The sequence below is a fragment of the Cinclus cinclus genome, chromosome 5 (genome assembly GCF_963662255.1).
Source record: "Cinclus cinclus chromosome 5, bCinCin1.1, whole genome shotgun sequence".
Taxonomy (NCBI): domain Eukaryota; kingdom Metazoa; phylum Chordata; class Aves; order Passeriformes; family Cinclidae; genus Cinclus; species Cinclus cinclus.
Genome location: NC_085050.1, coordinates 27,265,931 through 27,410,109, shown reverse-complemented (window position 1 = coordinate 27,410,109; position 144,179 = coordinate 27,265,931). Strand labels below are relative to the sequence as shown.

At 39.5% G+C, this 144,179-nt stretch overlaps 3 protein-coding genes across 10 annotated transcripts; 1 reads left to right on the top strand and 2 right to left on the bottom strand.

The window, feature by feature from the left end:
- The first annotated feature begins 29,002 nt into the window (after window positions 1-29,002).
- Window positions 29,003-90,559, top strand: CLOCK (clock circadian regulator). 7 transcript variants are annotated; one of them, XM_062492802.1, is made up of 24 exons: window positions 29,003-29,249; window positions 39,105-39,203; window positions 41,162-41,248; window positions 58,802-58,910; window positions 61,165-61,255; window positions 62,934-62,993; window positions 63,396-63,544; window positions 68,173-68,264; window positions 69,542-69,631; window positions 70,906-71,026; window positions 72,609-72,722; window positions 75,286-75,404; window positions 79,125-79,207; window positions 79,431-79,537; window positions 79,975-80,122; window positions 80,328-80,403; window positions 81,288-81,429; window positions 81,815-81,915; window positions 82,857-82,946; window positions 84,853-84,999; window positions 86,101-86,313; window positions 87,331-87,539; window positions 87,833-88,109; window positions 89,719-90,559. In XM_062492802.1, the coding sequence occupies exons 5-24, from the start codon at window positions 61,209-61,211 to the stop codon at window positions 89,893-89,895; spliced, it is 2,562 nt and encodes an 853-aa protein (XP_062348786.1). In that variant the 5' UTR covers window positions 29,003-29,249; window positions 39,105-39,203; window positions 41,162-41,248; window positions 58,802-58,910; window positions 61,165-61,208; the 3' UTR covers window positions 89,896-90,559. The 7 variants fall into 7 exon arrangements, with proteins under 7 accessions (XP_062348786.1, XP_062348785.1, XP_062348784.1 ...); XM_062492801.1 differs by having other exon boundaries at window positions 84,841-84,999; XM_062492800.1 differs by lacking the exons at window positions 58,802-58,910; window positions 61,165-61,255 and having other exon boundaries at window positions 39,108-39,207; window positions 84,841-84,999.
- Window positions 90,560-99,259: 8,700 nt separating this feature from the next.
- TMEM165 (transmembrane protein 165) lies at window positions 99,260-108,962 on the bottom strand. Of its 2 annotated transcripts, XM_062492795.1 has the most exons (6): window positions 108,763-108,962; window positions 106,953-107,178; window positions 104,449-104,624; window positions 103,653-103,835; window positions 101,439-101,544; window positions 99,260-100,156 (listed from the first exon to the last, which is right to left on the bottom strand). In XM_062492795.1, exons 1-6 carry the CDS (start codon window positions 108,934-108,936, stop codon window positions 100,080-100,082), a joined length of 942 nt encoding a protein of 313 aa, XP_062348779.1. In that variant the 5' UTR covers window positions 108,937-108,962; the 3' UTR covers window positions 99,260-100,079. The 2 variants fall into 2 exon arrangements, with proteins under 2 accessions (XP_062348779.1, XP_062348780.1); XM_062492796.1 differs by lacking the exons at window positions 99,260-100,156; window positions 101,439-101,544 and adding an exon at window positions 102,523-103,571.
- Window positions 108,963-111,325: 2,363 nt separating this feature from the next.
- On the bottom strand, window positions 111,326-117,750 carry SRD5A3 (steroid 5 alpha-reductase 3). The gene is made up of 5 exons (XM_062492794.1): window positions 117,133-117,750; window positions 114,115-114,266; window positions 113,568-113,762; window positions 112,369-112,491; window positions 111,326-111,948 (listed from the first exon to the last, which is right to left on the bottom strand). The coding sequence occupies exons 1-5, from the start codon at window positions 117,405-117,407 to the stop codon at window positions 111,689-111,691; spliced, it is 1,005 nt and encodes a 334-aa protein (XP_062348778.1). The 5' UTR covers window positions 117,408-117,750; the 3' UTR covers window positions 111,326-111,688.
- Window positions 117,751-144,179: the final 26,429 nt, after the last annotated feature.

The window sequence follows — 144,179 nt, the reverse complement described above, 5'->3', positions numbered from 1 at the left end:
CCTACTCACTCTGGGGCTGTCATTTGTGATAGAGAGTGCAAGAGTGGTGTAGACAGTTGGGTTTTATTTGCTGCTATGGAGAGAGCTGCCACTCGTAGCAGTAGTAATTATCTGTATTATTCAACATTTGCAAATATTTCTTCCTGCTAAATGGAATTTTTATAAGGAAAGTCACCTTCCATTCTTCCTGGAAGTAACTGCATGACCCATCATGTGCTATGAGCAGCCAGATTTACAGAGAGGGTTTTCAACAAAACCTGGAAGGAGTGGGCAAGGGTGCTAAACTGATCATCAGTGAAAGATTTGATCAATCTGCACAGAAAATTATTGAATTTTTAAGATAATAAAGAATGTAGTGTGTATAAAAGGTTTTAATAATTCCTGAGTTGCAGTTTATTATTGTAAAGCTAATGAAAAGTTCACGTCTGATCATGATTAGACAGGTAAGACACCTTACAAAACCCTCCTTATGAAAGACTCCAAAAAACCCAAAACTAAGAAAAGTGAAATTTCTTGAGTTTTGAGACTATACTGGTAGGTTTTGGGTTTCTTCTGTATTCAGTGGTTGGAAGAATTATAAAAAAAAAAAATGATTGCAGGTTCTGTACAGAAATAATTTCCTGCATGGTGAGGTGCCTTGCAGATTAACCCACAATAAGACCAATTTTGTGGTGCTGGGAAGAGAAGGAAGGGATTGATAGAATTCGGGTTTTTTGTTCATAATTATTTTGAAGTTACAAAAAACTATGAATTGTTCTTTAGTTTTCTGCTCTCTTAATAAATACAATTTATAAGTAAATATGACATGAGCCAAGTGCTCTGGTCTTAGGGAGACAGTGACCAGATGAACAGGACACACAAGATGCTGGGATCCCATTGCTTCACAGTTTAGGCAGAGAATCTCTGAACAATTCAAACTGGAAGACACTCAGAGGATTTTAGTCCGTTCTTCCCAATTGTTTCCTTATGGTCTTTTCCTTCAGACTTTCAAGCAAGTTCTTACATGTTACATCCATGCAAAGAAATCTCCTGCAGTTGCCTTTAGTTGTACCTCACTAAGAAGCTAGGAGGGAACTTTTGGTGAAATACTGGAGTTTACACAGTAGACCATATTTAGCCCTGGATTATGTTTTTTTTTTTTTTCTGAAGCCAATGACAATTCAAAACTTTTTTTAAGCCAATGACAATTCAAAAAAACAAATTTTCATGATTGCTTCCTTTCTGCTGGATTTATGTGCATATTGTAAAAAAAATTAAACACAACCATTGTGAAGTCATGACATGAGTTTGTCTCTCAGTATAAGAAAAATGATCCCATTGTAAAAACAACTCACCTCACAGGTGTGTAGAAAAGAAAATGACATTTTCTAAGTATCATTACTCATCTACCTTCACTCCTCTATTTTCTTGCTTAAGATCTTTTCAGTTAATAAAGCCTTTAGATTCTGAAAGCAATATTGAGGAGAAAAAAAGTGAGATGAGAGTATCTTGAAGACAAGCCTATTTCAGAAAAATGTATGCAGCCATACTTCTTACACAGTAGTTATAGTAGATAATCATAGTTTTCCTTTGAAAAAAAGTATATATTTTTTCACAGTCACCAGGACTTCATAAAACAATAATATCTTCTGTTTCCAGTCCCATATTTGTATCAAATAAATGGTGAATGATGGTAGAAAATGCAGAAAATTATCCATGTTGTGTGAGTTTGGTGGAGAAAGGTGTATCATCTGTGACCTGCTCTACTTCTAAAACAAACTCAAGACCTTAAAAATTCTGGGTATTCACAAGTAGCCACCATTTTGGAAGGATTATCATATTTTTCCTGAATTTAGTTACTATAATCAAATTTTCTTTAGTCATTAAAGGGTTCAGTCATCTCTCCTTTACACAAGGAATTTTTTATGCAAAACATTCTGTAACTTTCGAAGAGAGCCCTGTACAATTGCTGCAATCAGTCCCACTGCTGTTCCCTAGTGGAGTCTCTCTTAGCACAAGGGCTGGGTTTTCTGCCCTCATTTCCAGTAGTTCAGGCAAGATCTAATTCATTAGAGGATCATTTATGTTTTACTTATTCATAAAGGAAGAGCTGAGGCATCATCATAGATAAAACAAAAAATGAATTTTTTTTCTGTGAAAATACAGGGTCTCTGATGCCCAATATGACTTAGGTTTTGTTGTTTGCTTTCTATTTGTAGGGAGACATCCCTAAAGACTACTACTGAGCGATTACCTCTCTGTGTAAGGTCAACACTGTAATAAAAGCCCATTTAGAGATGCTTATTCTTGAATTGAGACTCCAGTGACTTTTCTTTATGGATCTTTTTTCTGTTCTGACGCAAACTTTCTATTCATTATTAGTAATGAAAGGAGAGAATACCTTGAAGAAAAACAGTCTGAGTAGCCATTAACTAATATTTGAGACTTGCTTACTCAAGATGTAACTCCCTAGAACATAAGCAAGTAGAACAAAATCCATGTACACAACTTGCCCATTGTACAGAAGCATTAACAAGTTATTAATGGGCCCATCAGAAGTTGTGAGAAACATCTGCATGCTTGTACGCAGTGAGCCACTTCAAGCACTCTCCAGTAAGTTTGGAATATATTGGTGGAGAAACTGCAGTATGGATAAAAGAACTAATAGTGCTTGGGTTCAGATGTAGGAGGAATGATTTCTCATAATTTTTATTAAATTAAACTCATATCAAAACCAGAATGCATTAACCTCTTCACAGGCTGCGTGCGCGTGTACGCAGCGAGTGGATTCAGTGACGTACCTCCTGACCCTGTCTGTGCAGAGACAGGGAAGATGATGTTTTCACATACTCAGCTCTTTGATTTCCTTTCCAATAGCCATAATTAACATTTATTCAAGCAACATTAGGAAGAACATAAATATTTCAAAGAAGCTAATTACAGCATCCAAAACATCCTCCAAGCTATTCGTTTAATGAGGATGTGTTTTGTTCCTGCAATAGTGTAACATTAATTTCATCAAGCAATTAAACAAAACAAAACCAGATACAATAAAGACATTTTTTCTCCTGTTTACAAGAATGCTTACTTGAATTTCAGTGAGTTCCTTGAATAAAGACAACTGTCATAAACCATACAAGCTTCCTAGAGCCTCAGATACAAGCTCGATGAATTTGCTCTATCAAAATTTGCACCAATTTCAATAGAAATACAATCTTGGTATAATATATAGTCTGAGCTTAATGCAAATGTACATTTTTGTTAGCAGTTATATTGTTTTTCCTAATATATTACAAGGAGGATAGTAACTATGCCCAAATCAGTTTCTCTTACCCATGCATCAGGAAGTGCAAAACTACACTGATGTTTCTAGTAAAGAGGCATGGTCTAAAAAGAAATGGAGTTCATAACTGGGTTGGAAGTACTGGGGGAGTGCAGCCTGTTAGGATTCAGACACTAACTCATGGCACAAATAGAACTGAATATGTAATGGCTGCTGCTTTTGCCCATTAGTAGGAATCCGCTGAAAGCAAAATTCACACTTCAGATGAAGGATTATCAAGCAATACAAATTCAAGCAAGAGAGAAACATTAGATTATTATTTTTTAATGGTAAATGGAAGACCATAAATGTTCTATCCGGAATTTTTTTCTCATCGTCTTCAAAATCTCCTGAGATGATTTTGTGCAATTGGGCCCAGCAAAATTTTTCAGTTTGCAATGCTAGAACACACTGTGCAAAAATGCAACATCTAGGCTACTTAGTACCCTTTCACCTGAAACTAAAGTTTAATTCAAGATGTATCTTTTCTTCAGTATTCTTAAAACACTCTGCACCATTCAACAGGTACAGAATATTTACAGGTATCCTGTGCTCAAATCATAATAGACTGTAATTTATTTTAGTTCACAATCTATTAAATATTTAACAAGACTGCAATAATTAAAATGCATAACAAATTAAATATTTCCTTAGGCTAAATCCTGGGACACTGATTCATTCATCTAGCTAAATCAAGATAGATTAGGGAGCTACCTTTCAGCACTGATGTCTTCCCATTTATGATAATTTCTTCAAATAAATTTGTTCTGCTTTTATTAATGAAAAACCGAAACTAAACACAATCCCTTGGTCAAGACTGTTTTTAAAATACTCTTTTAATTAGGTAGATATAAATGCAGTCATATGTACAAAATACAGGCTTCTTCAATTTATGTACTGCTCTGACAACTGGCTCTCCATTGACATGAGGATTTGCTCTGTCCCCAGACATATAAAGGAAAGCTTTGCTACTGAATCTGATAGAGATGATGCTTCTATTACTAAAATAATTTTATAGCATCTTAGGATGCTGCTTGGCAAAGCTTTTGCATTTTTGATGGCCTCTCAAAGTGTTCAGGGTGGCAGAGCCCACTTTGTTTCACATACAACTGATGAAGGTGAAGGCAAAGAGCAGACATCAACACTATGGCTATAAATCAAAATTTTGTTTTGTTTCACAGTAACAGCCACTGCTCTTGTCAGACAGACTTACTCCACCACATATTATTTAGTCCCCTGTCAAAATCCACTGAAATGGCAGAAAAGGACTGCAAGTAGTTTTGGAAAATGACAATCTCTACATTGTCTCATTGCTGGACTGTGATGTACTAATTTCCTTCGACAGAATAAAAAGCAACCAAGGGAAAAAATCTGAGTGAATGTAAAAAGAAGGGAAACCAGATCATAAAGATAGACTCTAAACTGGGATGTCCTGTCGTGAAACCATCTCTGTGGCACTGGAGCAGCACTGCAGGATCTTCCTGGAGCAAGTGGTGAGAAAGCAGAGACAGTCAGACATGCACCACGCTTCAAAGTCAAACCTTGCTGCTGGGCTCGGTGTGATGAACAGGACAGCACTAGCCTGAGCATCCTGCTCACCCTTGGCAGTGGCGATCATTATTTGTTGGACCTGACAGCAGGAGGAATGGCAGACTTGGGGAGCCACTCGGGTAAGGCACACCTTGCTGTGCGTCAGGGATGGATGGACTGAACTGCCCAGGTGCCTTAACAGATCTGCCGTCTGTACTTTTGGCTGTCATATAATGTAGTTGCTTTCATTATCTACAGGCATAAATAACAACTGGGACCAAGGTCTGCAGCTGTATTATAAGCAAAATACCTCGCTAAGCACAGTATTAGGATTTTAATCACTAAAAATTATCATATCGCCGAGCTCCGTTTTGTGGTGTGGCACTGTGCGTGTATTTAAGGCACAGGAAAAGTCAGGAGGCAGTCACACCCCTGCAGCCGGGGACTCTTCAGAAAATTCAGTGACCAGTCGCCGGGTGCCGAGGCAGAAGGATTCCCATCCCCAGAGCCCCGCATCCCCGGAGCCACCCACGGCTTCTCCCGCAAAAAGATTTACTCCCACGTTCAGCTAGCTGGGGGCAAATCAGCTCGTGGGTCCGATATACCCACTTTAAATCACTGCCCTTCTCCCCCGTACACTGGGCTGGACAGTGTCTGAACCACCCCCGTGCCTCGTCTCATCCCTCCGAACATCCACGGCAGCGAAGGAGCGCTCAGTGCCTTCCGCAGCAGCCACCGCGGCTCCTGCAGGGCTCCGGGGCATTGAAACATGGACTTTTGATTTTATTTCTTTTTATCTTCTAAAGGAGGGGGTTTAATAAAGGGCCTGGAGCCTGGCCAGCGGCTCGCCTCAGTGGCGAGCAGGGACACCCCCCGCCCCAGCCCGGGCTCGCTCGCCGGGGCGGAGCGGGCTGAGTCACCAGCCGGCCCCCGGGGCGAGCGGGGCAGCCCTCCCGAGCCGGGCTGGGGCTCGTCCACGTGTCGGGGGGATTTAAAAAGTTGGGGCAGGGAGCGAGGGCATGGCCAGAAGAGCGGCTGGCAGAGCGGCGCCGGGAGCTCCGCGGCCATGGGACGGCGGTGCCGGCAGCATTCCCCCGCGGCCAGCCCCGCGCTGCTCCTCCTCCTCCTCCTCCTCGGCCTCCTCGCTTCCTCCATGTCTGCTGGCACAGGTGAGCAGCATCCCGCCCGCAATCCCCTCCTGCTGTGCCCGCTGTCGGGGAGCAGGGTGCCCGCAGCCTGCCAGCCCTGCGGCGCGGCTGGAGCGGGGCAGGTGCCGGGCACGGCTTCGGGAAATGGCCTGGCGGGATTCTTGCCGGGTCCCCCTAGCATTGCTCTGTCCTGGAAAAAACACTCCAGCAACTTGGGGAATAGGCTTTTGTTAAAAGAGGTTTCAGTTTAAGTATCGTTTATTCTGATTTTAAAAAGGTAAGAAAAGACATGAAACAACATGCGTCACAAAATTGCAGGACAGATTAGGACTCTGGCCAATATTTATCAGGTGGAATCCTGAAAGATGCTATCTTTGTAGCACGCGGCTCTTGTGAAACATCTGGCGGGCTGTTTAACAAACCGTACTCTCTTTTCTTCTCTATTTTCCGACCTCAGATAGATTAGCTGCTTGCACCTTGTAAAGTAACGTTACAAAATGCTGTGCAAGGACTATTTCTATTTTGTTTGTATTATATTTGCGTGATTTGTTGTGAGTTTTTGTTCTTCTTTGTTTTGTTTTTTTTAAATATCAATAGCCAAAGAAATCTAATTGCAGCATACTTAATATTATGTTAAGAATAAGTTCTGAGGATGTGGAAGACGGGAGGGAAGGAAGAGGAGTGCAAGGGAGGGCAGTGGCACACGGTATTTCATCACCGTTCTTACACTAATTATTGCCAGGAGCTTGTTTAAGGGTGCAATAGAGGGAAGAGGAGATGCAAGAAGTGAGTCCCAGGCTGTGCATCTGGAATTCTACTGCCTTGAAAGAAGTTGAATTTCTGCAAGATGGCAGAATTGAAGGATAGGAGAGCAAATGTGGTGTTGACAATATTGATTTTGTAGAATAATTTCCTCCTCCATGTTCCCTTTAAATAGGACTCTTTTTTTCAACAGCACATGCTTCTTTCTTTCTCTCTTCTCCCTCATCTCCCTCCTCTCTCTCTCTCTTGTCTCTCTTGCCTTTTTTTTCTCCCCTTCCCCCTGTGGTCATTTTGTGTATATTACAAAAAACCTTAATGTTTCACTGTGTGTGCTGTTGTGTAAATGAATGAAGTCCTGTAGGTACTTCATCCCTGTTCTGGACAGGGTGATGGAGGAACACTGCTCAGTCTTTGGAGGAACACGGTCCTAGGTGCACAAAATAGATGGGATTGCACATGAAATAGAATTTTCTGAATATATGAAAGAAGAATAAAAGAAAGTGAGGAGTGGGTGAAATAATTTATCTTCTCTGTCCAGAAGTTCATGCTGCAGGAAAAAAAAAGGAGAAAATTATAATATTCAGGCTTTCCTGCTTATTGCCCTAAGGTTTACCAATTTATGCTAATGAATATCTTTAGCTCTTCCTGAAAAGCCTTGGGAACCAGTCAGTGGCAGAAGCAATGTTCAGAGATAGGCAGGCAATGCTTTGATGGGGAAGGTGTGCTAATTTGAAGTATTGCCCTGCTCCACTCTTTCAACTAGGATACTAGTCCCAGGTAGTAGTCCAGTTTAAATACATTAATTTAAGAGCAGAAGACAATGTAAGACAACTGTAACACCTTTAATTTATTTGGCATTTTCCTTTGAAATAAAGCAAATAATTGGAAATCAGTTTCCTTGTTATGTGAGCAACTCAGAGATTTAAAAAAATATTCCCACTTCTATATAGCGTGAAAATAAGATCCCCTCTAATTCTTTTTTGGGGCAAAGCAAGCATCCATAATAATTAGTGACTCTAAATCCATGCCAGTACAAAAATGTGGTTTTGAAATCCATCCCATTCCATTAATGCCTTGAACTAACTACTGTTGTGATTATTGTTATTAGGAGTAAATGTAAAACAAATAACATGATGGGAATTTATTCCCTGCTCACTGGACATTCTAGCTAGATGTAGAGGTCTAACACTAGTTTCCCTCCCATGAGAGTTACAGCACATCCCCTCACTGATACCATTGCGTGGTGTCTGACGTACTCACAATTCAGTGATGCTCATTTCTGTTATTTACAGAGGCTCTAAAAATACACTGCTATCAGAAATACACTGCCAGGTAAAAGAACAATGTGGTAAGAAGGATATTCTAGACACTGAGCTGTAATGGATCCTGGGACAGTGACTTCCATGGCTGCAGCCTGAGTGGATACAGATAGAGAAAGGAGCTGCCCCAAGTTAAACGCAGTTTCACTTCATCATTGTGCAATTAAGAACACATTTAATCTACTGAGGGACAAGCTTTTCCATATAACATATGCAAGACAGAGGAAACAAATCCAGTTACACGTGCACTGTCTATCAGCTTCTCAAAACAACATGTTCACATCATGGGCACTAATTATATGCAATCGTACCAATGTATGATTAGTAGTGCATGTTCATAGTGAACATGCACATAGTACATGTTCAATTCTGCAGCTGTAGCATACACGAAAGGAAGAATTAGAGTCCAAGTCCTCAACTCACAGTGCGTGCACTGGAGGTGAGCAGAGTTTTCAGAAAGCTCGAGGTGGTAGGAACTGAAGTGTGATTTTTCTGAGAAGGTCTCAGAGAGACCTAAGTAACTTCCACACTGGCTCAGACATGTGAGTGTCCATACCTGCTGTGAATTTGTGAAAAAGTGTCCTGCTGCGTTGCTGAAGTAGAGCAGGCAAAAGCTACCAGATGAATCACAGAGCATCCAGGGTCACAAACTTCCTTGGACCAAGCAGCCCTTGGACTTTCAGTTAATAGTTGTGCTGGGTATGTTTTGACGAGGGACACTTATACAAATGACCTCTGCTGTGCAGCATTGCTAAACACAGTTTGTGCTTCCAGGTGCACCAATGCCAGCCCAAGCACTTGTATCAGATGAGGATTTGCAGCTGTTGAAAGAGGTAAGCATCATCTGCCTTGTGGTACCCTCCCATTTCTTCTGTGCTCATCCTTGCTACAGTCCCACCCTACTATCCAGTATTTCTCTTGCACAGAGTTCAGCTGTGTTATCTTCTAGTATGACTTCCTGTATGTCTCCTATCCTGGCATCAGCAAAGAAGTGAAATATCTAATTTTCCAGATATTCTGAACAGTTGCTTCAGGAGGATGTTGGGACTAAATGTTAAGATGTCATTCTGAGAAGAGATTGTCTTGTCTCAGTGGAGAGCTAGGCTTAATAACTGGCAGACGTTTGATGACCAGGCAGACACAGTGTCCCTCCCATCTGGTAGTTTTATAGTCTGTACATGATACTCAGGAATTGTTTCAACTCATCCAGTCTCGCTTCTTGCATCCTCTGTTCTGCACACAAGGCTGGGACTGTTTAATCCTAACCTAGCCCCACGATTTACTAGGTAAAGGGCAATGTACTGTGTCAATTAGCCCCCGTAACATTTGGCTACTGATTGGTATCATAACTTCCACTCTCATCTCTGAAATGAACCTTTGTTTTGACTCTAGAGTGTGACGCATGTGTTAACACAGGCTCTTCCCTGCCCTTTTGGAACAGATGGAGTGGCAGGGTATAACATGTGGAGAGGGTTTGTCCTGCAACTTGCATGTCCTGGTGTTGCTGCAACTGTCAGCTATTGTGTTGACATTTAATTTAGCAGCTTTTGATAACATTGGAAAATAAGTGACTCATCAGGGGGACAGGTGTAGAGAAGTAAATTTCTTCTCATTGAGACTGTTACAGAAGACATCCCATTTACTGTCATCCCCCCACAGCTCATGTTGGACATAGTGACTCAAAACCTAACCTGTTCCAGACTGGCCCTTGAATGAGCCCTAGACATGTTTATCACCTGGGAAAAAATGGTCACTTGGAAAGTAAGATCCTGAAAACTATAAGGAGCTTTGAAAATTAGCTATTTACATTCTGGATTTTAAAATCTGTTTTATGCATTTCTGCATATCTTGATAAGGTTTTCTAGCTGTAAGATTTGTACCCTGTGGTGGCTGGAAACCAAGACAAAGGTCCTGTTGATTTCAATGAAGAAAACAGTATGCATAAGATACTAAATTTTGTAAAATTGTGTAATAGAAGCAATATAAAAGTTACCATTAGAACTAGAATTATGCTGGATTGGAAAGGGTCTAAAGAAAGAGAATTATATATACATAAACCCTAAATCAACCTAATTACTCATGGGGTTTCATTAAGTGCAAATAATATTTTTTCCATCTTTGCTACTTTATTAGTGGATCATTCAGGAGAACCCCTGTCTCTAAATAAACCTAGTGTGTTCCAGGAATGGCTCTGAGTTTATAAATTTAAAAGCTTTGTAACTAAGTATTTTGTTTCGTCCTTTGTCTCTAACTTTCTTTTGTTTCTTTATGTTATTTAACCAACCTCAAGCACCTTGCAGTCTTCTACCCCCAGGCCACATTTCCGAGACAGGAGAGAAAATTTTGGAGAAGGTGCATAACAGAAACTACCAATTTTTTTAAAAGGAATTAACAGAAATTGTGGGTTTTCCTCAGCCCTTTTTTGTCTGTGAAGTTTTTAGCTAAAAGATACCAGCAAAAGCAGTCTCTGTCTTGTTCTACTACTGAATTATGGTTGTTCTCTTCATCAAGTAAATAAAACAAATAAAACTCAAACACAAACAATCCCCAAGAGAAAACAGTCCCTTTTTAAACATAAGCTTCCAGAATTACTTTAGCTTGATTTTATCTCATTCATTGCTGACTTATTCCTCTATATTTTCTTACTCTGAAAGTACTGAAGCTGAACTAATACACTGAAACACATGCAAAATGAAGGAAAAAGAGAATGGAGAGGATGTGTTACCAACTATTTGAAAAGGGAATCCTGTGAGCTATTAGTTTTCCCGCTATGTCTGCTAATGCTTTCTCATAGATTGTCTCTGGAGAAATGAATCATCTCCTGTCCTGAAGTGCCCAGATAAACATTATTTTTTTAAATTTCTTTTTTTCCTTTAATGTTTTCATTGCTAATGCATGTAACTTAGAGCTTCTTATCTGTAAAAAAATTGTAAGAACAATTGCATTGCCTGCTCTATCAAAAAAAACCCACCCAAATCCACTATGTTTTTTATGCAGTCTGTGAACGTGAGTGGCAAACATCTGTTTTTTCATCTAACACTACTAAATATTGCATGGAAAAAAATAGCATATACTGATTGAGGTTACTATTGATACAATTTTGAAGTTTCTTTTTGCCATTGTTATTAAACTGTGCAACTTCAGTTGCAGTGCTGGAGACTTTTTGTTACAGACCACTCAGAGCTTTCAGTGTGGGTATTATTATTTCTCTGAACTCAAATACCTTTTATTCCATTTCTTATTCATTCTCTATTAATAGCTCCACTAAAAATTAGTCAGTATTACATTACTCTTTCATCTTGGAAAAGAGACAGAAGGAGGATGTAACTAATGCAAGGTTATGAACTGTAGGGAGAGAATGGCTAGGAGTCACTTGCTTGGTACTTCTTCTAAGACAAGATCATGACTTGATCTTGCACTAGATGAAGACAGCTTTGAAAGGACTGGTGAAGGCAAACAGAAGTGGTGTTTCACACAGTGTTTAGGAAACTTCTGGCACAAATCAACTGGTGTGCATAAGATGTGCCACCACATATCATAATCACTCAAGGGATACATGTGCCACACACCTGTAGGGATGCCACAATCCAGCTGAAAGAGTTGTGTTGAAGGATTGATCCTTGAGTCCCTTGCTTTAGTTTTGTCATTTTCTTCAGTTCTGTGTAATTCAAATATATTGCAGAACAGATTCAAGCTCATAGTTCATGCCCCAGTTGCTTGCAATCATAACTTAAAATATGACTTAGTCTTAAAAGTTTGCAGTTAAAAGGGGTATGTGGTGGGTAGGGAACAAAGATCACAGATATGTACGTTTGTTCAAGCAAGTATAAGGTTGTTGTTGTTTTTATGTGGTTAAGGCCCTTTCACCCTTTGAATGCAAAATATTTAATGAATGGACCTAAAAGGATGCCTTACAGTAGGCAAGCTTGCCCTGCCATTAGCTGCACTTACCTTTATCTGAAAATATGCATATTTCACTTGTTTTTATTACTCAACTTCCTAAAAAAACTGTGTGAACTCTTACAGATAGACGATGCATGTTCTGCTTACCTGTCCACAGATTCTCAACCTCAGGTGAGTCAGACAGAGGTAACTCTACTATTTTGATACTGTTTGTTATATGTAGTAGAATTGGAAATGTGATACCTGAGTTCCTGTTTCCTTTGCATTAGGTGTCCAGTACACTAGAAGAACTTTGTTTTTTGGTCATGGGATTTCTCCAGAAAGCACAGGTAACACACACAAAAGACTTCTTAGCATTTCTGAAGCCTGATCTCTCACTGTGCCAGACAGCAGTGATACATCAATACTTGGAAAATTATCTCCAGGTTGGGTACAAGGCGTTAGGTGTTTTTATTGCTCTAGATTAGAAAAGCTATGAATTCTCAACAGACAAAGAAATCGATTTAGGAGAGTCCGGGGATGAACGAGAGAACGTCTGCTAAACACATCTAAACTCTTCTAGGGCAGAGTAATCAACGCTCTCTACAGAGTCTGAAATGATTGGTTAGATTGATAAGCAAAGACATATAATACATCTGCCAAGGAAGAACGATATTTCAACCCAGTGCGGAAAAGATTATGTATTTAAACAAAATTATCCATTGCTCTTTTTATTTCAATGAATAAAAGCCTTTCTACCAACTGTTATTCCCACAGGGTTTAGATGAGAAAGACAACACCAAAAGGGTAAGATGTCTATATATGTCCTCCAATCACACTAAAAAAAGGCAAGAAAATAATAAAATTTTTGCCCTGTTTTGTAGTAATATCCACTTTTAATTTTTTTTAAACAGTTCTTGTTTCATTATTCTAAGACTCATGACTCGGGCAACTCAGACATCATGGTAAGTGGCATAGTGAGTGTACTCACTCCTTATGAGTGAGTACAGGAGTACTTACATCTAAAACCAAAGCAATATTCCTTTCTGCAGTAGTTTCTCCAAATGTATGGCAAGCTCAGGACTGAGAGTTGCATGTTAACAGTACAGAAGGTGTTCTAATAATATGGGAGAGATGATCCGTACTGTACAGGTGTGGAAAAAAAAATCTAACAAACTCAACCAAACATTCATGGAGTCCCAGCTGAATCTTAATCTTGCAGTTTCAAATTTTAAGAATGAGATAATATACTTTTTTCAGGTGTTTGAACATAGCATATACAGTGAAACAACATGGATATACAGGACCTGAGAACATGACCATACCTATTAGATAGTCTTGAAGGATTTTTATTAATTATTAATTAAACTGTATTAATTCATTTGCACCTGTCATAAATATGTAGCAGGCAAAATAGTATTTAAGTCTTACTTGGACTTTATTTTTCATTCAAAATATAACCCAAAGTTTAAACCATGGCCAAGAATTGTTGCTCTTAAAGTGTTCTCATAAACCAACAAGCCAAGTATGTGATCCATTCTTGCTTTTGAAGTGAAAACACTCTGTTATCTGTGTGCATTTATGCACCACAGGATTTTAAGAGTTAAACATATTCATATTTTCTTGTTTCTTGACAATCATTCTTACATGTCAATGTCTATTTTTGCCTTGTTCTGTACATTTCTCCAGAAATAAGTGATGTATTTCCTAGAAAGTGAAAATGCTCATATTGGTGTCAATGTTTTCATGCTACAGCTGCTTTGGAGGCTTTAATGGTAATTAAGGCACAGTGAAATGAACTATTTCTGCTGCTGCCCCTGCTTAAAAGGTTACTGCATCCCATTGCACCACCATCCTGAACACCTTTGCTGCTGCCCCCAGAGATTACTGCTTTCTCACTTCTGTTGGTTGAGCTGTTCAGATGATTATTTTCTAGCCAATCTCAGAGATACTAATTTAGGTGAGATCCATCACTCTCCACTGGCTGCAAGACAGAGCCCAAGTGGACAGCTGGGATGTTCATTAACTACTTCAATCACATCAGACTCGTACTTTTTTTTTTTTTTTTTTTTTTAGGTATTAATGATCCCATATCACCTACCTTAGGCAGATAGGACAAAATTTGCTACAAATAAGCAAGTTCTTTTTACCTGTTAAGTACAATAACACTTCAGTAACTCTGGTTACTCCATGTATTACAGTGGTCTTAATTGCATTACTTTTCTAAGAAGTATTGTAGCAAAAATGCATTGTTTTTAAAATTACATTTGTATGAGTTGAAGGTTTAAGTTGGTTATTGGAACACAGGGTTTTTATACTTTATTTCTTCCTGTAGACCTCTCTCCAAAATCCCACATAGTTGTGTTTTTGCAGGGTAAGCACTTAGTCTGCACACAATGCCACTGTGTATAGTTAGGCTGTCTGCAAGATTAAGGTCTTGTTGAGCACAAGAATTTTCATGATCAGAGCTTAGATGGAGGGACCACTGCCATGATTACAAATATTCCTTGGAAATGGATTTCTACGGTACACTGTTCTTTAGCAAAAAATCTAATTCTTTGTGTTGCCATTTATTTTGAAGTAAAATGAGCTTTTTGGTCTTTTTGGTATAGCAGAGGTTGAAGCTACTAACTTCTGTAGTAGAAAATTGTAGAAGTATTAGTAGGAAAACTGTGTGTTCTCAGTACCACTCATAGAGACAGATTGAATTTTGAATAATTCCAGGAGTCTGTAAGTAGTTCTGAACTTTCAGTTAGTAAAGGTGAGGATACATAGCTTTTCCTTCCATCACTCTGTGTAGTGTAAATAAAAATATTGATGCTTGTTTGTTGTCAAGTTAAAATGTTGAAAAAGGAATGTTTTCCAACTAATAAGTTTCTCAGTCTTCAGTCCTTTTTTGGTCCATGAGCCAATACTGCAGAAAGATACTTTTTTTTTGCATCATAAGGGCCAAATTTCTCTGTTGCTCATGTGTGTATTCGTGTCCTCTCAGTCGTCTGTCCTGCATCCTTTACTGCAACTCGTTCCTCAGCTTAATGAGAGAAGACTGAAGAGATACAAACTGGACGTACGTAACCTTAAACTCTGTATGCTTATGTTCTCACACTTTGTGATTCAGTAGCTTTTCTAAAAATGCCCTTGTAGACCTCTCTGCTTTTATATTTTGGTTGGTCTACCCAAATCTCAAAATAAACAGGATGTGCTTCAGGAAGGGTTATCTTGCTGCTGGTCTTTTTTCTTTCTCATAATTGGGAAGAAAAACAGAACTTGCTGTACATAAACATATACACCTCTCCCTGATTACATAAGGAATTGAAAAGGTGAATGGGTAAAGGAGGAAACATGCTCTATTAAATATTTTCTTTCTCCCCAGTTTGAAACAACATCAGATTTTTTCATGGTTTTGATTTCTCTTTGAGCTACAGCCTGTCTGATAGGATATATCTGAGAAAGAAGACTAAAGCATTTTCTTGGCCAGTTAATATAAGAGACTGAGACCGACCTTCTAGAGATCAGGCATTAAAATAAAACTCTAAGTAATCATACATCTTCATGAATATATATTTTTGTGAATAAACTTGCATATTTATTATAACAGGTATTGGGTTATTTTAACATCTCCAAGCCCTTAGAAGTTTAGAAAGCAAGTGTTACAAAAATGACAGATTCTTAGCTTCAGCTGTTTTCTAATACCAAACTTCTGACATGAACTCAAACAAGAACATGTAATCTTTAAGAAGTGTCTGGTTGTAAGAGGAAAATGACATAAATGACAATTTCTCACTAGTAATTGTACTTTTGATTCCTTTTCTGTTCTGGATGGTTTTCTTATTGCTGAAACAGCTGCCTATTTTGCTACTGTTTTCAGTTTTATTCACATGTTGATTAGAAAATACAGAAAAAAATGCGTATGAGTACCACAAGACTGAAATGGCAATGTACAGAAAAAATTTTGCACTTTTGAAATATAAAAAATCATAATAGTGATCATATTATAAATCCAAGATGGGTGTTTCAAACACAGATCATGCAGAATGAGAATAACAATAGAAATAAAAAATAATACAGATGTTTTACGTACAGCAAGAAACTGAATATAATGTTATATGTGATGAACTGATGTCAGAATTAAAATCAAGACTCAAAAATTATGTACAGTTTAAACTTTACTTCCTTTGAAAGCTTCCCTGGATTGAATCTACTTCTGTAGTTTAGAAACGATGGGAATCATCCTGTTTTACACAATTCTCACAGCATTAGAATAGAGTATGGTGTGATTCCTTTCTGTGACACTTCACCTTATGATATTTACCCAAAAGATCAAAAGATCACAGCATCGCAGTTTTTAATTGAGAAATACCCTCATTGCTAAACAAAACCCATCTTAATTTTATGTTCTGGTAAGCATAATGCTGAAACAATTTTGTTTCCAAAATTTACTGTCGCCCCACCTGCAGGACAGACACATCATTCCTATGTGATACCAACGGAAGCAAATGAAACACTGTGGTTAAGCTTATGTGTTCTCTCATAATGGTCTCATTAAAGCAACTGAATACTTCATGCTTTGTACTTGTTATATTTAAACAGAATTTCTATTTTCTTCATCATCTGTTACCCTCCTTGCTATATGAATCATTAGGCAGCTGTTTCACCCTGTGTGCAGCGTGGACAGGCTAGACCATCATAAGCACTGCTCTTTGGGAGTTGGTGTGAGAGGGCTGGTTATGGCACATCTTTGGGAACAGTCTGGGGTCTCATTCCTGGGAGCAGCCCAAGTATTTCTGATATTTAAACTTCGTATTTTTGTCCTCCTGCAAGATGCAAAATGCAGCTCTACTTTAACTGTAGAGACTCTGCTGTCATGAAGACATTCTTGATGTGCCTGGATAATGAACCCTGGAAAATCAGAGGCAAGGGCTGTTCATAAGGAACATTCAAAATCTATCCGAGCTGATCTAAAACTTCAGGTGGAATTGGGCTCCATTCTTATGTTCTCTGCTATTTCTGCATGACAACATAAATGTTGTGTTATTGACATGGAGAAATGCACATAAAGCATTTAAGGAGTAAGACTGTATGCAGTACTGAAGAAATATTTTTTATGTATACATAAACAACCTCTCTGTATGTATTAATTTACAGCTGTAAATATAATTTAAAATACTCTTTTTTTTTCTTCAGGAAGAACTTCAAGGACCTGGATTAATTCAAAGCAGAGGCTACTTCTTCTACAGGGTATATGGTTTATTTGATTTTTTTTTCTTTTTGTTTTGTGGTGAGCATTAGAAAAAAAAAGAGTAGAGATGTAGTTGAATTACAGAAAGAATTACTGTGATTGATACTTTTTTCAGTAAGAGCATTCCACCCCTACAGGCCACCTCCTGGTGTGTTCCTGATATTAAAATAAAGGCATTGTAAGAATTTTTAAAAGATCATATTCCTAGATTTGTGTATACATTATACCATTCTATGCCTTAAGAAGTCATTGGTTATTTCATATCTATTTGTCAGAGAAAGTTCTAGAAAATATGGCATCTTAGAAAAATCATCATAAAGCATTGTTCAACAGGATATCTTTGCACATATATGGCTAGGTCTGACCTTGCCATTTTCCTTCTGTTTTGACCAGTAAGGTAAGAAACTGGATAGAGAAATTCTCATGAGACTGAGTCTACTGTGTTCATCTTTTACAGCATAGAGCCTTTTTACTTCAGCAAAATTGAGGTAGCAAGTCAGATGTTTGAATAGGTCTCTTGAGTTTGGTTAGTATTTCTACTTAAATAAAAAAGTGGATAATGGCTTTAAAAAATGTGGCTAGGGTTGTGCACGATGATCTTAAATGTCTTTTTGCAACCTAAATTATTCTATAATTCTAATTAAAAGACCACAGATTTATATAGTTACATTTCTTATGTATCAGGCTTGGATCCTTAGAGTTGTTATGACAGGCCAAAGTTATGGGTAATATTAACATTGGTGCATTCATGCTTTCAGAGAAAAAGACAAATCCTTATTAAGCCTAGGAATAAATTTTTTTATCAGCTTTAGGAGAAGATGTATCAAGTCCTCCACTAGAGCAAAATATTTCTGAAAAACACCACAGTGAAAAGGAAGTCCTTGCCTATGTCAAAGAATACAGCCTAAAAAGAAAATAATTGAAAGTGACATGTATTTCTTTGTTGATATCAACACTTATAATCAATAGTAACAACAATCAGAAAGCACATTTTAAGAAAATGCAAAAAAATAAGGATTAATGATCTCTTCTTGTAGCTTTCTCCCCTTTATAAAATCATACAAGATAGACAATTCATTCTTCAATCAATATGCAGTAAATTTTAGTGTAGAATTCTCCTTCAGAGGTAAACATAGATTAAACAATAACTAATCTTAGGTCTATCTTTGATAATAATCACAATGACACTACTGAGAATTTCATCAATTTCTATAAACACCAAGTTGTTTGGGGCTTTGTTACTAAATTCTGTCAGTTTTATAGAATATGTAACTTACTGAGTATTTGTCTTTCAGCCACGTAATGGAAGGAGATCAGTGGATTTTCGCTAAGGAGGTACTTACTTAATTCTATTAGTTCATTTTTATCCAAATAGACCGTGATATTTTTGTTGAGAAGTTGTCCCAGAAGGCCTTTAACTTTGTAATTGGTTTAGATTTCCACCCACAAACTTTTCCCATATAGGTTAAACACACTTAGATGTGTTAAATAAACTTATCTTCAGATTAAATGAACAAAAGCTGTAGGTATTCACTTCCCACAACAGAAAGCACAGAGGTGTTTCAGGCAGCAAGAAATGGAAAATGTTCCACATTTGTAGACAATTTGGAAAGTACAGATAATGATAAGTAAATCTAAGGAATAACTGAGTCAACTGCCTGTCAAATGAATGCCAAGAAGTAAACTGACATCCTGAAGGTAATTCCCTAATTTTACGAAGATAAAACCTCCCACTGAAGCTGAGTTCAAACTTCAGGATTTAATTTCAGTGTCTGCAACTATTTAGAAAGATGTAAAAATGTAAAAATGTAGACCAACACTATAATGCTCTCTTTTCTAGTGTATTTTATACTGCCAAAGTTTTTAAATGTTATCTCCAACTTAGTGTTGTATCAACAGCTAATGCTCTGTCTTATTTTTCAGGATTATAGATTTCTGACTTAGAACTAAAACTGCAGGAATGCTGAGTAAATGGACATCCTGTTTTCCTTACAATAATTATTCATTATTAATGTACAATTAGAAACCACTTGAATGTAAATATTCTTAAACCAGATTCTGTTAAGAAGGTCTTTACTATCTTGATTATATTAAAAGCATATTAAAATTATTTGTTTCCTAGTGTTACAATGTTTACAACCACACATAATTCAACTGTAAAAGAGTCAGTGTTTGCATGCAACAGACATTGCCTCTAACAACCCTGTTAAGCAAATTTTCCCTTCTAAATAAAGGCCCTCAGCCAGACAGTTGTTTTAATGAGAATGTTTGCAATCAAGACTCCTGTGTTTTTTTCCAGGATATATTGTGATTTGTGTGTTTCACCATCTGAAAAAAAAAAAAGATGAGAATCTCTTTTCCCTTAATAAAAGGAATCTGAACAAATTGCATGTTTCGAAGAAATATCATTACTTTAATTCAACTAAAATATAATGGCACCCTTTTGTAGCCATTAAGAACACAAATGCACTATGGTTCTCATTTAGAAGACTCAATTGCAACTGGAATCACAATTCACTTGAAAATTCAAGTGCTTTTGATGGAGACTGAAAGAAGCTCTACTCAGAAACTCAGGTTAGCCTTACAATCTTCCCAGCTTCTCTCTACGAGTTTTTCACACCAAAATTGTATTAAATTATATTGTTGAGGTTGTGATTATATGGAAAGTAACTAATCATTCAGAACTAGATGATCTTAAAGTCCCTTCCCACCCAAACCATTCTGTGCTTCTATGATTCAGTGTAGAAGTGGGCTAAAGTTTTTAACATTGTATGGGCAGGTCATGGCTTGAATTGACCTCAGCATTACTGTTCTTGCTTCTGCACTTTTGGATGAGCAATGAAACTTCACAAGGTAGCTGAAAAAATTACAGCCTCAGAGGAAGCTGAGTTGAGAAGACCTTTTCCTCTTCTTGCCCACTTGTTTTTGTTCCGCATTTTAATAATTAACACTTCTTATAACAAAATTTGTTCAATATTTAATTTTAATGATTTCACTAGATTATTTTAAAAAGCATTCTAAATTAAACATACAGTGCAGATAGTGACAAGCAATATGACATCTAACATGTACAGATAACTAACATAATTTCATTAGGGAGCTGGTTAGTGTAAGGAAGATTACCATTCTGAATTTTTGGTAGCAATCCAATCCTGTGTTTCTGCATTTTCCTGTGTAGTTATAATGCAATAAAGTATTTTTTTTTTCTTTTTTCTCTCTCTCTTACCCAGAGTTATGGCAAAGTTAACTAATTTCTGAAACAAATACATATTTTTCTTTCATTAGTTCCACATCTGCTTATTACTTTTCATACATTTAAAATGTTTGGTGACTAGAGAACAAAAGGTGGACTTCTTTTGTTTGTTTATTTGCTTGTTTTGGTTTGGGTTTTTTGTGTTTATAGTGAAACCATATGGATGAATGAATCTTGAAGTAGTAAAGGAAGCTGAAGATGGCTTTGATGAGACTGATAGGAAAGGTATTGATATGTATAGCTGTAGTGAGAGATATCTACCCAGATTATCAGTGCACATGTCACTATTGTACATGTACATGCTCCTAAAAATAAACTCAGAATCTTTTGAATAGCAATGTCCACTGACTGACACAACTGCCTTTTTCTACTTTCTACTCTTTTGACTTCAGATAGCACCCACATTACTGCCCTACGTCTTCCTGATTGTCAATTTACAGTGAAACAGAGAAACAGCTTACACCATATTTTGCTTTGGTGTTCTGTTAGAACAAAATTATTTACTCTGAAAGCTGGATATTTAAAAGAAAGTGTTGAACAGGCTGCAGTGGAAAACATTGTTATGCATCCTCATTTGAGCTGAAGATACATTGAGTTTGGAGGTGTTCTGTGTACAAGGTGTTAGACAAATCTTGATAGTCTCAACATTTGTCCAAGTTACACAAGTAGGGCTCATTCTCTGTCTGCCTGATTAAAGGCTACCCCTCACTCTGCTGCACCAAAGATGACTCTGCCCCACTAAAGACACTTTCTGCTAGTCTTTAGGTCTTTGTGCAATGCTGATAAATGTTCAAAGAAAGAAGTTCGGAATCCCATTTTCTCCCTTCTGTTTTGGATAGAGTTTTCTATGCATTTTAAGCCAGAAAGAATGGACAACTGGTTGTAGGTATCCATTTCCTCTCATGTGCACATGAAAAATAGGAAAAACAAGATCTGGTCATACATGGCTCCACTTTTGTGATAGATAATGTTTTGCATAGGGGGGGTTGTGCCACCTATATGAGGATGGCATGCCATTAAGGAAGAAAACTGTATTTTAGTGCTGGAATCAAACTGTTCAGAATTTTTAATTGATTAAGTAATTAATTTTACTATTATGAGCAAAACACATTTCTTCTAGCATAGCACTCATTTCCAGTACAATATGGTCTATACATATATTACTGTAATAAAAATGCAATTTATTATCAATTACTGTAGTAATTACTATAGTTTCACCATATCATGCATTTCAATTTCTGTGTTGTAATGGTGGTAGCTGCAGAACCACAGAATCACAGAATGGGTCAGGCTGAGAGGGAGAGCAGTGGGTCATCAGGTCCAACACCCCTGCTCCAGCAGGGTCATTCCAGAGTACATGGCACAGGATTGCATCCAGACGGTTCTTGACTATCTCCAGTGAGGGAGACTCCACAATCTCTCTGGGAACCTGTTCCACTGCAAGGCCACCCACACAGTAAAGTTGTTCTTCTTCACATTCATGTGGAACTTCCTGTGCGCCAGTTTCTGCCCATGGTCTCTTCTGCTCTTGTGTGGAACCCTGAGAAGAACTTGACTTGGCTCCATCCTCTGACACCTTCCCTGCAGATACTTGTAGACATTGATGAGGTCCTGTCAACCGGTTCCCTCTCAGTTTTCTCCTCTTGAGGCTGAACAGGCTCACTCCCTCAGCCTTTCTTTGTGAGAAATAGTTTGTAAGGACAGTGCAGAAGGCAATTTTCCTCAATGAATTACAGCTGTACTGATTGCTGAGAAGTGCAGACAGCCTTACCTGCTCAATGAGGATGGGTGTTATAAAAGAGTGGGCTAGGTGGTCTAGAATTAGTGGGAGTTGTAGTTACAGCTTGGGACTCAAGAGTCTGATGCAGTTTGGGATGGGGTTTGCTGGCTGTGCAGTGTGGCAGTAAGGGACAGATAAGGTAAGAAGATGTGTGAGGGACAGACAGGGTTAGGCAGTTGTGAAAAGGACAAGCTGGGGTTAGCTAGTCATGCAGGAGGGAGAAGAGAGTCTGCAGAGAGGAGTCAGAGCCCTGTGGAGCTGTCAATGAGGAAAGGAGTCAGTACTGTGTGGAGTTGCTTGAGTGAAGTTTGTTGAGAGAAGGCACAAAAAGTTTTTAATAAAGGACTGATGATGATGTCAGTCCAGTCTGTCTTGACATAATTACTATGTTTCCTCATAAGAGAGATGCTCTAATCAATAAGCTTGTGTGGTTTTAAAGGATAGCTGTGGTTCCCTGAAAAACAGGTGTTGTTTGGTTTGCCTCTTAGTCAAGGTAGATTTTAATGGCTTTTCTATTTCTTACTTCAGGAAAATGTTAATTTGATGTTTATATTGAAGAAAGGCTCAGGGGAGACCAAATCAATGTTTATAAATACCTGACTGGAGGGTATAAAGCAAACAGGGCCAAGGTCTTTCCAGTGGTGCCCCATGACAAGACCAGAGGATGTGGGCACAAATGGAAATGCTGGAGGTTTCCTCTGAGCTTCAGGAAACACTTTTTTACTGTGAGGATGACCAACTGAAATGTTGCATGGTTCTCTTCCTTGGTGATGTTCAGAAGCTGTCTGGATGTGGCTCTGGACAGCCTGCCCCAGGTTGATGCTATTTGAGTTGGAGGGTTGAATCAGGTGACCTGCCTTCCAAGCCCGGCCATGCTGCAATTTTGGAATTCTGTGATACACAGCACACTGTCTTAGGCATAACTACAACACAATCAACGTTATTGAACTATCTAATGTGTTTAACAGGGCTACACCAATCATTTCACTTACAGCACCACACAAGTCAATCTGTTTATGAATTTGGGTTCAGAAAACTTTGGCACTTTGTACTGATGTCAGCAATTGTTGCTATACTGGACACTCATACGTATTTTTTGGTACATATTTTGCAAGGTACTCTGCCCAGTTATGGGGACTCTGGAGTTGTGCCCAGTTACATTCTCCTATAACTAAGAGAACTGAGGCATGCAGTTTACACAAAATAACAAACTAATGCGATCAAAACACTTATTCTGTCTAGACTCTACTTACTGCTGTTGAATTGTTAAAATGACTAAAATAATTCTAAGACTAAGGCAGTGTATCTAGTAATGTACTCTGAGAAAATAATCAACCTAGCTATGTGGAAGTTATGAATTGAAATTATAATGCATTGTTGCTAGAGTATAATAACATTGTATGTTTATAGTTTCTTTTTTTTTCTGAAAAGTATTTCCACAACAGTAATTGTAATTAATAGCTGCTTTTAGTTCAACAAGATTCAGTAAAGCATTTTCCTTTTCTACCTTGCAAATATTTTTATTGATGAAGACTGCCATCTACTGATTTGGCATTTCAGTTTTCATTAATTATTTTAAAATTGGTAAATACTAATATAAGGACTGTAATTCTTCCTTAAACTAATCTCATACGTAGAATCACACAAATACAGAGTACCTGCTCTAATGTTTCTTGCTTCATCCCAAATGAGAAATGCTTGTACAATTTGTTTGTTACTCAAGTTTCCCAAATCTGATACTGATGAATTAAGAAAATTAATGTTATATTATTGAATAAATATTTGCATAGAAGTCTTTCTAGCAATAAAATTTTAAGACTGCCTGGTGAAGAGTTACTCAAATAACTTAAGTAATTGAGATGCACTAGATATTATTTTAAAATGCATGTAAAATGTTCCAAAGATGCTTATTATTTTTTCTAATTAGGCAGCAACACTTGCAGGAATGGAAATGTCTTCAGAGGAAGAAAAAGTATGTGAAAATAAGAGGAAGTTGTGAAAAGCACTATGCAAAAGAAGTTTACAAATGATCCAGAGGATGTTTGGGTTGTAACTCACCTTTATTGGTCAAGGTAATTACATTCTTACATAAGATGTAGAATACTTTAATACAAAGAATTGGAATTAAATTTAAAAAAAATTAATAATTAAAAATTTAGAAAAATTAAATAAACTAATGGAATAGCAATTTTTTAGCAGCAATAGAATCACAGAGCATCTGACCTACTTGATTTGTTAATTCTCTTTCTGAGAGTTAATAGTTCACTTTTGTTCAAATACATAGAAGATTTGTTTTGCTGTGTATGCTTAGCGCCACATATGTAACTTTACTGAGATCTGAGTTTCACTAAGAAAGTGGTGGCCCCTGTTGGCAGTTTCTTTTCTCAGAGGGAGTGGTCTAACAGGATTATTCTACCTTTATTTCCCCTTAGGCTTTTCCTGGTGGGCTTTTGATTTGTTCTAGTCACAGTTATGCAAGCTGAGGAAAGCTGGGGGACCTTTTAGTTTATAGGTTGCCCTGTAAAATCTCTAATGGTAGCAAAGGTTGAGACAGGATGCAGCAGAAATGTCAAAGGACTCTCACTACTCTCTGTATGTTAGCAACTCTATTAGATGTTTTTGAAAAGCACTGAGAATTAGTACAGAATGTTTAATCATTTTTAAAATTCAGATCCAATTTTCTTTTCCTTCTTTTCGTTTTTTGGGAGGGAGTTTCTTCTCAGTTGTCAGGAATCAAGTATTTTTTTCCAGGAGCAGAAGTAACAGGACAACCAAATGAAATTATTAGAATTACAGTAATTTAAACTTCAAGATCTGAAGAAATAAAATAGTGGCATTTTTGATTTTCTTTTGATTTGTATAATGGAGAATCAATTCTGCAATCTACCATTGCATAAATAAGAACCTCTGAGGAAACTTGTAATCCCTTAGGAAGGAGTATGAGTATCCCCAAAGTCTCTCATCTCTGTTAACAAAACTGGCTCACCTGCCAGTGACCTCCACGGTTCACAGGCCACACCAGCTGATTTAACTTCAGTCAGATACAAAAGATCCTAATTGCCCAAAGATTAATGGGCTGGAGGGGAACAAGAAAACCCTGTTGCTTTTGGTGTTTTCTTCATCGGTTGGTTGGTTTTGGGGGTTTATATAGTGACTGTATTTTTAAATGGTAACTATGAAAATAATGAACATGGCAAGGCATGATAAAAGTAAAAATATACAAAGGTTTCCCTGATGTTATTTAAGGAATGAAAAACATTTAAATGTTAAACTGAAATCTAGTTTAAATAAATTAAAGTAAAATGTATGTTACAGATTCAAGAATCTCATTTAAACTCTACAGTGGACAAAATCAGGTTTAAAAATTTTGTGAGGAATGAAACTGAGACATAGTGCTTGAAGTGTCTGGTAGCTTCACAACGTACTTTGTAGACTGTGCCTGCTATGTATTTTTACCTTAACAGCTCTTTAAATCCCAATGATCTTGGAAGAAATGAAATACAATTTGTCCTGCAATTCTCATAATGAATTAAAGTAGAAGCAGACTATAGGAAAAGATACACGTGTTCTTCAAATGCTTCAATTACTTCAGTTATATTACAAATATTTTATACCAGAAGTGTTGTTATATTTTCTTATTCTTTTCTAGTATCCCAATGTGTTTACTGGCTAATGAACACCTCAACCTGCTGGTCTAAAACTTTCCACAAGGCAAATTTCTCAAAACCATTGTAAACTGCTGCATTCAGAATTACCAGGACAGGTGTTTAGCCATAATACTATGTATATATAAACTGGTGAAATACAAGGCAGGTTCATTGGAATAGCTAAATATGGGGGAATATATCTGAAAGCAGAAGGTATTAGAAATATTTCTAAATAATTCATGTTCTGGAAATTTTTTGTTTGTAATCATTAGTTCTAAAGGCCACTTCAAGGTTGAGAAGGTATTTGATTATTTTTGATGGGGAAAACGATCTGGAGAAAAAAGCTAAGCATTTGTATGGAATTGATGTAATTCTGTGGTAAGAATATTGCCTAAGCACGGGTATTTTGCAATTTCATGGTTAGATATTGTACTGAGATAAAGTTGGGCTGGCTCTCATTTTTGTTTTTGACATGTATCTTGGTCTTCAGTAGAGTCAGTTCCCTTTTCTCTTGTGAGAATTTATTGCAGTATCAGAAAAAATTATTTGTTACTACAGCAGAAGTTGAATAAAAACCAGTGATGTGATTAAAAACATGTATTGCTTGAAAAAAAAAATAAGATTACCTGTTCTGACATAAATTAGTTCATATATGGTTTTCTGCTCCTTTGGTAAGCCTATTGGTAAATACCTACTGGCAGATACCACTGCGGGAAGCTTTTACTTTGCAGATTCAAAGAGATAACTAGCAGATGCATTTCGGAGACAATGGCTTATCTGCCATTATCTGCCACTTCAAACTAGAACGCCAGCTAGTAGTTTTAAATGTAAATAGGTCATCAGGGACTTTAGATACGATTGCGCAGTCCCTTCAAGTATCAAAGCTGGCTGCTATAAAAGTAGCATTGCTTCCTCTCAGCAGCAAGCCGCCCTCCCACTGCTGTGGCTGCTGCCAGGGACACAGGCAGTGTGTGACAGTGGAAGCAGATGTGACAGGAAGGGAGCCAAACCTCCCCTGTGGTGACCCTGTCTTTGTCTAAGCAAAGTGACCACACGGTTGTAATTAAAGCCATCAGAAGCGACAAAGCAGCAGCAAAATCCAAGGTAATCTGCAGGTTAAAACCAGATGTTTCTGGTGCTGAGTCAGTTACACTGTTTGGAAGAAAAGGCTCCAGGAATGTTAGCCAACCTTGCTTTACAAGGATTATGTGGATTGTGACAAGCTTTCAAATCAACATCGACTCACATAATTCCAGAATACTAAAGCGAAATTTAGTTTCAAAACCAGTTTCTTCAAATAGATCCTCTTTTGAACAGGCCAGTGTGGATCAAAAAGGAGCACGCTAAGCAGGTGGTCATTCTGTAGCTCTGAAGAACATCATGCAATATGGCAATGGTATTTCTCTAGAAAACATGGCTATAGTTAATGGAAGTGCACTGTAAGTTTCTGCAATTCTGGCTCAATGCAGTCCCATCATTCACCAATTCACAAAAGATCTGCTGCTCCTAATTTGGCATTGTTTTAAAGTTATGTTGTGAGTGAATCAGAACTACCATTGCACAGCGAAGTCACACTGACAACAAGAGCAGAGCAATGGTATTTTTAGGAGAATGGCTTCATAAAACCACCACACCATCTCTAAACTGTCCTGTTCCTTCAGAATCCTACAAAATACTGCCAAAAGAGAAGTAGCATTAAAAAAATGACCTCGCTTAGGTCACAGCTTTAGCCAAAAATGCAAATGTGTATCATTTCCATAGCTGTGTTGCCTGTTTTGAATTGGCCAACTTGTTAGTGTAACATTGCAGTAAATAGGTATTATACTTCCATTAATGCAAGGTGTGAAGAGATAGTGCAGTAGCCCTATTTTTTCTGAAGAATGACCACTGGTTACTAAAGATCTTCTGGTAAATTCGATAGAAACAGCCTGATGTTATTTGTAGCCTCCTGTTTTTTTGCCATAGTCTAGTTCTGTTAATTATGCATTTTTTGTTGAAAATATTCCTGCATTTTCTCCTGGATGTTCCATTCCTGCTGAACCTTATTATCCCTACATTTCATCATGAGTGTTGTCCTTTGTGCAAGTGATAGTATTAGTTTTCTTTGTCACATTTTCCTCAACTGAAAGTTAGAGTATTATGAATCAGAAAGAAAAATAAGTGTTTTTGCTAATACTTTTCAGAATTCTTCTAGTGAAAAAGCTCATTGTTAGCTCTTTGGGCTAGCTTCTGGTAAAGAAGCTCTTGTCCCTTATGCAAAGAAGTCCTTGCACAAGACTGGTCACAATTGTGAATCAAATGGGGAGACTGAACTACCTGGAAAGTAACCCAGAAAGGAAATCAATGACAGTTTGCAGTCAACTTCTTTATTTCGTTCTAGATACAACCACGATTTAAACTTCTATAGGTACTTTTAGATACATTGCTATTCAGATATCAACTTAAAAACAAAATCCTTTTAACTAAGAGAAAATATTGGGATTACTTACTATTACTCCTAAGCGTTTTTATTTTAGCGAATACGGTTCACTGCAATGTTCTGCTGCACCGATAATAGGTAAATGTTTAAATAGTCGCCGCATATTTATCGAATAGTATTAAAAGCTGCGTACCCCCAAAAGGACTGAGGCAAACACGTCTGGTGTCTGCCGCTCTGGGAATTTCACCGGTGTATTCACAGGAAAGAAGAAACCAGGGACCTCCGCTAGGACTGGTTTCTTGAACCCCTAGATACCCCGGGACGCGCTTCCCGGACAGGACCTGGGCCGTCGCTTGTTCCGCTTTGACACTACGCCTGTGACCGCGTTCTGTGCCGGGTTCACCGTGCCAGTGGGCACCGTCTCCGTTCAGCGGAGCTCCTTGCGCGGGCTCGGCTGGCAGCACGGTGCCCGCTCTCCCGCCCGTCCAGCGGCACCGAGGGCTCCGCGCCGCCGCCATTTCCTCGGGCGCGGGGTGAGGTGAGGCGAGGTGAGCCGAGGTCAGGGAGGCGCGCGCCCACCGCGCCTGCGCAGCGCACGCTCCCCTCCCCCGCCCCCCTGCGCACGCGTGGCGAGGCGCGCGCGCAGGTCGGGGATCACCTCCCCGGTGCGCCGTTCCTGCGCAGGCGCGACGGCGGCGGCGGCGGCCGGGGGTGCCGCGGGTTGCAGTGCGCGCCGGCGCACGCGCGGTGGCGCGAGGCGCCGCGGCGGCCGGCGGCGGTGGGGGCTCAGCGGCGCAGGCGCGGTGGTGTCGGGGGGACTCCCGGGCCCGGGTGCTGCTGTGCTGCCGCCGGAGGAGCAGCAGGAGCAGGAGGAGGTTCCGTCACGCGGTGCCGGCGGGCGCGGGGCTGCGCGTGGGGGAGCGACGCTCGCCGGGGCAACGCAGGCGGGCAGCGGCAGCGCGGGGTCAGGTGAGCAGCGAGCGCGGCGCGGGCGGACCCGCCGGGCCCCGGTGTGCGGTGGCGAGGGGAAGGCGGGGGCGCGGCACGGAGGGGAGCGGTAGAAGTTTGACAGCGCCGGCGTGTCTCCCGCCGCGAACCGGGGGGCGGGAGTGCAGCGGCTGCCCTTGGGCGGGCACGGCCGCGGCCGGGGGCGGGGGGCGCTCGCGGGGCACCCGCTAGGCCCGGTGACCCACTTTGCTCCTGTCACAACTCCCGGCCGCGTCGGGAGCGCTGGCCGCCTGGCCCCGCGCCCGCGAACCGGGCCGGGCGGGCGCGGGACTCCCCGGCATCCCCCGGGCCGGGCCGCGCCGGACCGAGCGGAGCCGCGGGCGGCGCCTCCCCCCGCGGCCCCTCCGCCGCCGCTCCGTGGGGCGGCTCGACCCGCGGGCGCCGGGGGGACGCGCCCGGCCCCGCCGCCCCACGCGCGGGGGAGGTTTCCGCGGCGGCCCTGCGGAGCGCGGGTGTTTACACGGCGGGCGGGCGGCGGTCGGTGCCCGCTCGGCCCCGGGCCTTCCCCGCGGCGGGACAGCTCTGCGGGGCCTCGGGCTCCGGGCGGTGGCGGGAGCGTGCCCCGCTATGTCCCTGCGGCAGGTGGGCTGGAGCTGCGGGGTTGCGTATGCCCTTCAAAGGCTTGTATTTTTTCCTCTTTTTCTTTTTTTTTTTTCCTGCTTCCGATAACTTTTATTGCGTTAACAGTACCGTATTCACGTTCGTAAAACCTGAGGAATTCTCAGTAGTCCCCGGTCCTTTTTCGAGTTGTTGCGGCTTTAAAGTGAGTGTGTTAAATACTCCGTGTACGCAGGTGTGAAATACAATCAGCGAGGTACTGGAAATCCTTGATACTTCCAATTTTGTGTTTGGGTTAAGGTGGATCAGGAGTTCTGGTTGGTTTCACTTTCAAATTCCAGCTACTTTAGGCCTCGATATAAATTGGATTTTTTTTTTTCCCCATGAGGAGGAGTGCTTGTGAACTAATTAAACATATTTGCAGTGAGATTTTTGTAAGGCCGTTGTCGGTAAGAGTTAATCTACTAAGAGGCACAGGGAAAGTCAGATATGGCTTTGGCTGGAATATGAAACTGCTTGTAGAGGCAGAGTGGCCGATCACAGAATGTGATCCTCTAAATCCTTAAAGTCTGTATTTCTTCTTAAATGAGTGGTTGACAAGCAGTGCTTTTGGTGGCAGTATTGACTTGACCTGGCCTGCCTCTTTCTTGCTTCAGCTGCTCCAGCACAACGGTTTGTGGAATTATGTCCCATAGCTAGCTTGAGGAAATGATCCAGGTTAAAATTAACTACCTTGGTTTTGTGTTTTTGTTTTTTTTCTTTTTAATGTGGTTATATTTAACCTGTATAATTTCTCTGGCTAACAGGTGTGTCAGGAGGCAAGAGGATTGTTTAAGCAAATACCCTAATGAAAGAAGTACTTGAGAAATACACCTCGACTGTGGTAGTCCTGGCAAAGTTCAGTATGAACAGTCGCAGTTGTTTCACAATGTTCAGGTTTACAGAAATAATATTGACTTTTTTTATAAATATCTGTGGGGTTTCAGCCTGTTGCCTGAAATTGGAGAGCATTTGATTGTTGTAATAGAGGGATTCTATTTGAAAGTAGCTCTGCTTTTTAATTTTTTTTAAAAATTAAACTATTAATTTTCATGTGTATCCACTTAAGACACTTCCTCAAACTCCTTATGCATACTGCTTTCTGATTACCAGACATAATCTCTTTGGTTTAGGTTCTTTTTGCTGAATATGGCCACTTAGTCTGAGAATAGTGTTGGTAAGGCAAGGGTTACTGCTTCTTAACAAGCAATTCAAACAGGGAAAAAACCTTCAAACTTCCGGGTTGATATTTAATAGTGTAAGGTGCCATTCAGCCATGTCTTGTTTTTTATTTCTTCCGCTTCATGTTCCTACATGGAAAAGTTTAACACATATCGGCAAAATAAAAGAATGTGAGGAAAGCAGAGTGTTTTCATTACTAATGCTCTTCTAAGGACCCCAAAACTCTGCTGTAGGTAACTTTGCTCTCTTTGTACTAAGCTATTTAAAAACTGTGTGGTAATTACCTTAAATTTAATTTATAGTGTTGGTTAATTAGCTTCCTAGTATAGAATTTCACAGGAGTCATGAATCTTCAGGGTTGGATTGGTCTTGCAAAAGAAGTTGCTGCTTTTAAGAGCTTTGAGCTTTCTCTTTTTCTTCCTCCTCTATTTTAAATTTCTGCAAAAAGTTGTCAGTACCTCATGGTTTCAGCTTAGTTTTATAGATGAAGGCTATGGATTGCTCTCATCTTAGAATAGAAAATTAGTATCGTAATACAGTTTTTAATACAAAATATGATTCAGAAAAAGTGGAATTACGGCTGAAAGGTCCTTTTCATCACATTGTAGTGAGTTGGTTTTTCTCGAGGCAAAAGCTTTGGTAGATCTCTGAAGTAATGGAAAAGTTCATTTTAGTGTTTCAGCCTTTTAAAAAGTACTAGTGTCCCTATGAACACTGCAAACTATGAAGGTCAAATGAGAAAGCAGATGTAGGTCTGTTTGTGAGAATTTGGTGATATCAGTAGGTAGTGGCATAGCAAAGTCAGTAGTGATTGTTCCTGCCATTCTTACTTTCTGACTATTTACTTTGCAAAGTATTTTTTACCTTTCAGTGTTAATGAACTGGTTCACCACTGGAGGGGTGGCACAAGACCAGGAGAATCACCAGGCTGTTGGGAGAGCAGTAGGTGTTTTACAGGAGCTTTATCTCTAGAGGAGAAAAAGTGTGAGACTACAGATTATGGCCAAACCATTCAAATGTGTCTCTTGTCTTAAGATAATATTGAATTATTGTTAGTAATGTTGGTATTGTTATTTTGGATTTAGTGGTCTTTCCAAATAAAAAGATGTGTTGGAAGCAAACCTTCAGTTCCTGAGCAGAATCTGTAATGAAAGATCTCAGTGTCTCTTTGTAACTGGCACAAGCAAATTTGGCTATATCCATTAGGAATGTACCTCATTCACTTCTGTGGGTGGTGCACCTGGGGAAAGGCACTTACTAGTATATGTAGTTATTTTGTTACCTCAATGGGAATCTGTAATAATTTGAAACTCTGACAGATATTACACTGTTCATTTGTTGTAGGACTTAAAAGATGTGAAATACAAAATCACGGGAGCGAAAAGAGACTTGGGGTTAATGCAGCTGCCCTGAAGGATTGAATTCTCTATCCCTACTGCTGCCACAAAATTCCTTTGTCATGTAAAAGCCACTTCAGTTTTGGCATGCATCACCCCTGAGTGTTTAAATTTATAGTCTTAGTGTTCTCTTTCCATACCTGTATGTTATGAAATCTTTATTATACCCACTTTTAGAATATATAATCATATACATAAAACGTTTTGGTCCTGTGTGGTTGTCATATATTTAATATTATGAGGAAATAACAAGGCTTCACAGATTCTTTCAACAGTTTAGAGCTGCACACTTTGGACTCTTTCCAAGTGTTACATTCTGTCATTGAAATCAGTGAATAATTTTCCAGATCCTTTACTGATGTTCTAAGTATATTATGAAATCATAATTAATAGTATTAATATTTTATTAAATATAGATCCTGAAACATTGGATCTATATATAAGATTCAAGACTGATAATGACTTATTTAGAGCATGATGCTTTTGAAGCTTAGTAGATACTACAGGCATTCCTCATAGTCATGATAAAATAGTCGCCAAATTAGGCATAAATGTGCCTACTTCAGTGCTTTGTTCTTAAAACTGTGTTTGATGATCTCAGAGTATGTGAGAAGGCTTCAGTTTTGAAGCTAATGCCATTTTACCAATGATGACATCCTGGTACCACAAGGTAAACGGTGTTAGACTATTATCCTTTAGTTAAAACAGAAGAAAACACTTATTGGAGTAAGATCCAATTAAAGTGGATTGTTAAAATAAATATGTGACATAATTCTTCTACAGAGGTCCTTCTAGAATTCCACTGAAAAGGATATTTGCAGGTACCTCTGAGATAGTTTTTGATGTGTGTTATTTTGGTATATGGCCAGATCCATAAAATAATATGGAGGAGTCAAAATTGATTTGGATGGATTTTGTGTGTCCAGCCCCATTTAAAATTTATATCCTTTTTTCTAGGTTTTCACTAGTAAAGTTTTCCAAAGGTGAACACTGAAGTTTTGTTCTCATTCACATCTTCCAGAATCTTATCACAACCGAGTATCTTGCCATCTAAATCTGTTTACTATTCATAAATTAGGCAATCTGTAAATTAGGCCTTCACTTGTTCAAAGGCATGTTCAAACCACACCTCAGGCACACCTATGGGATTGGAATTGGACCAAAACCCTGTGGTGACTCTCCCTTTTGTTCAGAAGCACAAAGGAGTGAGGAGGAAGAGGTTTTGTTCATGTCTCCTTTAAAGAAAGAAATGCCCAAAATAAACAACAAACCAACAAAACTCCAAAGCCTAGAACCTCACTTTTCTTTGCAGACAAGATGATTGAAATATAATTGGGCTAAAGAGATATACTAGGCCAGTTGTTTTCCTTGGAGGAAAAGGAGGATTATATATATGTATGCACACCTGTATTCTGGCCCGTGTTCCATTTAAAATTTTGAATGCTATTATGAACTGGAACCCATGACCTAGGTCTCTTGTTTGCTGCCTTTCTCCTTAGAGAAACATGCATACTTCTGGTGCTGCTCTGTCCAGTAAAGCTGTCCTTTTTAGTTTTGCTTCCATATTTTGAAAATTGCCACTGAAATGAAAAGTTGTTAGTTGATGCATCTTCCCTGTGCGATCCAGAGCCTGTTGAGAGATTATGGTTTGAACCCTGTTTGGCAGACTAGAGATTAGCTTTCCAGTTTGTGTGTCCCAGGTTACTGTGCTGTAACCTTGTGCTCCTGGACAATATGAGAGCACATCTTTTTCCCCCTGCTGGCATGTTAAAAGAATATATTACTCCTGCTTTGATGGGAAAAATTTAGCTATGTGTACGGTAAGGACAGGGACCAGGATTGTGAATACTAACCTTACCTATGTCCTAGGCATCAGAAACAGGTGAAGGCAAAATACTGTATTCACTGGTTACTTATGTAGTTTGTATCTCTATTAGCTTTTGATAAAGTCTTGCTGAATGATGCAAGATGCAAGTCTTGCTGATGAACTCTCCCTGGCTTTGGTATTAAGAATTGTAGATCCTTTTGTATGGAATCCCCTTTTTGTGCCCTGTTTTAGTGAAGACTGCTGCTTTGGGGTTATGCTGCCCTACACAGCCAGAGCAGGCTGCAAAACTTAAACGTTGCATAGTAGTGGCCTTGCTGTGGGACACTTGGAAAACAAGGAATATCTGGGAATAGGCTGATCAGCCAGCATAATGCCAGAATTTTAAGTGCTTTATAGTAGGGAGTAGTATGGCTAGCGACCTCATCTACAAGAGTTTTTAGCTTGCAGCACCACAAGTTTGTGAGTGTGTTTCCATTGCTTGCTGAAGAATGATTCCAGGTCCAATAAGCATGTCATTCATTATCTGCTGAACTGGTGGCTCTCCAGAAAGTTTCAGCACTTTCTTCATTGGGGCAGGTATTTGTGAACCTAGAGGAGCCAGGCTGGCATATAAGAAGTGGCTCTTGTGGGAGGTTAATGCGTGAGTTTCCTCATGTACATTAGAAACACTGAGGAAATATATATTTTTACATCTTAAATTATGATCTTAATGAAAGTGTGAGATACTAAGCTGCCTAATAAAAAATATACTTCAAAACACATTCATACAGCTAATTTAATATTTCAAATTCTGAGAATCCTGCTGCTGTTATAAAAAAAAAACATAAGTTACCATTTTAGTGTTTGAGCAAAGTTTTTAATAAAGTAGTTGATAATAGTTTCTGGCATTTGAAGTGTTTGGTGGCTATTTCATTGCATCTTAAATGCAATGTCAGAGGCAATAGCCTCTTGGGTTTTGGCTGTTACTGACGTGGGCCCTGGCAGAGCAATGTTCCAGGAATTTAGAGGTTGCTGTTGAAAAGATGGTTGTGAATACAGAGAAGGTAGTCTCCTGCTGGTGTGCTCAAATACAAGGTATGTAATTTTTCAGATTGCTCTTGCTACAGAAATGTTAAATGCTTGGATTTTCACCAGTCATCTAAAAGCCTCAAGATACATTAGGAGAAAAAAACCTGTTTTGTTTCATGTAGTAACTTTCCCAGACTTTTGTTCCCGAAAGCTTAATTTGAAACCTTCATGTGAAGTTGTAAAAAGATAAAAAATGTTTTGCCAATATATGCTCATTTCCTTGGCTCAGTAAACAACTGGGAAATGTTCCTTGATTAAAAGCTGCCTTTTTCTAAGACTGATTTCCTAAGAAAATGTGATTTATGCTTCTTCCTTGTTTTCTCTCATTCTTTCCTTACATATTCACCAGTAGCTTTTGTAATTGTTCATCCGTTGTAGCTGTGTTTGTAGGAGGGATGGAAATCGCAGACAGTAATGTTAGCCCAGGTTTTGGAAAAATTGGCAAGCTGGGTAGAGAGAAATGTGTCACTGCCCTCTCTTGAGAGAGAGATAATGCAATGGGATTTTGGTACTGACCTGTTGTTTTTTTCAGCCTGCTCTGGGTCTGTGTTGGATAGCAGAACAGGAGTTGTATGTGTCATGAGGACTTGAGGAGACAGGAAGTATATTGGGCTATTTTGGAAAGGGGTGGGGTCCAACAATGTCGTAGCATGACATTATTGCAAAATAATAATAAAAATAATATTTTTCTGCCAGCATAAGAACAAAAGACAGTATTTCCCAAATTGGATCTCCAGTAAGCCCACTCAGTCTCATAACACAGAGTTACTTGTTGAAAAGCAGGAGCTGAATTTGTCTGGAATCGCATTTCTTGCCTTTTTTTCCTGTCTGCATTACCTATTTATCATAATCAACAGCAGACTGAAATCTACCTCATTATGTTCAACTTGAAGATTTTTATCGAGTCTCAGTAGAGAAATGTAGGGTGTCCTGCTTGTTGGTTTAGGAAAAACTGAGAAAGCTGGTAATGGTATAAGTGGATAAAACTTTATTAGCTTGTGTTGCTTTCATTTCTAGAGAATTTTCTGCTGTATAATAAGAAGTATACTTGTCAAGCGTTCAGTAACCAACGTAATCTTCACAAATTTTAATTTATTGATTTTAAGTATTAAAATATTTAAGTTTTAAAATATCATAGTAGACTGCAAAATAGGTGTTTCTGACTTGTGCTTATTTTAAAGTAGTTTTCATAGTAACAACAAATACTCTAAAGGAAACAGGGTTTTCCTCTACTGTGAGTAGAAGAGAAAGTAGCAGCATGAATCACAGCTTCCAAGAACTGTCAGAATAGGAATGCAGATTCTCTCACACATACAGACACACGCTTTCTGACAGTTTTAATGTAGTAATGTGATTTAATAAAGTTTTCTTACCATCCACAGCAGCAACATCCATTATGTGTAATCAAGCCACTACTAGCAGTTGTGTCTTTGAGAACTACAGTTCAGACCCAGTATGGTAGTTCCACTGATAGTTCTCTAACATCTCAGCAATTTTGCATCTAATGTATTTTTCTGGAAGTGTTTTTATTGTTAAAATGTTCTACTTCATTTTTTTATATAGTCTTTTTTCCAGCTCAGAAGCTGTAGCTAAACATTTTGTGCTACCCTAGAGTTTTTCATGATGTTTCATAGATAATAAGATAGAGTTTCAGCCTTGAGAAGCTTGTGAACTGAATTTCACTGACATAGAAAATGATGACAGTGACCTCAGAAAGGGGGACAAGGATTCAAATTAATAAGCGAGTCATAGTGAGTGAATTAAACAAGTTCTCATTTCTAAGAACATGATAAGATAGATCAGCAACAAGTAATATGAGAATATAGAAGCAAAAGTCAGCATAAAGCAAGTCCAAATAATATACAGATTTGGAGGAAAAGAAGCAAAATATTTTACAGGTTCTGGAAAGCATAATGAAATCAGAGAAGTAGTCTGAATCAAGAGGAAAAGTAACTAGAAGGTTTTATGAAATAGAGCAGGAGAAAGATCTATAGAAACTTACAAATTATGTTGATGGGTTTAGGTCTTCTGAAGGAAAACAATGAGACAGGAAAAGGTTTTGAGAATATGCTGTTTTCATCAGTTTGGTTAGGACACAAATTCTAGTGCTAAAATACATATTTTTTAAATCCTTTAAGAAATTTTGCTGTCACTCAAACTTGCTTTTAAAGTGAGTGGCAAAATGACAAGCAGTGGTGCCTGAAAACTTCATGTCAGGCATTCTGGCTGCTCTATTGCTACCTCTGTTGCACACAGTTTTTCTGCAAGCTGGAGGACTTCGTACAAATTTCAGTACAATTGAGGGTGGGGCTGTAGAAGTTTTTAACATCAGTGGTGATTGACATAATACCATTTTATCTAAGTCAAAAGGATCACAAACTTTTTTCACTAAAATAACTGAAATTGCTTTTTCAAATTATTTTACTTAAATTTGTACTGCCTTTATAGAGACAATTAGATTTATGGTTGATTTAGATTTGAGTTACATCAAACTTCATGTTGCCAACATAAGAAGCAAAAAATAATCTTTCATAAACCAGCACAGGTTTTGTTTTTTTTAAATGCACCTAAACTTCCTGACCTGTAGAATATAGTTTGCCATTTCTTATCTACATACTGATATTTGATTCCAGTCACTGATTTCTAACACTAGAATACTTCATTTGACGACTTAGGAAAATAGACATATTGGTGATAATGGTCTGCATTTCTTATCCCATTAGACTTGGCAGTAGTTCCTCAAACATTGGCATTTTTCTTCCCCAGGCTGACAGCTTCTTCTTTCTGTGTTACACGTACTGGGGGACAAGGTGGTAAAGAACAGGGGTTTAGAAGTTACCTTGTTTTGGTTATTTTATGTCAAAGGAAATCCGCCTATCCTTGCATACAATGGAAAGGAATAGATTTATGTCTGCCTTAAAGGATGGGCTTTGCTACAGGGGAGTGCTGGATAGAAAATAACAGCAGTGGGTAACTAGGAATAGATTTTTCTAGCAGGATTATCATCATTTAGATGGTATTAACAAGTTGGTACATGTGTGTTTAAAATACAGCATGGTGTGTAGGAATACAGAATTTATGATCTGTAGGAGGTGGTGGGCTACTTCTTCATTGAATTAGTAGAGTATTTGTGTATAGATCTCTGCTGTATAGTTAGCTTTTGCTAAGCACATCTTACTGAAATTGTTTTTTTATTGGTGAGGGGAGTTTGATTAGAGAGGGAGATCTTGTGCTGTTGCATGCCATGTTCTCTGAGAGTTTCAAGTTGTGTTCTTGAGGTAGTTCATGTGTCCTGTGTTTGAACCATAGTGCACACAGTTAAGATTTGATTGATGCATTTTCTTTCCAGAAGTTTGCATAATGTATTATTGATATTCTGCAAGGTCATAATACAATGCAAAGCAATTGTAATGCAGTAATTGTAATATTAATGTTTTGTAGACATCATTACATCTGTGAATTTCATTTTACCATTGGGCTATTGCATTTGAGTCTCAGGTTTGGATTTTAGACAGTGCCAGAGCTACATAAAAGGTGGCGTGCAATGTTGAAGTTCTTCATGAGTATTTACATTATTCTATTGAATAGAAAAATTGGAAAATGAAATTGTGTACAATTTAAGGATGCATATAAAATGACTGAAATGGCAGGAGAGAAAACAGAAATAATCAAGGGCTCATTTCCAAAAGTTTTTTCAAACAGATTAATTGTCATTAAACTATGGGTTTTTTTGTTGTTTTCCAGAAGACTGTGCCAAAGACTTTTACTCAGATGACATCACGTTTGGACTACTAATGCTACCCACCCACTCTACAAGGCACAATGTATTTCTAGATAATTTAAGTAAGTACGTAGATTTTATTGCTACAAGATCAGCAATGCTTTAAACAGAAACATCTCTTTTTCAACCTCAGGCAAAGTAGACATTCCACTTCAGTTTGAGATTCAAATTAATGGTGTGTGTGGGCACGAATAAACTTCAAATAAGCTTTTTATAAGCTTTTATCCTGTACACTGGAGCATGGAATAAAACAACTGAACTGTACCTGAGCAGCTGCCTTGGAAACTAGAAGGAAGAAAAAACCCAGGCCTTATGAAGGCACTGTCCTGAGCAATGCAGCGTGCTAATTTGGCCCTGTGGTTTCTGGAGACTAAACTAATATCTTTCCCAGGGATATGTTGCAGTAAATGAGCCTATGTACTGCCACGCTTACTCTTTTCTGAGTGTTTGTTTGTTTGTTTATTTGTGTTCTTTTTGTGTGATTGCCACCTTATTTATGAAAGGGTTGCTTCTCCCTGCTTCCTTGATTGGACACTATGTACTATCCAGCTGAGGGTGCACCAGGAGGTGCAGATTTTCATCTTTACAAGATTCGTCTGTGTCCTATCTTGCAGTAGGTTTGCTGATTTCTTTGTATATTACTCAGAGAGAAGCACAAAACAGCAGGGTAGTTTGTTTATGGTTCATCTTTTGAGCAGCAGAGGGATTTTGATTCAATGTATCATTAGGATCATGGCCATGGCCCTCTCATGTATGTTGTTTTTATGTTTTATCTTTCTAAGTAGCTGTTATTTTTCAGATGTTCTCTTGTTTTTTGTCTGGGTCAAAGCATGCACTTTCATATTGGGTCAAAAAATGCAAGAAATTGATCTATTTATGTAGAGCAGACATTGTGCCAATCTTGCTGAAATGGGATTATTTTGTCTTGCTGGCAGAAAGCCTTCCTGTACTCCTAGTGGCTTATAATGCATTGGAGGTGCTTGATTGTGCATGAAGTTTGGTCATGAATGGAATTACAGGTAGCAGTGCTTGTAGTTAATGATGCTTGACACTTTCTATTCCAGAACCCTGGTTTTAGTTGCTTATAATTTACTAAGATGTAAATCTCTGTTATTTGTCTCCTTCACCTAAAATTCAACCAAACATCACCTTGTGTCTGAGAATGAGTTGAGAGGGTAGAACATACTGTTTTCTTGATGCAGAATGCAATGAAAATCTTGCCACTGGAAAAATAAAGCACCTGCATATACTGAAGCAAGCACTCAAGGTTTTAGGATAAAAAAATTGTTAAGATGCAGGTTTTTTTTTCTTCTATCCCACTTACATTAGGCAGCATGATAGATTTCTGCAAATATGTTTTGTACCAGTTCAATGAATTTCCTAAATCCATTTCATCTGTCCAAATCAGATGAGGTAGATATATTCCAAATCCTTTTAGTCATAAGCAGACAGAGCTACTGAGCATGTTCTAGCTGGACTGTGAGAAGTAAACAGGTCTAATCTCCTCGACTCTGTTGTAGTATCTGGTACAAACACTTGAGTAAGAAGATTTTCTTCTGTACTATTTGTGCTTTTCCTTAGCTTTATCACTCATCTACTGTTGATTTGATCCTTCAAAGTCTGCTTCAGCAGCATAAATCCATAACCATTGTCCGTTTTTTCATTCAGTTTTTCTCTGTTCTTTGCTTTTTTTCTTTATTGCTACTCTAATGTTCACAAGAGATCATAATAAAATTGATCTTTTTGGGCTGTGCAGGCTGTGTGTGGTTAAAAGTTATGATTTATTTCTTTTTGGGCCTCCTGAAAACCTTTGTCTGTTGTGCATCTTTGATGTTGTTTTTCAAGTAACATTTTTAGAACGTGAAAAACAGCTTTCTTCTGAAATGGAAAGGCAATATACTTAAAATTTTCAAGTTATGTACATGTGAAAATTTGTGTAGTGTTGTTTTTCTTAAATGACAATTTTTCTTTAGGAATTGCTCTAAAGAGATCTATTTTTTTTGTTTTCATCTAAATTTAGCATATGTACAGAGAAGCTCATTCTTTCATTTGCAAAATCTTCTGGAAGGTTATTTGGATGTTGTATACTGAACGTCAGTGAAACTAGGTGAGTCTGAATAGTTTGGTCATTCTAAACAGCTAATGAATTAATTATATGTGAAAAAAAAAAAGATTAAAAAAATCCTATTTGTAAGTTACAGTGCTAGGAGAAACTCTGGCACAGAACCTAAAATTTAGAGGATTTAAATTGTTATATAAATTACATAGCCCAGAAAAAAATGAGCAGAGATTAAGCATATTCTTGGGTTTACATCTGAGGTAAAAAACTGTTTATACACCAAGTATCTAGTGTTTCTTTAATGAAGTTCTTGCATTCCATATGTTGCTTGATTAGCTTCCCTTAGTATTTCTTTGTTCCTGTGGTTGTTCTCTGAGATGATGTTTAGAACCAAGCTACTTTCAATCTAATGTAGACTAATATTCCTGTGTCATTAGTCTGATTTTTCTCAATTCCCATAGTTGGTTAGGGATTTAGAGATCAGTTTGAGTCATTGCAGTAAACCCATGATCATCTTTACTCCTTTTAAATTTTGTTTCATTTAGGGCAAGTTAAATCACAGTAGTAGTGCTTACAAACCTGTCTCAAACTATACTATCTGAATTTCCAGGGGAAAAAGCAATACTGGCACCTCTGAAAGTTCAGAAATGCAAGAATATTTTCCCTTACTGTATTTAATAGCACAGGTAATAGAAGGAAACAAACAAATAAGAGACAAAGGCTGAAAGAAATAAGGTAGAAATGAGAAGTAAAGTATTTGAAGTGAAAAAACAGGACATAAAAGATGAAGTAAATAAGTAAAGAGAAATGATGCCTAAGGAATAGGGTTATCTAGATTTATGTCTTCTGCTGAATTCTGGCACAGAGGAAATAATTTTTTTGTGGAAGCCAGTAGATGGCCTTGTGTCATGATTTTGTTTTTCAATTGTGAGACATTATGAAGAATGCTTAGAGAATTTTTATGAAGTCTTTCAGTGCCATCAAGTATTGTGTTTGTGACATGACATCTCTGTTGATTGGTCTGATTTGAAAAGGTGGGGTATAACTCCCAATGTATGCATTACCATTGTGATTTGGATGATTAAAACTGCTTTTGAAAAAATCTCACTATTGTTTCCCCTTACCACTTGCTTGGTTCAGTGTGTTTGAGCTACATTCCTTTCTCAGAAAACTAGACTCTGAGTTCTGCTGCTTGTGTAGAGTGCTCTTCTGTCTCTACTGGGGACATGGAGTTCTGCATCAATCATAAAATTCCTGGAAAAAAATTTGAATGGTCCACGTGATAGTGATGTTTGCTTCTGTGAGACCAGATGAAATCTAATCCAAAATAAACCCTCTTGAACAGCAAGCATCGGAGTGTCAGCACCAGCTGCTTTGGTCTACTGATCCATTTCTGTGGTTTCAGATTACTTTCTAATGGGGACAGAGCCATAGTTGTTCACTTTGGTTATAGGTCAGTAGATGAGGGCAATGAACCTCTAAGATACATATCTATGCTGCAAGTCCAGTCATAAGTTTGGGTGCTGAGTTTGAAAATTTTTAAAATGCCAGGAATACTTTTTTCCAATTTTGGTAATATAGACTGTCGATGAAGCACATAAATACTATAAATGACAGTGGTTCAAACAACTAAATCATAACTGCGTTTTGTAATTCTGATTAGATTAGTTTGGGTTTTTTCCATGCTTATATTTTTCTATTGTTAAACAGAGGAGTCTTATAATTTCTTTCATTTTATAATTTTAGTATAGAATTCCAAAATATGTTTGTTTCCTACCCCAGATGTTTTGCTTGAGCTGCTTATCTGCATTGATAAAACCCCAAAGCCAGTGTTTTATGGCGGTCATTAATTAAGAGCAAGACAAAAAATGAAAAAGATATGGTCTTTGCAGGTTTTTGCAGTTGTTACCCTTTTTCTTGCCTTAGCTGTCATGAATCATGACAGATTTTTCTTTTTTTTTTTTCTATTTTTTTTTTCCTGGAATGAATTCCTCAGTTGTTAAGGTGTTGAAAATCTAAGCAATATTTAGGTGCTGGTGTTACATAATTTTATCTTGAAATAGCAGTTGAAAGAGTGTTCTCCATGTGCCCTGTTTAATTTTAAGTTCCGAGTTTCCCAATAATTTTGCATGCTTAACTGTAGTATAATATCCCACATATCTAAGCCAGTAATTAGGACTAAATTCAGCTATGTTTCTTGTTTATTAGATTTTTACAGAAACTTGGCCTTGGCTTTCAGCACTTTTTCCAGAAAATTTCCAACATTCAATTAAGATTTCTGTTGACAGGCATGTTTAAACCTACAGTCTTAATATAATCGTTAAAATCCACCTGAAACTATTAAGCTTGTAGCAGCATAAGCAGCAGCAGTATTTGGAAACTGTTTGAAAAAAATAGTTTACTTTAAAAAAATCACGTTTGCAGTATTATTTAATTTGTTCAAAATCGAGATACAAGCCTCAATTTGAAATGAAGAAAAATGTTGAGAGTCGAAATATGAGTTGTAAGCCAGTTGTGTTCTGAAGACTTCTCATTATTTTAAATAATCTTGGTTTAAGAATATTTAATTATTATGTTGAAGTGCTCTGTTTGTGTATTTTTTAATGTGTTTGATATAAGTAAACTGTTTCAAGCTTTAATGTGCTTAAATACAATACAGCTGTTTTCATTATCCTGTTAGCATATGGCCTGAATGTAAAATTCATGTTAGTTTCAGAATTTCCTGTAAATATTGATAACTTTTGGTATCCCGTTCCTCAATACCAGTGTTTCCACTAGCAAGATCCTAGGTCTTTGAAACCATTCTCACAGTGTGGTGAGCAGAAATGAATTAAATAAAACCTGATTGTCAGTTTGGTTTTTGGTCACTGATACATTAATTATAAATGAAAATAGCTGTAATACTTTTATAAATATTCTTAGTATTGCTTTTAGAGATATAGGTTCTGGATGATCTAAGTCATGATCTTAAAATATTTTTGAAAGAAAGGGAGACACATGATAGAATTTTGCTATGAGCATTGAATTAGTCTGCAAGGTGTTGAAAGCCTCCATTATAAAGATTCCCAGTGCATAAAGAGTAATATTCTCATAATAATTAATCAACTTAATTAACAATTAAATTGACTGGAGCCAATATTTTGAAGATGATACTGATATATGAGAAGAAGGAATTTGTTGTTTGTCTTTTCCTGTTTCTCAGAAGGTGATTTCAGTAGGTTTTCTGGACTTAGCTTAGCAGAAGCTCTGAAAGTTTCAGAGGAGGGAGTGCATGCTTCTACTGCACAGGAGAATAAAGAAAAAGTGAAAAATTTTGTCATCTATATAAATAGGTAATGTTTTAGAAATACAGAATGTTAAAAAATGTTAAATGTTGCAGTGTTACTTTAAACTACAGTTTTTCTTTGAGCTTTGTTTCCTGAACATTCAGAAATTGTTGTGTTCAGTGCTCTAATGTTTGAATCGAGTGAAGATACACTTATTTTATTTCCATATAAGAGTTACTTGTAGAGTGATTACAGTAAAATTAAATTAAATTTGGAGTTTATTTTATATATTTTTTCTTATTGCTACATTGCTGTTTCTGTTTAGTTCATACAGCACTATCTCTTTTTTTACAATAATGTATCATATTTTCTACCTGAACAAGTCCTATGACTGACAGAGTGCTGGCTGATTCCATTTCCTTTGGATTCTTCCTTGTAGCAGAGTGGCAAAAAGATACTTAGCTTCTGTGCCCAAAGTGGTTACTGAGTGTTTCGCCAAAAGTTTCTAGGGACAGTAAAACTAAACTTGTTTTGTCTTAGTTTAATTCATTCTTTAGCCAGAGCAAGAGTTATTTCCTTTGTATGTCAATTGCAATACTGTTCTGGTTTCCTGTTTTTTGGGGGGTTTCTGTTTTGGTTTGGTTGGTTGGTTGGATTTGTTTGTTTGTTTTCTTGGGGGGGAGGGGTATCCCCTTTCCCTGTTAAGGCACTTCTTGCCTTTGTAATATGAAATACTTGTCCTTTATCTCAAGTCTTGCAATCACTGTAATTCCAGTTGAGCCCAGATTCTTTTGTTGAAAGTTCTGACAATAGAGTAATTCCAGCATTTTCTTTAGTGAAATTTAAGTCTTGAGTTCTGTAAGTATAGTGTTGAGTTTTTACTTACAGTATAAGTTTGTTTTTTTAACAAGAGGTAGTTATATTGAGGGGTAAACTGAAGGACCTGGCAGACACTAGAGTTCTAGAAAATTTAAGTTCTTTACTTCTTTTAAAGCTCGTTAACCATAGGAATATAAAAGCATGCTGATACAGAAGTGTGTTTTGTCACATATTTTTTGGGTAGAATCATAGCCTTGGTTTGGAAGAGATCTTAAAGATCATGTAGTTCTAATCCCCCTCCCCCATGAGTAGGGAATGCCATTCACTAGATCAAGTTGTTCAGGGTCACATCCAACCTGGCTTCAAACAATTCCAGTAATGGACTATCCACAACTTCTCTGGAAAACCTGCTCCAGTGCCTCAGCACCCTCTGAATAAAGAATTTCTTCCTAACATCTAATCTAAATCTTTGCTGTTTTAGTTTTAAACAGGTCCTCCTTGTTCTGTAATTATCTGTTGCTCTCTCTTTTTTTTAAAACCCCCCTTCAAGTACAGGAAGGTGGCAGTGAAGTTTCTGTGGAGCCTTCTCTGCTTCGGGCTGAAGAACCTCAGCTCTCTCAGCCTGTCTTCAATAGAAGAGGTTCTCCAATCTTCTGATCATCTTTGTGACCTCCCTTGGGCCTGCTCTAACAGGTTCATGTCTTTCTTATGTTGAGGATCTGAGAGCTGGATGCAGTCACCTCTTATCACTGGCTTTCATCTGGACATAGAGTCATCGACCACAAACTCTCCAGCTGTGTCCATCCATTCAGTTAGTTTTCCCTTCAACAGTCTGCCATTTAAACCTATGTCTCTCCAATTTGGTGACAAGGGTGTTGTGTGGACCATATCAAAAGCCTTACAGAAGTCTAGTTAGATGACATTGGTTGTTCTTAGCCTTGTCAGCTGTTGCTTCATCACTGAAAGGTGCCAGCTTGGTCAGACATGATTTGTAAGCTGTGCTGTAAGCTTAGTAAAGCTGTGCTGGCTGTCTCTGATCTCCTCCTTGTATTCTATGTGCCTTAAAATTGCTTCCATGATCTTCGCAGACACAGAGGTGAGGCTCATTGTTCTGTGGTTCCCCGGATCTTCATTTCTCCCTTTTTTAAAAAATAGGACTGATTTCTATTTTTCCAGTCTTTTTTTCTGATTTCTGTTTTTGTTTCTGTTTTTCCAGTCAACAGGGCTTCTGTCTAACTGCTGTGGCTTTTTAAATATGATAGAGTGGCATGGCAACATCATCTCCAGTAGAGGTCCAATAGACTTGTGGCTGTTTAGTTTCATGAAGTGGTCCCAAATTTGCTCTTCTCTTACAGTGGAAATACACTGAAATGACCATCCCCTAGTGCTTCCCGTTGTTTTTTATTTTTATTTTTTTTGTTTGTTTGTTTGTTTTTGTTTGTTTTGTTTTGTTTTTTGTTGTTGCTGTTGTTTTTTTCAGCTACCTCTTTCATTTTCCTTTCATTACTATTTTGTGGTCTTCAAAATGATACACAGGAGTTCTGGGGAAAGCGGTGGGTGGAGGTAGGGAGGAGGAGCTGCTTGTTTGGTAATTTATGACTCGGACTGCACTTCAGTGTTGTAGCTGAAAATTTTCCAGCTGTCTCATTTTATGGAAATGTGAAGTCTCACGTTTTGCTTTTTGAAGATGCTTTCCAGTGAGCTACACTGCCTACTCCATTTTTCAGGCAGGCAAACAGTCCAGTCTTCACAAAAGCTTTACAGAATAATTTAGCTGTGTATGAGTCACCCATGCTGGGAAATTTAGGCACCAGAAGCACTTCCACAGCTGCACAAATCATGGATTGTGCAATCAACTTGTAAAAAATAAAGTGGCGACTAGCACTAAATATTTTTGGAAGTGTTTTACTTGCATGTATGCATGTATGTTATATGTATGTATACGTTTCAGATGAAATAGTAACTTTCTGAAACACCTGTCATGTTCTTGGGTGTTGCTGTTAGCAACTGTTGTAATTTTTTAAAAATTATGTCCATTTGGTATACCTGTACAATTGAATGTGTTACAAACAGCTGCTGTTGGTATAAATTATTAATCAGATTTTCTCAGTTTCAGATTATTAATTTAGAGGAATATCCTTGTATAAGTATCTGTACTGAGGATCATCCTAAAACCATCCAACTTGATGCTAATTGACATGTTGTTTGATAAATAGGTTGACAACTAAGCAACACATTAGGTATATATATTTACATTTTGCTTAAGATACCCATTGACTCTGAGTTCTGAGTTTGTTTTCATATCCAGAAGCTGATCCATGAGTCTGGATCAGTATGTAAGAATGAGTCACATTCTGCCCAGAAGTTTAATTTGTCATGGATTGTCATGTGAGAGGCAACAGCACATGGGAGACTAAAGGTGTTCCATTTAAATATGATATAGGCTTCTCAAGTAGTAACTACAGTGCTCATTTCTTTGACCACAAATTTGAATCTTGTTTTTCCTAATTTTGCTCTCTGATTGTGATTTAACAAATGGTGTAGGTTAGCCTGAAATGCCAGTGTTGCTGAAAGATGTCTGACCTGGTGATTTGCTGCTTCCCCTTCCCCTGCACCAGGAGTAGTCATATGGTGAAACAAATGTAGTTTATTTAGCTGAATGAAACAACATTTGGGTTAGTTTGGGACTTGACCAGTTTTAGCTGTGTTGACTGATCACATATTTATGCTAGCTGAAAAGAGGGAATTTCATGTAGCCATGGAAATGAGTGGTCAGAGTAATGATCAAAGGCTAACATTACACAAACTTTAGGCTTATCAAGGAGATTGGTAAAAGTGCTTACAAACATAAGTAGCTGTTAGGGTGTCAAGTACCTGGCCTCTGTAGCCATGTAGTTACCGGTGTGGTCTATGTATTGCTCTTGCTATCTTTCATGTGGTAATTCTTCATCTGTGGACAGATTCAGAGGAAGTACTTAAGTCTTACTTCTCCCACATTCTAGGTAAATATGCTGACCACGAGTTAGGAGTAAGTCTTTGTCTCCTATTTAGAGAAAACCAACCAATCAAAGAAAAAAGGGCAAAACAAAACAAGCAAAAAACCCCTAACAGAACAAAACCACCTACAAAAATCCCTTGAGTTCATTTTGTTTGGTTGTCTGGCACTGTGTGCCAGTTCCCCTCTGACCCCTCCATCACTTTTTTATGGGGCCTAGGTGAGAAGCAGAAAGATGTTACTGGATGTGTTAGGTAATTGTTACTTAAAGGAGTAAGTTGATGATATAATTTGATGTCCCTTAAAATTGATTTAAGGCTCATAAGCTATATACTTTATAGACTGTATAGGGCGAGGATGAAGTAGGGCAGCAAGTAAGATTACAACCATGGACTTCAGGAGAGCTAACTTTTGCCTCTCAGGGATCTTCTTGAAAGAATAATCCCATGGGAACAGGAGTCCAAGAGAGCTGGTTGATATTCAAGCATGACTCCTTCAAGGCTCAAGAACAGTGAACAAGAAGTTAGACAAAGGGTGGCAGGAGACCTGCATGAATGAATAAAAAGCTAGTGTCATTTTTCAAGTGTAATCAGGAAATGCGCAGGAGATGGAAGCAGGGCCAGATTGCTTGGAATCACTATAGAGTGCTTGTCAAAGTAGAAACAAAACAGGAAAGGCCAGAATCCACCTGGAATTAAATCTGATTGAGGATGTTAAGGACATCAATCAGGGCATCTTCAAATACATAAATAACAAAAGAAAAACCTAAGATAATGAGGGCCTCCTACTAAATGGAAGGGGACCCTGGTGACAGAGGATGCAGACAAGGTGGAGACACTGAATGCCTTCTTTGCACTGGTCTTCACTAACAAGACCAGCTTTCTGGAATATCTGACTCAGGAGACCAAGGTGAAGGAATGTTGGAAGGAAGACTTTCCTTCAAGGAGGGTTGGGTTAGAGAACACCCAGGTAAACTGAACGTTCACAAGTCCATAAGCCCTGGTGGATTGCATCAACAAGTGCTGACAGAGCTGGTGGACACCATAATGAGGCTGCTTCTGAGAGGTCAGGGCAATCAGGAGATGTACCTGAGGACTGGAGAAAAGCAAATGTCATCCTGGTCTTCAGAAATGGCAAAAAGGAGAACCCAGAGAACTACTGGTCAGTCAACCTTATCTCAGTCCCTGGAAAGGTGTCTGGAATGTCTCATTCTGGAATGTCTCATTCTGGAGGCCATCTCTAACCATGTGGATGACAAGAAGGTGATGTCGAGCATGGATTCACTTAGGGCAGATCATCCTTGGCCAACCTGATTGCCTTTTACGATGAAACAACTACATGGAGGGATGAGGAGAGAGCAGTGGATATTGTTTAACCTCAACTTAAAACAAGGCTTTCAACACCATCTCTCACAACATCTTTGTAGGCAAACTCAGGAAGTGAGGACTGGATGCATGGACAGTGAGGTGGATTGAGAACTGGCTGACCCCAGAGAGGCGCTGTCAGTGACATGGGGTCTGGTTGGAGGCCTGACACTTGTGTCCCCCACCATTCAATATTGGGAATTCTTTAACTTACTCTTTAATGACCTGGATGAAAGAGCAGCAAGTTCACTGATGACACAAAGCTGGGAGGAGCAGCCAATACCCCTGAGTGCTGTGCAGCCCTTCAGAAGGGGCTCAGCAGGCTGGAGAGATGGGCAGAGAGGAAATTCAGTGAAGGCAAGTGCAGGGTCCTGCACCTGGGGAGGAGTAACCCCCTGCACCAGCACAGGCTGGGGACTGACCTGCTGGAAAGCAGCTGTCCAGGGAAGGACCTCGGGTTCTGCTGGACAGCAAACTGTCCGTGAGCCAGCCATGGGGATGAGAAGGCCAGTGGTGTCCTGGAGAACATTGGGAAGAGCATTGCCAGCAGGGAGGTGATCTCTGCTCAGCCCTGGTGGGGTCACATCAGGAGTTCTGTGTCCAGTTCTGGGCTCCTCGGGACAAGAGAGGCATGGAGCTCCTGGAGCAGGTCCAGTGGGGAGCAACAAAGATGATTAAGGGATAGGAGCAGCTCTCTTGTGAGGAAGGGCTGAGGGAGAAGAGACAGCTCAGAGGGGATCTTATGTATGTAAATATCTGCAGTGAGAGTGCTGAGAGAATGAATCCAGGCTCTTCCCTGTGTTGCCTAGCAGTAGCACAAGAGGCAATGGGCAGGAACTGATGCACAGGCAGTTCCATCAAAAGAGGAAGAACTTCTTTACTGAATGAGCACAGGAGCAGATTTCCAGAGAGTCTCCCTCGCTGGAGATATTCAGGAACTGCCTAGACCTGTGCTGTACCTGCCCTGTGCCCTGTGCTTTAGTGTGACCCTGTTTGAGCAGGGAGGTTGGATGGGATGACCCACTCTGGTCCCTTCCAGCCTGACCCTTTCTGTGATTCTGCAATAAAGGCACTGGGTGCAGAAATAATTTGATTTCTTGATTTCTGAAAATTTTAGAATAGCATAATGAGAACAGAGCAGGAAATTTTGACTGAAGTTTTCTCGAGTAGTCAGTTTTTTATGTAAAAAGTATAAATGTTCATTTGAATGTGAAAGCTAATAAATCTTCATTGGGTGTTTTTTTTTCTCGTCTAGGATAGAATTTTAGGAAGATTCATTTGTGTGAATTTCGTCATCTCTTCTTAGCATCCTTTCCCACCGTTTAAGACATATCTGCATGCTAAAAGTCTGGCAGCTGATGTGCTCACATAATGTGTAGGTTCATAGGTTATTTCTGGAAGAGTAATTGAGGTGGATCGCTGAACTTTGTTGCAGTAATAATAACAACGATAAAGTGTCATTTTCAATGATAAAGTCTCATTTTCTAAACTTAAGCCTGCCTGTTTATATCAACATGAAACAGAAATTTTGCATGGAATGAAGAAGAATGTCCTTGGTGTTATCTTGCTTTGAATGTGTAATAATTATGTCTGTTGAAATTGATAATTAATTTTCTCCAGGACAATTTGCAAAAAGTAGTTGACTTTCAGTATTCAGTCATTCTTCCCTTTTATTATCGGGGTAGAGGAAAACCAATGTTTGATTCTTTGATCTGTCTCATTTCTTGGTGAATTATCATGTTTATTTTCCAGTATAGGAATTAAATGTTTAATACCTGTTCTTTGGTTCAATTCATTAGGATTCTTTGTAGTATTTTTGCTTTGATGAAATTGTGACAAACCATTTTAGAAAAATTGATTGTTAAACTGACGCTTGTGTCTGATACAAATCATCTAAAATTCATATGCTCAGTTTCATAAATATGCACACTTTTAATTGGATTAATTATTTCAAAGTGTTTTTAATTCCAGGATAGATATATGGGTACTGTATTTTAAAGTTTTTTTCTTTAAATTTCTGTTAATATTGACAAATCATTAAGTGAAGATTTTTTTATTGCCTGGTAACTTTATTCTATAGGAAAAATTGGTTTGTATGTAGTAAATTTCATGGGATAGTTATAATATTCATTTGAATTTAAACTTTAGAATGTGCATGTGGAATTTTTTCACCTTTTGAACTTCTGAAAAGAAGTGTCAATTGCCTACCTGTTCAGTTCAGTCTAAGAGGCTGGAAGGAGGAAGCTTGGTTTATTTGTTCATTGTAAAATGTACCAAATATAGGAGGGTCCTGTTAGAGAATAGCAGACTGCAGATTTTATACCAGCTATAGCACTTTTTTTCCTCAGCATAGTGAGCTTTAATTTAGGACCTGTTCTTCAGCTGACTAGCTGACTGCAGGTTGTATCTCCCAGAATTCCATTAAAGGAAATGGAGATTTACACAGGGATGTGAAAGTTTTCAGTTTGGGATTGTAACACTAGTAGGTTAGTAATTAGCTTCTCTTGACCTGAACTCCTGTTGTGAAGTACTGGTTTTGTGTTAAAACCATTTAAAGAAACAGTAGGTGTACTTTTAAATCTGACTTGATTATGATGTATATATTGTATTTTAGATGTGCAAACACAACACATACTCAAGTCTAACCCAGGGTACCCTGTTACAGAACCAGGAGTGGGAGATGTAGCTAAGAGAGATGTAACTAATAGTACAGAGGGTACTGTTTCTTAGCTGTGCCAATTTTCAAAGGTAGATGGAGCCACACTTTTAAAATACAGTATTTATTATTTTGTTCTTATTAAAATTGTGTGGTATGTACATTCTTTTAAACACATAATTTCACAATCTGCTTCAGTGTGTTGCCAGAGATAAAGGGGTGTGCACCTCCAGTGAAAGCCAAGGATGGGTGGAGTCTTAAAAAAATGGGAACAAGCAGGATCATAACACATAGCCACTGTCTTTTTTGTACACACTAATTGCACATGGTCTGCAAACATTGTTTCTGCCACTTACTCTTACAGCTTTATTATTGAAGGAAGGGAATCTCTCGTAAGGAACTGTGTATACAAATGACTGAGAAAATACTTTAAATGAGACTACAGAAGAATACCTGTTTCTTATGGCTAGGTTATTAAATGCTGCCTTTCAAATTTATCTTATAAACTTGGGTTTGTACTATTTTTATTGTCCTTTTTTTCTTCTGATTTGGGGAGCTTGTTTACTGATGACTCAAAAATTTGTATTTTATCACTTTCTTTTAGTATCTTTGTTAGTAATTTGATGGAGGCTCGTAGACAACACCTTAGCTGTTTATAAGTGTAGTTAGTTGGAATCTTGGAAGGCAAAGATAATACAGGCAGCCTGGAAAGAGGTGGAGGGGGAGAAAGCCTTCTAAGTGCTTCAGTAGCTCACAGCCAAGGACCAATTATTAGACACCTGGCAACCTGCTGAGTGCTTTCCTGGTCACCCCCAGGGAGCTGGAGGGCAGCCAGGCTCAGGCAAAGAGCCCAGGTTGCTAGCGAATTCCTGGTGAGGTGGCAGGTCTGGGGATGTTTTGAGAAGTCAGTTTGGTGAATCAGACACCATTGGGGTACATGGACAAGTGTAGGCTACGTTTGATTGTATCATAAAATAGTTTAGGTTGGAAAGCACCATAAAGAGCATCTGGTTTCAATGTTTCTTTTAAGCTGGAACTTAACTTGATTGCCATGTCTTTTCAACTATTACAGAGAATGGCTGTGCAAATACATCAACCAGTTTCCTCAGGACTACAGATGCATCTTATCTGTCAGGTGTCACAGACTTAAGTGCAGTCAGGTTCCTCAGGTGATCATGAATCTCATCTTCCCTCACAGTGGAAGGAACCTTTTTCTCTAGTTTCTGTCTTGCAGTGCACACATTCAAGAAGTGTGGGAAGAGAGGTTGCAAGCCAAGACTGAACCAAAAAAGTTGAGTACCTTAGCCTTCTCCTCATCTGTTGTTACCAGTTTACCAGTCTTGTTTAGTGGGTGTCACCCTCTTCTTTGACCTTCCTTTTCTGATTAATATACTTATGAAAGTTGAACTTGTTATTCTTTGCATCCCTTGTCAAGTTCACCTCTAGATTTGCCATGGCCTTTCTCATCCCATTCCTTCACAACTGGATTGCATCCCTCTATTCTTGCCAGGATACCTATCCTGGGACAGAGTAGAAGGGTGCTTTTATGTCCTGCCCTTTATTTTGACCAGCAGTCCCTTCTCATCCTTGCTAGACACTTGCTCCCAACTTCTTGTGCCTGGAGATCCTTAGCTCTTGTGCTCTGTGGAGGACCTCCTTTCAGATCTGCCAGCTCCGTTGCTCTCCCTTGTGCCTGCGGGCAGTTTCCATGGGGTCCATACTGGCTAGCTCCAGATACCTAGCTTCACATCCCTCAGGGCTAGCAACTCCACCAGTGTGTAATCACTGTAGCCCAGGTAAAGGTCTGAGGCTTATTAGAGCTTTCTTGTGTGCATCTTCACTGAAGTCTGGACAAAGACTAGGCTGCTGCACTGTATCAGGGAGGGAGCTATGTGGCCATCTGTGTGTTGAGTAAGGGGAGAGGTATAGACTACAGAGAAGGGTAGAAGAGTGGCTGCAGAACAACTGGTCTAGCAGAATTCTGCCCAGATGATCTGGAGCAAAGGGGTGATGGGCAGGGGTGTTTTCTTTTTCTGTGACCTAAAGAGATGGAAATTGGAAATGTCAGTCAAAACTGTCATCAGTCCAAAGTCCTAGAGAAATCTCTCTCCTGATGGTGGGAGAGTGTAATACATGAAGCATGTAGGAGAGAACTGCTTTTTCCTGTAATCCTCATAATTCATGCTTCTATGAAGATATTATTTGCGGTCACTTTTGAGCAAATTTGTTTGAGCAGCTTGTTTAGGTCCATTATCTTGTCAGGGAATAGACATGGGCACATCTGTGTGACAAACAATTTCGAAGAACTTAACCTCTCTTTACCTCTGTTGTCATGTTTTCTGCTATTCATGGTGATCTGTAGCCTATTCTACCTGCTGTGGACTGTGTGTGATGGTACACAAATATTATGCACTCTTTCAAATGTAATTATAACTCAGATAAATTGGTGATATCACTAACTACTGCCATAACAAGCCTTCTGACAGGCATTTAACCTCTCCTGTAGACTGTTTGGACTTACTGTCTTCCCAAAAGTCCTTCAGTAGCAGATGTGAGACTGCCTTTCAGGTAAGGGCAACTTACACCCCCAGTCTTCTGTTACTACTGCAATTTCTCTGTTATATGTCCTTGAGTGCTCCCTGAAAGGGTGAATAACCTAAAGGAAAGAGTAAAGGGTAAATAAACCTAAGGGAGCTACTCATCCACAGCAGACTAGTCATGGCCACTCAAAAATTTTCCTTTAAAAGCCATCTGAGATACATCCATGCTAGAAGCAGCTCTCTCATCGGTTGTTCTGTGAAGCACTGGAAGGTGAACACCTGCTGCTATAGCGTGTTTTATCTCAGGAAGATGCATTTCTAGGATGTGTCATCGCTTCTGCACAAGCACAGACCACAAACTGATTTGTTGATGTGGTAGAGAAGAGCTTGCAATATGTGACTATTCCCAGCTGCTGGAATAACCAGTTCAGCTGCAAAGTTTGTGCAATGTTCCTTGAAGTTCCTTTTAGCCTTATCTTTTGATTACTTTTTTATCCAGTTGCTTTTTTCTTTTTTTAGGTAAAAAAGGAGACATGTCAGTTTTAAAAACATAGTATTCTCACAGACAGCCTTTGATCAGCAAGAAAAGATTAATCGGTCATTATCCTAAACTTGCTTTCTGTTGGTGTATATACCATTGCAAGCAAAGGAGCAACTACCTTGAAATCTGCTTGCTTGTTCTATTAGACCAAACTATATGTGACTAGAGAGCAGGTGGTTATGATTTACCTGCCTAAAAATCTCTTGCTCTACAAAATAGTATGGTTCTTGGAGAGAAACCAAATTAGAGCAAATTCTTCCTATTCTCCTCCCCTCTACCCCACCTCTAAAAAAGAGAAAGGTAAAGAGAAAAATGGCTGGGCTGGAGGTAATCCAGTGAAGCAAAAATCAAAGTGGAAAAGATGAGTGATAGTGATGGGCTATTCTGGGCAGGAGATAATGGCTGGATCTTTGCTTGCCCTAAATATGGTATAATGTCCTAGTAGAGTAAAACCTCAGAAATTCATATTCCAAATGATCAGAAGGTCATGGAAAGAAGTATCAGGAAGTGTTTGTAATGATCTTCAGGATCTCTGTAGTGAACAGGGCTTCTGATGCTGTGCTTACATTGGGAGTCAGGTTCTGTTCAGGTGTTTGCTCAGTGTGATGTTTTTGCTCTTGGTCTTTCTCACCCTGGTGGGTGACTAGTGTTAGAGCTCTGCAGGGCACTGGGTGCTGTGGCTTTGATTCTTCAAACATGATCTTCTCTACAGCTAACCCTCAGTGATTTTAATAACTACTTTGCTCCCTTGGCAAAATTGGATTATAGCACAGAAATCAGGTTGTTTTAAAGAAGCTAATATATTTCTGTTTGAAGAAACTGTAGGGTTGGAAAACTGTATTACTTCACATGTTTTTCCTGTGATATTCCTGGTGTGAAATTATTTGTCTTAATAATACAAGCTACCTTACATTATTTCTGAGGGCTGTAATCTGCAAAATCATGTATTACTTGGATGCCATGACGTAAATCAAGGCTTTTCTATATTTTTTGCAGTATAAGAGCAATACTACTACTTCTTCAAAAAATAATTGTCAGCACGACCATTATGGTGAAGTGCTGGAGATGTAGGGATTTCACTTACTGGCTCTGTACAAAATAAAACATAGGCAATGCATTCACCATTGTCCCACTCATTTTTCAGTCCTGTCCTGGCAGAACATCTGTCATTAGCAAGACTGTACTGTAATTTCATAGTCTTTTCAATCTTTGAATATGTTTCCAATATTACTAATGTGCATTCTAATATTGGTAATAAAATTTGACTGAAGGTACTGAAATTCTTTCAGTTTAAAAAACCGGAATTTTTTATCAGATGGTGTGCACTTTTTTACCTTAGGTTGGAATGACTTTTTACCCTGGAACTTATTTAGAACCGTTTTTTTATTGGCCAAGCAATGACTTGGGACCCAATAATTTATTGTGTCTCCATGAGTGATAAGTCAGCATAGTGCAGAATTTGCAGTATTGCTAGTTTTTGCAATTTTTCTACAGATTGAGCAATTTTGTGTAGTAATGGTTTGCACATCCATGGCAGCAGCTATGATTTTTGATTGAGGACCTCAGTTTCCTTTAAGACAGTAAGCTTCTAGCCATCTTGGTTACAGAAAAGTTGGAAAAACATGTCTGAATGTGTTCAAAACACATAGGATCAAGTGACAGACGCACATAATTTATTTTTCTAAAAAAATTAATGAGTTGTAGAGACAGAATGATGACCTTTGAACACTGTGGCTGCCAGTGCTGGCATGTAGGCGTTTTAACCTTTCTGCTGGCTTTCACACGCATGCCATTTCTACTGAGTATAGAGATCTATGTGGTTTTGGCAAGAAGAGCTTTTCCACTGTGATTAACTTCACTTTTGGTCTTAAGCTTGCTTGTGCTCATTTATGATACAAGCATAGTCCTTTCCTGCCCTTCTTAAAATCCCTTTTTGAAATGTGTGTAAGAGCTCCCTTTTTTGACATTATAGAAGATGGTTCTGTGATTAAGACCTGTGATGTTTATCTTAAGTGTGAAATCATGATTTAAAAGAAATGCACCTCTACATACTGCAGAGAGGAGGTCTAAAATTTTCATCATTCATCATTAGAACTCTGTTAGGCACTGGGTGATAGCTGGCAGAGTTTTTGCACTACAAGCAGTTTAAAAACACTGGTTTCATGTTGCAGACTTCCATGGGACTCTTTGTCACTATTAATGTTTGCACTTGTCAAATGGAACAAAACAGAACAGGAGAGGAGGCTGTAAGCACCTAAAAAAGTAGGTCAATGGGCCAGCAGGTTATTTGGCCAGACAAGAACGAGTGGCTTTATTGAATCATGCTGTAATTATTTCTCTCCTGTTGGCAGATTGTTCTGCTATGCTTTAACTTCCTATGTTAATATTTGCATCTGTATTTTAACCCCTTGAGAGCTGCTGCTAGGTGCAGAAGGCACTTAACTTTTCAAATCAAATAAGTGATAATTCTGATGTTTTCTGTAAAAATCATCAATGAATTTATGAGTAGCATAATCTTAGTTTATAGATCCCAGCTTCCATTTAGATTAGATTTAGATAGATTTTAATATACTTTAAAATAAAATTTTTCAGAAATGGAAGAAGTACACATTGCAGTAAATTTGTTTTATTTTAAGACCAGTAAGCAAGACAGATGGAAACAGTGATGAGGGGAAAAAGAATCTGATTTCACATAGCTTAAAAATGTGGAAAGCAGCATAGTTCATGGCAAGTAGCTGTAAATGAAATGTAATGGTATGAAGAGACTGGAAGTAGGTGATGACTTCTGTGAACTCAGTGCTGAGTTTTTGTTTGGAAGAAATGCATTTGTGGAGCAAGTTTGTGATACATTCTAGGAATTGATTTTCCAGTGGGTTTTGAAACAAAGTGTTAATGGCTGTGTCTGAGGGAGAAGCAATAATGCAAGGGGGCAGCTTTGCTAGTTGTCAGCAGCAGCAGCATTCTACATGTACTGGAATCCTGAGAATAACAATTCTGGAGACTTGGGAGAGGAGAAGATGCAACAGAGAAAGCCAGAAGAGACCCTAATAAGAACTTCAGTGAAAAGATGTTTAAATAATGGTGTATAAATACGTTTTGAAGGTAGTAATTGTACATGAAGATGTAGATGGTATGAGGGATACCAAATTTGAAAATGAAAAGGACATCAAGACTAAAGATAGCAATAAGGTGATAGCTTAAAGCCAAGATAAAACTATTCCATAATATCCTGCTTATCAAGAAGAACTTCAAAGCAATGTCAATTCAGATAGTGAAATACTTGAGATATTTTTCATAAGCAGAATATTGCATTTAGCAATTACTCTCATTGAAACAATTGGTTGTCTTTATTAAAAAAAAAGAAGTAGATAATTTTTAAACTCGATGATTTTAAAGCTCTCCATTGTTATTTTTTGACAGTTTGGAATTTGTTTCCTTCAGAAGAGGACGTCTAACTCCACATTGTTCTTCGCAGGAACCAGGTTCTGTTCCTAAATCTCATACTTTAACAAGTCCCAAAGTGTAAAAGGTAAAACTGTGTTCTTACAATTAATAAGATTCCCATGGCTTTCAGTTATAAACACTGATGGGCCGAGTAGCAGTGTTCAGTAATGTCTTTTGTTACACAGAAAATGACTGAATTTGAATCTTAGGAATAGATATAGTCCTTTACTTACCCAGTGTTTACTTTTGACTTGACTGGTTTTGGTGGCATTATCTCTGCAGTCTTATCCTTGGCATGTATAGGCCCTGAGAGTGTTCTGTGTCTTGCAAATTTGGATGCAAAGACAGAAGGGTCAGACCTTGAAAGATGAAAAACCAGTGTGCTACAGGTGCATTTCCTGTACTTTTCAGTACTTTAAACGATTAGTCTTGGATACCAGATCTAGGTTGCTGGTTCTGACATAGGATCTCTATATTGTAGTGAATGATTTTGTTAAATTCTGGGAATTCAGTGCTCTGTTAAAGTGAAAAATACTGACTTTTAAATTCTAATTCTGCATAATGAATGTGTCAATTATGTCAAAAATAAGTTTTCTGTATTTAGCTGCACAGGTGTTTTTCTTTTGCAGATTAGGGAAAGTATATAATTTGTCTTACAGAATTCCATATTGCTCTTGATCCCTGTAATTTTAGGTACCATTTTTGTATAAAAATTAACACAGGGCTAGAAGTGTAATTAGTGCATAGCTGTATTAGTGCTTACTGTGCAAGCTCAATGAAAACAAGTTTCTAGCTCTTGTCTTGATGGTAAGTCAGTTCAGTGCCAGTCACGATAGCTAGCTTTTACTGCTGAGCAACCTGTCTCTTGTTGCGCACTTTTGACAAAAATTCAAACAGACACTTCTTCATAATTTACTTTTCTCATGCCATTTATGGCTGGTTTTGAAATGCCACAACTCTGTTACTTGGCCTACTAATTTGAGGAGTTTAATTTGCCTGTTATGTCCAGTGCAGTTGTTATTTTGAAGAATTGGAAGGAAGAAGTGGTTTGCTGCCAGTGTGTCTTCATAGCACTAGATTTTGGAGGGTGAAGGCGAGACAAAGGTGGTCTGTACTAATTGAAGAAGTGGGGCGTTTTGGCAGAAACACCAGCACACTTTGTGATGTGCCTTGAAAGAGATTCTGCTGCAGCACAGCTCTCCCATTTACTTTCCTTCTGCACTCAAGTTATGAAACTTTGTGGTGAAAAATGCTATTCTTGTGAAGAAAACCCACACAGTATGTTGTAGACGCAGAGACAATTTGGTTGAATGACAAGCTTTCTTCCTCAGTTCCCTCATCAGGCATTTTCTGCTATATTTCTTATGGTATTGACACTGCAAGTTCCACTGGTTTTAGTGCTCTCAGAAACAAACAAGTATTTCTCAGAAAATACCAAGTCACTAAATGGACTAAGATAATCTTCTTTTGAAATAAATACCCTTTTTACTATTAAGTTTGTAGCCTACTAAAAATTCCTGAAGATCAGCAAGTTCAGCTCATATAAAACTTGCTGCATGCAATTGTTTCCTAATTACTGCTAATATTATAATCTTTTTGCTCCATGCTGTCCTCTGATAACTAACTTTTCTATATGAAAGAAACCATTTCATTCTCTTTGGTTTGTGTTTGAATTTAGCCTTTTCATAACCTGTGTTATATTCCTTTTCTCACTATTCATACTTCGTTCACATTCTTAACTCAAAGTCAAATGTGCATCTGGAAAGCCAAAAACTTCCTGTCATGAGTAAGTGACTGCTTTAAGAAATGGTCAGATTAAATTTCTCACAGTACAGAAATCACATTCTAATTGGTGTCTTTTATCTTTTCACGTGTCTATGATAATAATGTGCTCAAGAAAAAATACAGTAAGAATAAATTAGAGTTGTAAAGTACTGTGTCCCAAATGCTTTCTGTTTGCACTGTTTCTAAACAGAATGTACTAGTAAGTGTATTTAACACCTGTTCAACCTTCAAACTTATGAGTTCTCTAGGAAAAAGTGAAAATAAAAATTAAAAGCTCTATCTGAATTCAGAGTCATAAAAAGGTTTGTGTTGGTTTAGTACATACTTATTTACTGTAGCCTTTAATAATGGTCCCTTAAACTCTGTCATGTAAAATGAGATATGAAGGCCCAGGTTATGGTGGTAATGGAGACTGCTTTAGAGAAGGTAGGAAGGGGCAGAGCAGAAGGTTGGAAGAGAGGGGAGGATTAGGAGCAGATGAAAATGTCAGTATGCTCTAACGAACACTTTTTTCTTCCCTCAGTCGCATTTTGATATTTTTTCTTCTCTTATAGGCAAGCGTACAAATGTCTACCACAAGACTAAAGTGTGATATGTTATGTTTTTTACCATAAGCACCCATAAAATGAGCTCCATTGCAGACAGGTATGTTAATAGTTATGGAGAGTTTTGGGAGAATTACTGTTTAGTTCTTTTATGTATGGTTAATATATTTAGAGGTTAACTTAAACAAAAGTTAAAGAGTGAGGTTTTGGTTATTTCTGACAAAGTTAATTTGGTAGTTGCTAAATGTGTCATTTTGTAGTCACTGGAAATACTGATTTCAATTGCTTGAGGTTAATCTTAAAATGCATTACTTGTTTTCAACCACGGAGCAACATCTGTGCAAGTTGAGCTGATTTTTAATGTTTACTTGAACTTTTAATTTTTTAGTACTTCAGTTTTTGATTAAGAAAAGCAAATACACTTAAATGATTAGTGTTGCTGTAGATGATAGTAAAGTGACCTGCTAACCTATTTCAAGGGAAAAGTAATAGCTGAGGTATGTTTTCTACTTGATTCCTTAAGCTGGACTCTCTTAGCAGCTTAGGTGAACATCTGTACTTAATGTCCTGTATATTACCATTTTTTGAGACTTTGGAAGATGAAACTTGCATCTAATTTATGTCAAGTTAAACACAATTGAAAGCAATAAGAATAAAAGCAAAGGGTAAAACTTCTGTAATGCTTGTCTCACTTGTCAGTTCTTCTAGTGAAATTTTGCGGCATCTCGCTGAAACTTTAGCCTTTTAATTATATGAATTGCTTCTAAAAGCTTGATGTTTATGTAGTAGCACACAAAATAGTAACTTTCTAATATCACTGCTTAAAATAATGTGCAGTACAATTGCTTGATGGTTCATAAATCAGAGAGATGAGGTAAGCATTTTAGAAAGGTTATTTGGCTTAAGGGAAGGAAACATTAGGATAAGAAATTCTACGATAGACACACAGAGGTCAGTGTGGACAGCACTAAATAGACTAAAAGCAGGGAGAAGTTAGAGAAATAACATGTGAAAGTCCATTATACAGCAGTTTTGGAAAACAGAACAGTTTTGACTTGAGTTTCAGAGCAAAAGGAAATGAAACACAGGAATTGTATGATGGATACTGAGGCATCTTCAAAGGAAAACATTCTTATTTTGGTATTTTAACATCTGTTTAGCAGTAGATGGACAGTTGTCATGCTAAGAAAGTTATGTGATACTTATCAAGGAAGCAAATATAATGAATACTGTTTAACATTGATACTGATTGTGTATTTATGAATTTACATATGTGGATGAAGTATAGTGTATTCCTTAGGTCTCTTCCACTAATAATATTTCAGAATTTATGAAAAGTATATTTTTCGTGGTTGGAATAGAAATGGTCAGTAAGTAAAAATAAATTGCATATGTCTTCTCCCATGTTTTCAAAAGGGTATGGTAAGGCAAGTAATCAAGAAGATAGAAAACCAAATTTAAGCCTTGTTCAATTAAGTGTTTGTATAGGGCTGTAAGTTCTTCTGAGAAATAGTCTGAGAATCGTTTGAGTTGTGTCAGAAATATAAGGGTTTTTTGCTTTTTCTTTAGTAAATGCAAGGAGAACATAGAAGACTTAGCTTCAGGTTACTGATGATGGTCCTCATGAGACATCACAATAAAACAATTCCTTGATTTCTTGATGTAATGGAGATGATGATGGTGAATAGTCAGCTCCTTCCCCTTCCTCTTCCTTTGTGATTGGACTTCAAAGGAGAGGAATTCCCACTGCAACATTTATTTCTTTTTGTTTCTTTCAGAAATGATGGAAGCATTTTTGATGGGCTGGTGGAGGAAGATGACAAAGATAAAGCAAAAAGGTAAATTTCAAAGTTATTTAAAGCTAAGAAATGTCCTATACTTGTATGCTCTAACTTACCCGTGTGATTTCTAAACAATAAAAAAGTTACTCTTTCAAATAAACATGTTACTCAACAGCATTTCTTCTGCTGTGATTTTTCAGCTATATTGTATATTTATAACTGTGGTTTCTTTATTTGTGTTTTGTGAATGGGTACTTTATTCCAAAGGCTTTGCTGCACCGTCCCTCGAGGAGAAAGTCATTAGTCAAAAATAATGTCTGAGATATTGAGGAGGTGTTTTTGTGACAGTAGTCACAGCAGAAATTCTTGGGGTTGTTTGCATCAGAAACCTGGCAGTAATATACAGCTTATAAGAAAATCTCATAGTTTTTATAAGACATTTTCTGATTTGCTTTTCAGAGTGTCTAGAAACAAGTCCGAAAAGAAACGTCGTGATCAGTTTAATGTACTTATCAAAGAGTTGGGTTCCATGCTTCCAGGTAATGCTCGGAAGATGGATAAATCCACTGTGCTGCAGAAGAGCATTGACTTTTTACGGAAGCACAAAGGTAACAATAAGTGTTATTTATAACTTCTTAATTTTTAAAGTGATACTCAGTTATAACATAGAATATTAAAAGTTTTGCAGCTTCTTTAAGGAATTTGTCAAAAAAAATGTGAAGCATTCCTGGAGAAATATGTTCTTAAGATCTTGTAGATAGCAGAGATGTAACTGTGTTTCTGCTAACACTTAATAAAGGCTAGTACAATTTGTTTTGTCTCATAGTTGACAATGAAATCTGTTTCACAAAGACAAGATTTGTTTTGGAAATAACCTCAAAAGTTTTTTGTTCTGGACAGATGTTACCTGTTCTCCCAGGTAAACAAGAACAGAAGAAGGGGACACAGCCTTAAGCTGTGCCGGGGGAGGATTAGGTTGAACATCAGGAGGAATTTCTTCATTGAAAGAGTGATTAGACATTGGAATAGGCTGCCCAGGAAGCTGGTGGAGTCACATCCCTGGAGGTGTTTAAGGAAAGAACGGACGTAGCACTCAGTGCCATGGTCTGGTTGACAAGGTGGTGTTGAGTCAGAGGTTGGACTTGATCTCAGAGGTCTTTTCCTACCTACTTGACTCCGTGATTCTGTGAAAATAGCTATCCCTCCAGTTTGGTCTGAAATAGTATTTTATTCTTTTCCACATAATAAATGCAGCCTATGTCATCTCTCTGGGACAGCAGAATTGGCTTTACTTGTGGTAAGGCTGAAAAATTACTTAAATTTTCCTTCCAGTTTTTCCAAAGAGAAAAAGAACAGTTGTTTCAGAGTAAGATTAGTACTTCAGAACATCTTAAGTTTATTAAAAGGAAAAAATTTATTAAAAGCTTCATGCTGATCCATTTTGGTGGAAGTACTTGCTGGAAATACTTATTTGGTTATTTATATAAGCCTGGATTGAGCAGTTGATCTGTCTCTCTGGGTTCTACATGAAGCAAGATAAATCACTGAAAAGCTAGTCCAAGAGAAGTTAGTGCTCTTTCTTGTCATCTCAAGTGCCTATACAACTGTCTGCTTAAACAAAAGTCATAAGGCAATAGGGCATTGTGGTTTTCAGCCATGTTTCTGGGTTGGTTGCTAGACAAGAGAAAGTGAAACACAGGGGCATAGAGACCAGGAGTATGGACATTCTGGCTTTTTTTTTTTTTTTTCTTTTTCTTTTAGCTGGGAAAAAATGCCAGAAAAACCTAGCAATACTTTTAGCTAAGCTCTTAAAGTTTTGGAATGTACCCATAGATGTATAAGCCACTGAGTGTATGTGTGTGTGTGTGTGCTGTTCTTTAAAGGTCATGTGAAATGTCAGAATGATCAATATCCTTGAACATCCTTGTTATGCTTTGTTCTACTGGCTGTTTGCATCAACTGATGGTGGGATATACCCACATATGTTGTACTGAAGTTTGTTACAGGTTGTTAATAAAATTCTTTCACCAAGTGTACGCTTGGTGTTTATGGCTGTTAGATATTATATATATAAGAAGTCAACGTTCCTGCTCCTACAGTTGTTCTTAATCTGGCACCTTGTGCTTCACATTGTCAAGATGAAAATTGAAGAAAACTGATTATTTTGCGAATTAAATAATTTCCTTGGGTAATTTCTTGGAATACATACTAACTAGAAAGCAGTAGGGTCAAAAGAAGTAACTATGAGATTATAAAATAAGTAAAGCTATTAAGTGGAAGAACAATTATGTAATTATCAACAGTGTGTATGTCAATTTAAGGTATGAGAAATGCTTTCGATGCCCTAGCACGTCTCTTCCATGAGTATTATGTTTCCAGTAACACCAGATGTGTACTGAATATTGATATTAAAATTGTAAACATGACTTAAATGAAAAAGGAAGGGGGTATAATTCATACGAGAATTCATAGGTTTAGGGGTTTTCTTTCAAATTAAATATTGATTATGCTGTTTTAATTTTCTGAGAGACGTGTGTCTCGTAACAAAAACAAAAGCAGTGTGAAGGCCCCTCTTCTGTAAAATTCAGTTCTTTAGGTTAAAAGGCCTTTATGAAAATTGGTTCTGTTTCAAAATTTTTTTATCTTGTATTGGCGATTCCTGACATAAAATATAGAATGCAGAACAAACATGTGTCAACCAGCCAGCAGCTCCAGTCATATTTTTTTCTCCAAAGTGATTTCTGAGATGATTTTTTTTTTCCAATAAAGGGGCAAAAAGCAGCTCTGGAGATGGTTGCCTTTTAGCGCATGGCGCTTTCATCATTTACTTGGTGTGACAAAATGCAGCTCTCTGTGACTGCACATATCATATTAAGTTCCCTAAAACTCTGGTGCCGGTGCTCCCTAGCATTACTGTGCAGTGTTTTACACTAAAATGTTTTTGGATAAAATGTTGGCAAAGTTCAGAAGAATATTTTATTTCCTGAAGTGCTTGGATATGTTACAATAAAGCAGAATGACCTAGCAATAAATGGATTTTTCAGCACTGAGTAACTGCTTTATAGTTGAAATCCTACTGTGTTCAGCTACCATGATTTAACTGCATTGCTTCTGGTTCTTTCTGGGCTATTTCCACATTATCTGAGGTTGGTACTCTGTCACCAGCTCCAGATGGACTGTCTGAGTTGGTTATTGGCCAGTGTGGATTCTTTTTCTCACTGGGAAAACACAGGAGCCTAAACCCACTGGAATTATATCACTGGGAACTTCTCCTTGACTAACACTACCTGTCATCTTTATTTGAATTTGTAAACAAGAAATTTTTAAAAATTAGTAAATACTGAGGAATGTAGCTGTGGATAGAGTAATTGCAGGTTCTCCTGCAACTCAGAGAAATGGTGCAGATCTTGGCTAGGAATTTCTTTTGAGAATTCTCAGTGCTGGTGTAGTTGCTTCAGATACAGAGCTTGAAGACTGAAGTTTAATGTGAAAGTTTGGTTATACTCCTGTTTCTGTTATCTAGCTCAGGAAAGTGACCTTACTGCCTTTTATCTATAAGTGCAACCTTCTGACAGAACTTCTAGGCATTTCTCTGAAGGTACCAAGTGAAACAGGTTCTTTTTGTTACTTTGGCTGTTTGCCTCTATCATACTTGCTCTAATGATGGAACACATAAAGGAACACCTGTACTTGTGGTATTTCAGAGTTGTTTGTTAAAGGCATGAATTTCAGCTTTTATTTAGCATAAATCCATTCTAAAGCAAAATGCAGTCTTTTTAATTCTGAAGTAGGATGGTTATAAGGGCCAGAATGAGCCACTGAATCAGACTTTTCCAGTTTCAAGTGAAGATTATCTATGTTCTGTGGAATGAATGTGCTAAGTTCCTGGAATTTTGCCTCCACTTTGGTGGCAGAGCTTTTCATTTTCGTGTCCTTTGACTTGCCCCTCAGCGTTCAGTATATTTTTGCTGACTGAAAAGCTACATTTGGGGTTATACTTCGGTTTTCTTTGTTCTCCAGCCCACTCTTTCTGCTTTGTACTACCATTTTGAAACAGACTGAAAGAGCCTGATGAGTTTATATGTTCTGTGAGATCTGATAATTGGAAAGTCTTATTTGTTGATGTTTTTTTTCACCTCTTCTTGCAGTTTTCAACTTTTGGCCAGTTTCTTGCATGATGTTGCTGTTGCTTGTTCTTTTAGTTAAGTCTAAAGCTATTTTTGTAGAGGTTTCCCCCTTCAGTGAGGTAAACAAAACAGCAAACTGCTCCAGCTCTTTACATATTTAACTCAATTCCAGGTTTTCTGGCTCTTTAAGCCATCTGAACTAGGACTCTAGCTTATGGTCTTTGTACAGATACGTCCTTTAAAAATCAAAAACCTTAAATAATTGGTTTGGTTCTTTTCATTTGTCTAAATACTTGATTACTTGTCCAAGATTGTTCTTTAAACCAGCACTGTTGTGATACCCTTGTTACTCATCAGAACTGAAGTGATATGTGGTCTTGTTTCAATTATCAGTTGGTAAGGAAGCACCACTTTCAGAACCCAGGATCAGGCTTTGCTTAGCAGCTGTTGATTCTCTCACCTCTATGTGGAAGTTAATCTATATGTTCCTCAACTCCTGCAGGAATCTCTGCTTAAGATTCATCTGTGTCCAAATTCATCTGTGTCCAAATTCATCTGTGTGGTTGTAACAGGCAGGAATTCTAGAGTGGAGTCTGTCATACAGCACTTAACAATCTTTGTTGAAAAACTACTCTTTTTAAAGTGTAACCAGAAGAGAGCTGGAAGAAGAGAAAGGACAAGGACAATTTTTTGTGCAAGGGTTAGAATGATGAGGATTTGCCAAGATACTTGAGCATTAGCCATTTTAATGACATAAACAGGTCAGGAATTTTGGCTTTCTAAATCTTTATAAACAACACTCTTAATAAAACATTTTATTACAATCTCAGAGGAAAGCGTAGTGTTTTTTCATTATCAGAGTCCATTACTTCACTGTTACCTTGAATTCTGGCAGGACTGTAGCATAAACTGGTTGAAGGAAAGAGAAGACAAATATAATTATGACATGGGAGAAGACATTTATTTTCTTTTTAAGGAGCAATATCTGTATGTAATGAAGGAACAACAGAGGAGACTGGAGAACTTTCTGCTTTTCTTAACTGTGTATATGTAGCTTAGGGGAAAAAATGGAGTATTAATCCTTTTACTGTGTATGTGTTTAATTGTAGAAATTACTGCACAATCAGATGCCAGTGAAATTCGACAGGACTGGAAACCAACATTCCTTAGTAATGAAGAGTTCACACAGTTAATGTTAGAGGTATATTATTTCTGTTTTTTCTGGGAGTGAATGACTCATCAGGAGTCATTCTACTATGAAATTTTTGAGTTTGATGACTTAACTTTTTATTCTCATGTTTGGGTTGTAACTAGTATGTTTTCATGAAGAGAAACCATCAAAATACCTATGTATTCAGAGTTTCAGAATTTTGTTTCAGAGAACAGATTTTCTTTGAACGACATTTTCAATTAAATAAACATAGTAACGGTGCAGCTACGTAAATGAACGAGTTTACTGTCCAAGTGGATATTTTAAATTATCAACATAACGTACTTCAGAAAGAATTATTATGCGTAAATTAAAATCCTAACTATGAAAAAGGCATAATATATCCATGTAACTTATGTATCTATATAAGCAATAAGTAAGTGTTTGATTTCTTTACTTGCTATGCTCTCCAAAACTGGTGTGAGAGCATTACTTTGCTGAAGATTACATGAATAGTTGCAAAACTACCAGAAATAAACTTTAAGATATTTCATTGAAAATGAGCGTCTTTTCTGTGTTGTTGTTGAAACAATTATTTTTAAAAATTGAAAGAAAAATATAACAAATTAACGAACACTTTTTTATTTTCATTCTGTACTTAAGCCTTTGCTTTGATGCACAGATAAAAAATTTTCTGGGTTTTGGTATTTTAAACATTTTTTAAAAAAATCTTCAGATACAAGACTTTTTTTGAAGATGTGAGCTTTAAAATTTCCTGTTTAGAAATAAATTCTGACCTGCTTTTGTTGGTAGCTTTCAACTGAAACGTTGTGTTGTATTCAGTGGAAACAGGTTTCAAGTCTCAATAAAATCTCACTGTAAGATTCTTTCTTTGAGATTGGGAATACTGAGATTTTTAAATACTAAAATTCATTGATTTTGCTGGCTCTTTTGCTTGATCTTCTCATAGTTTTCCCACATCTTCTTGCTTTTGTCTCTAGCTCATTTTTATGAGCTGAGATCTGAAATGGTGATGGAATTAAAAATAACAGGCAGGCAGAGTGGGAGCTGGAGAAAACAGTGGCTGTCTATATATGTACTTTCTTCTGAAACCACAGATTACTTAACAGCAGAACAGTATGGAAATTGTAATGCTTTTAGTGTAAAAACAAGATTAAGGATTTTTAGTAGGGAAAGACATTCCCATTTCTGTAATAAACTAAACTAAGATTAGTCTTGTATTATTTTCTGTATTGAATATAGCTTAACATTTTTAACATTATGCTCTGTTTCTTTTTTATTTAACTGCCCGTTATGTTTAATTTCAGGCTCTTGATGGTTTTTTTTTAGCAATTATGACAGATGGAAATATAATATATGTGTCTGAAAGTATAACTCCCTTACTTGAACATTTGCCAGTAAGTAACAAATTGCTTTCAATAGCATATGGGTTTGTCTGTGGTTGATGGGTGTTCTGATATGAGTACTAATTAATTGTTGGCCTTTTTGACGTTGTAGGACAGATGTATGCTTTGTTTTAATGCTTCTGTTTTTTCTTCAGTGCAACTGCTTCCTACTGATCTCTCTTCTATAGTAAACATTTCCTTTGGAAATGCAGAGTGCAATCAGCACTCTGTTAGAAAGGATTGTGAAGTGCCTAGCATCAGTTTCAATGTAACTGAAGCAACAGTTGTTTGCAGGAGGCCCTTTAGAGTTCACAGCCTCTACATGAGTCAGAAGAGTATTATAAAAGATCTAGATAATTGATATTTTTTAAACTACTTGATTACTTCTTTCTTGACAAAGCACTCTAATAAATACATTGCTGCTAGTTCTGCTTTTCAAGTTCAGTATATACTTTTGAGTTTCTCTTATTCACTTATCTTTAATCTCGGGGACATTGCTTGCTGGTACATGTCACATTCTGCTTTTTAAAGTTACCTTTGAATAATGTTATTCTGAAGTGAAGCAAATTAATTAGTGCAAATAATTGATGAGTTAAATTGCGTGCTTTTCTAGAAGAGAAGGACAAATTCTCTTTAAAGGCTAGCTTTCTTGGTAAGAGACAAAATCAAATATCTTGAGGGATGCATGATAACAGAGAAGGTTTTTAAATATGCAGGTAATTGTGATTTTTACTTTTTCTTTTAGTAGAATTTGCCAGGTTCTCAGAGCCACATTTGTTCTTGGCTTTTAGGTGTGATTTATGAATTCTAATCATATATTTTGTGATTCCTCTTTTTTAAATACTTAACCAAATGCATTTATGCATATAAACACTTGTTCAGTTTTGCTGCATCCATCTCTGTTGTTCACAGTTTTGTGTACACAGTTATGGAACTGATTATAAAATATGGTAACTCACCCAGCAGCTCACTCATCACCTCTCAGTGGGATGGGGGAGGCAATTGGAAGGGTAAAAGTGAGAAAAGTCATGGGTTGAGATAGGGGCAATTTGATAGGTAAAGCAAAGCCTGTGCATTCAAGTGAATCAAATCAAGGAATTCATTTACCACTCCCCGTCGGGCAGGCATATCAGAGTGAGGTCTTTTTCTTACAAAATATTAATATATATTCCAGCAGGTGGCTTTGTTGAGTCAGTAATGAACTGTGGAATTATTTTGCATTAAAATAGTAGGCTTTGTGACATTGTACATATTGAATTAATGCTTATTAAATCTTTTTCTTTCAGTCTGATCTTGTGGATCAGAGTGTATTTAATTTTATCCCAGAGGGGGAACATTCAGAAATCTATAAAATATTGTCTTCTCATCTGCTGGAAAGTGATTCCTTGACACCGGAATACTTAAAATGTAAGTAGTTATTTTGGGCTAACCCCTATAGGCAGCTCAGCCCCACACAGCCACTCACTTTACTCCTCTCAGTTGGATGGGCAAAGAATCAGAAGAGTAAAAGTGAGCAAACTCGTGGGTTGTGATAAAGGCAGATTAACAGGTGAAATCTAAAGCTGTCTGCACAAGCAAAGCAAAATAAGGAATTAGCTTGCTCCATTTGGTCGGTAGGCAGTTGTTCAGCTGTCTCTAGGAAAGCAGGGCTATGTCATGTGTGATGATGACTTGGGAAGACAAATAGCATAAATCCAGATGTCTCCCTCTCCATCCTTTCCCCAGCTTTTATTGCTGAGCACAGTGGCATACATGATGGCATATCCTTTAGATCAGCTCTCCCTGCAGTGTCCCCTCCCAGCTGCATGTGCACCTCCAGCATTCCCACCAGCAGAGCAGAGTGAGATAAAGAGAAGGCCTTGGCATTGTGTGAGTGCTGCTGAGCAGTAATGGACACATCCCTGTGTTAGCAGCACTGTTCTAGTCAAAATCCAAAACAGAGCACCGTGTGAGCTGCTGTGGAGAAAATTACCCTATCCCAGATGAAACCAGTACAGTAGTTGCGTTAAAATTATCAACTTGGAATTAGATGGGATCAGTTTTTCCAGAGTTATTTAAGCAGAGATACATACTTCAGCCCTGAAGAATGGAAGTGTTACTTTGTGTCGACCCTGCTCTAGAGTAGAATTTTCAAAGTTACATTGCCTTTCAGTCTATAACTTTCCTGTGCATTAGAAATTTTCATATTGTTTATAGAGCTTCTTTTCAGACAGTTTTAGCAGTTGGCAAGTATAAGTACATAGCAGCCTAATGGAGGTTGGGAGCATGTGTTTTAGTGAACTTAAGTTCAGGGCATTTTCTTTAATAAAGCTCTAGTTCTCAGAGGTTTTTGTGTCACTAATATTCAAGCCCTTTGTGCACAAAATCTCTAATTCTTTAGGTTAGTTACAGTCATGCTGATTAAAGGCAGACACTGTTGATGCCTTAAGATTGTAGCCTTTAAATTTTTCAAATCCTGTACTGCATTAGTGCATAACTCTTAACTCCATCTGAAGTGTTAGGTAACTGTCTTCACATTTTGATCAGACAAAACCAGTCCCTCTAGGCCTGAGATTCCAGGACACCCTACAGCATCAGGCCCTGAAAATTATAAACAAAAGTGAATTGGGGAGGAACAAACTGGGGCTATATGATTTCATTACCCAAAACTGTAATTGAAGGATTAACCCCTGATATGTAAATGGAGCAAACATATCTGTCTGAAAAACTCCTGACTGTTGTCCATCTTGGGTGTAGCCTCTGGAAGGCTTCTGAATGCCCACTGTGTACCTGTTTGAAGGCCTTTAATAAATCCCCACTTCATTCTCTTAATCTGGTCTAGCCTCTGTTCTAGGTAGCCACTGCAAGGCATCACTGTAGCCAGCTGTAATCACTACACTTGCAGTACCTGAATATGTATTGAGCTTCATTATTCCTACTTTCCATTTCATGTTGCCTGTGTACTTCATCAAGTATATAGCCTATTACTTTGTTTGTTTTTTTTTCCTAGCAAAAAATCAGCTAGAATTCTGTTGCCATATGCTGCGAGGAACAATAGATCCAAAAGAGCAACCTACGTATGAATATGTAAAATTTATAGGAAATTTCAAATGTTTGAATCACGGTAAGTAATTTTAGCAGTGTTGCAATGGAATGTGCAGGCAGCTCCACAGCTAAACTGGCTTGGGACGATGGTGCAAAATGTAGGTGAACTAAAATCAGGCTTTCTAAAGATGATCCAGAAGCAGTTTTATCACTTCTGTGTTGGTGTAATGGAAAAGAAGAAAATGTAGTATTAGGTATTACATGTCTGTGTATTTGAATGGAAAAATGTAGTAATTATGCTTAATGCTTTCCATGAAAGAAAACTAGAATTTTGTAAAACATTGTTTAAAAGAATGTAGGAGAAATGTAAGAAAATGCTTTAAAATAGAGTCTGAATTTAATTCAACATAAGCCGTATTTAAGCAGGTGACTAACTTGAAGATTAGTGGTACTGAGTACCTGCAGTTCTCATTACACAGGCAACTGGGAAGGAAAATGTATGTTTTCCCCCCAGTTCAGTTCTCTGCTTTCACTTGACAGGAGTTACCACTCAGATGAGTGGGTAGGCTGTACAGTTTTCCGTGCTGAGTTGCTACTCCCTTCCATTGAAATGATTTTTATTATAATATGTATGCTATGTATAATATTCTTCCTCTTTACTGCATCTCTAATCTGGCCAGGCTGTGCTGACTATTTTCCTGAGAAGCCTGTTTATTTGTCCAAGTGGGTTCTGCAGTGTGATCAGTAGTAGATTCTTAGAAAGCTCACTCAAAAATATTACGAAAAAGACAATATGTTGTAAGTAAATCTGTGGGGTTTTTTTATCTGATACCAGTATTTCTCTCACAAAATGGGAAGAGGTTGAGTCTTCATGCAAATGCAGTGATGTAATATTACAGGAAAGACAAGAAACAGTCCTGAAAAGGTTAAATATCATGCTAGTCTTGGAATGAGGAGTTGGGAAACTGCAGACCTACTGGCTGCAATTCAATATTTGGAAATACTCTGGAACAAATAATTAAACTATATATGAGCTTCAGGAAGCTAGCAGGGAATTGAATGGCTACCGTTGTGGATTTTTCAGGTAGAGATAGCATCAAATCAGTTCATCTTCCTCTACCAAAAAGTAACACACTGTGTGGATTAGAGGATAAAGCACAAATAAATTGTGGACTTTTAAAAGGTGTTTTTGTTATCATATTCTGTTCTCACAAACATGAAGGGGAAGCACATGTTAATTGAAATTGCCGGAGAGTAGCTGCAGAAACTGATTGGAAAGCTTGTGAGTGTTGACCATCAATGTGCAATTTTAATTGACAACTTCTGGATTTGATCAGCGTTTTCATTAATGCTATGAACAGCAGAACATAGTTTGCAGTTATGAAATAATCCAGTAAAAACAAGAGAAGAATTAATCCCCAGATTTAGAAAAGAAATTATTTTTGGGCTAAAAACCCAGAAAAATCGACTAAGAAAAAATGTAAGTTGCTACATATAGGAGTATTAAACTATATGAACAGGGATGGTTACAGCCAGCTACATAGCAATCCTTTAGGAAGAGGAGTTACTGTGGAATGAAACTGAACAAGACCAAATCACCTTGACCAGCCACCAAGTTTGGAAAATGCAAAAGCCTTTCTGAAATACAGTCTAAATCATGTGAAATAATCCTGCTGCACTTAGTAGCACTTGCATATGCTCAAGCAGTTTTTGATACTTAACTTGTCAGAAGTGAAGAAATTGGAGAGTTCAGAGTAGAGCAACAAAAGCACGAGTAGTTTATGAGTCTGACTTACAAGGCAAGATAAACTCTGAAGAACAAAAGACAAGAGCTAAGATAAAAATGAAAGGAACTGCTGATTTTCTTTCTGATGGAAAGAGCAAGGAGCTGTAAAATGAAATCGCATGAAGAAACTTCAGTAGGAGTTGTAATCTAGAGCTGAATTAAAACCAGTCTGGCTTCAAAAAGCCTCACAATGTTTTGAAATCATCGTCTCTAGACCTTAGTAAATATAAACTAAATTGGTAACTGCTGGAAATTAAAGATAAGGTTAATCGGTTTTGAGATCTAGTCCATCCTTTGCCTCCTTTTGATTCCATCTCTGTGATACCATAATTCAAATTTGTTCTCAGCTCAGTATCCTGATTCTTTCACTTCCATTGTTGTGCCTTTGATTATTCTGTTTCTCAGTATGTCTTCAGCATGTGTTGCTTCAGTGTGATGGAAGTCTAGAAAATAAATGCCTTAGAGTTCAAAAGAAAAAGCAGAACTTAAAAAAGATAAAATTTAAAGATATTTTTGAATGAAATATAATCCAGTAATTTTTACCAGTTAGCAAGAATTGGAACTGCTACTAGTTTCTTTAAAATGCTTTGTCAGTAATAATAGCATATTAACTGTAGTTTTAGTTTTTTAAGAAAGCTGTTTGGTGATTGAGTTTCCATTACTACTATATAACTACTCCTGCTACTGTGGTACTATTCCTCTGCATGTAAGTGTAGATATGTAGCATTTTTCTTAATACCTGTTAAGTTACGAGCAAACAGCAAATAAATATTGGGCCACTTGTCTTCTGATATTACTGCAATTTTCCTCCATACTTATATTGTCATCTGTGCTGTCATCTCCTGTCTGCCCTCAGTTCCCAACTCAGCGCACAATGGTTTTGAAGGAACTATTCAGAGATCACACCGGCCTTCGTATGAAGAGAAAGTTTGCTTTGTAGCCACAGTTAGATTAGCTACACCTCAGTTTATCAAGGTATGTACAAATGAAATCACTTTTATATCATTATTAAATGGACTCTTAATGGGAAAACTTCAGAGAAAATACGCACAACATTTTAAATACTAATGAGAACTATAAGGAATTATATGATATTAAACTGGAAGTGTCTGTTTCTTATTTCATATAGGCTGTTCTATGCAAAGTATCAAACAGTTATGGTGAACACTAATTTTGAATAGTAATATAAAGGAGAAATATGCAAGGAGTAAATTTCTGTGAAGTCCACAGGAGTACAATTTAGCAAGATGAGCTTAAACAGTATGAAAGATTACATTGGGATTCCACTTTCACTGTAGAAATGATTGATTTTAGTTGAAACTTGGATGTGAATTTTTTGTTGCCGGTCTTTCTGCAGTTTTGACACAGAAGTAAATCTCAGAGGGCTTAATGAAAGATTCATTACTTGTCAGTAAACAAGAGTGGGGGTTTGAGGTAATAGAAATCTTTTGTTTCAGTGTAGTTACTCAGCAACTCAGTGGTTTAAACCTAACATTTTGCTTAGCTGCTAATGTATGATGTGAAGGTGCCTTTCCAAATTTAGAATTGAATGCATATGATACTTGTAGTTCAGCAAGTATAATCCTGTTTCTCCAAAACCAGTCAGAATAAATACTCAGGATGCAGTACAGTATAGTCTGTGATTGTGATTCTGATTATATATTTCACACAAATATATGAATCAAGGTTCTGGAGAGTCTGCTATCTAAAGTTTGTTTTTGCAGTTCAGCTGTAAAGTAATGCCACGGGATGTACGTGACCCGACGTAAAGCTGTTGTCTGTAATAGAAGAACTCCGAACATGTAAAAATTTTGCCTCTTAAATTTAAAGCTCTTATGTCTTAAGCTGAAGACAGTTGGTGGTAACATCTGAAGAGGGGGTTTATATACTTTTCACTTCAAAACCATAGTAGGGAGCCTGTGGAGGCATGATATAAACTTCCTCAGTTTTGTCAAGCTGAATAGGAATTTTGTCTCTCCAGACCCAATGCCAGAGAAAGTTTATTTTTTCTGAAGCTTTCATCTGACACTTTTCTTCCCATGCAGGTCTAAAAAATGTTTTTCATGTTGTGCCTACAGTTAGTAGAGATGTTATATGTGGGATTTTTGCTTAATGAAATAACTGTGGAAAAAAGACCAACCTGACACATTTGCAATTGCTTTTGTCTTTTAAAAAGTCTGACAGTTCATAGTAAAACTCCTGTGTTTCCTACTTCTGGGAGCTGAGAGACGTCCATTTATAATCTTCAAGTGTCTCAGTCTCCTGCAGGCCAAAGCCTTACAGGTTGTACTCTGGCCAATGTTTCACTCCTCTACCCGAACCTCTGAGCCCTTAGTGCCCACGGAAACTTCCACATTGCAAAAGTTTAAAGATCCTCCTGAGACTTTTAACTGATGCTATTTATTTGGGAAGTCCTTTGAAGAAGTGTTACATTAAAGACTTAATCTGGCACTACACGTTTATACTTGCGATACACTCAATTATCTTTGACTAGACTTTAGCAAATGAGTGTATCTCAATAATTTTACCATCCCAGTAACTTCACTAACAAATGTGTGATGCAGCCAGTAAGGGGATGTGTGTTTTAGTACTTGCCTTATTTAAGGTAGAATCTTCCTGCTCATCTGTCACTCTCTTTCAGTTGGTATATGGTTCTGGATTCTTTTTTTTTTTTTTTTTTTTTGTTCTCAAAATTTCTCAGGATATGCAATGCTTTTTGCACTTTTAAAGTTCACGTTGTTATTTTATGCATATGACCCTACCACTTTTGCAACAAAGCATGTCACAAATACTACTCCCTAGTGAAGGCATTTGGTTTTACATTCTGTAATTACATTACATTTAGTACACATTATTTTAAGCATTTGTCTTGAATTTTGGCTAGTTGATGATTTCATCCTTTCAAGAAGGGAGGATCAATCCAAAGGAAAGGATTCTACCGGAATACTTTTTGTTGCAAATGAAAGTCCTTTCTTTTCTAGATGCCTTGTTGACAACTTCAACAAGACGCCTTGTTGAACAAGCTGGCTTCTGCCCAGGGGTACTTTACAGTGGAATATCTGCAAATCATTAATATAAATGCATTGAGTAATTGGATACTAACCTGCTGCCATTTCCTCTCTAACCATGAAGTTTTGCTGCGATTTTACTGCCTGCACTTCAGTGATTTTTATTTTGACTTGTGCCAAAATAATTAGATCAAAAGAAACAACAAATCAAAAGTATATCTCAAGGATATACTCTTGCTCTGTCATTTCTCTTACTTTGAGTGGTGCTTTATTAAATGCTATAATTTTAGAAAAGTAGATGAGCTTTGGGTTCTAGGGATAGTTTCGGGTTTGAAACTTAGGTCTTGCTGGCTGGAGTTCACATCAAGAGTCATAAATTTGTGCCCAGGATTTGTTAGTTCATTGCTTCCATCAAATTCATCCATCATTCCATCATTTTCTAAGTCATTGTCTTCAGATTTTACAGTGATGAAGTTGAGCAAAAAACATTGCCTAGGTATGGTCACTTTTTCCTTTCACAGAAAGAAAACTTAGATCTATTTTAAAAACCATAAAGTATCCGATTAAACTCTTTGGATTGTAACCTGAAAGAATGAAAAGAAAGGTGGTCAGTCCCTCTGTTGGTCTTCTACTGTATTTTTCTGCAGGACTACTTTAGTTACAGATGTCTGCCGGGCAGCAATGTGCTCGTCTGTTCACACTTGTGAGTATTCTGCCAGTGTAGCAGCAGCTTCTACATTGCAGTCTTTAGGAAACTCTTGTACCTGATCATCAGTAGATTCTGCTGTGTTCCTGGCACTGGGAATACCATTGCAAGCTCCTAAAAATGACAAATGTGTGCAGGTGTCCAGAAAAGAAGGATTTACTTATCTCTAATTTGAACGTAATTCGCTGAGGGGTGTATTTGTGTGCATGTATTCCATCATCCATCTTCCTTCCTGTAAGGCAGTACTGGAGGAGTTTGCAAAAGAATTGGCTGGCTTGGGGTGCGTGGTGGTGTGGCTGTCTCTGCATGAGGCACAATACTCAGTGGGCCATCTTTACCTTTCTCCAAGGGGACAGTAGAAGTTGACTGACGTGCTCTGAATACATTTGAGTGGAATACGTTTAGAATTATGTGCAGAATACCTTAAAGTGTTGTTGTAATGGAAATACAGCCATTCTCTTACTTTTCATGCATTCTAAACATAAGAATAGTCTGTGCACTCAGAGGTTTAGAGTACTTTGTGTTCACTAAAGGGAAGAATTGTATTCCTAAACTCAGACTTAAACAAGTGACCATCTTACTAATGTTGGGTTTTACCCATTATAAACACACACTATAATCAGACTGTGTGTTGGGAATGTTTCACCTCTTCTTTTGTGTGTTACAATTTAAAAACATAACTGCAGGAACTATGGATTTCTGTTTGTGCTACTGTGTCTGTAGATACTGAGTTTGAGTTGAATCTCATGACATGGTTAGTCCATTTAAATCAACTGAGCATCATCTTGACAGAGTTGAGATTTGATTCTACCTCAGTACTGTGCATCTAAGCAAGCAAAACCAATGAAACTGTCTAAAAATAACATTATAACTACTGTGGAATTGTCTAACTAACTTTAGGTAAGTCTGAATTTTGAAAGAGCTTTGGTACTAGAATAGAACAGATTTAAGCGATTTTTTTTTTTTTTTTATTTTTTTTAGGAAATGTGCACTGTTGAAGAACCCAACGAAGAGTTCACATCTAGACACAGCTTAGAATGGAAGTTCCTATTCTTGGATCACAGGTGCAGTCCTTTCTGTGTAGTAGCAGTAGCAGCTGAATCACAGTGGTGGCTGTAGTATTTGGAGTTCACTAATCTGCATTAACTACTCATAGCTTGTGTTGGGTTTCATTTTTTTAATTTTTTGGGAGCATATACTGTAAACAAGCTTATATGAATTCTGGTTCGCTTGATATTCTTTCATGTGTGTGAAAATAAAATGACATTAATTTTTTTCATTAATTAGGGCACCTCCAATAATAGGTTATCTTCCATTTGAAGTTTTGGGAACATCAGGCTATGATTATTATCATGTGGATGATCTAGATAATCTGGCAAAATGTCATGAGCATTGTGAGTATAACTAAATTACTAAAACTAGCAAGTTTGTTAAATTCTACAACTGTTTTGGTGAAATTTTGTGATATTTTGAGTGAAGTGTCTTTACTCCCATTTGTTTGACATACTGTTGTTCCATATCTTTTTTCTTTTGATACAAAACTACAGAACAGATAACTTTATTTTACAATTCTGGGGTTTCATTTTGGTAAATTGGAGTGCACAGCACTATGACTTACACTTTTCCAGTTCTTCCAATGGCATTTAAAAGGCTTTATATTGTTTAATAAGTGCAAAAATTGGAAAATTTTCAAACCTGTTTTGGTTATTGTCTTAATACTGGATTTAGACATGGGTTTGGGGTATATGAATCTGGGAAATAATGGTCTTTTTATCAGATTGGAGTATTTACAACCTGGCAAGACAGTAAACTTTATTCTTGATTTTTATAGTAATGCAATATGGGAAAGGGAAGTCATGCTACTACAGATTCCTTACAAAGGGACAACAGTGGATTTGGCTGCAAACTCATTACTATATCACGTATCACCAGTGGAATTCCAGGCCAGAGTTTATTGTCTGTACGCACACTGTTGTAAGGTAGGTGACTTTTTAAAGTAGTCCTACTAGTGTGGGAGCTGTCTTGATGATATTTTGGAGGTAGAGAAATTATAGCATTGTGAAGAATCCCTGGAAAACTTCTGGGATAGTTTGTGAGCAAAGTGGGTTTGAGGAGTTTAGTCTTTGAGGTTTATTTTTTAAATCATCCTGTACTATAGCAGTCATCTTTGGTTTATTCTTCTAGTTATGCAGAAGTTAGAGCAGAAAGACGACGAGAACTTGGTATTGAGGAATCTCTTCCAGAGATAACAGCAGATAAAGTGAGTGTTTTATGTAATTTTATTTTGCATCTTCACATACTAAATATAATGCACAAGCAAACATACAGCAGCAAAAAGTGCTTGTCCCATTTGTCCCCAAATAAAGTAATTATTTGTTCTCTAAATAACGTGACTGTTGAAAATTATCAAGGAAGTCTAGAAAGGGCGTTTAATTGTAGTCTGCCTGTAACAACACCATTCTCTTTTCAGGAATTAACACCCGTGTATTTATAACATGGTAGCATCCATACGTTTTTTATTAAGGTCTCATTTCTGCAGCATTAGGTTCCTAAACAAATGGTGTCCCTTACTGGAAGTACCCATAATCTGAAAAACCAAGGTGAACACACCAAGAAGGAATTAACAGTAGGAAAGTAGGAGCTGTTTAACTGTGTGACTCTGTCCCACTTCTTAGAAGTATACAAAATTCATTTTGAGTTCATGTCCTTGGAAGCTCAGTGAGTCTTATCAGCTTGTGGAGATGATCTGTCATGTTTTAACCTGACAGGTCAGAAACGTTTTCTTTTGGCAGTTTTGCAAGTTTCGTTTGTCAGTGCTCCTAGTGGAACGAGCTCCTCCTTTCTCAAAAGAATAAGCAGTTCACTCATTACACTGTAGTTCAGAGTGAATTGAGTGGCTACAAAAGGAGGGCAGCTTAGTAGTCAGTTTGTGGCCTAAGTCTGCATGCATTTTGGTTTCTAGGTTTATATAGCTTTGGTTTCCAAGGATAAAAGCCTCAAATGGAAACAGCTTACAGCCATCAAACAGGCCACTACTTCTGCATGGTCACCTGTGTAAGGGGGTTGGTTAGAACCAAAAAGGTCTGAGATATTCTCTAACAAATACACATTAGATAAATAATTGTTGTTTGTGTGTCTCTTCAGAGTCAGGACTCTGGGTCTGACAATCACATAAACACAGTGAGTCTCAAAGAAGCACTGGAAAGGTTTGATACCAGTCCCACACCTTCTGCTTCCTCCAGGAGTTCAAGAAAATCTTCCCATACTGCAGTATCGGATCATTCATGTAAGCACCAACTGTTGAAAATAGAATTGCCTTCCTAATGAAGGCTTTCTCTACTTAATTTAATTAAATGCATAAGTGGCAGTTAATAAGCATTTTATGAGAAGTGTGCAAGTGAAAATAGCCTTTTTGATGGTTCAGAGATCTGCAGACTACTCTGAAAAAGACTTACTTCTAGAAGTATAATATCAGACACTAGTACACCCTATTTCAATTCATCAGATTGTACTCTATCACCGATCAGATTGGTGGATAGAGGGGAAAAAAAAGAGTCCAAGCCTTAACAGCTTTTTTTTCATTAAAAGCTTCCTGTAATTAGATTATAGCATTACAGAATTGAGATAACAATTAACATGTTTCTTTCTGTTCTAACTCTCAACATTGTCAGCAACACCAACTAAAATGACAGTGGACACTAGCACTCCTCCAAGGCAAGGCTTATCAGGTCATGAAAAGACTGCACAAAGAAGATCATCTCTGAGCAGTCAGGTAACTGCAGAGAAAAATGTTGTACTTAAACAGTGGAGTTCACCTTTAAAAGCTGTTATTAAATCCATATAAGCTTTGTTTTATTTCTTCTAAAAACACAGTTTAAACTGTAAGAGTTTCTCTTGGAATATGTCTCTTAGAATTGCATCATCTGTATGCAACTTTGGTATAGGAGATTTTAAAGGAATACAATAATTAAGCATATATGCATTTAGGTTTTGTCATTAGAATTTGCAAGAATGTGAATGAATGTCTGCTTTCACTTACACAGAACTTCTCTCTGTGATTCTGGATTTTTAATACACATACATACACACACACACACACACACACACACACACACACACACACACACACACACCCCCCTATCTAGATGTATGTAAAAATGCCAGTGTATTGCTGTATGTGTCCCTATAAAGAACTTATGCAAATTTATGACTAAGAACATTAGTGAATACTTCCATATACTTTCTAAAATCTTGGTAGTATGAGAAATTGTCATGTTTCATGTACTTGGTGGTTATTTTCCTGTTGAGCTAATACATTCACTTCATGAACAGAATGCTTATTAAAATAGGTATTTCTAAAAAATAGTTAGTTTAAGGATAAATCAAAGGTGTCAACTTCAAAACTTGTTGACAAAATCTTTCCCTTAATACAATTAAGAATTCTAAAATATTTGTAGTTGTAATTTCTGTTTTATACCTACTGCCTATATATATTTTTAGCAGTGGAAAAATCATGTATATATTATGTAGATAATCAATTGCTCTCGTTTTCTTAATTCTCTGATAATTAAGGTTAGATATTTCAGGACAATTTACTAGTTTCTATTATATGTTCATATGATGCTGTTTTGAATTTGACACTTCAAAGAAATACTTCATGTCAAGTATGAAGTTCATTCTCTTATGATTATGGAACAATTTTTTCAATCCTAGTCTTTAAGCTCACAGTCTCTTGGACAACCAGTAACACAGCCAGCAATATCTCAACCTGCAGCTTTACAGCTCCAGTCTGGAATGAGTCAGGTATGGATTAACTCGATTTATTGTTTATTATTTTTTAAGCAGTCTTGTTCTCCTAGAGAACAGCATTCTCCTGGAGTAATGGGCTACCTGTGGCTTGGGTGGATGCACTGTTCACTGAGTGAAAAACAGTTTGGATGGCCAGGCCCAGAGAGTGGTGGTGATTGGAGTTGCATCCAGCTGGCAGCCAGTCACTAGTGAGGTTCCACAGGGTTCAGTACTGGGCCCAGTCCTGTTTAATATATTTATTGATGATATATTGATTGAAAGAGGGATTGAGGCCCCCATCAGTGAGTTTGCAGATGACACCCAGTTGGGTGAAAGTATTGCTCTGCTGGAGGGCAGGAAGGCTCTGCAGAGGGATCTGGACAGGCTGGATTGATAGGCTGAGGTTTGACAAGGCCAGGTGTTGGGTCCTGAACTTGTGTCACAACAATTCCATGCAGCACTTCAAGCTGGAAGAAGAGTGGCTGGAAAGTTGCCCAGCAGGAAAGGACCTGGGGATGCTGGTCAGCAACAGCTGAACATGATCCAGTGTGTGCCCAGGTGTCCAAGAAGGGCAATGGCACCCTGCCCTGGATCAGCAATGGTGTGGCCAGCAGGAGCAGGGCAGTGATTGTCCCCCTGTGCTCAGCACTGGCGAGGCCACGTCTTGAGTGCTGTGTCCAGTTTTAAACACCTCACTGCAAGAAAGACATAGAGGTGCTGGAGCAAGTCCAGAGAAGGGCAGTGGAACTGGTGAAGGGTCTGGAACATTGATCAGACAAGGAGTGGTTGAGGTAGCTGGGGCCATATTTAGCCTGGAGAAAAGGCTCAGGGGCGACCCCTTGAAAGAAGGTTGTAGCGAGGAGTGTCAGTCTCTTCTCTCAGGTGACAGGGACAGAGTGAGAGGAAATGGTCTTGAGTTCCACCAAGGGAGGGTTTAGATTGTATATTGGAAAAAGTTTGGGCACAGGCTGACCAGGGAGTTGGTGGAGTCACCATATATGAGGGTATTTAAAAGCCATGTAGATGGGGCATTTAAGGACATGGTTTAGCGTTGGACTTGGCAGTCCTAGGTTAGTGGTTATCCTTGATGATTTTAAAGGCCTTTTCCATCTTAAGCAATTCTCTGCTTCTATATTCTGAATATAATATTAATTTCTCTTTTGGAAATTGAGTCCTTTGGTGCCAGATTATTCTCTTGAAATGAACAAATTCTGTAATTTGACATTTTTCCTTAATTTTTTTCTTCCTGTTACTTGTGTGGATATAATTTTCAGCCTTGTGCATTAGCAACATAGATAGAAGAAACAGTTAAGAGATTTTGGGGCATGAATTTAAAAATCCATCAACTCTGCTGGTAGCTTTCAGGCATATGCTTATAACACAAGGCTTGGTCTGTGAAATGCTTCTGTGTAGTAAGAGCAGGATATAAGTATGAAAAGGTCATACTGACTTGGGGCCTGTAGCAAATGTCTGAGGGAGAACAGAAGTGGCAGATAGTTTCTCTGTGGGCTCAGCCTTCAGCTTTTTGTGACTGTGGGTATTCCCAATTCATTTGTATGTTTTAGTTTTTCTTTCTGAACTGGCACAATTGTAATTTTAAGCATGAGAGAGCTTTAACATCCACAGTACCTTGTAAATTACTAAGGCTACATACACACAAACATACATGTGTGCGATTTGGACACCAGTCAATTTCTTGTGCAATGGATTTTTTTAGTTCACTATTTCTCATGCATCAATTAAATGTTGATTCTGTGATGTTTTCATACTCACGAATTGGTCCCCAGATGATGGTTTATTAGTAGTTTAAAGAGTGCTTGATTTCTTTGATTCTGTGGAGGACTGCCCTTATCTCTTGTAAATAAAATGTCATTTTTGCTCAGCTTTTAATTTATTCATTTCACTACAGCCTGTGTTTCAGTTTTCAGCTCAGTTAGGAGCTATGCAACATCTAAAGGACCAGCTAGAGCAAAGAACACGCATGATAGAGGCCAATATTCATCGGCAGCAGGAAGAGCTGCGTAAGATTCAAGAGCAGCTTCAAATTGTTCATGGTCAAGGACTCCAGGTGAGTTAGTGTATCACTTACAGGTTTCATCTGTAGAGAATTTAGGCATCTAAAATGTGACTTGGGCACCTAATACCACAACATGATCCTTGATATTCCCTGTCAGCTGCCATCTGGGCCTAATATGTCTGAAATCCATAGTATCTGAAGCTGCTGTTGCAGTGGTACCTGATGTTTTGCTTCTGAATGTATCTGGAAGTGTCCCAGTGTTGAGCAGGTCAGGCCTAGCTTATGACTTAACCTAATTAAATGTAGAAGGATGGAGTGGTTGTTAATTCTTGCAACGTTTTGCAGCCATTAGAATATTAATCCACAATCTGCAAGATGAGCATCTGTTTTTCATTTTTAGCTCTGAGGATGTTAAATCCATGTCTCTTTGTTTCTTAAACTGTCCTGTCAGGCTGAATGACTCTACTTTGCATGATAAATTTGGAGGAGTTACTGGATTCTCTGGATTGTGACTAAAGAGTAGAAAAATACTTTCTGGAAATATTGAGTATGTTGCTTAAGTTCTGTTGGAAGAGTAGGAATTTCTGGATTTGCCATTTTCGGTGTTGTGTGATATCTAGTGTAAACATGCCAGCAGTAGACTGCCTTATCCATGTCTCAAAAGGAGAGATTCGCAGCTCTCCTTCCCATGCAGTGTGGAGGGACCTTGTTCAGAAATGTGAAAACTAGAGAAAATACTTCAGTGCTGCATATTCTGCCTTGTTGTAGGCTTGGGCCTAACTTTTTCTAAAGAACCTAATAATTTTGTGCTGAGTTCTGTTTATTACGTTGGAAAGTTCAGTATAATCATTATGATTTCCTGATTGTCAGGAAAGATTACATTCTTGGTGTTATGCCTCGATCTACTAATTCAGAGGTTTTCTTATTTAGTGTTACTGCAAAAATCCCTACAAATAGAAGTGTCATCTCAAATATGTTTTGTCTTTAGATAGTTGTAGACTGCATTACTGGTTAGTCTCTAAATGGTGCTTTTTCTTTAAGAACAAATATAATATGCTAGTATTTAGAACTCTAGAAATCAGGATTCTGATTCTTAACAGTTAAGAGTTGAGTCTCTGAATACTGACCCTATAACCTGTGGAATTTTTTAAGATGTTCTTGCAGCAGTCAGCTTCTGGACTCAACTTTGGTTCTGTGCAGCTTCCTTCTGGAAATTCTTCAACCGTTCAGCAGCTTACGCCAATAAACATGCAAGGTCAAGTTGTTCAGACTAATCAGACTCAAAGTGGGATGAATACAGGCCACATAAGTACTCCACACATGATACAGCAGCAGCAGCAGTCCCTGCAGAGCACTGCAACACAGGTAAAATTCTATTGCTTATTTTGGTGGACATAATATTTGCTCAAAACCCCAGCTGAAACACAGCAGCTTCCCTGACATTCCCCCGTTAGGAACGAGTGAGATTGCTTAAAAAATTATCAGTAAAGGTATCAGCAAAAGCCTGATTTAATATTAAGTGGCAGCACAACAGAGTTTGTTGGCAAGATTCACTCTACTACTTACAGAACAGTTTAGGCACAGCAAGGAAAGAACAAGGAACAACAAAACCAGACAAAATCCAGGCATTCAAAACAGCAGTGAACTGAGAACTATCTAGGGGAGTGTCTCTGTTTTGGTGCATGTGACAAAAAGACAGCGAGAGCAAAGATAGAAAGGAACATGGCCTAAAAGCTAAGCAGCACTCAACTTACACATTAAACCTTATGATGTAACAAAGAAACAGCTCTTAACTTATGCCTGAACAGTTTAGCAGAAGAATCTCAACAGCATGTATTCCCACAGAAGCTGGTTCTTCATGCTGATCACCTCTATGGGTTTGACCATTTTGTGTATGGCGACTCCGTATACATCTGATCTCTGTGGTCATCCTTCTCTGTACCCTTTTCCACATTCCATACTTTCTTTCTGAAATTTGTGAAGAGGCAGAGGAGTGATGTATTTTGCCATCTCAGCAGTAGGTTAGTTCCAAACTTTCAAGTAAGAAATTATTGGCATTATGTGCACTTTTTAGTCTTGGGTTGAGCACAGAGATGCTAAAGGAATAAAAATAGAATTTTGAATAAAAAGTATGCAAGTAGCTGAAAAAATCAGAGAAAAAAAAAGCCCTGAATAGGAAAAGAAGTTAATGTAAGAGATGCAGATGTCCAGGGTCCAGTCCCACCTCTAAATTCTCAGTCAGTAGAAATACATGTGTACTTGAATTAAGAATTCATTTGAGTAGAAAAGAAGCACTGGTAGTTGTGAAGTGTGGGCAGTGACAGTGAGAACAGCTGTAGTATCTGGCTATTTTCAACTTACTATCTCAAAATTTCTTTTCAGCATAGTCAACAAAATGTACTTAGTGGACATAATCAACAGTCTTCTCTTGCCAGTCAGTCACAGAACACAGTCTCGGCACCTTTGTACAACACTATGGTGATTTCTCAGCCAACAGCAGGAAATGTGGTGCAGGTTCCCTCTAGCTTACCACAGAACAACAACCAGAATGCTGCTGCAGTAACCACTTTTACACAGGACAGACAAATCAGGTAAATCTTCAAAACCTATATTTAAGATGACTTTTTATAATGGTATGCTTATGCAGCTGCACCATATCCAAAAGGAACTAAAGTAGCATTAAAAAGATTGTGTGATTTGTGTTTCAGCAGTATGGATGCAACCCTTGAAACTAAACTGCCCAAAGTAGCATGTTTTGCAGGCTTATCAAAACCCATGTTGTAATAGCAAAATATGACTTTGAGAAATCTGCCTTTCCAAGTGTATGTGATGCTTCATATATTTTTTTCCTGAAGGCACTCCAAATGTTTTTTTCTATTAACAGATTTTCTCAAGGTCAGCAACTGGTAACAAAACTTGTCACGGCCCCAGTAGCATGTGGAGCAGTAATGGTACCAAGTACTATGTTCATGGGACAGGTGGTGACAGCTTATCCCACTTTTGCTGCCCAACAGCAGCAGCCACAGACTTTGTCAATAACACAACAACAGCAACAGCAGCAGCAGCAGCAGCAAAGTCAGCAGGACCATCAGCAGCAGCTCACCACAGTGCAACAACCAGCTCAGTCACAGCTGACCCAGCACCCCCAGCAGTTCCTACAGGTAATGAATGTAGAGCTGTCTACAAATTTTTCCAAGTCCTGGCATTTCAGCATTTGCTAGGTTATCCAGGGGTGCTTTACCTGAAAACAAAGCACTTAAAATAGTAACCTGTGAATAAGCCCAATGCATGATGTAAGATTTTTTCTGTAGCTGTTCTCTAAAATCCTGTTTCTTAAAGGAGAGGTGGTCTTTCCTGCAGTGTTACTCCATGTATTGGCCTGTCTTACATATTTTTCCCTTGGAATTGCTGCTCTTAATTGACTGTGGGATGAAAAAACAGATTTTTCCTTTAAAACAGTTTACATTTTCTTTCATTCACTTTACATGTTAATGCAGTAAGGTATGAGAGAAGATGGTTGGTCTGGAAAGCAGCACACAGCCCAAAGCAAGACGTGTCCCAGTAACATGGAGGCATTCATTTCAAGGCATGAAATTCTACAGGGCTACAGGGCTACAGGGGAGGCTGAGCAGCAAGTAATTTTGTAAGCAGAGAGTAGGGAAGAACCTCGTTTTAGTGGAGAAAGAAGAGAGATTGGGTCAAAAGAGAAGGAAGACAAAACCCAAGGAGTTTAGAAATAGGAAATCTCTAAAAGAAACAGAAGATAAAAGGAATTGATGGGGAAATCTGTTGCCATTTGTTGATTCCAATTAATTGCTGGTACATGGGTCACCCGGCATCTGGAGCTGGTGAAAGAGATGCAGTAGTGGCTAGAATACCAGAGATGGTGTTTAGTAGGTTGGTAGTGTCTGTATGTCTGTTTCTAAATTTAAAAGTTTATACAATTTTGACTTATTTCACATCTGTTTCACCAGAATTACGAAGATCTCAAAAGGTCTGCTCCTACTCTAGAGTTTCGTTCTAGGCAAAAGTCCAGTGTTTTTAATACAGACTATTAATGTGTTAGAATTTTAAGTGAAGCAAGTACTCTTCAAAAAGGACAAAAGTGCTTTTTCTGCTTCTCTTTACTGGGGCATCTTATAGTCTGATTCTGTAGGTGGAGGAGCAGTTGATGTACTTTACTTTCTGCTGCAGAACATTTCAGGATTGAGACGTCCTAGTGCATTTGTACCTATCCTTCATTGTTTTCCTTCAGTAATCTTTTTTTTTTTGTTGTTGTTCTAAGAAGAATTCAATTAAAACTAAGTGCCATTTCCAGTAGTGATAAGTCTCCTTCAAAGGGGATGTTTGGGTCTGCAGATGCACCATTTTCTTTGACTGTGTGTTTTGTCTGCAGGGAATAAGTGTGATCTATGCTAAATCAAGCACTATTTTTTCATTTGACTGCAATGACAGCTACCTACACTTACTCAAATAGATCTCTTACACCCCACTATGCTTCAGTGGTTTGAAATGAAGACAAATTGCCATGTGTTCCTACCTATTACCACAGAAATTACAAAGACCAATTACAGCTGCTTTATTAATTAGTCAGATGCACTGCTTAAATGTATTAGTATGAACTAATCTTCGCATTGTTTGCTCAGCCTAACTGGCCAAATCCAAAGTTTATTTTGATTGAACCCGTATGAGAAGTTAAAAAACAGCTAGGCTTGTGTTTATCAGTGCAAGCAGATAAAATGATTTTTTTTTTCTATTTTCATGTTTTAGACATCCAGGTTACTTCATGGAAATCAGTCGGCTCAGCTTATTCTCTCTGCTGCTTTCCCACTACAGCAAAGCACTTTCACTCAGTCCCACCACCAGCAGCATCAGTCTCAGCAGCAGCAGCTGTCACGACACAGAACTGACAAGATGACTGATCCTTCCAAAGTTCAGCCACAGTAGTGTGGGCACTGCCTCTTTTTGAAGCAAACTGCCAGCAGGGGCTGCCCCACAAACAGTTGCACTGAAGCTACAGAGGTAACAGTACGAAGGCTTTCTAGCACCATGGTGTTGACATCTACTTCTGACTTCTGGAATTTATTAAGAAAAGCCACAAGGTGGTGATGGGGACATGGCCAACTTTGAGAGTTGCCCCAGTTTCTGTGTTCTAAAGGATTTGCTGCCATGTTGTAATTTGTCCAGGTGAAATCTCCAAATGTGACTGAAATGAGAGTGATGCTGAAAATATTGGTATTTTTATCAATCCTGTACATTTTTAAAGTATTAAAACGGACATGGAGCAATTGTTTTGAATTAGCAGGAAAAAAATGCCAGAAATATAGTCCAAAACCATCTAATTTTTTTTTCAGATGATTGCAGGACAGTAAATATTTTGAAAATGTTGTGTGAAATCCAGTTCTCTGTTGTACAGATGCTGTAAAATATTGTGTATATGTCTGCATAAAAGGAGAAAGAGCAAAATATTTTATATGATGCATGAAAATGTAATCTGTTATTTGTAGGTTTGAATATGTTTCCCTGAATTCTCACACCATACTCAGACTAATGTTTTCCTCTGTTCTACCCTTTTGTTTACAACATGATGCATCATTATTTTCACCCTTAATGTGGGCACAAGTCTCTTGTTTGTGCTTTGTCCGTGATGTCAGGGTTTGTTCGGTGAGGTATAGTGTGTTGGTTAGTTGACTGCTTGAAGTTAAATTATTGATGAAGCTGTTTGAACTGGTGATCATGCATCAGGGTTCAGGACATTCAGATTCATAAATATCATTCATCATTTCATAATTAATTCATCATTTTATTTGAAAAATAGGAATTTGCACTGCTTTCTTGCGGATGGTTTGGAATTTTATTCCCCAAAGCTATCTTTTGATATAGTTCATAGTTGGAAATATTTATGTAAAAGGTTTAAAAAAAATGACAGTAATTTTCAAGAATGTTTCAGTTATAGGAGTAATTTGCACAAAAATATATTTACATTTAATAACCTTTTGGGCACTTTTTAACCACTTTCTCTGTGGTGAGAATTGTAACTTGTTAAACCATGTTGGAATCTTTTTATTCTCCTTCAAAAATTAGTCAGAGCTAATTCAGGGTCATTTTAACAACAACAACAAAACCCATAGTGCCTTGATTTTAATTCAGGTGATAATGTTGAACATCTTGAATTACAATGTCTTGAATCTGTAACCATTTTCAATTTTGAAGTCTTAGCACATTGTCAACCAAACTTGTGTATCTACTTCATAGATATTTATGTATTGTGTTAATTTTAACAGTGGTCTTAGTTGGGACCATGAATATTTTTGACTGGTACTCCCCCTCAGACAGTATCCAGAGATACAGGAGTCTCAAAAATCTCAGATCTTTAAGGTAATATTCTTAAAAAATGAAAAAAAGGTGCAAACCTTAAAAGACAGGGCTCCTTTTGCGGAAGGAAGAATAATAAGCTGATTTTTTAAAAATAATTTTTGGAAGCATTTAAAGTGTGTTTTGGGGGAGATCATGATTGCATTTAACACTACCAGGTATTGATTTAAGAGTTATCACTGAACTAAGACTTCAGAAGGCAACTTAACTTTATAAAGAAAATAAAAAGTTCCAACAGATACGTGCTATTTAAGTAAATGTTGCTAGGTTTTGTGGTACTAGTTTGTGGAAGCCAGAACTTCAGAGGAAAACTAATAAATGCTGGTAGATCTGATAATTAATTAAAAACAAAAAAAAAAAACCAGTAAAAGCAGTTAAAACTAGTGCTAGGGAGAGAAAGCTGGATTAATCTTGAATACTAAGGAGGAGTTGAATGAATGTAACCAAATGGTGATGGTGTATTTTGTACTATGGAACAGTTTGATTGTATTCCTGGATGAACCAAACCTGCAGGAGATAATAGTGGTTTAGCCAAGCCTTCGATGCCGTTGGTGACGTTTTGGGGCAAACCTTTGCCTCTGCACGTGTCCCAGCATTAGACATTTGTTATTCCCCAGTCATAAAGCAAATGTTTGGCACCAAAGAGCCAAGCAGTGAGCAAGGAAGGAGAGTGTGAGAAACACAGTACCAAAGAGAATCAGATTGCTCTCTGCTCCAAGAAGCCTATGGCAACCTGGAGCAAAGAACAGATGCCAATACCAAACATAGCAAGGAATGCTTTCCCTTCTTTAAAGGGATTTCTGGCATTCTTCAGACTGGGATAATTGTCAGAGACCTGTTTCTGTAAAGTTCTATGTAAAGAAATCCTGCCTTGCTCTGCTATCCCTACCACTCCATTCCACCTGTTTCTATATGAAGCTGCATTGACTAGAGGTCTGTGCTGTCACTTCTTTGCCTAATGGAAAATAGGTTAGATACAAATTTCTTTAACCAATTACAATAAAAATATAGCACTAATAAAGAAATCTGGGAGAGCTTTAATAGTGCGGTTAGAACTACTGAGTAGTGGTAAAATAGGTGTATTAAACTATTATACTGAGAATTATAGAAATTAGAGATACCAGCCAGACAGTTAATGATGCAGCTTTTTATATGAAGCTTCATTTCAGCTTCCCATTCTCCCCTCCCCATATACTCTGGTGTGCTGCTATAGGTCTGTCAGTAAAAAGGCTAAACAAGGAGAGAGCAGTTAGATGATGGGATAGTGTGGCTGCTGAAAGAGAATATAGAAACATATGCTTTGATCAAGAAGCTTTTTGTATCCTCAGAGAGAGGTCATTCAATTACAGAACTACCAGCTAGTAGAGAAAGGATAGAAGATGGGGAAATTCTAAGGAACTGGAAAAATAACAGCACACATTTGAAGAATTCCTGACCTGAATCAGGGAAACTTTACAAAGGCAAATGTGTAGAACTTGGTCCAGATTGTGTGCAAGTATGGAGATGCTTTGTTCACAAGTAGTGACTAAAAAGTGTATATTTAACAGGTCTGCAGCTTCTTCTGTTGCTGAATCAATTGCTAAACTGTCCTTGAGTTTTAGTGAGAGGAGGACCAGGCTGTTGCCTCTTTCTTAATCAGCCTTTTACTTCTGCCCGACTCATTTACTACAGACTTACTTGCAACATCCTGATAAATAGCACGACAGTGAATGCTGTGATGCTGCAGGTTCTGGAGCAGAAATGTTGCAGAATGACTCTGACAGAGAATGGAAGGAGTCTGTTAAGGGGAGGATTGTATTTGTGAAGAAATGGGCTGGTGATACAAAATGGAGTGAAAAGGATGGCATTTGCACAGAGTTTAGTAGACAGGCGTTGTCTGCAATGGGTGAGACTTTGAAGAAAAGTGTCTGGGATAACTTCAGAGAGAAAAAAAGAATATAGCTATTTTTATATTATATTTAATATATATTATATTTGTATATAAATATGAAAGGATTCTAGTAGGAGCTCTCCATATGCCTTCCACTTCATCTAGAAGGTTTACCTTCTGCACTACGGTTCCAGTGTGTCACCACCTTCTGTGGGCATCTTGCCTACTGCCAAACACCAAAATTAGTAACCCAGCATCCTTACAAGAAATAGGTTTCATTTCAGCTTTATGTAAAAATGAATAAAGTAAAGGTTTGTCAGGCAGTTTTTTCACAGGAAAAAGAAATTATCTTAAGACTTAAATAGCACTTTCTCTTTTTGGTTGTTGGTTTTTTGTTTGTTTGTTTTTTGGGGTTTTTTTGAGTAATTACAAGCACTTTACTGAAAAGACTAGTTGAAAAACAGTTTATTTCTTTAGTCAGTGAAACTGTTAAAAAGGGGACACATCGAGGAATAACACAAAAAACTGTCAAGAGAGACATTTCTGGAAAATGTTTCTTTATTATGATCCTTTGAGGTTTAAAGTGCAGGACTAAAAAGGCTTCTAAAACTGGTTGCCTTTGTGTTTTATATGGCCAGGGGAAGAGATTAGTGATGATAGCTTCCTTGGAAGGAAACTTTTTAAGTTGCACAGTTGCCTATGAGAGAGAATCATCTGGAGGCTCATTTGCCTGCTCAAAAATTCCAAGTGTCCCTTACGATTATAAATTCTGTGAAAACGTTCTGAAGGTTTAAAGATGTGGCCTTTTTCAAATGTTAAAGTTGATTCAAGAATCATTTATATTTTCAGAGATTTAACCCAGGTATTGTTATGAGTGTTTTAAATGTCAAGGCATCAGGAGATGTCAAGCGTGTCAGATTCATAAGCTTCTCTATTTGAAATAACTGTTGAAATTAGATGTACAGTCAGAGGGCTGGAAAATGGTTATTTTGATTAAAAGGGAAAAGAGACTAGTTTTAATAATCAACCTTTTATTTTTTTACTTATCCCTGGTGGAAAAAAATTGAAGAGAATGAAATGAATTTGGATTTAAGAAGACATATTTAAACAAATCAGAGTAGATGAGACAACTGTGAGAGAACATTGGGAATTGTCTTGGTCATTCATGAGACTGGGTAGTTGCTTTTTCACTACCATGATTTTTAACACTACATTCCTTGTCTTTTCTTGTCTATTTTAAACAGGTGACTTTAAACTCTGCGATACTTCATGCTATGCCATCTGCATGAATTTTGCCAGCATGATATGCTATATTCAAAGAAAGTGTACCTAAATGAAAAGAGGGGGGGGGGAAACAAAACACTGTGTCTGAAAAAAATGCTTTATGGCCTAATAACAGAGACCCCAGCTATGACTGAGAGATGCTGCATTAATAGACAATCAATCAATAGGTAATTATTTATGAAACACTTTTGGGAATGGTCTTAAAAGATGTAACTGCTTTGAAAGCAGTTGGTGAGTTGTCTTTTTCTAACAAGAAAGGTAAAAAATATTTATTTTCCAATATATCAGATTGAATTTTGAGTTTTTAAGCAGTGTTGATTTCACAGTGTCTTGGGTTTCAGTTTTGTTTTGTATTTTTTTAACTGGCATTAGATTTATACGTGAAAGAAAACAAACAAAAACCCTAGTGCCGTTCATACTGACGTCAGGAAATGTAGATACAGTTCCCTGGTGTTCATGTGACCATTACTAACTGTCAATTTTTTAACTGAATAAATGTAACTCGTTTAAAATTTTGTTTTCTGTAGCTTCTGAGGTTCTAGAAGGCTTTTATTTCTGAGTTGCTTGATGTCAGTTTTATCCAAGTTTCACAGTGAAGCGCTCTTACCCTTCCCACGACTGTACCAAAGGCACTCTCTCTCCCCCACCCACAGAACTGACTTGTGAGAAGTTGCTTGATGTCACTTTTCTCTCCCCTACCCAGACAAATGACTTGTGAGATTTCAGTAAAAATGGATACTGTATTTTTCCTTGTCTTCTCTCTGTATCTCTTTATAAACTGATGCCCCACTCTAAAGGCTAGAGACCTCTGATTTATGTATTTACATTACTGCCTCGGAATTTACTCACACAGCACTTGATTGAGTGTGCACAAGTTAAAACTGCTTTCAGATCTTCATGTCTACAGCCTCTGTTCTTGCCAAAGAATGGAGCAGCACTGCAGTTGGTTTGGATGGGCAGAGCCCTTCCCTCACTTTCTGTCATGGGAAAAACATCCCTCTCTTTAAATTGGTGCCACTCCCCTCCCTGGGTATTTCTTCTGCTGGTGTAATGTCAAAGAACAGTATTTTTAAAGGAGTAGAGATGGTCTGAAATACTGGCTGTGTCACTGAGCAAGGAAGCAGAGACTTGCACTTAGCTGCAAGCACAACTTAGTGAGAACATGTAGCTCCTGTCTGGAAGAGCTGTGTGATAGTATGTCACCTGTCAGGGTGGACTGACCCTCTTTTCACTGATTGAAGTGTAAACATTAATAATTCCAAATGAATTAAACGTCCAGGGAAAGGAGGGTGGGGAGAAAATTGTGTAATTGAAACTGAATGCCTGGAGAAAACGATAAATATGCTTAGCCATTTTTACAGTCTGCAGTACTTTTTTTTATTTCTGTAATATCACACTGGATGCCCAGAGGAGGATACTGATGCCATTGAGAATTTAATACTTGTGCAAGTCGTATATTACTTCTATATGCCATGAGGCCCCTGTGGCCCAGGAGTGAAACAAAATCATCTGCACAAGTGCTGTAGGCAGAAGAACTGTCACCACCCATCAGTGATAAGACTGAAAGCATGTAGCAAGCAAGACTGTCAGTTTTCTTAGAATTGAACTTTGGAAATAGCAGTATATTTGTCCATAAACTTATCATGAAGAAGAGTGGTAATTACAACTGCTGCCACACCTGAAGCAATTCTGTTAAATGGCATTTTGCTGTCTTGCAAGCTTGAAAACATAGCCTATGTTTATATGAGAATGAAGCTGTTAAATACTTGTAAAGATTAGCAATCCAAAGGTTAGTTGCACTTCTAACTCTCCGGCATTAGTGATATAAATTCCAGATTTCAGCTGTTCGAGGATAACATAAAACAGCAAGAGCCTTTACTAGCATTCTTCGTAGCAGTCTCTGTCATTGTCAGACTCTTTGGCAAATACATTGTCCCTTGGGAAGTAAATGGAAGTAGTGCCGAAGAAAAGCACAGCTCTTGTACGTGCCCTCGACAGTGGGAAATGCTGTGGAAATGGACCCTGAATCTCCATTAGCAGAAGCCTGTAGCTGTAACTTGCCAAGAGTGCTGACTTCAGGGGCCATACAAGGCCATCTCTGGAAAAATGCCACGTCAGTACAGCAAGTGCCATTACGTCATTATTTCCATGGCTCTGGAAATAAGGGATAATTCAGATTATATTAGGATGGAGCAGTCTGATCCTCTTGGTTCAAGATCTGATTTTGTTTTTTAAATAAACAGTATCTGGGACAAACATGGAAGTACACTGAGCTACCAGCCTCTTTTCTAGAAACAGAGCAGCTCACGTGAAACCCCTGGCAGTGTTCCAGAGCCAGCCTGAGCAGGAGGGGCAGCTGAAGTGAGGGACACATGCAGGCTGCCTCTCGCGGTGCTCAGGGAACACAGCCCCTCACTTCCAGGTTTTCAGACTTGGTATCTGACTCAGATCTCAAAACAGCAAGCCCAGGCACCAGCACAGTGCAGACACACCTGCTGGCACTACCCTAGGAAGATCAGGCTTGCTGGTGAGCTGGTCCTGTACTTTAAGTTCAACAGGTTTCCTTTGAAAAACTTTGTCCTGGCAGGATGGAAGATAAGTTTACCTTAGTCTTGGCGTATTGCACTTTGCCATATACAGGGTAATGACAGGCTTTACCCAAGGATTTAGAATAGGCACCTTTGAAAATAACAATCACAAGCATTTCAGTTGATGTGAGAATTGTTCATCCCAGTAGAACTGACCATCATCTCCATTTTATTTCTGTAGCCTGGAAGTGAGGAATTGCTGGCAGTGTGCACTTGCAAACCTCTGCTTTGTGCAATGTGCAGTCAGAGCTGGGAATTCCTGCTTTAGATGCTACTTTCAAGGTTTTTTTGGCAGCGGCTGAAATCAGCTGCATCTCACCCCAGCAGAGAGGGCTGCAGGACAGATGGTAACCTGTGGTGGACAGTTGCCCATTTCTCATGTTGCAGATACAATGGTTTGCGTAGCCTTCCCTTCAACACTTGGAACTCTCACTCACTGCATTTCACATTCTCCTGCTACAAAAGAACAGGGAAACGCACAGCATTGTGGCAATCAAGGCTTCAGCTGGTTACTTTATACATAAATGTCCTTACACTCTGTATTGCCCATATCTCAAGTACCCAGGTATTTTGAGACAGAACAGCAGCACACCCCTCTCCACTGGCAATGTGCTACAATGACAAGAAGTCTGATAAAAACTGCTAAAATCATAGCCCCTGAACCAGCCAACAGGTGAGAGCTGGCCAGGGTGCAAATTGTTTGAGACACTGTAGAAGAAAACTGGAAACTGCACAGCAGAGACAGCACTGCTAAGAATATGTCACCAGATCCCTCCATCATCTTCAACAGTCTTTCCTTACATCCCAACCCGATTCTTTAAACTGTGAAAAACTCCAACAAGCACTTGACAACATTAGATTACTAACTAGTAGCAACTACTAAAGCACCTTTCAAAGCTTTCACTAAAATTTTGTGAGCTTTCTAATTTCATGCTAGACTTCGAACAAGTCAATGTTGGTACTTTAAAAAAAAATAACTCAGAAAGCTGCTTCAACAGCACTATTCAACCTAACCTGCCTAGCTGGTCTTTGAGAGCAGCCAACTGCATTGCTGTGACTGGGCATCTGTGTAAGTTTGTAACAGTAAGATATAGATGTGGAAGTTGCAGAGAGTTCTCCTCTACAACCAAGCTCTTGAGGAGTTTCATTCTTCTGTTGATCCTATGATCCTAAACTTCTCATATCAAAAATAGCATTAAGCAGCACACAAACTTTGGGAAGTTTCTACAATTAGAACATGGCAAACTGGTTTGGCTTTTTGGATTTTGAGAAAAAAAAAATGAGCCTTTTCCCAATAACATTTCTATTCCCAAGAAGAAAAATCAGGTGGCACCACAGCTACCATGCCTGGGACGGACCTGTATGAATGTCCAGCAGCACTTTTGATTAACACGAGCATTTGTCCCATGAATAGTTCCAGGCTCCTTCCTGCAGATCCCTGTTCCTACCCTGTTTTAACATGACCTCCGCTATAAATGCACTCCCCTACAGGAGCCGAAACTCCTCATGGACAGTGGGGGTCCTCATACTGTGGGAAAGGCTACAGGTTTTGGCTACAAAGTTTGGTTCAAAAGTAAATGAGACAAAACAAAACAAACCCAAACAAAACCCCTTAAAACAACCCAACCCCCTCCCCCCCCCCACCCCAAACCACAGTTCCTTTGGGCCAAGACATGAACAACTCGACCTGGAGCCTGAAATGGCAGCCTGTTTTTATACCACTCTGCATCCCTGGCATTGCACTGCTATGGTCTTAAGAGTTTTGAGAAATGTGGCATTAAGGGGTTTTCTGGAAAGAGAAACCTAAGAGAAGGATTGGGGCCTGCTCTGTTTCTGATCTACAAATGGGATGGGGTCAAATCTGTAATGCTCCACAGTACTTCAGATTCAAAAAGCAGATTCATAATACTAGAAACTATGTCTTCTATCTTCCAAGACTGCTACAAGGTAGATCTTAGTGGGTTATACAAGCTCAGAATCCAAATCACCATTGGAGAGCAGAGATAAGCACGCATTTCTGCAACCCATGTACCTATAGTGCTCTAAATTTTCAGAGGCTTTATAACACTGGCATTTATCAGTAACCAAAATAAATTCAGTAAACTTTCCTCACCTAAGGTACGTAACTGCTAAGCAAACTTTTGTGGCAGGAATTATGGCAGCCATTGAAAACAAACTGAAAATAACACAAATGGAGACATTATGTTTTATTAATACTCTTCCAGATTACATTTCTATTCCTAAAAAGAAAAATCAGGAATACATCTAAACCTAAGAATTCCATTACTGCTCAGTCCTGGGAATAGAACATGGTTAAATTGGACCACTTCATCACTTCCTGTATACCTTAAGATATATATAAAAAAAAAGTCAAATAAAATGAGCTCCAGACAGATTGCATATTGAACACAGTAGGTTGTTAATCACCCCACATCAGTTTCCTGATAAAAATCCCTGATTAAGAAGTTTTCCCTCTAAATTAAGTTTATAACATTCTCTGTTGGTTGGCTCAGCCACTGGATGGCATAGGAACTGCTCCCAGGTTTCTTGCTGCTTGGATTATCCAGCCTCAGGTGCACCATGGAACCACCATCTTTGGAGGTGGGAGCCAGCAGTTTTCTCCTTAACACAGTCTGCTTCAAGAGGCCTGAAGAATCAGCTCTCAAAAAAACAGGAAATGTGGCTGTGTATATCAGAGGAAGAAAAGACGAATTCTCATTACTTCGGAGAATAGATCCTTGAACTCAGCTGAGCCAGGTCCAGCAAGTGAGAAAACCACGCAAATCCCACCATGGGAGCAGGAACCACAGCACAAACAAGCCAGACAATATGCAGATCTCCACTGCAGAAGCTGTCCATAAATGCATCAGTGCCATGAATCATCTGCTATAAAAAGTTCAGTGTCTCATCTTCAGCACTTGTTTTACTAGTAATTCTGTACATTATATACAAAAATGCACAAGGATAACTGCTTGATGCTTCCAATCCTTGTTCTTTTACAGAAATGAAAAGTTTTAAAAACCAGAGTCTGGACTTATAAATAGTGCAGAAAATGCAAATGCTAAGAAGACAATGCCTCCTATGATTGTCACTGAAAACAAAACACAAAACAAGAAGAAATTAGATATCAAAAAGTAATTATCTTCCATGACACATTACAGACTTTATTTTTTAAAAATGTCTGATTCCCAAATAACCTTACTTAAAATTTCATGCTACAAGCAGTGGATGCTGCTTCTAGCTCAGTACTGGCATGCCCATATGCCAACCCACGGTAAAACTGCTTCTCCAAGAAAATATTCTGGTCCACAGAAAATAAGCTTTGTTTTACGCATTACTTGAGCCAGCATAAAACCAGGCTAACACCTGCTGTTGAGTATTTGGCTGTATGGCAGCAAACAGGATAGAATATTCTCATGCCAGAGCAAGCCATCAATTAGGACTGACATATAATTAGCATTTTTTGCACATTTTAGGCAACTGTATTGAAAGAAAAAGTACCAAAAACATTAACTGCTTGCAATGGCCACAGTCTGCCAGAAGCTGGGACAAAATTCTGGGAAAGCACCAATGTATATGTTCCCCAACTCTTTAAACAAACTAACGTGCTAAAAGGATCTTTGGTTTAATCTAAGGCTACTCCTGTGGCTCAAGATCCACATTGTGCTTGCAGCCTATGAAACCATTGTTAGATTAGCATTTTGTCACCCATTTCCTTGGCAAACAAACACAACTGAGTGTATGTTTCACTTTTAGCAGTGAAGTTGTTTTTTTACCACCTCTGCAACTGCAGAACAAATATTCTGAATTAACATATATAGGAAACAGCTTCACAGCTGCTTCACAGGATTATTCTTGGAAGAAGAAACCTCACCACATCATAGGACTGACAGTGACAGTGGAAGCAAGCTGCAACCCAAGTTAAGGAAAAACAAACAAGCCATGTAACCATACTGGTCCTGCCTGTTGCAGGTTAGCAGGTAAGATAAAAAAAAAAATTATGCCACATGGAGTAGCATTTATGGCTTTTAAATGGCTGGTGTAAGTCATTAGGATGTAGTTCTCTTGCTTACCTGACTAGATTCACAATTGCAACAAATTTCTATTATCCACTGTCAAACAATAAATATTGACAATTTAAAATAGTGTGTTTCCTTCCTCTGGTCTCCTAAAAGGAGTAGCTAATAGTGAAGCAAAATGAGGTGGGATGTAACATACATTCAAAAAAATTCCCCAAAATAATCCAAACCAAACCACCAGTTTTTATGGGTTTTCCAAAAGTTTTGAGGAACACTGTTCCCAAGCATGCAGCTCTTTACACCACAAACTTTACCAGCATTATGTTTTTTTGGCTGGAGTGAGTTTTCACTTACCAGTCCTAACAGAAATTTTTTGTGCTATCATTCTCCCTCCAATAACTGCTAAACCAGTGCATAGGCAATGTCCCACTGTTCCTCCTACTGCCACACCATAGGGGTCCTAAGGGGGAAAAAAAAAGCACAAAGGGATAAATAAGCACTGTTGAAAACCCACCAGTCCTACAACAATGTCAGAGCAGTGCTTCCATTGCCTGGCTGCAGACTGCCAGCCATGGAGGATAGTGTCTGGTGACTCCTCTGCTCTGCTGTTCAGCACTGTCTTAAAGACTAGCAATAGCGAATATCATCTGGAGAGACAGACTTAAATCCAGCCTAAGATAGGAGCATATAGCATGCTTCAGCCAAGCAGCATCTTCAAGTTGTTAACTATAGAACCAGAAATTGCTCCCCTGTAGTTAAACCAATAAGCAACCTCTAGAGGGAATGTGGCAGCTGTTGAGAAACACAGTATGCATCAGCTGGAAGAATACCAACCTGCCTATAAACAAAGAGAGAGGTAAGTCCTCAAACTGCAAATGAAAGCTTTCAGCAGCTACAGCATTCCAAGTTCTTTGCCCTGCTTCACCCACTTGTGCTCTACACTCTGCCCTGCTCTATCATTCAAAGACGGAAGATCTGAAGTCCAGAGGATAATAAATTATTTTATAATTTACGGTCCACAACAGCTTTTCACATCACTGAATAACAAGCAGCTCCTCAGTGTGTGAACAACCGTACTACATGAAGAGGTTTCTCAGATCTCCTGAGAAATTACACAGTTAAGGACAGCATATGTTGCCTGCTTATCTCTATGTGACACTTAGTTCCAAGAGGAAAAAAAAACAAACTTGCTGCCATCACCTGAGGAATGCATGAAATCTCAAAAGGCAAACAGCAAAACTGTCTAAGACGTTCTGTGGTTTGAAGACAACACTCACTGGTCCAAAAGAACCAGAACCACAAGCCAGTAAGAAAAGGTGGGGAGCACTAAGCAGTCAACAGTCTGGAAAGCAGCAAGAAGTGCAGAAAGAAGCAGGGCTGGGCCAGCAGAACAAACAGGCCCCCAGGATAAGGACCCAGAGTCCCTGGATATCCCTACAGCCAGCAATTACCTATACAGCCCTCACTGGCAGAAGGTGGATCTCATCCCCACATTCCAGCATAATTATTCACTGATTTTGAAAGCCAGTATCAAGACACCTTCCATTCATTTTTTGTTTGGTAGCACTCTTATGAACATTTCATAATTCTACAGGTATAGCCCACAGGTTTTAACTACGATGCTCAGCACTTCTCAAACCAGACTAAAGTGTCTGACAAGACACTTCCTAAGGGGACACTTAGGAAATGCAAACCAGAAGTCAAAAATCCCCCATAAAAAGATGGGCTTAAGCAACTTGCCTAGCAAACTGGGCAGAGGCTGTAGTGCTTCCTTTTTTTTTTCCAAGAACAATGAGATCATCCTCCCCTGCTGTTAGTTCTAAACATCTTCCCTACTCTGTAACTGAGACAAAAGGCTCCTGCAGGTTACAGCCTCCTTCATTAAACAGCCCTGATTTATCCCTAGGGAATGTTTGAAAGGGCACCTGAAAGAAGCATGAATCCTAAGGAAAAAAAATGTAAATTATCTCAATGCATGAAAGAGCACAGGCAAGCTACTTATGTTTATTAAAAGCCTGACTACAAGCCTTCATTTTCCTTCAAGTATAATACAGTTATACACACTCTAATCACCACAATGCATATCATTTAATTTACAGCATTACTTAGTGCCCAGCAGTTTAGAGTTTATTGTCTTTCTATGCACTGTACTATATTAAGTCATATTTTAACAAGAGGTATCTGAGGAGGTATCTTCCTAAGAGTTTAAAGCTTGATGGAATGGAAGTATCTTTTAAAGTTACCCAGTTAAAACTGAACTACCACAAAGAGCAAAGAAACATCTCTTCTGTAACACGTCTCAACACTGTAACAAAACCCAACTGATTTCAGCTGCATGACAAAGCAGCTATTTCCAGAAATGCCAGTGCAGTTCCAATCATGTAACAGAAGTTTTAATACTACACAGAGCTTCAGTGCATTTACTGTCAGGTCTTGACACAAACTACATAAGGCACATCAAGGCAGCAGGTGTGAATCTGATACCTCCTGCAAGAGTATATTGTCTCTTACCTCTCTATGGGCAACCCAAAGAAGGCAAAAGAACAGCAGGGATTCTGCAACACTTACCTCTCTGGCAGCCAAGACTATGGTTGTTAATTGGGAGCGATCGCCCCATTCTGCTAGAAATGTTAAAGTAAAAGCTTGAACAAAGATTGGTGAAATAAAGTGCAGCCACTTCTTCTGAGGCATAGTGGTGCCTGGCCCAGATTCCACATCTCCTGGCCCATTTAACAGTTTAGTTCTCTGCAGCTGTGGAGGTCAAGGGAAAAAAAACACAAGAAATAACCATAAAATTAAAAATGTCATCTAAACAACCCAAATGAAACACTTAACAATAAAGCTGGATATTCAGTTTCTACGATGTTATTAGCTACTGCCTGCTGCGTTATCAACATATTTATACAGTCACCATTACAAAAATATAGCTAAGTATATGCACACATGTACGTGTGTGGAAATATACACACATATATATAGTTGTAATCAGCTCTAACCTCTGATTATTTTCCATCTTGTACTGCTCACAAATAAAGTGTCTGTCCATAAAAAGAAATAAAAGCAGAGCCAAGAATAAACTGTTGGTGTCCTCTCTCCTAGTAATGCATTAAAAACACGTAAAAAACACCCACACTAAGCAGAAGGTCCCTTCTCTCCTAAGAAGCCAGGCTTGCCACAGAACTGGAATAACCTGCTGAAAGAGCCTCCAGGGACCACTTCCATCCCATCTACCACACATTTTCTGTGTCAGTTCCTCAGTCACAGACAAGGCTGATCACCCCAAACATGAATGACAGTGCTGCTCTGCAGCTTCACAGCTGCAATTCTTCCACCTGCTGTAACTAACAGCAATTTTATGACTTACTTCCTCATCTTTTTTTTTAATTTCTGCTTGAACTTCCTCCAGCTCTTCCTGACCCTCATCTGGACTCATTTTCAAGCCTTCCCGAAGCATTCGGATGCCAAAGATTGCAAACAGTGCTGTTGACACATAGTACGTGTACACCCGAGGAATAACCGTGGTGGCATAGCCAAACAAAACTGAAAAGAAAACAAATGTGTCATTTAAAAAAATAACCATGAGGATCATAACTGTTTTTCCCACATCTAAGAAATGCTTGCTAGCAAAGTCTGCAATCCAAATATCTGCTGATAAATAAATACTGCATCTTTTGTTAGTTTTGTATAATTTTCTAAGTTTTTGGAAGATAAAACCCTAGCAACTCCAACCATTACTGATCATGCCAGAGACTGAAGTCCACTAAGACACAGACAATGCACTCCAGCCAAAGTCGAGGTGCTGCTGTTCCTGAGAGCCAGTCCAAACAACATTATCTTTCCCATCAAGGTCTATGCAAGTCCTGCCTTTCTCCATGCAAACCATGAAACTACCATCTGTAAACATGTTAGATTAGTATACCCCAGTTAATTCCATTTACATGTTGGACAGTATCTTTTCCCAATAATTTCATTTATCAGATAAAGTTATAAAAATATTTTCAACGAGGTAAATCTACCAGGCATATCTACAAATCATCCAGCTGGGTGAATCCATGCCTGTCTTCCTTTTGCCAAGTGCACATTGCTATTCCCTTGTCCCCCATATTTCCCACATACACACAATGTGACCAACTTAGATCTTCCTTTATTTCAAAGACAACCTTCCCAGCGCGTCTTTTAGAAGTATTGAGGGTGATCAGACTAAGCCAAAACTAGCTCTTAAATAAGAAGTATGTATCCAGGACAAAGTACTTAGTTTTCACAAAGTATGCCCACTCAGCATTTTTTTGACAGAAAAAGGCCTATAGAAATGGGAAGAAATAAAAAGTCCACACCCTATATTCAAGGATGCTTGGACCATGCACTCACAAATGCTTCTGCTACTTTATTCCACATGCAATTAGCTAAAAGGAAACATATTACCATGTGTGCTTTTTTGTACACAGCTTTTGAGTTGAAAAATGCACTCAAACGTTACTACGTGATCTAGAAATAATTATCCACTGCCACTACCAGAGGTAAGAATGAGACTAGAATTAATCAGCCTTATTATTACTCACGAAGACAGCACACATACACAAATAGCAGCACTACTTGCAAAGCTAAATAAGTTAGGAGTTAAACTAAGGATCTATAAAAAAACCTTAAAATACTGCAGTAAAACAAAGCAAGAAAGCTAGACAAAAAAGCTATCTTTTTCTTAGCATTTCTTACATATATAAGCATAAGCACAGTGAAATAATCAAAACTGTAAGACAGCTTATTTTGTCAAGTAAGACAGCTTGAAAAAACATCCCAAGTACATTACTTAGAACTAATGAGTTTAAGTGAGCGTGTCTTCATGAAATCAAGGTGGGCAAACCCCCAGGAAATTCCAAAGTCAGCTTGTATGAAACAAGTGCAAGAGATAGGAGAAGGAAAGGGTATGGAGGAGGAAGGACCCAACAACAACATGAGTTCCTTTCTGAAAAGGGAAGAAATAATTGGGAACCTCTAAACTGGGGGATAAAAGCAGAAAAGGAAGCTTTTATGAGAAAGTATTAAAAAAGAATTGAATAAAGAATTTGTACAGAAAAAGAGAGCCATAAAGGGCAGGAGAAATTACACACAATGCAAGTGGAAACCTCTCAAACTACAATAATCACAGCAGTGTACACAGCAACAGCTACACACCCAAAAACCATTCACAGAAACACTTGCCAAGCAGCCTGTGCCAGTGATCTGGCTGTCTCCAGCATGTATGAACCAATCACCACTATTTAAAGTATTTCTGAAATGGGCATGGCTAGAAATGAGCACACAGAAACTCCGTGCTGCATCTGCTGTACCTGAAGGCTGCTCCATTTTACAATCACAGCTAGGTAAGTGCTCATGGCCACAGGTTCCTCAGGTGCCACCTGATACCTTACTTCCCACTCCCTCCCCTCCATCTTCCATTATGCAGTTCCCAGCACAAATCCAAACAGCTATGTGTGCAGGAATACAAGTAAGATGAGGAAAATGTGTCATCATAAAGAATCTTTTGCCTTAGGATGAAAAACAGAAGCCACTCCCACATTCCCTTTAGGCACACTAATTTAACAGGAGTGAAAAAAAAAAAGTACGCTAGTCCAAAAATCAAAGGAAACGCTTAGGCTCTTCATCTCATTCCCCTTCCCTAAACTCCAGTTAAAGCCTAGGGATCACAAAGACTTCATCAGAGGAAAGAGCCTAAATACTTGACCTGAGATTCCATACAGGGAAAGCTTCAAACTCTCCTCAAAACAGAAAACTGCATATATGTACTACCTGCATTCCAATTAAGGTTTTTTGATAAATACACAGCCCTCACTTCTTAAGAGACAAAAGGGAAAAAAGCAGAGTGCCAACCTGATAAACACGTCATCAGTCCCAGGGCAAGCATAGCACCAGCCAGCACAGTCAGACGGTTGTAGCGCATGGCCATGATGGCTGCTATGAAGAAGGTCTTGTCCCCCAGCTCTGACACGATGATGACCGATATAGCAGCCACAAAGGCATGAATAAAGCCCAGGTTAGTCTTGTCAGCTGACTCTTCACTGACAACGTGGACTGGAGCAACTAGTGAGGAGCCTTTCTGTAAGAAGGGGGGGGAGAGAAAAAGACAAGACAAATCCTAAGCACTCGTCAATTAGGCTTGAATGGTCAATACACAAATACAAAGCCTTATATTTTTCCCCTCATACCGTCCTGTGTAGAGTGACATTTTAAGCAGATACATCTCTCATGCTCATTAATGATTGTTAACTAGCTCCTGGCTACCACCCACCTCAAATTTCCAGTTAGGGACTTTGCAAGAGGATCAGATCTTGCTGATTATTAAAACATTACTTCACCTTGCATGCTATCACCAGAACATGAGAATCCCCATTACAACAAAACATGGTCAGCTCAGGTCTCATACTGCCACCTTTAAAACCCCTACTTATTTTATGACTTCAACCTTGAACAGTTTTCTGAAATAAATAAGTGCTTAAAAATAAAACTGGGTGACTATGATACCTTAGGAAAAAAAAAAAAGAAAAAAAGAAGCCCATTCAAAAATAGTCAGATCATTTTCTTCCCTTGCAAAATCTTTGCATCTCAGATGCATTAAAGTCTTATAGATCATAGAATAGGTTGGGTTGGACAGGACCTTAGCAATCATCTAGTTTAAAGACCCCTGCAATGGGCAGGAACATTTTTCACTAGACCAGATTGCTCAGAGCTCCATCCAACTTTGAACACTTCCAGGAATGAGGCATCCACAATTTCTCTGGGTAACCAGTATCAGTGCCTAACCCCTCTCACAGGAAAGAATTTCTTTCTGATATCTAGCCTACATTTCTCCTCCTTTGAGCCCAAGCCAAATTTTGAGCCAGCTTTCACCAGCTTCTTCTGCACTTGCTCTGTGTTTGTTGAAACTAACTTTAAGACTCTCCAGGGGTGAAACCAGACCAGCACACTCAGTTCCCACTCACTCACCAAAGTGTTTACTTCTACACACAGTAAGGTATCTATGATCAAAAGCAAGGCTCAAGATCTCTATACCGATGATCACATCCCTGACCGGGGATGGCTGAGAAAGCTTGTTCAGCACATCCACCTGCAGAGACGGCACGCAGCCTGTTTTGACATGACGGCTTCCCACCATTCCACTTCCAGCAGTGCTCCAAGTGTTCTGGGGTTGATATTCAGCTCCTAAACTCTGTGTGACACACTGCGACTTCCCAGAGCCCCTTCACCCTTTGCAGCACTCTAATGTTTTCTGGTTTGGGTACGTGCTCGATGTGCTACAGCAAGCCACACGTCAATAATTTTTCCATCCCTCTGTGTGATCAGTGGAACTAGAATGCCCTCATTGAGAACACTGTTTACTAAGTTTCAACGCAAAAGAATTGGTATTAATCGTTGAGAGAAGAAAAACCTAGCACCTTTGGAGAAGCAACAAAGCCCGCTTTCAGCCGCTTCTGGGGGGAAAGACAGCACTGTCCCCTTTCCTATGTCGGACACAGACGTCCCTCTTTTAGCAGAAAAAGCGGAGGATGCGGCGGCCCTGCAGACCTCCATTTTTTCAGCGAAAAGCGGGGAATTTCGGAGCCCGATGGCCTCCGGCAGGCGCAGCGACGCCGCGGGGGGTACGGCGCGGGCAGCCAGCGCGGCCCGGCCCGTCCCGCCTCACCTCAGCCCGGGGCTCCGCTCCCTGCGCCGCCGGCGGTGGCGGCGGCTCCTTCTTCCTGCCGGGCTCTTCCTCGGGAGCGGCGCGGAGCCGCGCCGGAGCCGCCAGCAGCAGCGCGGCCGCCAGCAGCAGAGCGGCGGCCCGGGGGAGCGGCGGCGGCGGCAGCGGGGACCCCATGGCGGCCGAGCGCGGAGCTGAGGGGCGGCGCGAGCCCCGGTTCAGGGCGCCGCGTCACCGCCCGCGCCGCGGCCCCGCCGCCGCCCCCGCGCGCTCCGCTTCCTGCCGCGCGCGCACGCCCCGCCCCGCCCCGCCCCGCCCCGCGGCCTCCGCGCTCTGCCGGGGGGAGCCCGCACCGCCCGGGCCGACGTTCCCACCCCTCCTCCGGCTCCCACCCCTCCTCCGGCTCCCGGCGTCGCGGAGGGACGGGCAAAGGTGGCTGTGAGGCGTTCTCGGGGAGCGGACGAGTCCAAGCGCGTCCCTTCCCCGTTCGGAGTTGCTTTTCGCGCAGGGAAAGGGCGCAGCGGAAGGGACGGGGAGCGGCTGCCTAAGGCGGCAAAAAAAATCCGCGTAGGAACGGTCCGGAGACGTCTCGGTTTCGTTGATGGCCAAGTGCTCAGCAGCGCTTCGTGTATGCGTGACCCTAGCGGGGCCGTGCGCCCCGAGCACGGAAGCACAGACCGGGTCGGTCCGGGAGCTCATCCCGTCCAAACCCCGCTCATTCAGGGCCGTCCCAGAGCGCACGGCACAGCGCTCTGTCCGGCCGGTCCTCGGCGTCTCCGCTGGGGGAGACTCCACAGTCTCTCTGGGCAATCTGTTCCAGTGCTCAGCCACTTCACCACAGTGAAGTTATTCTTCCTCCTGTTCAGGTGGAACTTCCTGCGTATCAGTTTCTGCCCATTGCCTCTTGTCCCGTTGACTGACACCACCAAGGAGAGCCTGAATCCTTCCTCTTGGCACCACTCCCCTTTAGATACTTGTACACGTTGATGAGTTCCCCTCTCAGTCTCTTCTTGAGGCTGAACATACCCAGCTTCCTCCCCTCTCTCCTGTGTAAGAGAGATGCTCCAATCCCAATCCAATCTCTGTTGCCCTTGCTGGACCTGCTCTAGGAGCTCCATGTCTCTCCTGCACTGAGGAGCCCAGAACTTGATAAAGCACTCCAGATAATGTTCTCCCTGGGGACCCCAGGATAGCCATGTGCCATGATGCTCTCCCCAGAGCAAGGACAGGAACGTGCTTCCTGAGGAGCAATTTAGGAAAGAAGACAAGAACACCATTTGAGCAGAAGACATTATGGCACAGGTCAAAGGAGCCACTCGAGAACCACTTAAAAAAGTTACATAGGTCGATGCAGTTCCAAGACATGGTTGTTGATGTTCCGTGGTGAACTGAAACTGAAACTGGAGTGCTGACGGAAAGAGGGATGTGACAGCCAAGAGAGGCACAACATTTTGTATAAAGGGATTGCTCATGTTTTCAAGTACTTAAGATTAATCTTGAAAAATCATACAAAAAGGAAACAGTGTAACTAGCTTTTAATTAGGCAATTAATGAGATATACTTACAAATTGTACAGTGTATAAAAATACTTCTTATATACAAAATAATATGTGCATGTAAGTAGACAACGTGCTGAAACACCAGCACCCATGTAACTTCATCACACTGTGATAACTGAGACTGATAGCACTGTAGATTTAATTAGCACAAGCAGTTTGATAACCAAGATGCCTTGGCAAGAGCAAACAGAGCTTTGAAGATTACACAAAGATTGGATCAAAACTGGCTGACAGGAAAGAAGATTTAACTAAGTAGAAATATAAAGTTTGTCTGTGTGATGTTTAACCCAATGAATGCAGTAAAAAATTACTAGCCTTCCTGAAAATGGTATATAAGCACATGTAGCGCACAGTAAAATTCAGATTCTGATCACGAATCAATAGTCCCTGTCTCTCTCAACTGTCAGTATCAGACAAACTGATCATTTACACCAGTATCATGAGAAGGATCAAAATACTCAATAGTTAAGTGCAAAAGAAGTACCTGAGCTGAGCGACATCATCTTTTCCCAAGTAAAGAATCTCTCTGCAATGCTTGTTAGGTACTGTTTTGTGTGTGCTCTGCCTTGGTGATTCATTGTATCTGTTTAAAAACCAGTGTAGTTTTGGTCATGGTCATCCTGCACATCTGTCCCCTCTAACACATGAGGGACTCCAATAACCCACTATAAAGACAACAGAACTACAACAAAGAACATTAATTTTCTGCAAATTCTCTTCTACTGTCTTTTTAGTCAGAGCACCTTCCGCTGTTTTCCCAGTTTAGGGATAAAGCAGTCTTCATCAATGAACAAAACCACTTTGGTGCAGAAGAGATAATGCAGCTAATGGGTCTGTTTATCTCCACTGCTGAGCATGAGTCACTCCTCCACCGCAGCTTTCTCCATCGCTTTTTGTGCTTACAGTTGTAAAGCAGTGCCTGCTTTTCATTGTCACCAGGGAAGCACAGAAAGATACACAATTTGCCTCTCTGAAGTAATTCAAAGAAATGAGACTTGAAGCTCGAGTATTAGTCAAGACATGTAATTCATTAGTTCAAATTATTCCCTCCTTTCAATAGTTTTCACATATATAAATTTGGACTTGTTTTGCAACACATATGCACGTGTTTTATGCATAAGATATAATCATAAAAGAGAAAAGACACAATTAGCATATCTCCACTTTGAATTAAGGTCTTCAGTAACCTTTTTTAGCTTGCCTGATATGCAGAGACCTTACATTTCCTCACAAATTGGTTACACGGATGAGATTATCATTAAAATTACGAGCTTTTGAGTTAGAATTAGAGAAAACGTGCAACTTTACCTTTGTTTTAATAAACCATCTTATATTCCCAGTTTACATGAAGACACTTTGGAAAAAATTCTCTAAAAAACAAGTGGTATAAATGCTTTTCGATGCTTTGGGTAGGAGCTGAAGTTTTTCTGATAAAATTCATGACACAAAACAGCAGCCAGTGCCTGGTTAAAAAAAACATACATCACTACACACCACCACGTGACATTGTGAATTCCGAGTGTGATGGCCATAGAAATATATATGAGGAGCTCTGCAAAATAATGAGGGCAAGAAACGCTCTCAAACCAGTCTCCAAAAGGTACACTGTGGCTCAGACTTACAACCTTTCCTGCAAGCAAACAGAAAGAAATTAATTGGGAAGATGCATTAAAACCAACTCTTCCTCTCACAACTGCAGAACAATATGCTTATGAATCATCATCATCCACCTCCATCTGATCTGGCAGCTTTGCACTTAATGAAGTAAGATGCCATCTCTGGCTCTGCAAACACAGAGTACAAAAACCATGTCTAGCCTTAAGATGTTACAAGATAGAGCTTCATTTTAAGTTTTACAGAACTATGTATACAGGCATATATATATGCCTCTCCCCCCAGTTCAGCCATCCAAGTGAACAGCCTCGTTTAATCTCCAGACTACAGGAACTGAGAAACACTAATGTTTAAGGTATTAGAAGCCATAGAAGCCCATTGAAACAATGGGAAAAAACAGTATAAGTAAACAGTTGACAGAAATGAAATATCTTACCTGATCTGCTTTTTCTAAGATTAGCTAGAATTGCAAGGCATCTGTGTTGGTGAAGAGAGGCCCAAATGTACATCATAACTCCTATAATGTGATACCAGCAGATCTGCACAGAAAGCTTTTTTCCTGAATGAAACATGCTTTATTAATATACAACCAGGAAGTAACTTCCCAAGCATCATCCCAAAACACTACATACATTTTTTCAAATGTTACTGTCTTACAAAATTCTACTAGTGAGCCTCTAATTCCTTGAAAGATGCTTTTATATCACTGTATCACTGAAGTGCCCAGCTAGTAGCTAATTTCCCTTGATTGCTCTATATGAAAACGCCTAATTATTAATCCAGCATCTTGAAATACAGTGTGACGTACAATGACAAATATCGAGGTCTTAGACTACCAATTATGTAACAGTGTTTGTAACTCTTATTATACTAATTAAATATTCTGTCATGGCTCAGGTCAACATGCAAGCACACAGTTGTTTTCCTCACAGCAATACACATACATGCACACACCTACCTCCACACCATCCCCTGCCTGACATGGTTCAAAGTGCTTAAAAACTTCACCAAACTTGGTAATGACTGCCTCACAAAAATTAATCACTGGAGGAGTGCTACAGCCAGCTGATGGTTCATCTACGCAGGGGATTTAGCAGCTCAATTGTGAGACCAAATGGAATGTGTTGGCAGAAACAACTCATATGATACAAATTTCTCATATATTAATGGAAACGTTACAGTACCAAGGGAAAGAAGACACTGCCCGAGTCAAGGCGGAGCAGTGGAAAGTTCTCCATGGAAGAAAAAGGAGGTGGCCAAGACAGCCTTGAAGACTCAGCTTGCAGGAAAGCTTAAAACAAAGAAAACTCCTCTTCAGTTTGACAACTGAAGTTGTGTAGTGGCATTTGAGAATTGGTACCTATTACTGTCCTTCACAAAGCATATGATCTGTATCCTTTCAGCAAATAACTGAGATGGTTAATATGAAAGGGTGTCCCTGTCTGTGTATAATGCTGGCTGATTGTATGATATCTATACATGAAATGTAATTACTTTGAACTATGTCAGAAAGTACTTTTATGTCTCACCAGTTAACACACTTCTCAAACAAGCAGCCCTCTATGAGACTATTTGCCACAATGGAAACAAATGAGAGCAAAACGCATCTTTGATGATACCTAAGCAGGCACTTACCATTCCTGACATTAGTAGGCACTTGACACAGCACAGTTGAGCCAACAGCAATGTAGTAACCAAGTCCAAAGCAATACTGCACGATATGAATGACACCACTGGAAAACACACTGGTCCAGAGGCATTCTGCAAGTCTTCGACAGCTATGCAGCCAAAGGAGCAAGAGAACCAGGAGCACAGAGAAGTGCTCACTATCTGCTTACAGATAAAAACCAGCAACTTTGAAACAGACAGGAACAATTTAACCCTGACAGTGCTTCAAAAAGACTGTTGCTCCCTCTTCCCACAACAGAATTTTACTCTCATTTTAAATTAAATGGGGAAAAATATTTGTACAGGCGAGGAACTGCTGAAAGACATTGTATCCATAAATTAGAAGTATTCTATCTTCAATAATGACAAAGGTACTTGGTGTACCAGGAAAGTAATTTGGAACATAGTTGAAAAGCAACCAATGAAGTAGCACTTGGATACAAATTCAGCACAGCATTGGTAATGCAGTTTTAAAATACTTATAAGGCTACACTATAATATCTGGAATACTTGCCCATGTCCTTGCTCTGAGAATCTCTGCCAAGAGCATGGTGCACGTCCTGAATCCATGATGGGAGCGACTCTCCAAGAAACTCAGCTCGGAAAAGACAGATCAGCAGAAAACCATTCCAGAGCACAGAAACCACATAAAAGTGAGTAAACCACCTGTGGGAACAAAAAAAGGTTCTCATTAATGTTCTCATCATTCCTTGGAAATGTAGCTGCAGGACATGCTTATGTGATGGTGAGTACATTCCATTTTTGTGCCCACATCAAATGTCCAAGTAGAGAACTCAGGACTTCAGTGGTATCAAGGAAGAATAACCTTAACACATTTTACTCCAGTGAAATGCTGCCTGGAATAACCTCTAACTTACCTTACCTGACTAACCATAGCTGCACTAAAGAGGAGACAGTGTAATCCACATATGGCAAAAGTATTCCTCAAGGCTTACAAATAATTGTGATGTACATAACATTTTCTTTATAATTTACAGCCCTCAAAGCACATCCAAATTAGTTTTCTGCTTATTTCCAGGCTGCTGCACCTCACAGCACTCCCACTTTTCTCAGTTCCACTGGGTGCATTACATGACATGTTAAAGTTCATCAAAGGAACCCAGAAGTCTCTACATTAAAAAATCTTGTCCCTCTGCAAATTCAAGATCTGCAACAATCATATAGAAAAAAAGCAGTGACCATCAACCCTGCTGGGTGATTACAAGGAAAGACCACACATTTGGGTTTTTTTAAGAAAAAAAAGTATCTCCCAGCCCCTTAACACACTTACAAAAGCATACTGTGCATTACCAAAATACAAGACGTGACAGTCTAAGGCAGGTAACTGGGCTGAGTTAAACAGCCTACAGCTGTTTACAATACCCAGCCCAAACTAGATGATCCAGTATTTCCTTTTGTTTTTAAAATTAAAAGTCCTTCTGGCAGTGAAGAAAAATCAGGACTTCTGGAAACATCTGCAAAGAGATAAAATATGTCCCATGGGAAGATGTTGACGGCCTTGGCCTGACAAAGTAACTCTTAACTACAAAACTAGGATATAACTGTATAGTCAAGGGAAGACCATATTCCTGTTGGACTTGCAAAATCCTCTCTTGGGACAGTGAAGGGGTACAACACCCTTGCTTAGTGAAACCAATGGAAGTGACCCCTCCCAGAGCAGCTCAGGTATCTCTCAAGAGCCCAAAAGAGATCAAGTCAGAATCACAGCTGCAGTGAGCGTCTCTGTGTGCTCCAGAGCACTTTGCTCATTAGCAGCTGTCTTTTCCTAGAGATTATAACTTCTCCTCAGTTCCTTCTCCTACCAAGCAGAAACTGCAACATTCCATCTGCTGATTCACAACAGCAGAACTAAAATTTAACTCCTCTCCCTCACCTTCTGTTTATAAGACAAACAGAATTTGTATATTGATAAAACTCACCATTACTTCCAAGCTCTTTCCCTGCAGTCCTGCTACTCAGTTGACTCCTATCTTGTCATTTGCCAGGGAACTTTCTCCACACATTGATTTTTTGCTACCAGCATACAGACAAGCCCTGGCAACCCAAAAGAGACACACCCTTCCAGCTTTCAGCAGTCCAAATTACACTGGGGATGTAGCTGATCAAACCAGCACTGCAGTAAGTGCATCCTCCTCAACAAGAGGAATTTTCACTATCTGCCAAACCAACCTGAAATGCAACACAACATTTTACAAGACAGAATAGCAAAGATAAAAACAAGCCCACGCTAGTGAAAACATAATGCTTGTCTGGAAACAAGACACAGATGAAAAGAATAGAAAACACCTCGGTGGCTACCTCCAGGAAAGATCTCTATTCCTTCAGGTAGAAGTGTTATGGATTCACTGATTAAGTAACAGAATTGCTCTGTAGATGTTGAGACCTTGAGACCAGTTCCCTGAAAAAGCACATTCTTCAGACACCAATCTCCCTAAGAAGGCGTGTTTGGAAACTTCTGTTGGAGAAAGGCCAACTCTGACAAGAACCTGGAGTACACAGTGACTAAGAAAGCCTTTATGAATCCTTATTTTCAGGGTACTGCACATATGAAACACATCCCTGGGTATCTTCTGTATCAAGAAGTCTGATAACCAAGATACTACATTACAGCTTTTGCATTAATAACATGCTGTGTCACAATTTTTTTTAAACACTTGATTTAGAACCTTTGTACACAAAATGTGTCAGAGACTGTTACAATAGGGGAGATCAGATCTTCAGGCTCAGTAGCCTCCAGTATGTCCAGCCAGCCTTGCAAGATCCTGTCTGGCCTATGTTCAAGTCAAAGACTAGCTCTAGTTATGAATCTCATCTGATTAAAGAATAATAAATCCCATAATATACAAAAACAGAAACAGATAAAAAGCTGTGAACGGGACAGGAAGGAGGAAGAGGGAGGAGGAGGTGGGAACAGGCCTTTTTTCTTGATCTAAAGATGTAAACATCTATTTAATTTCATTGTTTCATTAAACATCTAAACAAATACATATATTTAATTTTGTTTCATCAAGAGTCTGTTAAAATGCATTTGGAAAACGCAGTGGTTCTCTTGCCTTATCAGAATCTGTTCATGCAAGATCTAGATCGCTGTGTTCCCATGCTGTTATTGTCCACGTTTCAAAAAGAAACACTGAAGGGAGAAGACAGCGACTGAGAATTGGTGTAAGACAATCAAGCTGCAACATCAGTCACAGTTACTCAGGATTCCACGTTCCCATGTGCCTGACCTGAGCCTTGCAGGGAGGTTCACTCTGCAGACCTCGCATGCGACTGGGATTCAGGGATTAGGCTCTTGTTCCGATGTGGAACACACGGATTCTGTACGACCGCTCGCAGCCTGCACGCTCCTCGGTTCCCCATCTGCAGAACCAGAGGAAAGCTTTGCAACAAAGCTGAGCCCAGCTCCATGAAACCCCGCCGCGCTCTCTGCGTGTGCTGTGCCCTGCCGCGGCCTCCGGCTGCGGTAACCGAGACACGCACGGCCTGCCACGGCAGCAGGACCGCCCCTCACCTCTTGGGCACCTGCAGGAGCCGCAGCCACTCCGGGAGCTGCCCGCACCCGCGCTTCGTCTTCCCGTACCGAATGAGGTCCTGGAAGAGGCCGGAGATCTCCAGGCCGACGGCACCGCGCCGCGGCGCAGGGCCCTGCCGGAGCAGCACCAGCGCCCCCAGGAAGGCGGAGGCCAGCAGGGACCAGGCCGTGGCCAGCAGGGACCAGGCCGTGGCCAGTCGGGACCAGGCGGTGGACAGCAGGCACCATGCGGCAGAGATCAAGGACCAGGACATGGCCCCGGCCCCCCTCCGCTCCGGCCCGCTCCGCCCCGGTTCTGTCCCTTCCGCTTCCCGCTCTCGGGAGCAGCGGGGCTCCTGGGGGCGGCGGGCGCTGCGCTGTCCGTGCGGCTGCGCCGAGCGGCGCCGGGCGGTGCTGTGTGCCCGCCTGCAGCAAAGGCTTTGCCAACGCCGTTCCCAGCCGTAGTCTGCCGGAGAGCCTGGCGGCCCCCGGCTTGGACAGGTGCACCCTTGGCTGGGTTCAGAACTGCCGGGTGACCGGGCCAGGGAGGGGTGCTGAATGGTGCTGCATACAGCTGGTCTCCAGTCGTGTTCCCCAGGGATGAGTGCTGAGCCCAGTCCTGTTTAATATCGTTATTGTTCATCTGTGTGAGAGAGTCGAGCACACCCTCGTGGATAACAGTAAGTGGGTGATAAGAGTTGATCTGCTGGAGGGCTCTGGACAGGGTGGATCCATGGGCTAAGACCAGTAGTGTGAGATTCAACAAGGCCAAGTGCTGGGTCCTGCCCTTGGGTCACAAAAACCCCCTGCAGTTCTGCAGGCTGGGGGAAGAGTGGCTGGAAAGCTGCCCAGCAGAAAAAGACCTGGGCATGCTGGTCAGCAGAAGATGAACATGAGCCAGTGTGTGCCCAGGTGTCCAAGAAGGGCAATGGCACCCTGCCCTGTATCAGCAATGGTGTGGCCAGCAGGACCAGGGCAGTGATTGTCCCCCTGTGCTCAGCACTCAGCATTGGTGAGACTACACCTTCAGTGCTGCGTCCAGTTCTGGGCCCCTCACTACAAGAAGGACATTGAGGTGCAAGTTTTGTATTTTACCAATGTACTTTACTAAGCAGAGGTATAAACCTTGCCTAGAGTTTTTTGAGGTATGGCTGCATTAATCAATCCTGTCAGCGAATCCTTCGAAGCAGCACATGCACTGCTGAAGCACTTATGACATCAATAACATTGCTTTGGGAAAAAATCATTGAAGTTCACACTTCCTGCTAAAATGCCTTGGTAGCACTCTGGTTCTATCTGCACGACAGGTTATAATAAATACATTTAATTAAATATAATTTATGTCAACGCTTGGCACTCAGTCTAATTCTCTTGTCAATTCTGTATAACTGAAACCTAAATCTGTTTCAAGGATTTCATGGCCAAATGGTTCTGGTAATTAGCAGGAGATGAATACATCAGGCAGGTGGGTGTAAATCTTCGGGGAGTGAGAGGAAGGAGCTGGCTGTGTGTGGGTAGTCCCCCAGCTGGCGAGAGCAGGGGGAAGGAGAGCATGTCCAGGCTGCGCTGGGCAGGAGGTAGGGGTGTCACCATCCCTGCTTCCCGGCCCTGCAGCTGGGGTGCTCAGTCAGCAGCTGCCTTGCTGTGCTTATCTCTGTGCTCCACATGGCCACATTTCCAAAGTACTGCTGTGATGACTGGCTCTGGCTGAGCAGGGCACATGTAACCAGGGAGCAGCCATGCCTGCTTTGCAAGCAGTGATGGCACAGCTGTCTGTGACAGCTTGCAGGTCACAGCTGCAATGTGCTTCTGCAGGACCTGACTTGAGGCACCCTGTCCTCTTATGCTGCATGTTCCCCTCAGCTGGGCATTGTCCATTCTTGCAGTGTGTCTCTCTGAAAAATGGCACTCTTTCAGCCTCATCTCCTTGCTGAAACAAAAAGGAGACACGTTGCAGTCTTGTCTCTGCAGTCTGCTCCTTTTACGGCTTCCACAAGACAGATAAGACAAGGGGCAGCAATGGTCTGGCCTATAAAGCAAGTCCTTCCTTTGTCTGAGCAGCAACCCTCTAAAACTTGAAGCAGCTTTGCTCAGCAATTTTGGTGGCCAGTGCAGCTGCCATTTTTCTGAAGTCATGGTCTAAAGACTCCTGTCTGGGTGTATGGCATGGCTCTGCAACAGTCTGAGTGGATCCTTGGCTTCCACAACACTCAAGATACATTTTTCTGTAGAGTTTGGGCTTTGGGAGTGTTTGCAAAGTGAAGGATAAGGCATATGGCTGTTATAATGCCCATGAGACAGTGAAGATGAGAGTGCCTGCAGGTATGCTGCTGGGGAATACATCTGGTGTGTGACAGCAGGACTCCAGCCTGACAGTCCCACATATGCAAGGACATGCAGTGCATCTTGCCCTGTTCCCCTTTAGGGTGACAGGTACTCAACTCCTTGGAACTTCAATAATTTTCCAAATGTATCTAACCCAGCACCTTAGAGGTAGGGCTCTCACGGTGGTCAGTGAACTACCAAATATTTAGTATCAAATAGCTCTTTCATGAACTAAGCTTTAAGGAATGAACACCAGGAATCTTCTACTTGTGGGTACAAGTATATGAGGCACTAATTCTACATGGCAAGCTGTGTTGCCAGCCGTGATGTGTTGACTGCAGTGTTACTAGCAGCAAAGCCTGGCAAAGAGGAATTTAGTAGGCATGGCCCAACACTTGCTCTGCACTCTACCAGGACACAAAGGTGGGAAGGGAGATAACTAGGGTTTGAGAAAACTGCAGCTGTAACAGGTAGAACAGGTCTCTTAATATCTTAACAATTACCTTCAGCACGGCTTCCACGTGGGATTTCCTGTGGGGCAAATAAGAGCCACAGCATGAATGCTGTGCCCATGGACCAATCCAAGGCAGTGATCATGTGCAGGAGCTTAAAGGAAAGTGCTGTGGTGCATAGTATTTTGGTCAACACTTACTCAGAAATTACTTTAACCTACTATGAAAGGGTGGCAGAGTCCACCTGTCAGCAGCACTTCCCCAAGCTCCATAGTGTCCTTGCAAGTTATTGTCACTGCTGTAATCATGGTAAAACCTACAGGTCGGAGGTGGCAGATTTAATGATGAAAGAATTACAATGATTTATGTTTATTCTTGAATCCTTCCTTTGCTTGTGGATACTGGCCCTTTTCCTGTTATAATGCAGAGCAGATTTAAGTTACACAGGAAGATGCTAGACTCCAGATAGATCATTTAGAAAAGCTGGTGGTCTGCAGAGGGCTGTGGAGTTGCATCCCTGAGGCTTTCTTGACCACATAGTCAGTGCTTCGTGGACACCCAAGGCACCCTCCACGCCAGCTGGCTCCAGCCATGACTGTTGCTACAGGAAAGCAGGATCCAGCCTCCAGTGTGGTCAGCTTGTTGGCTATTTCCTCAGGGTTCAGATAATTGGAGGAAGAAGGGAAGGAGTACAGCTGTGTGGCTGGGAAATTGTTTCAAGGCAAGGGGAATAAGTAGTTGGTTGTCTTAAATATATTGTCTGCATTTATAACTTCAAGCTAAAATGAGATGTGGATGCAAGTTTTACACTGCTACTGCTCATATTGTGTAAATGGTTTGCACATCAGTAAGAGAGAGCCCTTTTTTCTAGGTTTTTTTCCCCCCAGTGCTATAGAATTGTGGCAAATTGTATGACGCCATGTGCGGTGACGATTTCCCTACTTTTCAGGCCAGTAATTCCCTCTAGGTGGCCCCAGCACTCTTCGGTTTCCCGAAACCCGCCCGCCCTGCGCTGAGCTCCGGCTCCTGCTGCCCGGGAGTGTCCTGAGCATTCCTCCAGCATCCTCCGGCATCCTCCCAGCATCCTCCCAGCATCCTTCAGCATTCTCCAGCATCCTCCCAGCATCCTTCCAGCATCCTTCAGCATTCTCCAGCATCCTCCCAGCATCCTTCCAGCATCCTTCAGCATTCTCCAGCATCCTCCCAGCATCCTTCAGCATTCTCCAGCATCCTCCCAGCATCCTTCCAGCATACTTCAGCATTCTCCAGCATCCTCCCAGCATCCTCCCAGCATCCTCCCAGCATCCTTCCAGCATCCTTCAGCATTCTCCAGCATCCTCCCAGCATCCTTCAGCATTCTCCAGCATCCTCCCAGCATCCTCCCAGCATCCTCCCAGCATCCTTCAGCATTCTCCAGCATCCTCCCAGCATCAGCGCTGCAGGGCTCTCACCTCACAGCCTTTCCTCGTGTCAGCTGCCTGGAACAGCTGATTTTTGCATTTGTAGGCTTTGAACTTCGACTGTGGTTGCTTGTTGGCTGTCTGTGCCAAATACTTGTTCTCAGCTCCGTGACACTTGAGGGTCCATCTTGAGGGATGGAGTTCAACTTACCTAACTTTAAACATCTGAAAATTGGGTAAATAGATGAAACTATCTGGGTGGGTTCCTGATATAACTGATGGAGACAGGTATCTCCAGAGTGCCAATTTTTTCTTCCAGAGCATGGATGTCTCAGCTGTTAAGCTGCATTATCCTCCCTGCTGAAGATCTGCTTGAGGGAAAGAGAATCTTAGAGGATCCAGAATAAAAGAGGGTACAAATTATTTATGCTTCTGGATCTAGTGTTGGTTTGATGACTGTCATGCAAAGAGGTTTTCACTAAGTTAAAAAAAACCAAAACTTTTCCACAAAAGCCCAAATCATGCAAGAGAGTTATCTGTAAATGTAACTCCTTTGTGTTTCCTGCCTGTTAAAGGAGACCTACCCAGACAGTTTATAGGCTTCTATGAGACATCACTTACAACAAAATTTATTAGGTTTTAGTGTATGGAGGATGGAGAGAAAGACTGGAAAGATGGTGTGCAAAAGCAGAGAGGAAGATCAAGGCTTGGCTGAACCATATAGGAAAAGCTGGAGAGGTCAGACAAGAGCTCAGATTTCTGTCACAAAGCTGGGCTTGTGTGGGTCACTGTGGACCAGGATGTCTAATAGAGCTTCATGAAATGCTTGTGGGGTGCAGGATAGGAAAGCTCTGCTTTGGAGATTTTCAACTCAGGCCATCATATTATTCAAAGGAGTTTGTCTGCATCAGGGACAAAAATCAGCATCATTTACTGGCCAGATTTCACTGCGACTCCAGACTCAATAGACTTACCCTCCTATATTATATAGTGATTTTGTTTGGACTTTCTGGGTTTTTTTTCATTTATAAGGGAGAATAGGGAAATTATTCAGTTACTCAGATACTTTTTGCTGGTTGCTTTGTTCAGACTTTTCTTTCCAACAAATATTTTTGTTTGCTAATGAAGCCCAACAATTTTGAGCAAAATAGCTACAGCTAGGTTTCTTGGTGGTCTCTGAGACAGGATTCAATGTGAATTTAGCAAAAAGACAATGTGAAAGTAGAATTAGAGGCCACAGTCTTTCAGACTTTTATCAAAATGCTTAAAGCCGGGATGGCTGAGGGTTTTAAAATCTAGACACTTGTTTATAGCATGTAATGATCTGTGTTTAGTTGGTTGGTACTAGTGAGTCTAGAAACCCACTAGTTGTCAAAGCATTCTTTGATTCAGCTAATTAACACAATGGGGTAAAATCATACATTTCTGTAATTTGTGGGCAAGTAAACCAAGAAAGCCGTCAGATTGCTGCATTTTGAAGTTTAAAATGCTAGCCTATGCTCTACTGATCACAGTTTTGATCACTGGCAGGATATACTGAGATGCTGTGGCCCAGAAAACATAAAGCTTAGAGTTGTGCGAAACTTACACTGAAATGCACTTCCCACCCTTCAAGGGATGACTGTGCCCTTGGCTTTCAATTATAAAATGTGGGTGTTTTCACTGGCTGATGTAAAGCAGGAATCAGTCTCTGGTGAGAGCTCCTGTTCAGGATTGGTGCTGTGCTCCTGGGATAAACACTATTTATATTTGCATAGATGTTTGTTCATAATTCATGCACAGGAATCCATAGACTTCAAGGTGTGACTTCTACACAACTTAGAGCCATGATACTAAGATACATGATTTATTCACTATTCAGCTGTATTATTTGCTGAGTTTTCACCAAACACAGCTAGCCAGTATCTTGCCAACATAGTCAACTTGGAATGTGAGACAGTTTGGAGTTTCACCCTGAGAATAAAAGCATTGTTATTCAGCTTGTATGATAAGGTATTGATCTCAGATTTGTAATGTGCTATGAAGGCTAAGTCTGGGCAAGTTGTTTGCTCTGTGAGCTGGCATTTGGATTTTTGAGAAACTATCATTATCTAAGGAAGATTTTAAGGGAGAAAACTACCTAAAGCTCATAATTATCACTTGAATTATTTTGATTTTCAATATATCTTAATGAAAAGTAAATACAACTTTACTTAAGATGATAAGTGAGTTGTGGTTAAAATGAGAGCAGGGAAGATAACTTAAAATTTTCAGGAATGAGTCCTTAATAGTTTCTTTGTCAAAGGGCACTGGTCCATGCTACAACCACAGGGCTTGGCAGGGGCAAAATTCAGGCCCTAAGAGTATCAAATAATTGTCTGACTCTGTACAAAAATCCTCAAAGGACATACCTGTCCCTGTCATCTGATTTTTTTTAATTTTTTTTTTTTAATTTAGAGATCTGCTGGAACATATTTACGTGCAAAATGATTGGGATTTTCCTGGAAGGGACAGATTGCATTCAGGCATAATTGGGTTCAAAAGTAACATTTCTCACTGAGATAGTTTTTGAAACTTTCAGACTCCAATACAAGATTTGAGAATTCGGTGGCACTAACTGCCTGCCAAAGGAGAAAGACCAAGGCTGATAAAAGTAATGAAGGGGAGTTAGCTTTCTCAGGGATATCAGCTGAAGAAGGAAAGCTCTAAATAGGCCTGGCAGGCAATGAGAAAGGTAATAACAACATTTATAGTTCACAACTGGGAAGAATCAAAATTCCCTCAAGGAAACACAGACCATTTCTGTGCTGCTTTATACACTTCATGGAAATGGATGACATTAGTGGGCTTTTCCTACACCCTCTGGGACTGTGAATGAAAAGAATTTTAATGCTGGTACCTGTTTAATAAGAATAATCTCAGAAACAGAAGGAATTTTAAGACATAGGTCCTGATCTCTGGGGTGGCAGATGTTCCAGTCTATACATGAAATCATAAACAGGAGCAGGACCCACATTTGTCATGGGCTATGAGAATGATATTACCAAGTAGCAGAAGCAGCTTCTCAGCTGGGCATTATCTGGAGTGGGTACCTCTCCCTTTTTATGGTAGCTAAAGAAAGTGCCTGGGTCCCAGGGATGCTACCTGCTGTTAAAAGGCAAACATTAGGTTTGAAAATGCCAAGCTACTTCCCTGTTCCAGAATGCAGATCTATAATTTTCCCTATGTTATCTGCCATAACATCAAGTCATAGGCTAAATTCATGCATCTGCTCATACTTACTGGTGATCCTGCCTTGGGAAAGATGCAGAGAGTCAATGAACCCTTACTGTCTGTGACCTGTGACTAGACAGAAATTCAGGTTTTCAACTACTAAGTACAGTTAACAGCTGTAAAAACAGCTGTAGAAAATAATTTGTGTTGCTAAAGGTAAACATGTCACAGGGGAAATGAAAGCTGTTGATGAATATTCAAAGATTTTTTTCATGTATCCTTATTGTACAAATATAATCTGGGCAAATTAACTTTTCAAGATTAGATAATTTAGTGTAATATTGGAAAGACAATTTAACATATTTGCTTTCTTATTAATGCCACATTGCTACAAAGGGCAAAAAAGATGCAAGGTCTGTGCTAACAGTATATGGTTAGTACTTCAAACTGCTAAATTACCTTAGCAGGACTTGGTCCTAACTATATCTGAGCTTTCAGTCTGATGTGGTAAATGAGACAAGCTAGTGCTGGCTTTGCAGTATTTTCAAGTGAAGGTGCAAGAGAATGGGATTTTATTCAAAGGAAATCAGTTTTAGCCGTAGATTTTGTTACAAATCCCAGTCTAGTTCTGAATTAAATCTGGAATGAGAAGTGAATCAGTTCCACTTTAGCTCACACATCTTCTTTTATTCTCTCAAACCCTCTGTTTTGTACTTCTTCCCTTGCTGGCATGTGCTTAAGTTTTGTACTCTTTTTTTTTGCCAGCTGTTTGATTAATTTTTATCTTGTTTTGCTTTTCTAATTCATTCTTTTGCAGTAACAGATTTTTAAAGGATGTTTTTTTCCTTTGTGTGCTTACTGACTGAAAATCTCTAGTAATTATTCATCAAGAAAGTGTTGTGTTAGTAATTTTCTTCAATAAATATTTATTAGAGACTTAACACTGCAAATGCCAGTAGAATTGTAATAAATACTGGCTCCAGCTGAGGGAGAAGCAGTGCCTGAAGAGCACTGCATACTGCAAGCATGTTCAAATGCAGCCAGTCTGTGACAAGTATCTGGTGATTTTTAGGTAGGAGAGCTGAGATTTCCTTACCTACCTGGTCTGTCACACACATGATGGCACAGGATTAGCTTCTGATCTGGGGGCACAGAATTAAGAGACAAATCATTTAAAATAGGAGCAGCAAACCAGAGGAGCTGGGGGCTGTCATTGGTTTTACAACACGTCTGAAAATACACTGCATCTTCTCCCAGTGGAAACAGTTTTCTACGTTTGATAGATATGTGAAAAACCAGAGTGGCTTCCTGTGATACAGCTAGACAAGCCTGTTGATGTCCACTTCATTGGCATCTGTGTGTATGGCTGGAAAAAAAAAATTAAAAGAACCCTGGAAGTGTTAAAGCAAATGAAAGGTCATCCACAAGTTAATTACGTGTAGTGCCTCACCTGTGTATTTGCACTGGCACATGCTGCTCTGCTGCTCTCTGAACTAAGGGCTGGAAGAATAAACAGTTATGAGAGGGCAGATATGATTGAGGCATGGGGGGTCTCTGGCAATACATAATCCCAGCCCCCGTGTTCAGATGCTGCAAGAAGCTTTGGCCAACATCACAACTTGCTCTCCAGATTCACAGTGTGATTCATCTCAGTTCAGCAGTTAATAAACATTCTTATTGTCCAGACTCAAAACAAAGCTGAGGTCACATGGGGCTGGCACCTTACCTAGGAGGAGATGCAGGCTGTGCTCTCCAGACTGCTGTTTTTTTGGCTGTTTTAATGAAATCTTATCCTGACAGGTTTCATACCCCTTGGACTGAGAGCAACAAGATGACTGTCAGAGCAACAGGAATGTATTATTTGAACGTGCTTCTGGTCTTTGTGTCAGGAACACAGCAATGTGCCAGGAACTCAGAGCAATGTGTTTTACCCATAGCTCTGCTGAGCTTTACATACAGAATACTATTCCTGCTGAAATCACTCCTGAAGCAGTTAGACAAGGAAGAGAGAGAGAGGTGAAAAACCACAGCAATTTGTACCACTATGTAAACAATTTAGGTTTTCCTTTCCAACTGTGCAACCCATGGGTGTGAGGAGAAAGCCAGATCATTAAACCTTCCAGGCTAGCTTGTCTGAGCCAGTGCTCAGCATAGACAGGGCAGTGAGTGATAAACACCCCTCCTTAACTGCCTCTCATTTACACCACGTCAGAGGGGTATAAGTGGCCCTGTCCCCACTGTCAACGGCAGGGATGTAGGGACATAAGCACTAGGCATCCTGTATGGTGGGTCTGGACTTGATGGGCTAGCCTGAGAAGGTGAGCAAATGCTGCGGGCCAAGAGAGACTTCCTGATTCCTTTAATTTCAGTCATCCTGCAGCTGACTTAGGTCTTATTTCAGGAGTCCCTCCCTATTCAGCAAGGGATTAAACACAGCTTCAGTGGCTTTGCTGAACAGGTATAGGGTTGAGCTCAGGACCTTCCTAGTATTGATTAGCACAATAGTCAGAGGTCTGACTGTCATGAGCAGTGTATGGAAGAACTGTGAATGCCCCCTGAATGGCCAGCCTGCTGCCTGTCACTCCTGCATTTTGTAGGGACCACCAGTGCTACGTCGTGCAGAGTCCCTCTGCTTGCCCTCAGCCCCTGCCTGACCAGGTGTCTGGGGATGGTGGCATTTGCTTCCTCCCCACCTCTGCAAAAATCAGTTTTAGCAGTGTGTCGTTTGCCTCCCAGTTCTTAGTGATCAGAGGGTCTGTTGGAAACTTTTGGACTCTGTGCTTACTACCAAGGTTGCCTGATCTGCTTATAAGCTCCCTGTTAATTCATCCTGGCTGAGGAAATGTAGTTTCTCATCTCGCCCCAATACAGACAGTTTTTGCCTGCTAAATTCCGTAGTTCACCTCCAGATTGAATCGGCAGCTTCCTTCTGGCTTGAGGACTTAAGGAAAAGCATAGATTAATTCCCAGTGACCGGGGCTGGAGTGATGTACTGGAGTTTCAATGTTTGTCACACCTAAAATTCCAGCGACAGTGTATGGTTTTCTCTGCTCAGTTCCTTTCTTTTGCATGTGACATTTGTTTCCACTTAGGTCTAAAGAGACTTGGAAGTGATCTGATGAATTAGAAGACACTACTTAAGAGGAAATGAAAGTAAATCTATGCAGCTCTCTTGCTTCCTCAAACCTTTCTGTGACTAGTACTAAGCTGTTATTGTACAGGATTTTTGAGATGCCAGGGAAAGAAAAACAAAGGGATTTCTGTGCAGCATGAAGTTTCCACCCTGGGGTTTTGGATTCCTGTTTGTGGGGCTGACATGGAGCTATCCTGCTGCTGTCCACCAGCAGCCTGGAGCCCTTGCCCATGGAGGGGGCTGGCTCCCACCTTGCAGGAGCTCCAGTCTGGCCTGTACCAAAGCTCTTGTGCACTCCCAGAAAAACAAAAGAGGATTCTTTCTTCGTTTTGCGATGGAAATGAAGAACAGGCTACATAGCAGGAGGAAGCACTGGTTCTTACCTCCATTCTCTGCTTGGTGGTTGGTGAGTCCTGCAGCCAGCCTGGCCTACATGGGAGCACCTTGTGCTGGTCTAAACATGCCATGCTGCTGCTGAGGATCTAATAAAGTCTACAGCTATTGCTTTTTTTATGTGTGTCCTCCCAGAAATCTCCCTCTCTCTCTCTCTTTCTTTCTCCCTGTCTCCTTTTTCCTCTTTTTCTTATTTTTTTTCTTATATTTTTTTCCTCCTAACTATACAGGAAATGTTTTGGAAGGGAGAGTCAAGAGACTTAAGTCTGGAATTTTTATGTACGCCAGAAACTTATATGTGTGGTTCAAGCTGATAAACTCACCACACCTCTTTCTGTTTTCTTTATAGACTTATTACAAATATCTGACTTGGAACCTTGATTTATGGTCTGAACAGAAGGAAAAAGGAATATAGACATTAGAGACATGAAAAGATAAACCTCTGGAGGAGACATGAAAGAGTTTGTTCAGCTTTTAGAAATCTTTTAGAACTCTTAATGAAACAGAATAACAGAAAAGATCAGAACACTAATTTTTTAAATGTTTGTGTTTAAGGAAGCTGTTGAACATTACTGATGCCACATATGAAATATCACCTCTATTGTTTTATGCCTGAGTTTAAATTGCCTATAGAGTGCAGCCCTGAGTCTCATAGCACCACAGTTTGTATTGCTCTCAACTGGAGGCTTTTACAGGAAAAGCACCAGCAGGCATGGAGAGCTCATGGGGTATTTTTAAACAAGAGCTGTCCAAAATTTCCCAATGGTGCATTTAGGAGCACTTTTTTGATTCATTTCTCATGAACTGTTTTATGAAAATGTGTATATTGCCATGATATTTAATTTAGATTTTATTTTTCCTGCATATGACATTTTAAATAATTCTAATCAAAATGAGACTTTGTGACTTCAGTTTTGACAGTGCTATAAACTCCAAAACCTCTGTGGACATAGGAAGCCTTTCTCCCCAGCAAAGTCATGAGACTTCCATGAAAGCTTGACCTAGAACAACTTTTAGCAAAAAAAAAAAAAACAAACCCCAAAGAAACAACAAAACACAAAAAAAACCTTTGCACTTTTATCTCTAAACTGAATTTGTGTGGCTTCAACTTCTCACTGTATGGACTTATTATACCTTGGTCTCCTAAAATATCCAGCTTGTAGGCTCAACACAAGTGCTCCTATGATCAGTTCTGATTTGTTAATTTAAACAAGAACTCTCGCTGGTGTCCGTCCATGAAAGACATATGTCCTTTGTGGCTGTTCTTTGAATCTCTTTCAGTTGAGCAGGGATGCTCCGTGATTGCAAGCACCAGCAATTTAATCCATGACACATAAAGAACAAATCTAACCTTCCTACTCAGTATATATTGTATCACCAAGAATTGCACAGGGCATCCTACTGCAAAGAGGAGTTAAATCAGTACTCCATAAATACCTGAATACAGTTTAGTTTGAATGACTCTGTGTTAATTTGGTCTGCCTAATTGTCTGGTTTGAAATCTCAAAGATTTTGCATGTAAAAATCATATGGCAATGAAAATGCATGAGGATAATTTTGTGAAGTCAGCAGGTTTCTACTGTCTTTACATATAACCATATGATCTTCTAGGTCCACCTTGAGGGTTGTTTTGCTTAGAGTGGAGCTCTCTGCCTTTGGAAAAAGGGATTTTACAAAGTAGAGATTAATATAATATACAGAGCCAAGCTAACATTATGAAAAAATGGGTGCTCTAAGTTTATATATTTCAGCAACTAATTGCCCAGATAAACAAATTAAGAATTACTTTCCACTGTGAAGCTAGAAGATCTAGGATGAAGAACTAACTTGTAGGTTTAGTCTGTCCTCATGTCACCAGTAAGTGAGAGTTACTGGCCTTCAATGGTTACTGGGTGTCCCATGTGAAAGGAACTATTGAATCTCATAACTACAAGTAGCCACACCATGCTACTGCCACCATGGCTGTTCATAGCAGGCGGTTTTCCCAAGGACTAAGTAAGTGTTCCAGGGCCAAAATGGCTGTAGAGACAGACCTACCCATTCATCCCCAACAGGATGTTTATCAGAAAAAGAAATGGGGCACCTCATCAGGAACAGGTGGGGAATTTACGCTGCTCCTAGCCAAGTTGTCATTCCTCTATGGTTAAATAAGATATTTGCTCCCAGCTCTTTCAAGAACACTAAATTAACTCTTAAAAAAAATCAGGTCTGTATCCAAATGTAAACAGATTATCTCTGGGCCCTAACAAATGAGATTGCAGCAAAGAATTATGTGATTCTCAAATTTGACCTCCAGTCAATTCAAACCTTCAAGAGCAGCCTCGTCTTTATGGGGCTCTACTCCAAGCTTTAAAGCATCCATGACTCTGGTTTTGTCATGAGCACGTAGTAAATGTGTCTAAACATAGCTACTGTGAATGTCTGGAAGTTACCAGCAGAGGCAGAAGCAGCTAATTGAACACAGCAACAGCAAGCATAATGAATGTACCTTGATTTTAATGTTATGTGGAAGATTTAATATTCAAGTGCTACATTACTATTAATTGCATTGCTTATTCTGAAAATGAAAAAGGTAAAGAATTACTAAAATTACTATGTTAATTTGACTGAAATGAAGGGATTAAAGGTAGAGGGAAAAATGAAAACAAAGCGATACCAAATCCTTTTACTCACTTTTTTTGGTAAACAAGATCTTTCTGTTCAACTAAAAAGAAATATTGATAATTATAATGTATTATGCACCAAGTGAGTATTTTCCATTGCAACAATTATTTTCACTTAGCTCGTTAATGTTGACAGAAAAAGACCAAAGGCACCCTTGTGACTTTAGCAGCATGTCATAACAAAATGAAGGCTTAACCTGTTTCTGAAGGATTGACTTTCAAGCAGGAAACTGGGCTATTTTGGAAACTTAGCTAATGACACTGTTATTTTTTCTCCTGAGTGATAAGGTTGATGGATACATACCATTTGTATTTTGCTTAATCCTTTTTCTCCCATGCTCAGGACTATCACTTACACCATAGTGTTGATCAATCAATGTATATTAGTATCTAGCTCTACAGACAAATGCTCTTGCTCTGTCATTTGCAGCTGTAAATTTATTTTGACAGAATTATCTGACACAAGGTAATTTTTTTTCTCCTTTGGAGAACTGTAAAGAATAAAATTTTCAGAGGGACCTAGTATAATTTTGTTTCCAACTCTTAGTGAAGTCCTAGGGGTCCCAAGTGCCTGTCTACCCCAGTAGTCCTGAACAATGCAGCCAAAGGCTCATAGGATCTTCTTTATGCTCCAGAATAATGTCACAGTACAATTAATGGGATAGATGAAGTTTCTATAAAATGTGGACATATAAAGACCAATGAATATATAGATTTATGAGATTTAGAAAGGGTGCTAATAACAGTAGCTACCACAGGTGTTTAACCATTCCAATTTTTTTCCCTAAGGTGAACATATTCATATTCATAGTTTACCAAAACAAACTCTTCTAGTGAGCACACTGTAAAGGTTGTATTTAGATTACAGAGCTCTGCAGTATCAGTGTCTGGCTTCCTTATAGAATTTAAAATACATTTTAACTGATATTGAAGAATTTCCAGTTGAAGAGATGCTCAATAAAAACATGATTTTACCATCACCCGACACTTCTGGAAGGTCACAAGGGCAGATAAACAACTTCCTGCAGCTGTGGCTACATCTGGCACACGACTGAGGCAGAGAGCGTGCTTCACAAAGATAAACATATCAGGTTGTATCTCCATAGTCTCCTACACTTCTGGATAAAGCTTGGGGAACTGAACTTGGCCCTCCCGTGCCAGTGGTAATTAATATCTGAAACTGCTTTGCCACTAATTAAGCAAAACAGCCCTGGAGTGAGTTTAACCCCCCCCACTCCAATAATGTGTGATGGTTGTGGGTAGCTTGGGGCTATTGTGGCCCCTGAAAGCCCACTGTTTTTTCTCACCTGAAGATTGTAACTTCAGGGGCAGAGAGCTGCCAGAGAATAAATGACCTGTGGATCTGTGCACGGTATGTGGGTGGGTGGTGTGTGAGAGCCAGGGAGCAGATCCGCTCCCAAAATTGTCACATAAGCAGTTCTTGGGCTGGGGAATGAGTTCCTCATGGCCTTAGGTTTGGGGATGCCACTGTGTTCCCAAGACACATTTTATTAGCAATTTTTAGAAAATAGTATCTCTACGGATTTCTTAAATTCAGTAGGCTTGGTTGAAGAGGATTTCTAGTGTATTGTGACTCGGGTGGTTGGCTTTTTCCTTAGAGGCTGTTGTGGTACTTTTGGGTGTAGGGTGGGGTAATTTTTATTTGCTTCTGAGCAAACTGATACAAATAAATGATTGTGGACTGATCCCAGGTTGAAACTTTTAGGCATATTCAATGACACAAGCTGAGTTAGCTTTAACCTGAATAGTAGTAGATAAAAGGAATTAATTGAATTTTGCATAGTTTTTATATTTGGATAGTGGAATAATGTTGCACAGTTGAACTAGATTCCCCTTGTAGCTCCTTAGGCAAATTCTATGTGGGTGCCCTCTGGATGTTTCTGGAGGGAAATCCAGTCCTGAAAAGGTGCCTTCCTCTCTCCCTGGAGTATCCCAGGAACCCAGTTGTCCGCAGGGGGCAATTCAGATCCTCCTCTGAGGCAGGAGAGGTGTACACCATTGTCCTCTCTGCTGAGATTGGGCACCTTGTGTAATAGGAAAAGGCATCAGAAAGGGAAGAGTAGGCGGTACACAGCATTTTTATTACATTATACATTGCATTACATTTTGGTTATTGGCTAAATGAGGCTACATTGATATGGTCGGGTGGGCACTTTGCCCATGACCAGGAGCTGCAACCCTGTGAGCTTGAAGAAGCACCTGAGAAGTAGCCCCCAAGAAGTGCTCAGAGAGCCTGCATCCCAGGCAGTGGCTGGACAATGTGTCCATAATGCACCACAGAGGTGGCCCTTGATGGATGTAACTCAGTGGAGGTGCTGGGCAGACACAGAGTTCCTGGGGCAGCCTCTTTCCCCCTTTTGATTCAAGGACCACTCAGCCAGCAGCTGGCAATGGAAGGATCACATATATGCTGTACCAGCCAGATCCCTCGAAGAGGAAAAGCAGAATTCCTCCTCTACCCTTAGCATGGCAGCACCAAGGAATAGTGGTTTGGTGGCATAGCTGCCTTCTTATGTGTTAGGAGACACTACTTCATTGCTTGCTTATGTGTTAAGAGATTGCTGGCCTTGTTGCCTATAGATGTTCATGATATATTCCGTGAGAAAACTAAAGTTGCTAGGACCTTGGCCCCACGTTTATTATATCTGGAATAGTATAGTTTTCTGTTTGATTTTAATTCAGTTTAGCAAATAAAGGCACAAAATGAATGAGTTATAAAACATCTAGTTTCTTCACAAAAGCCCAAGTTCTGTAGCAAGCCATGTCAGGTAAGTATTGTCCACAATTCAACACATCAGAGAGCGAACTGCAGGAACTGACAGCATACAAACCATTTGATGTTGTGTTTCTACCCTGCTTCCTGGCAGACACCTCTCAGAGATGACAAGAGAGTATCATTTTTACATGACGGTGTTTCTACCAAACTGCTGATAGAGCCCTTCACAAGATCACAGAAGGGTCCGTATCATCTGATTAGCATTTAGAGAAGCTGGTCATCTGGGAGGGAACCGCAGGAGACCACAGACTGCACCCTCAAGGGCTGAGAGAGGAAAGACTCAATCAGTGGTTGATAAGGCTTAGCAATGATAAATCACAAACAAAACTCCAGGCTTAGGAATTCACAGCACAATCTGTCATGAATTTCCTTCCCTTTCCTCCCTCCCTCCCCAATATCTGATGAGAATTTGACTTTTAAAATGATCTCTGGCAGTACAAGAAACCAAATCAGTGAGAATTGCTGAGATATTCCTGGCTTTGGTTACTTTTCTTAGCGTTCTATTTTATTTTACTTTTGTGTGTATGTATGTCTCTGGGTATATTTATGCAATATTGTAATGTTAAAATGCAAAAATCCCATGTGAAAAACACTTGGTTGCAGATTATAAAAGCTTCAAAAGAGGGGCATTTGAAATCTATTTAGGACCCAGTTCCCCACTGAAGCAGACTGCAAAACCCTTCAAAAACGACTTCAGAATTGACTTAAAACAAAAAGACCTTTTTTGTACAGGAGGTACTTCTGCTGGGAAGAATGCTCTCTGCATCAGGTTTTCCAGCAGTTCTGAGAGGCCATCACACTTCACCCTGCTAGCTGCACACAAATAGAGTGTACAGGCATGGAGGTGGAGGCCAGTGGGTGGGCTGGAGATAACATCCTGCCCCGCTGGCTGTGCAGGACAAGGAGCACTGGGAGTCCAAGCCTTGGGACAACACATGTACCTGAACTCTGTTTGGAATGGCAGCACTGCTTTAGGTCTGCCCAGGACACTTCTGCTCCAGCACCTCTTCCCCGAGTTAAACTGATCCAACGATGAGAAGGAAAGATGCAAAGATCTTCAGGTCTGCTATTGCTTAAGAATGGTGTAATTAGGATTTAACAGAGTATTTCTTCCTTGTTATAGCACTTACAGTTGCACATGTACAGCCTCTCTCAGGGTACAGTGAGCAGGGCAGAAGCAGGCTCTCATTTTGTCTCTGTCTCTGGGCACAGGAGCCTCCCTGCAGACTGTGAATCCCCCTTCCAGCACCTTTTCCATGCTGCACATCACATGAAGGCCAGAGGCAAATGAGTGCTATTAGCCATCTTTCATAAAAACCAGGTTCCTCCCCCTCTTCAGAGAGATGCTGGATGAACAAAGCCTGCATGAACATCATCCCTCCCAATTGCACATCTGCTGCCCCTCACTTCTCTGGCAGGAGCAGGTGGGGGTGCAGAAGTAGGGTCAAATAATCACATCTATCCAGTTAAGCTAAAAACAAGGAAGAAAAATACTGCTAGAAGGGAGGGAAAAAAATGAATTCAGGGGGAATGGTTGCAAAAAGCAGACAAGAAAACAATTCTCTTGGAGAAAAATAATTTGGAAATTGCACATTCACTGCTGCCTAGCTTGAGGGATAGAAGGTAAGCACTGCATTGAGTTTTCTCACAGAACTGCCCTTTAAAAAACATTAAAATGTTGGCCAGTGGACTTGTGATGACATCTGTGGGTTTCAACACAAACCTTGATCGTGGGATATTTTGGGCCACTGTTGCATTGCTTTACTATGGTAGCTCATAGGATGACTGAAAAAAAGAAGAAATGTCCCTTCCAAACTGTTGTGATAAAGAAAACTGTTTCCAGAGGGGAACACTGAAGATGTATTTTAATTTTTTAATTTATCAAAAATCATTGTATGACTGCCATGGTGTGCTTTTTACATGTGCGACAATTTCTGCTCCATAAGAGCAGTAGGATTCCTCCAAGGGATATCCTGGTATGCAGAGATGCTGACACTTGCCTGATGCTGGTGCTAACAGTGTGCACTGCTTGCTCTTATTAGACAATAACATGTGCCCTTCAGGCTTTTGATTAAGCTCCCTGGGATTCCAGCTTTGTAGATGGGCCATTGTAAATGCAGAGGCAGAAGAAAGATGTGATCCCCTCTGCTCCAAGGGTGGTACAACCACCTCTCCCGGCAGGAAGGGTTCAGATGCCCTTGATGACAATGGGCAAACAGACAGTGTTTTTGTTTATTTTCTCATAAAGTGATGATGAACAAATGAGGCAGAGGCATTAAGAAACTCATGCTGTGAGAAGAGATTTGAGTTTATCAGCTGCTTCTTGACAGGCTAAATTTTACATAGGGTGAGAGTATAAAGCAATCCCTTCCTGGGGTGTGGGACTCTGGAGTTTTATATCATAAATAAGAGGGGAGGAGTGCTTTCCTGAGAGATTTGCTCTTTTCTGAAGTCAGATTTGAATAACATAATTTATTTTCTCTGATTTTCCTTGATGTAACACAATCACGAGACACATCACAACTAGCTAGTCTATAGTTGACAGGTAGTAGAGGATAAGGCAGCATGCATGGATAAAGCACAGCCTGGAAATACTGAGGAAGATCTCTAACTAACAGGCTAAACTTTTCTATTAAACTTAATTCAGGTGACAGTCTAAGCTTTCTGTTGAAAAGTTGTGTTCAAAGCTCAGGCTGGTATCTGCTCTCACTGAAGGCATCAGAAATGGATCAAAATATAGAATCACAGAGTATTCTGAGTTGAAAGGGACCACGAGGGTCATGGAGTCCAGCTCTTAAATGAATGTCCCATGGGGGGAACATACAGAATCATGCCTAACAAAAATAGGCAATAGTGACCTTGAGCAATCACATTAATTCACAGGCAGATCTCTGACCTGCCAAGCACTGAGGGCTGAAGATATCAAACCTCATAGGGTAGCACACACAAGTCTCATTTTTCCTGGTACCATTACCTAGGACATCTTTATATGTTTCAGCAGAGGACTCATCATACATGGCAGATTTGGAAAACATTCTGGAAATTGTTGTGTGCAGCAAAGTGGGATTTTCCCTCCAAAGCATCCATCAGCTGGTGGCAATGCCCTCATGATTTCATGTAAAAAGGTGATGCCATATGGCAGGAAGCCATTTATCTGGCTTCACTGCTGTAGGGAGTGAAAATTGACAGGACAATGCTATCTGCAGAGCTCATGGAGCTGGGTCAAATCCTGCTTACCTTACTTATGTAAATAATTCCCTGCATCTCAATAGCTCTGTGTTGTTACAAACTGTCCTGATTTGCACTTTGCAAACTGAGAGCATAAATTGCTTCCAAACCTTCCAAATGGAGCTTTTCCCTCAAAAAAAAAAAAAACAAAAAAAAACCCAAAACAAAAACAAACAAACAAACAAACAAAACCTAACAAAATAACCAGCTTTGTCCTCCCCAACCAAGTCATTCACATGACTGCAGAAACCCAGTAGTGTTTAACAGGGAATTTTCTTTTGAAGTTTGGTATAATCCTGTGGTGTAAAATCAGCTTTATATTTATTTATTTTGACATTTAAACCATTATTTTTAATCTATATGTATAAGGTCTTAAGGATTTAGGTCTCCATCTCTTGGTGATTTGCCTAGAATTTCTCACAGTCCCCCACACAAGGGAAGTATTTTTAAGAAATTCCACAGTTTAGGCTTTGCTATTGCTTTATAATGGTTGGAAAGAGAAGGTTGGCATGAGCAACAGATGTTTAAACAAAATGTTCAGGGGTGGTTTTATAGACTACACAATCCAGAACTCAAACCTCTTGAATTGTTGCCATGTCTTCTTCTCAGATTCACCTGAAATATTTTAGAGCAGATGCAGGTCAGGTCTGAACTTCAGCAAGAGTTGTCCTGTGTTACCCCTGGAGACACCCTCCCATACTGCACCTACCTTTTAAACAGCACATGCTGAAGAAGCACTGAAAACAATAAAGGAGGGTACAATGGTTAGGATATTATCCTCAAGCACAGGCTCTGTATGTGCAATAAAGTTCCCTGCTGCAGTCCTCCTGTGCATCTGTGGCCATGCCCCTGGGACTGCAGTTTGTAAATGACAGGGCATGCTATGCCTTGATGGCATCATGAGCCCCAGCACTCAGGAGTGTGATGCTCAGCACCCCAGCTTCCACCACTGCACTTCCACCAGTTCCCGCAGCTGGAAACTGGCTTCCACAGCTGGAAGTGTCTGGTCAGACCCCAGTCCTGGCAGTGCCATGACAGTGCCTGTGTCTCACCCACGAGGGTCTGCAATCGCTCTCTTTCATTGCCTGACACTGCTGAAGCCCAATTCTCCCTCAATTCTCCCTTGCAATTCTCCCGGACAACATTGACTGGGAAGAGTGAGAAGACTCATATGTAGTCTTAGACTCAGGAGCAGAGATGTGAGCTAAAAGTTGATTTTTGAAATGTTTTGCTTAGTTATTTAAGTATGTAAGCATTTCTGCTTGGTAAAACGCAAAATATTATCTTAGGATGGAGAAATTCAGCTGTGCTCATCTGGAATTAAATGCAATCTTGATTTGTTAATTTTGGCATTTGTAGCCTGTGTGAAGCTGAAAGAAGAGAGATTCCTGCAGATCTGTGTATTGGCCTGGCAGAAGACTAAAGAAATTGAAATAGCATAAAACCCAGGATAGGAATTAGTCTGCCTAAACCCCACACTGATCCTACTTTCTTGGACTGGCTAATCCCTCTACTGATGCCAGAAATTATAAGCATAGTGTTAGCAACCCACACCCACACTTTTAGGCAATAATCAGATTGCTAGAAACGCCCCCCCCCCCAAAAAAAAAAAAAACAAAAAAAAACAGAGTCCCTGTCTGCCCCAGTGTGAAGGAGCCCCTGTACATGCACTCAACTGGATAAGCATCCATCCACCCACCTGCTGAGCAGCTGTGGCAAACGCAGCCTGCAGCAGCCCTTCAAGGCTGGATGTCCTTCCTCCAGGCAGGAGGATCCCCTGGGTCATTCTTCCCCTCTTAGGGGCACCCAGGAGAGGCATGAACACCAAACCTGGCCTGAGCAGATCACCCTCTGGGCAGGCATGCTCTCCCCATGCGGGTGAGAAGTCCAGTTTGCTGGGTGGGATCTGCTACTGCAGGTTGTCACAGACAGCTTCCTCCTGCCAGGGCCTTTGTAGTACTTAAGAGCTTACTTTCAGCTTGCTTTCTACTTCCTATGTACTTCATCTCCTATTGAGGTAACTATCCACATTTGGAGAACTTAACTCTACCAGCAGGTAGGTAAATTAGGCACCTAAACTGGCAATCAGTTAGTTAAAACATGAAATGACTCAGTTTCCACCAGGTGATGATGTTCCACACAGAGTCCCTTGATCTCTGTAGGTGAGCCCTTTCTCCTGGACTTCCATTCTCATCCCTGACAGCATGGCTTTGAGGGAACACTAGAAACAGGCTCAAGCAACTACACTTCTCCAGCTCCCGGGTAGCTGTATGAAGAAAGGTAGCACAAGTTTGTTCAACACGTTGATTTAGCTGTATGAACGAGGCCCAGGATTTCTTTTTTTGGAGGTCAATTTGTTATTGCTACCCATTTATTTCCATGTATCCATAAATCCAAATCTGTCTAAATGTGGTAGATACGCAAGCCTGCAATATACTAAGCTGTGTCCTCTCTGCTATGGTTTTAATTGGTTGCTGTAAATATTTGGAAAGCTTTGGCTCCTGAGTTCCCCAGTTCTCTAACTGCTTGTTTTATAGAAAGCATTCTAAAATAGAAATACAGAATGGAATAATTGAGGGAGCCCACTCTTGTTGCTAATATTCTGGATTAATTAAGTTACTCTGTGGAAAGATTTATCATGGCTTGTTTTTCTAGAAAAAATGCTCTGAACAATGAAGGAAAAATGTATTCAAAGGGATGAAATTTCTAAATTATAATTTATGTCATTTTCATTGGGCTTTGAAATTCTTGGAAAAAAGTTTCATTGTTTGGTGTTATCAGGAATTTCAATGGGAACTCCCTAGAGAAAGGTGTAATTGGCTCACTAAAAGGCTTTTCATTTAAAACATTACTGTAGATGGGCCTGTACATGAGATAAGAAGGAGTGGGTGGTAAAGAGGAAACAATAAAATATGCCAAAATGCTCTGAAAGTATGGTGCTGAGTTGATAATATTTTTTTCATTTCCTTTTTTTCCCCTCCTGTATTGTCATATGAAGAACATGACTTCATATTTTCATCAAATGGACAATACAAATTCAGCACTCTGGGAGGAAGGGAAGTCTTTCTTCCAAACTTTTCAAAACCTGTGATCTGTTAGTACAAGCAAGTATGTTTATAATAAAATAATTAGTTGAAATTTTATTTATTTTAGAGTAAATAAAAAGTCTAATTACCATAGACTTTGGTGATTCTTTCTTTCAGGTGCATATCCTGCAGAGAAACAAGAGCTTTCAGATTGGCAGAAGATGTTCATAGTTACAGGGAAAAATATGATATATAGTTAATGATACCTCTTCTGACTCTGTGTATGTTTTCAGTCTGTCCCTCATTTCTATCACTTTTTTTAAATTACCGTAAGCAGCTCATCACTACTGTCCCAAACAAAACAGAATGAAAACATTTCAGCATTCTCTGCTCCCTTTCCAGCTCTTGATCTGACCCTGTAACCATACAGCTCAAGCCCAGTCCTTACAGGTAACTCCTATTTTAAAAGCTAATTTCTAATTTTAACCCATCCTGTTTCTTCAAGAGCCTAAATGTATTATACCTCTATTCTGCACAAAAGAGAGAGCATCTTATGCCATCCATTTTTGCCCAAGCCTCAGTGCATCTGTGTGTTACAGAGCTGAAGGAATAAAAAGTTCTTGTCTTGTAATTTCCTATATAATATGTTCTTCATTGTATTCATATTTTGCACTGAATTTTTCAATTCTTGCTTTCTGTTCAAGACACTCCCACTCTTCCCCCTTGATGCCTGAAATTGAAACTTATGTGAATTGATATTGAGATCATTGAGATCAATGTCACTTATGCTGATAACTCAAAGAAAAAAAAATCCTGTAGATTTTCAACTTAATGACAGGCTTTGCATAGTTTTGCAGAATAAAAAGATTCAAGAAAACTACTAGTTTTTGTATTTCTATGATGAGAGAAGCATTTCAGCGTTCCCCACCCTATTTGCTCCCAGACTTCTAAAAGTAAGAAAAATACAGTTTTATTTGCTTGGTAGCAGTGCCTATTATTAATGTTACATGTTATTTACTCCTTGCAGATGTCAGCCCTTTGAATTGATATTGCCCATGCTGGTGGTCAGCTTCAAAAACAGTAATAATCATCATCATCATCATCATCATCATCTGCTTTCCAGTCTTAAAATGGTGGGGTTTGTTTGGAAAACTATCACTTTTAACATAAAGAATTAAATCTGTGTATTGGTCCTAAAAAAAAAATCTGCTTTTTTTTTTTCTTCTTTGTTTTTTTCAAATTACAAATATTTCAAAAAGTAGTTGTGATCTGAAAATTTGATCTAGGTGTTATTGCCAAGGTCTCAGAAGAGTCTTATCTTGCTGAACTACCTCTGCTTCAGCTCTTGCCATAGACCACCTCCACTCAGCGCTCGTGTTACCTGACAGCAGCCAGCAGGGCAGATTGTACCCAGTACATTGACTGTCAGTCCCCAAGTTTTAGGGAGTAAGACAGCAGCCAGAAGAAGTGGAAACCCTCATTAAGGCCAGGATTATTTCCCCTTGTCCATGGACTCCATCTTTCAGAATAAGAAATGGAATTTAACACTGACTGTATATCTCACTACTCACACAGATGGAGTAGTGCTCAGGGGTGTCACCAGGTCAGACATCAGGAATTAACATTTGTCCATCCCAAGATCCTCTGGTAGAAAAGGGAATTTCATTCATCGGGTTTGCATTAACGTACAGGTTATGCTATTTCTGAAAGAGCAAGTCTTCCCTCCCCAGATGTTACTGTTCTTGGGGCTTTACTTTTTCATACTGGTAGCACTGCTTCCTTCTTGAACTGAAGAAGATAAATGTAAATGGGAAGGTCAAAGATCGTGTGAACATAAAAATTTAAAAAGCATGCTTTTCTTTCTGGAGTTGCCACTTTTGGTCTGTTTCTCAGGGTTTATTTTACCCAGCTGTATTTTGAAACAGCCTTCTGGATAAGTGAAAACTTCCTTGGTGCTGCTCCCAAGAAAAGCCTAGGTACTTCTTTTGCAATTTCTTTGAGTTAAAATCAATGGGAGAGATAGAAAACGTTGAATGGGAGGAAGAAAACTGTCATTCAACCAAGCATACAAGCCACACTCTAATAATGGTCAAATAGTAAGGATAAGCCAGAAAAACAGGAAGAGAAACAAATTCACTTTCATTAGGAGAACTGCAGGATTTCACCTGTAATACTATCTTCTTTCCTTGTGTTTGTGTAACTAACAGGGTCCATGTGAGCAAACAGCCCAGCTGATACCTCTTGTCGGGTGTTCTCAGCAAGGCTAGTTCCCCTAAGCACACATCTTCCATGCTAATTGATTCCACCTTCCCAGAAGGGCAGGATTTCACGAGGCGAGTCCTCGGCGCGTGTCCACGGCGTGCTGCGGGACCCGCAAATAGCAGCGAGGAATTTTTAGAGTGCATCTAATGGCCTTTGCTTGCCATTAAGCTGATAAGTGTAAAAATCACTCTCCAGACAACTTGTGACACTTAATGGTTTTCACACGGTACTTTTGTGACTTAAATCATCCCCACATCAGCTCCCTGCAGACACAACCTGTGTGTCTGAGCTACAAGGCAGAGCCTCTGCTCCATGGACCTCAGAGGTTCTGAAGGGTTTAGCTGAAGGGGTTTGTGGTGCTAGAGAATAATGCTCTGCCCATATTTGTGTTGTTGCATACCAGGAGATATTTTGTAAAGTGTTAAATAATGAGAGAAGAGTGAATGTGGTGTAGGACTACAGGAATGAGCAAATCTGCTGCTTAGGATGAAGATGTGTCTCAAATGCCCTGATTTCATGGGGCTTTACTTATATTATTTACCAGGGTTAAGAAAGAGACCCCTCACGTCCTTTTTCTGATTGAACTTTAGTGCTAGTACTCCAGCTCACTTTTACTGGAATCTGCTTTATGACTTAATTGCAGTAATGCTAAGACATCTGGCAGCAAATACCATGCTGAATATGGAGCATGGAGCTGGTTTCAATGGCCAGGACAGCTGTCTGTGGTGGGACAGCTGGGGATCCAAGCAACACAAGTCACACAGGTCCAAAAGAAAAGCTGCTTTAGGGGTTGGCCGTACTGACTTTGGGATCTGTCTAGTTGCCTCTTTAAAATGAGGAAGAGAAGAGTGGATGGAGCACAAGGTCTGGACAGGGGTAACATGATTACAGGAAAACAAAGTAAATGCATTGCCGTTTACTTGAAGTTTAATTCTCTAGCTTTATTCTAGCCCCTCTGCAGCTCTTCACTCAAGGCATGGCATCACCTACGACACAGGTGGAGCAGTACCAGCCATAGTTGCAGTGACTTTTCTCTGGAGGATGCTCCAGCAGCTCTAGTTCAGGCAAAGGGACTTGCCAGCGTGGGGCCAAAATTTGAGGAGGAGGGGGAGATCTGTGGTGCCTGGGGAGTCAACAGGGTGAGGAGTGAGCAGGGGTGAGCAAGGAGAAAGCCCCTGCCATGCTGGGAGAGCTGGGTGATTCTGGACTCCTTCTTTCTTTCCTTTCCCTCTGCACAGGCAGGTGTCTCCTGAAAAGACTTTTGCTTTTTTCTTCCTCTTGTTACTCCTTTCTGCAGTAATATCTAAGGGTTTAACAGAAGAAAAAAACTAATTATACTGTCTTTGTTCTGAAAGAAACACTCTGTCTCCAGTCTTTTTTTGGATTATATTAATGCCACACTCTTTGTCACTCCATGACTATTTTTGGATTACTTGCTCTTCCTGGACCATCAGTTGGTCATACAATAAATGATATGGTTTTTTGGGATCCTTTTTAAGTGATGGTTAAATTCTAAACTATAAGATGTTTCTTTACACTTTGCTTGCCCGTACTTCTCTCTTAAGTGCCAGCTTCCAGAGTTTTCACAGAACTAATCTAATAGCAAATACTGCTTCCCTGCTTGTTAACTCAGAAAACGTGGCCAAGTCACAGCTGTAAGTGATCCTGCTGTTGGCAATGCTCTGCTTAAGGTGGTGAACTCGGCTGGGGGAATTCTCTTTCTGCTATTTGTTTGTACAATACCTAGCAGAAGGAGGATTTAATCCCTGCTTGGACCCTTTATGCATTGTCACATACTAGAAGCAGTTGTTCAATTGCTTACTCAGCCTGAGTTTGTTCTTATTTGTGCAAATTGTCAGACATTGTTGAGTATTATTAACTACAACCATTAAGTATGCATTTAATTAGCACATGGACTTTTTGACAAAACTGTGGCAATGTCAAGGCCAACTACTTTTCCATCCAGCAGTGTATGCCTTGCCGGGCACAAAGCATGGGGCTGGGTGCTCACCTCTGACAGCTGCAGGCACATCACCTGTGGTTACCAGTGTCCCCTACACCATGTGTGCCCGCCAGGTGTTTGCTTGAAATCCTGAGTTTTAGAAACAAATCAAAACCACCTTTGTGTGAACAGTGCTAGGGGTCCACCAAGAGCCTTCAGCGTGTCTCTACTATG

Bases quoted from the DNA above. Each gene is read 5' to 3' on its own strand.
- CLOCK (XM_062492797.1), top strand. From the start codon at position 35,315: ATGGTTGTGAATACAGAGAAGGTAGTCTCCTGCTGGTGTGCTCAAATA. The intron at 41,249-62,933 runs GTGAGTCTGAAT...TGTTTCTTTCAG, and splicing joins CTGAACGTCAGTGAAACTAG to AAATGATGGAAGCATTTTTG. The intron at 85,000-86,100 runs GTGAGTTAGTGT...GAATTTTTTAAG, and splicing joins TTCATGGTCAAGGACTCCAG to ATGTTCTTGCAGCAGTCAGC.
- TMEM165 (XM_062492795.1), bottom strand. From the start codon at position 108,936: ATGGGGTCCCCGCTGCCGCCGCCGCCGCTCCCCCGGGCCGCCGCTCTG. The intron at 103,836-104,448 runs GTAAGTCATAAA...TGACCTCCACAG, and splicing joins TTAAAAAAAAAGATGAGGAA to CTGCAGAGAACTAAACTGTT. The intron at 101,545-103,652 runs GTAAGTGTTGCA...TTTCCCCCTTAG, and splicing joins TAGTCTTGGCTGCCAGAGAG to GACCCCTATGGTGTGGCAGT.
- SRD5A3 (XM_062492794.1), bottom strand. From the start codon at position 117,407: ATGTCCTGGTCCTTGATCTCTGCCGCATGGTGCCTGCTGTCCACCGCC. The intron at 114,267-117,132 runs GTGAGGGGCGGT...TTGTTCCCACAG, and splicing joins CTCCTGCAGGTGCCCAAGAG to GTGGTTTACTCACTTTTATG. The intron at 111,949-112,368 runs GTAAGATATTTC...GTTTGCTTGCAG, and splicing joins TCTTAGAAAAAGCAGATCAG to GAAAGGTTGTAAGTCTGAGC.